The 144,179-nt window shown below is 42.1% G+C and overlaps 2 protein-coding genes and 1 pseudogene across 3 annotated transcripts; 2 read left to right on the forward strand and 1 right to left on the reverse strand.

Moving 5' to 3' along the window:
* Positions 1-14,655: 14,655 nt before the first annotated feature.
* Positions 14,656-103,664, reverse strand: LOC147423095 (uncharacterized). 2 transcript variants are annotated; one of them, XM_086501396.1, is made up of 3 exons: positions 102,612-103,664; positions 43,853-43,896; positions 15,273-15,630 (listed from the first exon to the last, which is right to left on the reverse strand). In XM_086501396.1, exons 1-3 carry the CDS (start codon positions 102,939-102,941, stop codon positions 15,624-15,626), a joined length of 381 nt encoding a protein of 126 aa, XP_086357522.1. In that variant the 5' UTR covers positions 102,942-103,664; the 3' UTR covers positions 15,273-15,623. The 2 variants fall into 2 exon arrangements, 1 of the variants encoding a protein (XP_086357522.1); XR_015186578.1 differs by lacking the exon at positions 43,853-43,896 and having other exon boundaries at positions 14,656-15,630.
* On the forward strand, positions 61,764-100,613 carry LOC147423096 (monooxygenase 2-like). The gene is made up of 6 exons (XM_086500937.1): positions 61,764-62,219; positions 98,157-98,303; positions 98,405-98,467; positions 98,544-98,709; positions 98,906-99,128; positions 99,515-100,613. The coding sequence occupies exons 1-6, from the start codon at positions 61,945-61,947 to the stop codon at positions 100,057-100,059; spliced, it is 1,419 nt and encodes a 472-aa protein (XP_086357063.1). The 5' UTR covers positions 61,764-61,944; the 3' UTR covers positions 100,060-100,613.
* A 32,338-nt stretch (positions 103,665-136,002) lies between the features above and the next one.
* LOC147423097 (uncharacterized) lies at positions 136,003-137,059 on the forward strand (annotated as a pseudogene).
* Positions 137,060-144,179: the final 7,120 nt, after the last annotated feature.

Below are 144,179 nucleotides of genomic sequence, written 5' to 3' on the forward strand. Positions count from 1 at the left end.
GTATGATAGGCCAAAAGAGAAATTTAATCTACTTCCTAGATTCTCAAAGAGACCCTTCTAGAAATTATTGGTCATTCTAGGATCTTTGTCTGACACTATGGGTGTTGGAAAGCCATGAGGCTTGAAAATTTGAGATCTGAACAGGGTTGCCATTTGATGTGCCTTAATAGTATTTTTGACAGGCCTAGAGTGTGTTTTCTTGTTAAGCCTGTTGACTGAAACAATCCAAGTTGCTTCCCTCGATCACATTTCAACTTTTGGTATACCACGCATTCTGAAACATACGCTTGTATGTTTAATTTTCATGGTAGACCTACAGAAATACATTTCTACTCCTCAAAACTGTAGACTTATGGAATCCCTCTTTGCCCCGCATAAGGAGAAGTATGGGATTCATACATGACTTTCTTATTGTATGGGTGATTAACACATAGCCTATTGCCGTTTGGAAGATAACCATCCATCAAGGTGAGTGGTTCTCTTTTTCTTCCCTAATACAAAGTCCATAATTGCAACTTAAAGTCTCGGTTAGTAGCATACTCATCTATCATAAAAGATAGATCGTGGTGAGTTGCTATAGACACCACATTTACCCTTGGTTGTTGTGAAAGTGCATCGACCACTTGATTGTGCTTGCCAACAATGTGAGCAATATGAAATTTAAATTGCAAAAGAAAATTTGCCCACCTCATTTGTTTGTCGGAGAGCTTGGTTTGCATCATGAAGTTCTTGAGGCTTTGTGATCCATTTGTAGAATGAACGGAGTCCCCAAGAGCTAGGGTTTCCACGTGTTTAGGACATATAGAATACCTAGTAACTCTTTTTTGTATTTGCCCAATACTCACGTATCGAAGTTGAGTCTTTGACTTTCATATGCTATGGCATGCCCTTCTTGAAGCAAAATATCTCCAAGTCAATTACCACAAGCATCACATTGGACCTCAAATGGCTTTGAGAGATCTAGTAGTGTGAGCACATGTTGAGAGATAAGATTCTCCTTAAGCTTCTTCACAAGATTCTTGCACTTTTACAGTCCATGAATACCTAACGTTCTTTTTTGTTAAGTCATGTAATGCGCCTGCTATTAACAAAAAAATTTATATGAAGCATCTATAGTATGCACACATACCTATGAAGCTTCGTACCTCCTATAGATTCCTTGGATTAGGCCATCCTTTTATTATCTCTAACTTTGTTGGATCCATACGGGTGCCATCGTTAGAGATAATGTGACCTAAATATTGAGTCTGTTGTAGGAAAAATTCACTTTTCTTTTGTTTAATGAAAAGCTTATTCTCTCTCACAACTTGAAAGATTACCTGGAGGTGTCGCTTGTACTCCTCAAGAGAATTTGAATGGTTTGAAGATTTTTGTCCATCATGAGTTTGAATGCGTCTGGAGCATTTGTCAGGCCAAAACTAGTAAATTATCAACTAGATCTTGTACCCGCTGCACGGGAAATCTATTTTTGATAGTGATCTTATTTAGTGCTCTATAGTCGACACACATGTGATATGTGTCGTCTTTCTTTTGCACTAAAAGCAATGGTGAACAAAATGGAGAGGAGCTAGACCTCACCATCCCCTTTTTCACCAATTCATGCACTTGCCTCATGATCTCCTCTTGTTGAGCTTGTGAAACTCGATAAGGAGGCTTGTTAGGCGGTGAGCTTCTTGGTAGGAGCTCAATTGCATGGTCATCATCCCTCATTTTAGAGGTAGCTCACTAGGGATGTCACAATGAAAACATTTTGGAATCCATTTAGGAAATTAGACAACTCTAATTCTTCTTGATTCCCTTTATTGCAAGGATATGGTGTTCCCCAACTCATTAGTATCTATATACATGCTCTCTTCCCTGTCGGTGAAGTAGATTCTCTTTTTAGGGAGCTTCATGTTGGAGCCATGCGGTTAAACCATGGTGCCCCAACGATAACATTCTCATGTTTGAGAGAAGAGATGAAGAAATCCTTTTTGTCCACATAGCTTTGGACAAGAAGCCTTAATTTTCCAATCAAGGAATTAATTGAGACGTCTTGTACCTTGATAGCTTCATTGACTTTCAATGCATCTCCCATCTCATGGGCTTGTATGCCTAGCTTAGTGGTCAACTCCGTGGATATGAAGTTGTGAGTTGAACTAGGGTGAAAAAAAATAAAGTCACCATTCTCTTGCATCTTACCCCAAGCATAGGAAAGGAGAAATCCTTGGCAATGAGCATCCTCTTTTGGAGCTTCAAACATAGAGGCTCTAGAAGTCTCATTGCTGCGGGCAATTCTCTTGGGGCAAGGACAATAACACCATGGCCTTGCTCCCCACACTTAAAACGTTTGTGGTCCTTACAAAAAGCTTCTATCTCTTTAGGAAAGAGTTTATATTTACCTTTGTAAACTCCTTTCTCCTTGGATTGATTGTTGTTGTTGTTGGAATAGCCTTGGTAAGAATTTTGGGCATTGGTTTTCCTCTTGGCATCACTTTTGTCTTTATTTTCCATGGGCTTGACATTTCGTCTAGCCCCTTGTTGGAAATTGATGCGCAAAGCAACCATGGTGTGGTGGATTACTTTGGTGATAGAACCACGCCGTTAAGAGTTGACATACTTGGCCATCTCTTTGGGTAATCCCGCACCTCTTTGGGTAATCCCGCAAAGAATTGTTGCTTTTGCTCGACAAAGTCTATCTTTTGAAGACAATAGCCTTGACATATAAATCCCAAAACTTGCTCACATATTTGTGGATAGACTCGTGAGAGAGAAGTCTCAAACTCCACCATTGGGTGAGCACTTTTTCCTTTGCAACGTTTGCAAGGAATTGCTTCATGATGGAAACTCGTAGAGTTTTCCATGTCTTTGGGGATTCTTCGTTGCCACGAAGGCTAGCCCATCATTGATGAGCCGTTTTTGGAAGTGGTTAGCTACATGGTGTAGCTTGGAGGACTCCGTAAAGCCCTCGTCTCCAAAGGCCGCATCAAATTGTTGGATGAAGGCCAATACTTTGTCGGTAGCACCAAAGGCGCCATCATAGGTGAGAAAAGAGATACTCTTTCCTCCCTCTTTGTGAACTTATTTAGCTTTTGTGACCTTCGCTATGCAGGGAAATATTTGTGATGTCCTCCTCTCTCGTATACTCTAGGAGAATAGCCATAGCTTTCATCGGTAGAGGAGGAAGGTCAAGAAGAAGGAGAAGAGGGTGACCTTTTTCTTGCCCTTTTCTTCCTTTGTTTCTTCTCTTCCCTTTTGGAGTGACAAGGAGAAGGACTATGGGTTCACCGTTTCCTCTTGGGAGGAGTTGGTGATCGTTTAGTCCGCCTTCTTCATGGAGCCACATCTTCGGAGGAATTTAGGGATTCATTAATTTCTTGATCTTTGGATTCCTCCTCTTGTATGGGAGAGAGTCTTCTTTTGGGGGTCTCATAAAGAGGCCTCCTAAGCTCTCTCTCCTCTTGGAGAGGAAAGGAAGGAAGTCCCATACGCACGAAGTTGTTGAGTAACTTCGGCTTGCAAAGCGGGGTTGCCCATAGCTTGTTACAACCTAGTGACAAGATAATTAACATAGTGGGTGAACTTAATTGATGGTATCGACATAAACATGGTACTTAGTTAACTTGGCATGAACAATACTTTTGCAAGAGAGAGAGTTTAAAGAACATGACAATACTTGAGGACCGGATTCATATGGACCCGGTCCCCCCTCCAATAGGCATTTGTATTATAGTTTCTCCCATCAAGAGAGGCTTGGTACAATACAATCTTTGTGTTCCTTGTCACCTAGGTGATTCAATGAAGATGGAAAGCTTCATGCATCACAAGCATAACATAAACTTTGTTAAACATAAACTTTGTAGAAAGCATTAACTATCCCAAGCCTTAGTCCCAAGGCCTCAAACACCTTCGAAGTTGGAGAGAGCTAGTGGGGAATGAGGATAGGGAAGAGGAAGAAGAAACATTTTATAGGAGAAAGAAATAGTTCCTCACTCATCACTCTTCTTGATAGCATACATAATAGCATAGTAATGAAGATATAGAAGATGGCAAGCTTAAGCATTGAAGCATGGCTCTTGGTTGGATTTGCATTCCATAGCCAAGAGTGTTGGTGTAGGCTCTCACTTCTCACAAGCTTGGAGAAGGAGGTGGAGTTCCTCAACTTTCACCGAGTGAGAATGGTCCACAAAATGAGCGTGTGTGTGTGGTGTATATCCCCCTAGCACCCCCCTTGCTTTCTTGGGGCGAGTTGCAACTTTTCCACATGTTGCAAGCTCATTAGACCCCTCTCTCCCTAGCCAATCACATGTAGCATGCAGTCAAGTACATGGGTAGTATTTTGACAAGTGTCTTCCTTACCCCTGAGCGAGAGAGAGCTTGAAAATATCTAGATATTTCTTGGATGGAACTAGAAGCTCATTGGACCCCTCTTTAGCTCAACCAATAGCATTCAAGCACGCCATGTGGTTAAGCATAGGGAGTGTCTGACCCGTGTCTTTTGAGAAAAGGGGTGCCCTTTGGGTGAGTGGAAAGTTAAGTCAAAGATTCCCCTAACTTTGGGACTCATGCATAGGAAGCTTCTCAAGCAACTTCCTCATTAAGTTTGTAGGGTCTCTTTTTGACTCAAGCAGCTTATCCCCCATGCATAGGAAACTTCTCAAGCAACTTCCTCATTAAGTTTGTAGGGTCTCTTTTTGACTCAAGCACCTTACCCCCCATGCATAGGAAACTTCTCAAGCAACTTCCTCATTAAGTTTGTAGGGTCTCTTTTTGACTCAAGCATTTTATCCCCCATGCATAGGAAGTTTCTTAAGCACCTTCCTCATTAAGTATAACAAGTACCTCAAGTATCTTAGTCATCAAGCATGACAAGCACCTTAGGTGGATTTCCCACCTAGCTTGCCTAAGGTCAAAGGCAAGTTTAGGTCGGGTTCCCACCTCAAGCCAGCCCTAGCTTTTGCCTAAGGTCAAAGATAAGTTTAGGTTGGGTACCCACCTCAAGCTCAGCACTAGCTTGCCTAAGGTCAAAGGACTTTTAACACTAACCATTGGAGGTCTTTAATGAAGCTAACCCTAAGTTCTTTTAAGCTCCATTAAATTCACATTGCTCTTTGATAGACTACCTCCTTTTGGACCCCTATTGAGACGTAAACATCTCTCCTCTTGGTCCCCTTCTTAGGTAAGTCTAGAAGCGCTTATTGCACATTGCTCTTTGATAGACCATCTCCTTTTGGACCCCTATTGAGATGTAACCGTCTCTCCTTTTGGTCCTGTGTTGAGATAGGTCTAGAAGCACATGTCTCTATTCTAACTCTTGTTCCTGTTTATTCTCCCACATTAAATGATCAGTTTAATATAAGAAAATCATTTGGTAAAGTTAGATATTATATTTTATGACATGCTATATATCCACAAAGTTGCCTTTTGAACTGAAAAAAACTTGACATTTTTTTGGGAATATCGATCTCACCATTAACTTACTCTTGCACAATTTTTTGAACCTAAACTGTGTGAAAAAACGGGTCTTGTTTTTTACTTTTTTTCAAAGTTTTGCAACTATACCACTCTGAACTTCATGATTGTGAGGTTTAGATTGCTAGAGGATAAGCCTTCATAGTTCTCAACATGTTTTGATGCTTCTTGGGAGAACTAAGTATTAAAATTGAAAGTTATGAGTAACTTACAAGAATTGCATAATCTTGTTTTTTGGCCAAAATTAGCACTTTTATGAGTTTTTTGGTGGCTTTCTTAATATCCAAATTCAATTTTGATTATGAAAGTGGAATGTATAACATAAAGCTAATCTTCCTTGAGTTTTGGGGGACCTAGTATGCTCTATAGAATATTATATGATGCTGGTTGAGTTTTTTGATTGCTGAAGAATACGAGACATTTTAGAGTAGCAAGTATAACATTCTCAATATTGCTAGTTTCTTAGGTCAATATTGTGTATTATGTAGGTAGTCACCATATCTAATCATAAACTACAAACTTGGCTAGATATTGAGTAGTTTCCATGGGTTTCTAGAGATCATAATGCTAAACCCAGTTTTTGCATGTTTGTTGTATTTAGCACTTTATCATTGTCCCCAAGTTTCCACTTAGTAAGAGATCCATTTTTCTTTTGACATGCTCCATGGCTCCTTTTGAATCCAAAGGCCCAAAGGGAACTAAAAAAACATGTGTATAGTATCTGTATTGAGTGTGACTATAGAAACTTTGATGATAGGTCCGCAGAATGGCAAAAATGCAACTTTTTTGTACCTATTCTTTTTGCCCAAAAAAAATTTAGTGAGGTAAAAGCAACCATATGTTTTGATCACCAACCCATTGAAGTTAATGGGGCATTTTATCTCATGTCCTACAAAAATCCCCACTCTTATTTATATGCAATCAACCATAAGAAAAGGCTTTTTTGGGCAAAATGCAATGGTCCATTAACTTTGGAGGCTTGTAGTGACCAAGAGATGATAAATTTTACAAGTTTCTCATTTTTTCCATATGTAGTTGTCCTTGAACTATCAGCTCATGAAAGGATTTTTCAAAATGAGTGGATCTACTATGGTTTTGGAAATTTTTTCCAAAACCCTGAAAGGACACTTTTATGTCCTCTTAGGTTACCAGACTAGTGTTAATGTTTTAGAAATAGCACTGTGATACCTTTTATATTCACAGTAGCATAGGTAATTGTTTAAGATATAGAAATTGGGCTATGGAAACCTCCTGTGAGGGTAAAAGATACAATACTTATTGAGATTTTTTGAAAAAAAAGAGTAACAATACAAAGGAAATGCTAGCGAAATTTTCACAAGTTAGAATAATAGTATGTAGAAACACAAGGTAGTAACACTTTAATATTTTTTCAAAGTAAGCACTTGAAAATATATACCATAGTAGTAAACGTTTTGAATCATAAAAAGATATATATATATATGATTATAAAGAGGGGCAAAAAATAAAGCTCTAAACATAAGAAACTAAAGATTATTTGTCTAGTTATTGTTAATAAACAGGGATACAAGCAGACCGCTAAGATGAGCATCACTCAGGACGTACTTAAGCTCCAATGAATTTGGGAAAAGCTTATGGCTGCACATAGTAGGCAAAAGCCAATAGCAATTAGGGACCCTATCTCCAAACCATGTAAACCCATAAAGTCTTTCAAAGACCGTAATAGACCATACTTACATAGACGAGCCAAAGGAAACATAACATATGTTTAGGAGTATAGTTGGGGTCTGGGATGTGATAGCAATAACAAGTAGTGGGGATTGCTTGATAACCTGTCACCCATTTTGAACAAATTGATTCTAATTAATTGTACTTATGGTTGGTTGGCAGGTAAAGATCCCTGCTCTCATCTGGTAGGAGTTCCGGCTTAAACTCCTACTTTCTCATGTATCATACTATCTTGTAATGAATTTTATATATCAGGAAGTCTTTTTTGTTTTGTTCTTTATACAATATGCATTTGCAAACAGTATTTAAGTCTTTCAGTATATGATTCTGAATTATGGGATTTTTAATTCAAACACACACAAAATCTCCCAAGATACCTTTGGTCGGGTATCCGTCATATCCTGAGAATATTGAATACTGGTATGATATATATTTAGATGGTTTGTGTAATACTATATGGTAATTGATTCAGGATTTTTGGATTCCATCTCTCACCCGTTTGGGATATGGTATAGAAGAAGACGTTCATGTTGGGGTATAAAGCCCAATGTGGTCGCCCAGGTAAGTGGGCGGGCTGCCAGGTATGTACACATATTCTTTGTAAAAACCTAATAAGAACTCACTATGCTCTACACATTACAGTAGAGCGAGTTCACCGTATCGTCGTGCTCTTCTTCTCGCACTCTCTCTCGCATCGTACTTCCGCTCGTACTCCTTCAACTGGTATCAGAGCTCAGATCGATGCTCAGGCCAGCACTGTAGGAGGCTAGAGTCACCAGCTCATATTGGAGTGAAATTCGATAGGCAAAGACACGGCCTCAAATCCAATGGGTAAGCCCAAAGGGCTTGGTGCTCTCAGAATTTCATTCTGAGGTCATCTCGGCCACCGTTCGGCTTCGACAAAGTTCTGCGCATGCCATTTTTGACTACGTGGTCTCGACGGGTGCATATCCGACTCTGCAAATTTGGGGTTTCGGCCTACGAGTGCAGGTGCTGAGGATATCGACACTCCCAGAGTGCTGATTTGTAGCTGTCTACACATCGAAGGACGGCTCACAGTTCTTGGAGGCGTGTCACATACGACACGGGCGTATCTACACACAGACTGTAGGCGACATCCACTAGTTCATCAGGTAGCTTGTGTTTGCTACTTGATATTCCAGATTTCATCTTGACATTGCAGGTACTTCCACATGGGATGTATTGTCAGAGATGATGTATGTCTGTTGAGGGTTTGCTGGCTGTGAGTCACACAGCAAACAACCGTCGCAGCGGTTACAGCATATAGTGGGAAATTTGTGGATGTATGATTTTGTGGGAAGTCTATGTACTGTCAGATTTACTGCGGCCTTTGTTGAGGGTCGAGTGAGGTTTTATTGAGTTGGGGAATTCTCGAATGTTGAGATCCTTTCGGTGATACAGGTCTTGGAGCGATCTCGCAAGCACCCTTAGATAGGCAGCTAGGATGTATTGATTGTGAGTTAGACAGTTGGGATTGCATCTTTGTTTTATTGCCGTTGAGGCATTGTCGCAGTCTATGCTTACAGGACAGTGACAGGACAGTGAGAGACAGTACAGGTGCAGGACAGGTTTACCCACAGCTTACAGTGTTAGAGAGACAGTGGTTTTTTGAGCTATTTTTTTGTCTGTTTTTTAGTACACTAGAGCCATTTTACAAAGGAGACTCTGCTGAAATTCTTGCAGAATCTGAAGTTTTCTTGGTTCATTTGACAGGTGATATTGGTTCAGAGGTCAGTTTACAGGGGAAACTCTGCCAAATTTTTCCCAGGAAAGTAAACTACTGTGAAGCGTAGCTAAGGCTCGATCATAGGACACTGTTCTTTACAATATCAAGAAGCTGGATGGAACCAATTTTCCATTGTGGAAGAAGCAGATTTGGCACGTGTTGGTACAAAAGAAGCAGATAAAACCTATAAAGCTCAAGGGGATAAAACCAGAAGATATGGACGAAGATGAATGGAGCGAAATGGATGAATTGGCACTTTCTACCATTATGCTGACTTTGGCAGAAAGCGTTTACTTCAATGTAGCAGACGAGATGTCGGCTTATCAAGCATGGTTAAAGCTGAGTGATCTTTATGAGAAGCAGAGTGCAGCTTCACAGGTATACTGGCTTAAGAAGCTTGTTGACTTGAAGATGAAAGAAGGGACCCCTATGTCCAATCATCTGAATGAATTCAACACCATCTACAGTCAGTTGTTAGCTCAAGGTGTCAAGTTTGATGAACCCGTTAGAGCTATGTTCCTGTTGATCACATTGCCGAAAAGTTGGGACACTTTTCGCACAGCTTTGAGTAATTCTGCACCTCCAGATGGTTTGACCATAGCAGGTGTAGAAGGCAGTCTGCTTACTGAAGAAACCAACAGAAAGACAATGGACAAAGGCAAAGGAACAGCCTTAGTTGTCAGAGGAAGGACCAAAGAAAAGTACAAAGGTGAAAAGAGGGATCAGTCTCGTAGCAAGTCCCACAGTGCTAAAGGCAAGAGTGACATAGAATGCTACCATTGTGGCAAGAAGGGTCACATGAAAAGAGACTGCATAGAATGGAAAGCAGAAAAAGGCAAAGAGAAAGCTGAAGACCATGGTGAGAAGAACAAGTCCTCAGTGAAAATTCAAGAAATAAATGTGACAAACACTGTTGCAGAGGATGACTGTCTAGTGTCAGGAGACATCTACTTCTTGAAGAATACAATGGATTCAGCTCTTCTTATAGCATCTGATGGAAATGCACTGAGTGACTGGATTATAGACTCAGGGGCATCACTTCATTTGTCTCCAAACAAGGAGTGGTTTACCTCTTATGTGACCACTAAAGATCATGTTCGGCTAGGCAATGGGCAGACATGTGAGATCTTAGTGTTGGAGATGTTCAATTGAAGTTTCAGAATGGCTCTTCTTTCACGCTGAAGAATGTGAGACATGTTCCCGCAATTACAAAGAGCTTGATCAGCACAGGTTTACTTGATGCTGCTGGCTACATCACCACTTTTGGACAGAACATGTGGAAGATATCCAAGGGTTCTATGACAGTAGCACATGGAGTAAAGTCTGGAGGACTTTACATGATTTATGTATCAAATGTCTCTAAAAATGTAATCAATGTAACCGAGCAGCCGAACGTTTCTTTGTGGCATAGCCGGTTAGGACATATGTCCAAGAAGGGAATGGAAATCTTGTCTCGTTCTGGTTATTTTCCTGGCTTGTCATTTAATGATTTTGAATTCTGTGAACATTGTCTGTATGGTAAGCAAACACAGCAGCCACATAAGCATAGAAGCAGTAGAAGAGATACACAGTTGGCACTTGTTCATAGTGATTTGTGTGGACCTATACCTAACCTATCTCTAGGGGGAGCTTCTTACTTTATGACATTTATAGATCATTACTCGAGGAAAGTATGGGTTTACTTTCTCAAGCACAAGGATGAAGCGTTTAGTGTTTTCAAAACGTTTGTGACACTTGTGGAGAATCAAAGTGGCAAGAAGCTTAAATGCTTATGCACCGACAATGGTGGAGAGTATGTTTCAAAGGCCTTTCAAGACTTTTGTGAGTCAAAAGGTATAAAACGTGAACTTACTGCTCCTTACAATCCTCCTCAAAATGGTGTTGCTGAGAGGATGAATAGGACCATACAAGAGAAGGTCAGAAGTATGTTGTCTAATGCACAACTGCCAAATGGGTTTTGGGCTGAAGCTGTATCAACAGCTGTTCATCTTATAAATAGATCTCCTAGCAAGGTTTTGCAGAAGGATTCAGTGGCAGAGATGGTATGGTCAGGCAAAATGTCCTCATACAAGCATCTTAGATTCTTTGGCTGTGAGGCATATACTCATGTTCCAAAGGAATTTAGGAACAAACTTGAGCCAAAGAATAGAAAGTGCATCTTTCTAGGCTATGGTAATTCTGGTGAGATGGGGTACAGACTTTGGGATCCCGAATCCAGAAAGGTTATCCACAGCAATGATGTTCACTTTAATGAAGCCAAATATCATTCTAAACCAGAGAGGGTTGAGGAGATTAGAAGAGTTGTCTTCCAAGAAGATGGACCTACACGTGCAAGACAAAATGTCAGGGCTCAAGAGGAGCAAGGACAAGATAGATTGGAACCACAGGTTGTGGCTGAGCCTGAGCCACCTATTGTGCGTAGATCTGGACGTATCACGCGACCTCCTGATAGGTTTGTTCCATCTATGAACTATATCATGTTGATTGATTGCAATGAGCCTTCATGTTACAAGGAAGCAGTGCAAATGAAGGACTCCGGGAATTGGCAATTGGCCATGCAGTCAGAGATGACAGCTCTGCATAAAAACCAGACATGGAAGCTAGTTAAATTACCATAGGGCAAAAAGGCGCTACCTTGTAAATGGGTTTAGAGGTATAAGATCACCACTCATGATAGTCAGCCAAAGTACAAAGCAAGGCTTGTTGCCAAGGCCTTTAAGCAAGAACAAGGCATTGACTTTGATGAAGTCTTCTCTCCGGTGGTCAAGATGACTACATTGAGATGCTTTCTTGCATTGGTTGCCATATTAGATTTGGTGTTGCACCAAATGGATGTCAAGACAGTGTTCTTGCATGGTGATTTAGATGTGGAAATTTACATGCAGCGGCCAGAAGGGTTTGTTGAGAAAGGCAAGGAAGATTTGGTATGCCATTTGTTAAAGAGTCTTTATGGCTTAAAACAATCACCGAGGGCATGGTACCATAAGTTCCACAAGTTTATGCTTTCTCAAGGCTACAAACGTAGTGAGTTCGATCACTGTCTATATACAAAGAAGGCTAAGGATGGCAGTTGGCTGATCCTTATTTTGTATGTGGATGACATGTTGATTGCTGGCAAGCACTTGGAAGAAATTTCAGCTTTGAAGTCAAAGATGGCAAAATCGTTTGACATGAAAGACATGGTGAGGCAAGTCATATACTTGGTATGCGCATTGAGAGAGATAGATCAAAGAAGTTGATTTGGTTATCGTTATCTCAAACAGAGTATATTGACAAGGTTTTGCAACTTTTCAATATGGAGAAGGGAAAGGCATTGAGTGTTCCATTGCCACCATATGTGAAACTTAGCAAACAAGATTGTCTTGTGTCTGAGGAAGAACAGGCTGAAATGGATAAGATTCCATATGCATCTGCAGTGGGTAGTTTGATGTATGCAATGATTGCTACTCGCCCAGACATTGCATTTGCAGTGGGAGTAGTAAGTCGATACATGCCAAACCCAGGCAAGAAACATTGGGAGGCAGTGAAAGGAATATTGAGATACCTGAAAGCTACAAAGAGTATGCGTATATGCTATGGGAGTCAGGAGCTAAGTGTAAAGGGTTTTACATACTCAGATTATGCACGTGACTTAGACAACCAAAGGTCTACGTTAGGGTATGTCTTTACATTGGATGGTGGAGCAGTATCATGGCGTTCTAGATTACAAGATTGTGTTACTCAGTCTACTACAAAGGCTGAATATGTTGCAGCATCAGAGGCATGCAAAGAATCAATTTGGCTTAATCGACTAGTGGCAGATTTGGGAATCAAAGAAGAGATGCCTGTGTTATATTGTGATAGTCAAAGTGCTATACAATTGGCTCGCAATCCAGTTTATCACTCAAAGACAAAGCATGTGGATGTGAAGTATCATTTCATCAGGGAAATGCTCGAGGATAGCAACTTCAGCTTGTCAAAGTTCACACCACAGAAAATCCTATTGATCTACTTACAAAAGGACTTCCCTCAGAGAGCTTTGCGCATTTTCGCAAGCAGTTAGGTGTAGGGTAGTACATCACTTCTCTACATCTCTTGTATATTAGCTTGTATAGTAGCTTCTCTCACACTTAAAGTACCACATTGGACTTTAAGTGGGAGGTTGTTGGGGTATAAATCCCAATGTGGTCGCCCAGGTAAGTGGGCGGGCTGCCAGGTATGTACACATATTCTTTGTAAAAACCTAATAAGAACTCACTATGCTCTACACATTACAGTAGAGCGAGTTCACCATATCGTCGTGCTCTTCTTCTCGCACTCTCTCTCTCGCGTCGCTCTTCCTCTCGTACTCCTTCAATTCATGCTCCACCAATTGGTACCCAATGCATAATTTCTTGTTTCAAAGGAGTGGAATTCCACAAAAAATTGCTTGATTTTGAAAAACAAGCTATAATCACCCACTCTATATCTGGCTTAAATACAGCTTCTATCAATGACTAGCTCTCTTTATTGATTCCCTCTAGAAAAGATTCCCTCTAGAAAAGAGAAGGATAAGCTTCTGAAAGAATTTAGTACCTTCCTAGCTAAATCACCTATTATTGATGCACAAGATAGCTCAGATCTTGATTTTTATTTCACTTCTCTACCCACTATTGTGAGAAAGTTATACTTTATCAATAACCTCCCTGTTGTTCCTATAGAAATTAAGCACTTAGAAAAGGTTATCAATCCCCTTTTATATCTAGACCTTCTAGAAGAAGAAGAGAAAGAAGTGCTCAACTTTTTAGGAGATGCAAACAGTTTATCCCCAGAAAGAGCAGTTTCTAAAATCTTTTCAGAAGTAATTCCACCACTACCACCCATGCAAGTTGAATTGGATGCTATTTGACTTGAACACAAGCTCTGGGATTATGAAATATTAAACCATCGAGCACCATTTACAATTTCCTCTCTAGGCCTGCTTTGTAGCATACCTACAGACATTATAGAGCAATGCAAAACCCTAGCCTTACAGTCCAAACATCTCTTATCACAAGATGTTCTCTTCAAGCTTAAACAGGTCAAATTATCCGATGTGGATGGTACAAAATGTCCAAGCTCCTCAATCATTGCTCTCACCAAGGGACTCTCTCTTATGGATAGGGCAAAGGATCAGAAACGATTTCTAAGAAACTGTTGGAATTCTTATAGACCCTTCCTCAAATGCCAATGCAAAAGAGCGGATCCAAATTCCAATTTTTCCTCTTCAATCATTTGGTTTGACCAATTTTTGTGGTACGTCTTCCAGAATTTACCAAGGTTCTTTCAATTTTCATCAGGACGAGCACAAGTGTATGCCTTTATAGCTTGGATAGCCTCATTTCTAACAGAATTAAGGCATGTTGTAATTATTTAGTATCAGTTTCATGAGCACATGCTAGAAGCAGCGAAAGGTGACAAGAAATACATGATGGTAGTACTCTCTCTCTCTCTCTCTCTCTCTCTCTCTCTCTCTCACACACACACACACACACACACACAAAGACACCCATAGTTGACCATGAAGAGAGAGAATTGGTACAAGAGAAAACTTTCATTACAATAAAAAACATGTTTACAATGGCCTCAACAGGAAGGTGGATAGGGGTACGACAATGGTGGAAACATCGATGATGGAATGCCATATAGTCATTGATATGGGATAAAACCATTGTATCTCTACAAAAGATGAAGAGGGGGGAGCACCCATAGTTGAAGGTGGGAAGGGACGTCTAGCCATACGGTACGAAGATTCGACTGTAGGATCCAATGGAACACAAGGTGATGTGGTGGATGTAGAGTGTGTGGGACTCATGGTAGTAGAAATAGTAGGAAATAAGGGTAGATGGGTGGTTGGACGTATAGTTTTAGATCCCAATGGTGAGTGCATTGTTACAAAGTGTAAAACCTCACCAATATGAGCCTGCAGTCTCAAAGGAGGGTAGTGCATGATGGGAGAAATGCATTTCTAAAAGTATCTCTCTTCCATCTCTACGCTAATGCAATATGTGCGCTTTTCCGCACGTGTCAGAGGCTGGGAATTTGCATGTGCACTATGTAGGAGCTTTGAAAGGCTGCAAGCACACAACTAGATAGTCCTAACAAAGCTCAAAGAAACAATGGTGTGTCACTCACCGCTCAATGCTTCCGCCGTGAAGGATCCTATGCTGCAAAGAAGAAGGAGCCGGCACTGATGTCGCGCTCAAATGCCTCTCCGCTGTCAATGCCGTTGCAATGCTCTCTCTCTCTCTCTCTCTCTCTCTCTCTCTCTCTCTCTCAAGCACACACACACACACACACACACACACACACACACACACACACACACACACACACCTATGAGCACACAAAGGAGAAGGAGATAGAGATGGAGCAAGAGCACTTCTTAGCTTGCATCTCAAAGAATAAGGATTTAGGTCAAATGGATCTTTTATAAGAGTTTGACCCATTCACACACGGGCGCCCACAGTGGTTGATCGTTGCAAAACTATTGTAAAAATAAGATAAGTGGTGCGTCTCTCATCAGCAATCACCTACACACCTATTGAACCGACAAGCCCTGTCCATGACTCACTCAAATAAATAACAAGGCGTCCATCGAAGGTGATAGGGTGTCCGTGAGGGTTAATATGCCCCCCTTCTTGATGTACCGGAAGCTATTGAGATGAAGCCCATTCGTCGAGGTGGAAGAGCATTTGAGATTGAATGTCCTTAGCCTTCTTCAATCACTACAAAATCAACCAAAATTGGCACTGTAATGGCATTCTCATATACAATTAAAAAGCATATGCAATTGTAGGCACAGAAACTGATTGGTAACAGAATATTAAAAATTTGTTAGCAGTAAAACATTAAACTGTAATATAATCAAACGCATAAGGAGTTGTAAAGGTCAAATATTAAACAAGTCTGGGGTTGCTAATTTAACGATCGAAAGGCACTAGAGGTCAATTATTAATACCATGGGCAAGCTTCTCAATTCTCTCTGGTCAATTAAGCTGTTTAATCGCGAGAGCCAAGTATTTCATGTCCAAGGGCTGACTAGAGGCTATATCTAGAAGACCTTGTAGTTAAGCTACGATAAAGGGAATTGCTCATGAAATTATCTCTTGACTTATTCCCTTTTCTTTGACCCCCCAAAGTTTTTTCACATTGATGTAATTTTGATGTGTGTGCTTATTTTGTATGCCTTGGGCTTATTGCTTTTTAAGGAAAAGCGCCCACACTGGCCTAGTACCATAGGCAATACATGTGAGTGCACTACCAAATTAAGATTTTACATTCTTGACACCTTTTTTTTTGTTCTTTTTCAACATTTTAATTTTGTAACTTTGGGGATTCATATGACAATGTTACCTCCCCAGGCTCATCACACTAGTAAACTCCCTTTATAATACTTAAGCTAAAGGCCAATAGGGACTAAGCCCACTAGAAAGCCCTAACTTACATTGCACACAATACTGCCTAAATCGGGTTAAGAACCCAAAGTAACCATTGATTATTAGGAAGGCATTCCCCATGGTATTAAGAGAAGATCTATAACTCCTAACTTGGTCAAACTAGCTTAGTCAGAATGCTTGATTCTTAAACCTAGACAAGGGATTATGACAAAAAACTATATTGAACCTAATGTTTAATCTTAAAAAATGTGTTAAATATTGTGATACCAATCACATTTAAAGCAGACAAACATGGATGCAAAAAAAAAAAGACAAGGGGCAATGCTAATGGACAAGAAACACCTTTTCATATTGATGATCGTGCTCGATTCGAAGAGTGAATGAGAGAAAGATTCCATGAAGTTCAAAATCCTAACAATGGCAACACGTTCCAATACACACTAGAAAAGACAAGGAATATCTCTAGAAGGCACATCAGTGGAAAAAGGCATCAACCTTTATTGAACACAATCAAACAACATAAGGAACCCTAATCTAATTATCTTCACCCCCTAGAGAGTCAAGGAAACAGGATATTGAATAGATGGGCAGGTAGCCCTAGGTCTAAACCCCTAGCCTCATCATCATCGAGAAAAACAAAGTCATCATCCGTGAGACCATACGTGCCATCCGTTTAATCATGCAATTCTTCCTCATCATTAGAGGCACAAATGTTTACTAAAAACGTCACTAGACGTCTATAGTCATCTTGGTCAAACGAGTAAGCTTGTGCAATTGGAGAGACGTCCTCTACTAAGTATGGATCAATTGTGTTCAAGAGACGCATCAGCCATTCTAATTCCTTGAAAGGCCTCTCACATGCTAGCGTATCTACCAAATCCCATTCACAGGCAAGCACCGCGTAGACTATGTGAAACACTCGTGAAAAGTAAAGAGGGTACCACCTAAGGTAGGAGTGGATGACTCTAGCATACTAGCCATATCTGTACACACAGATAGATGATGGTTAGTGTGCAAATATTATAAGGGTCATGTTGAAAGGTCGTATCCTTGTGCATAATGTGTTTTTATGATTTTGAGTCATGTACTAGAACATGTAGGTTTCCAGCTTTTTGTTTGGTGGCTCTTTCTCTTTTACTTTTTTTAATGTTTGTTTTCTTGAGTTAGAGCTATATATTTACATTCCCTAAGATTGGAAGATTGAGAGGTCAGGGAGGAAGGTCAAGAGGGGAGCAAGTGAATGATGGATGTCAACAAACACTCCCCCTTCCTTGGGTAAATCATACCTTTTGGAATGATGTCATCACCTTTTGAAACCAATTGTTCCAAGTTGTCATGGGTGAAGACTTTGACCAATATTTGTTGACCGCCCTAGGCATTTCATCTAGTTGCAAGGGTGGTAAGGTACTCTCTCATGATTTTATTTGCAACTTTGTTGTAGGTGGTGAACTTACAATGGGAGGTGCAAATTCTTTCTTGTTTGTATGGATATGTACAATGGTAAGTGGAGGTTGTATCGAAGCTTCTATTTCGTATATGAACTACATGAAGAGCAAGAAGCTTCATTTGTTTTTTTTATTTTTGAGATGAGTGAAACAAGCCTTTCTCACTTGGGTACCCATACTAGCTCCGGATCCTGTGTATAGTGTTTTGTGACCTTTTCCTTCCCACGATCTTCAATCAGCTTTTTCGTTACAGGATTTGACTCACATGGGTCAGGTGACAGGTAAGAACAGAATTTACATTTTGGCACCCAAATTTGATCATTTTCTTGATAGTAGCCTTGGGCTTCCAATAGTTGTTTAGGAATCCAATGCAACATTTTCTTACATTTCTGGGAGCGAGTAGGGCGTTTCTTACAAGGCTTCTGTTTTTTAGCATCAAAATTTGTTGCTAAAGAAGCTTTAGGGACCCATTTGTATGTTTCTTTGTTATATTAGGATGGGTCTTGTGTGTCTCAAGCTTTGTTTCAACTACAGAAGTTAAAACTCTGGAGAGTTGGGCTATAGGGACACATGGTTCAACCTCTTGGACATGCAATGTTTTGGGTTTTATTTCTTCAGGAAGTAATATCTCAGGGACCATGGCTTGAGTGACAAGGCTAAGAGTTGGTTTTTACATTGTGACACTCCCAATCTCCCAGTCAATAGTGCATTTGGTCGCTATCATCCACGTGTGTCTTAAGTTTATATTAACTTCCATAGTTCCAGTAGGCATGACCAAAAATTCTTGAGCTACAACCCCATTTTCATTACTGACAGAAGTGTGTCAGATTCCAAAAACTCTGATTATTTTCTTGTTGACACCCTTGACTTGGATAGTACTCTCAAATAGAGATGGCTTACCTAAATGACACCATACTCCATATGACAACATATTTTATTTAGCACCCATGTCCAATAAGGTGCTATATAGCACTTTGCCATAGGTGCTATTTAACTCAATAGGGCTTTGTAGAGGTGTGTCAGAGTCCAACCAATCATACTCTATTTCAATGTGGAATGCATGTGTAACTCCAAGGTTGGCCTCTCGTTGGTGTCTTATGCATTGTTGTTGCTCCTTAGCCTCAGCTTGAGCTTGTATATTCTTCAATTCTGCTTGTGCCTTGGCTGTCTTTTTTTTATGGATGGCAAGTAGCTCCTCTTGGCTTAAAGGATCATAATATCTTTTAAATTTGATCCCATTAAGGAATCCAATGGTTTCGACTCCATCAAGAGTTCCACACGATTGGTACCTTGTGGGGTGATTTCACATACTCTATATGATCCTTTTCCGGCATATTTCAATTTTTTCTTCTCATTTTGTACTCCATACATAAGGACTTTATCACCAACATTGATATCTTTTTTCTTTAGATGACAGTCAAACCAATTCTTTCTCCTATCTTTCTCCACAACCAAGTGCATTTTGCAGAACCAATTGCTTTTCTTCATCTAACCTTTCAAGGATATATAAACGCTCAACTAAAGAGTTACCATCCCAACCTTCTTGAGAAGCTACCCGCAGACTAGGAATTACAAACTCCCATGGCATAATTGCTTCTTGGTCATATACCATTTTGAATGGTGTACAATTAATAGTCACTTTGTAAGAAGTACGATAAGCCCATAGAGCTGATGTCAGCATCAAATCTCAATCTGTGTGATGAGCTTCCACTGTTTTGGTCAAGATATAAATTAAGATCTTGTTAGTGCTCTCAGCTTGGCCATTTGCTTATGGATAATAGAATGTGGACTTATGGTGGGCTATCATGAAGTTTTTTCATGAGTTCCTTTATCACTCCATTTATTAAATGAGTACCATTGTCACTCACAATCTCAAAGAGACAACCAAATGGCATAATAATGTTCTCAAAGAGAAACTTGGCACTTGACCTTGCATTAGCCTTGTGTGTTGCCCTGGCTTCCGTCCACTTTGTCATATAGTCAGTGGCAACAATAATATATCGAGATTGAGTGTTACGAACCGCCGGATTAATTGGTCCTACAAATTCTAAACTCCATTTTTCAAATGGTTGAGTCACTTTAACAGGATGTAAGGGCATTTTGTCCTTTCGTTGTGTGATCTTGTAACGTTGGCATTGATCACACCTTTTGGAAAAAAGTGATGCATCTGTGAATAAGGTAGGCCACCAATACCCTAATTGCAACACCTTTCTAGCAGTTAGTTCCCCTGAGAAATGTCCTCCGACTATACCCATGTGGACTTCTTGCAGTATATATAAATACTCATCCTCATGGGCACAACGTCTAAGAATATCGTCTTTCTCTAGCTTGTAGAGAGTTCCTGCAATTAGAGAATAAGGTTCACATTTTTTTAACTGTTTTTGAGCTATATCCTTACGAAGCTCTTTGGCTGGAAAACCGTTAACTAAAAAGTTCAGAATCTTCTCACTCCATTCAAGCATGGTCTCGACTAGGAATAGGGAAGTATCGGGCAATTCATCATCGATTCTTGTAGGGTCTTCACCATTGGGTATGTGAGACAAATGATCCACCATGACATGTCTTTTACCGGGTCTCACCATAATGGTAAAATCAAGCTCAAGAAGAATTAACAACCATCGTGTAATTCTTCCCGTGGAGCAAGGTTTATTTACTAGATACAACAAGGCTTGATAATCAACATAGAAAACAAACTTGTTGGCAAGAAGGTAGTAGCAAAATTTCCCTCTGTGTAGTGGTGTAGTTCCTCTCAGCATCATTTAATTAATGAATTGCAAAGCTAATGGGGTAGTCCAATTTATGTTCTCTGGGTTGAGCTATAACACACCCAATAGCAAAGTTTGATGCATCAATATGCACATGAAAAATTACATTCCAATCGGGCACTCGTAGAATGGGAGCGCTTGTCAAGGTCTTTTTCAATGACTCATAAGCATGGTCACACTCCGCGGTCTAGTGGAACATAAGAAGTTTGTACAATGGACGAGGTATCTCAACAAAGTTTAAAATAAACCGCCGATAATAACTTACATGGCCCATGAACCTTTGAACTCCTTTATAGTTTGTAGGTGGTGGCAAATCAACAATGGCTTTAATTTTGCTCTCATCTGTGGAAATCCCATTTTTGGACACTATGTGCACTAAAATGACTCCTTTGTTTAACCCAAAATTGGCATTTGAAAGGGTTTAATGAGATGTGATATAACCTGCACTTTTCAAAAACTTTTTGTAAACATGATAGATGTTCTTTCCAAGAGGAATAAACACAAAGGTCATCTAAGAAAGCTTTGCACTCCCTTAAATATTCTCTAAAAGCAGTGTTTATCAGTATTTAGAAGGTAGTAGGAGCATTGGTTGAGCCAAAAGCCATAACACGAAATGCGAACACTCCGAATTCAGTTGTTAAAGTAGTTATAGCTTGGTCCTCTAGTGTGATTGTGATTTGATTGTATCCAAAGTACTCATCTAAAAAGCTATAAGATTCCTTCCCTGCAACTCTTTCAAGCACATGTTCTGAATATAGAAAGGGATAATGGTCTCTCCTAGTGGCGGCATTGACCTTTTTGAGATCCATGCACTTGAGTTTCCTATTCTTTTTTGACACAATAACTATTGGAGACACCCATTCTGAGTGCTCAATAGGGTATATGACTCCGCATTTGACAATCTTTTCAATCTCTTCTTGAACATTCTTTGCATACTTAGGATTCATTGGGTAGGGTCGTTGTTGGACTGGTTTAGTCATGCTATTCATGGGGATTGTGTGTTGCACCACGGAAGGTGGAACACCTTTCATATCATGATATGTCCAAGAAAATATATTCGTGAATTCCTTGAGAATCTCCTTAAGTACATACTCCTCAGTCTCTGTCAGATCATTTGGTGGTGGTAGTTTCTACTTACCTACTCCTATGTGTTATGGAAAGAAACTAAACACAAACAAAACGGTGCAAATTGAAAGCGGAACATAATATGGAATAGTACTTTCAAAGCATCGAGAAATTTGAAGAATGAAATGTCTTTTGTATCTCACTCACAACTCTCTTTGCCCCTCAAGGTAGATCTAGCCAATCCCTCGACTCCAGAATCTATCAAGCTCTAAACACACATTTCTAGCGTGAAAACGGCAAGAAAAACGAGTGCCTCTATAGCCTTGCACGAATCACACTGTCGGAAGGAAGAACTATGACACCGCCAAAAACACCTGTGGTAAACACCTGTAGAGATTTATGAAAAAACCCTTCAAGAACAAAATACACTAAAAATTAGGAGAAGCTGAGGACATCAGGACAAAGCTCGTCTCGTGGAGATGTCCGTACAATATCCATAGGCAAAAAACAGATGAGAGATGAAAGAGTTATAGCCACTCGAACATGGGGGTGCACTCTTTCTTGCTAAAAAATGAGCTCTTTGGAAGTTGTGCAGGTGCTGCAGCTATTAAAATGGGGGCTTCCTTATCTTTTATTTTTGAGAATTTTCTCTCTCTTCTTAGCCGACAAGGTTCTCTCTCAAGGCATCTTTTAGTTGGCTCATTTTAGGCCTTTTTTGGACTAAAAATGAGATGTCGGTGACACTTTGACCAAGAAATGGGATGGGGGCAAGTGGCCGGGGACCAAAAAATTGTGCCACACACCTGTCTAGCCGAGTCTGAACTCCCAAAATGCACCCCCTCTTCCCCATGAACCCACATGCCCCTCCATGGCAAGCCTTGAGAGCCTCTCACCAAGTGATACACGCATAATGGGCTCCCCCTTTAGACTATTTACCCCCCACCTTCCACTTTTTCCTTTCCATGTGGGATAATCCCCCCACCACATGGCAATCTCCTCCTCAATCCTCCCAAACCCCTTGTGCCCACAAATTTTGAGATTTCCCCCAAAGTAGGAGGGCTTCTCAGACAAGCTTCCCCCAAACATAACTTGCTGCTCCGATCACCGAATGACTCACCATAACACATGGCTCGAAGCCCATCCTCTCGGCTACATCTAGAATTCTTAAACCTCAGCATTTATAATTCCAATTGTCAAGTTGGCCCAATTGCCCTTGTCACATGCACCCGCAATCACCTTCTAAGTGGAGACCGCCCACTTCAGATGCCCATAACTCATGATGTATAAGTCTGATTCACAAGCTATAAATCACGGCTGAACATACTTATTAAAAAATATGTTTTGGAGACTTGAACAACTCAAAACTTCAGCACCCAAGCCTAGAAAAATCACACCTTTGTACGTGAATGTTTACAAGGCCACTTCCAAAACTTGCAGAGCTATGTACACATATATACATGTGGCTGGTGGGCAAGCTTTTTGGCATGACATAGTGACTTTATGCTCATCCAAAAAATGCCTAACATAGCTTGCCCCCCCCCCCCCCCCCCCAGCCTGCTTGATCTTTCATGACAAGCAGAGGTTCCTAGAGTGAACAACTGCTACAGCTCATTCCCAGAAACCTCATTTACATTCTCAGATGTTTCCACATTGTCTTCCTCTATTGATAACATCTTATCTGCCACAATTGTCATCAAACGTGCTAGATATTTCTTTAATTTGTAATCATTAACATGATATTTATGATGTGTCGCACTCAAATATGCTAACTGATATGTGTCATTATCAAACTTCTTGACAACAATAAAAGGACCTTCCCGTTTTGATTTGAAACTTTTTCTGAAAGGTATTGTCCAACTTACTATTATATCGCAACACCAGATCACCCTTTTCAATTCCCTTATCCTATACACATCATTAGATTTTAGCTAAGCCTTCTTTGACACTTCTTCACAGTAGCTCAAAGCTAAACTTTGTCCAATTGCAAACATTGTAAATCCAACAACCTTTTCTGCCAAGTGTCTCTTTGCTCTTCATCTCCCAATGACAATAACTTGAGTGCAGGAATCTTCACTTCAATTGGCAAAAAAGATTCCTTCCATAAACCAAGTGGTAAGGAGAAAATCATGTGCTTGTTTTGACATCAGTTTTGTAGGCCCATAATGCACAAGGCAACTCCGCATCTCCCAAGTCTTCCCATGTGTTTGGATCGTTTTTGTCAAGATCTTCACTAACTCTCCATTGAACCTCTCACTGAGACCATTGCATTGTGGGATAATAAGGAGAACTGTACCTATGCTATATATTGAGCTTCTCGCATAAGAAATCAAACAGCTCTCCTCTAAATCTTGGTCCTCTATTAGAAAGTAGCTCTAGGGGCACACCAAATTTGCAACATATATGCTCATAAAAAAACATCCCCATTTCTTTACTGGTAATCTACTTGACAGCCTTCACTTCTGCCCATCGTGACAAATGGTCCACTGCTGTCAAAATGTAAGCATTTCTTTTGCTAGTCATAGGTAAGGGTCCGATAGCATCAAGACCCCATTTTTCAAACACATCAAAAGCTAGAATTGTTTGTTGCAATTCGGGCTTAAAAATTCTCTTTCCCATCTTCTGGCAAGGAAAACACGACTTGCACCAATGGTTAACATCCCGTTGAATGCTTGGCCATACATAGCCTTCTTGCAAAATTTTATGCAACATGATCTTCATGAAAAAATTGCCTCCACAAGATCCTTCATGATTTTCTTCCAAGATCTTGTAGATTTCCTCTTTCCAAGGCACACGATGCAAAACCAAATCACTTCCTTTCATGTACAACACATCATCAAGCATTTTGTGTTTCCTGGCTTTTCTTATAAATGCATACTTTTTGGAAGATGGGAAACCTTCAAGTAGGACACTTGTCATCAAAAAATCCATCTCCTTTGATAACACTTCCTTCCCATGATATAAAGGGGCATTTGCCTTCAGCACAAACACACAAGCGATGATTTCTTGGGCAGCATCATGAGCTTCCTCATTTTGAGAATTCTCAATATGTTGCAAACTCCATGTTTCAAACTTTTTGAGCAACGATTTCACCTTGAAGCATAAATTCTTTAGTTTAGGATTCTTATTCTTCCATACTCCCAATACTTGCTTCACGAACCAACAAGGCATCTCCTTTTATCTGCAAGCATCTGATTTCCAACTATAAGCAAATGTGAAAATCACCTTCAAGAGCCATGTACTTTGCTTCATTCTTACTCTTTGCATCAAGTTTCAATCCTTGTTTCCTTACAAGCTTTCCTTGTGCATCATATATGACAATGCCTCCTGAAGAAGCATTATGACTTGTTCGATAAGAACCTATAAAGTATAACAGTGAAGCATCAGAGATGGCAAGAGTCTCGACTTTCTTCTTTTGCACCACCTCTTCTTTAACCAAAACAAGAGTGTCTTTATAAGTGAGTAAATCTGCCAGGGTAGCTCGAGTACTCTCTTCCACCAAAAAGGTGAATTGAAACTCTTGGAGTTCAATAACCCATCTCATCACTGTTTTTAATATATTTTAATTATTGGACAGCTAGGAAAGCAATGAATAACTAGTGAGAAAGGTGAATGAATTTTGCAGCAAGTAGTGTTTGAATCGTCTGCAAGCATAAACCATACTGGTCATCACCAATTCAATTTTAGAGAAATATCTTTCATGAGGAGTCTTCACTTTGCTAGCATAATGAACATGCTTCATATACTGAGATTCTTTCTCGTTTTTCAATAACATGGCCCCAATAGCATCATTAGCCACTAATGGGTTTACATAAAACTCCTTTTCCTAGTCAGGAGATTGCATAATGGGCAATGTACTCAAAACCTCTTTGACTCTGTCAAAAACATCATCACAGTCACAAGACCACTCCAAGGGATCATTCTTGATTGTTTGCTGCAATGGATATAATAGCTTCGATGCCAAAGGTATTAAATGAGGTAGATATTTAACCTTTTGTACAAAAGTGGCAAATTGTCTCGTATCTCGTATCTTTTGGAGATGACAGCAACAACAAAGCCTCCACTTTCTCTGGATCCGCTTCAATCCCATTTTCTGAAATCCCATGTCAAGGAAGCTTCACACGTGGCTGTGTCAAATGACATTTCTTAGGGTTCAACTGACCCCCGCATTCATCATACCTTGCAAAAGTCATCTCAAGCTTTTGAATATGCTCTTTCCTTGAACTATATACATAGAAATTATCTATGAATCCTTTGACAAACTTTCCAAAGAACGGGGTAAAGACCCAATTTTCTTTTCTTTCAAAAGCTCCAGGCTCATTTGTCAACCCAAAGGGAAGGTAGCAAAAGCAAAAACAACCCCATGGCATGATAAAAGTAGTCTTCTTCCGGTCTTCAAGAGCAAGGATAAGCTAGAAATATCCTGAATAACCATCACAGACACTCTATCTTTCAAATCTAGCCACTGCATCTAAAAGTTGATCAATGAAAGGCAAAGGGTAAGGATCTTTCTTGGTCCCTGCATTTAATGGCTTGTAATCAACACAAACTCTCCAACACCCATCTTTCTTTGGAGTGACCACTACAGGGCTCACCCATCAGCATTATCAACTGGCACAATGAACCCTGCATCCAAAAGTTTATCCACTTCTTCCTTTAAAGCATTCGTATGGTCCTTACCCATCCTTCTTAATTTATACTGTATTGGCTTTGCCCCTTCAACTAGTTCAATCTTCACAGGATCCCCAACAAAACCCCTTATTTCTTGATATGGAGTGATGAAAAGATTTGGAAACCTATCCAACATTGCTAAGTAATCCCTTCTTTATCCTTGCATCAAATAAGTACTTATCATATTTTGAATCAACTCTTTCTTCACTAGAAATTCCTGTTTAGGCTGCATCAACTCTTCAAGTTGCTCTAAATGGCTTGAAGCGTTTATATTCCCTGACACTTGCAATATTTCACCCACTTCTCCCTTCTCCTCATCCAACAACAGGAATGACACTTCACCCTTGTCAATGGAGCTGCAAACATAGCTACTTTTTGAATCTTCATTGGTTACCTCTGATTCATCATTCTCACTCACATCTTCTAGTGCCATAGGTTGCTTGGTAGTCATATCAAACACCCTCTTTTCTCCCTTCTTGCCATACACACAGATTGTGCCTTTGCACCAATCATGTACAACACCAACAGCTCTCAACCAAGGCCGTCCCAAAATGAGAGGGAAAGCTCCCAGGCCAACTGGCATAACATGAAAGTTTACTATAACCTTCACGTTGCATACTTCAAGTTCCAAATTCTTAACCATCCCCAAACACTTCACTTTGGCATGGTTTGCTAGTTAAATCCAAAACCTAGAGCTTTGGCATGTAATGAGACCCAGTCTCTCGACACATGACTGTGTGATCACACAAACTTGAGCACCTCCATCAATGTAGGCCTCTCCCATGTCCACACCTTTGTGCCAAGCATTCACCACAGGACAAATGTCGGGTAACTCTCCCACAACTAGCACTCTAACTTGTCCATGCTTCAGCTCTTTCTCTGGATTCACTAATGAATTCCACTCCATCTTGATTTGGGCACCATATTCATCAACTTTCCAAAAGGACAATCTACTTTCCTCCCAATCAGGTCTTCATTTAAATTGTAAGCTGTTTGGCCTTCTCCCAAAGGTAAATCTGCCACTTCAAACCGTCTACAAGGTCTTCTCTTCCTCTTAGCTTTCGCATCTTCACCCTCTTTCTCTTTCCCTTTCTTTTTGCTAGGACAAGGAGCGACATAGCCTTCCCTCTCTGTTTTTCCTACGGGTAGCATATCTGCTTCTTTTTTTCAACTTGCACAATACCCACATGACCACCAGAGGTTGAGGCCTAATTTTCATGTTCAATACCTTAATCTCCCCGTATATCCAATGCATAATCATTAGCCCAGTAAGGAATCTGTTGGGGGAGTGGGAACATATCACCTCCCATCCTTGTTAGCTTTGAACAATAACTATTGTTGTGACCAAGTTCACCACAATTATAACAAGTAGGAATGAACCTCCTCTACGGCTCAAAGATGCCTCTTCATCAGGTACTTCAATGGATCTATGCCAAGAAGCTTGCTTCACACGATTGTAGTCCAAAACTACCCCTGGAGTTTGTGTCTGCATCAACTCTTTGTGATTGTGTAACCAAACTTTTGCCTGTAAACTGTATTGCAATAGTCCTAACAATATAGCTTGGTTTAGTATATTTTACAATAAGAAATTGACTTCCAATTTTTTGATAAAAGTCTGTGCATTCTCATTAGGCAATCCATGAAACTATGGGAACTCATTCGCCATGTTTGATCGCCACAAAAACACTTACATTTGATGTCGGAAGCTCAAGGGATGTCGATGGATCGCTCCAGTACCTAATCCACCTCACAGTGGGTAACTCGGTCCCCCATTACTTGGCTTCAAAAAACCTCACGACCCTCCAAAGGCTACAATCCAATTATATGACCACCTCAAGTGATGTCCACAATTTGTGCATACATAGGCGGTTGTCCATAAGGACCCACATCCCTTTTACATTATCTGCCTACAGAATATACATATTTCACAAGAATTGGAGCATGGGAGCACTTGCTCCTCCATGGGGGGGCCAAAATGATATTAGCGTGCAAATGGCAAGAAAAATAAGTGCCTCTATAGCCTTGCATGAATCACACCACCGGAAGGAAGAACTATGACACCGCCGAAAACACCTATGGTAAACACCTATTGAGATTTATGAAAAACCCTTCAAGCACGGAACACACTCAAAATTAGGAGAAACTGAGAACATCATGACAAAGCTCCTCTCATGGAGATGTTCGTATAGACTCGAACAACTCAAAACATCAGCACCCAATCTTGGTAAAATCACACCTTTATACATGAATTTTTACAAGGCCACTTCCAAAACTTGCAGGGCTATGTACACATATATACATGAGGCTAGTGGGCAAGCTTTTTGGCATGACTTAGTGACTTTATGCTCATCCAAAAAATGCCTTACAGTGTCTAACTACTTTACTGTCAAAATGTAACGAAATGGATAATAAATCTTTGGAAAATAAGGCTCTAAATAAAAACTAGGCCACTCACCACCTAAGGATCATTCCCCGGCAACGACATCAATGTTAGCAGGTCGTCGCGACTAACATCTATACCATAGCTATTTGACACTATCATAATATATCAATACTCAGGGAAGTGACTCAAATGGGGCACAAAGACTCTTTGAGGGTGTCAATCTTAAGAAGTGAACCTAGGAAGCAAACATATCAATTCAACAAGCTAACCACCACTCTCTGATATGAAAATTTCCCTACGTCCTATCTCACTGCTCTAGATCATCATGCCATTTCGTCGACTATAATGGACTTGGATCATGATAAAACTTTAAGGGAAGCTATATTAGGTATAAGAGGACAAGTCTACAAAGTTTGGTGGTCATCTAACAAGGTACCAAAATCACAATTCATGTTATACTAGCTCATGAAAACTACAACAGAACAACATAAACAAGTCGCCATAAAGTCTAATAACACCCATCTATGGTCAAAATGTCAAAAAATAGTGATTTCGGCACTCAAATCTGCAAAGAAGACTCACAAATTCACAATTTCAAATCAAGTGAAACTTGAAATGCTTATACTTAATCAAAAGAGCAAGAGAGAGAGAACATAATGTACTTCTTGGAATTGAATTTGGATTACCAGATCATGAGAAAAATGGATTACAAGTCGTACCTGAGTAGCCACTTACCGTCGTACAACAAAAGCTCTTCAAAACTCCAAAAGACAATGTTACAAAGTTGTGTTCAAACTAAGGTTTTTGAGCTTTATACCTAGGGCTTTTCAAATGGGCAATGGCCAGCTCACATAGCTTTAGGCTCATGATAAAATATTACAGCTCAAAATTACATAGACTCAATTAAAAGGAGCCTTGAAAAAATATAATATATTATATCAAAAAAATGGGCTTGGACAAGGTTTAGTTGACTAAGAGAGTACCTGTCAGCTACATCGATCAAATGCTCCCCTCCTCCTAGCTGTTGCACGTCCTCATGCAAGTCTTGGAAGCTCCCTAGTAGTCAAATAACCTCTTTTCTAAAGTCTTGACAACATTGTTGAACTTGGTGGCTTTGGCAATAATCTATGTTTTGATGGAGAGATCTCTGAATGGGTTGTTCAACCAGTGTGCTCTAGTATGCCACGTGCCTTGAAGGTTTCTTCAAATGTCTACATATAGTGGGATGATAGAAACATGAGCCATGCATACATCCTCATAATGATATTCTTTGAGGGGGCTTCTATCTCCATATTCCTTTGATGCCATCCGTTCCTTCTAGAAAGACCTCCCTCCAAGGGTGTTTTGCTTTATTGATATCTTTGAATGCTTTGATGCATGTGAGTATCATCTTAGAAATTTTGGAGGCCACCTGGCAAGTTAAGTCTAGTGCATCCCTCATTAATGTGATGAAAAGTCTAAGTGTGTGTACCATGTAATCCTCTATGGATTTGTGGTTGTGAGTAGGCTTTGCAATCACTGGATAGTTTAGCACAGATGGCCTACTTTTCTTCCAGGTGGTGTAGTAGGTCTCCTAGGATTGCCTTCTTGGTATCGGGCAGTAAGTTGGGTCAATTCTTAGATGTTGGGGAGCAATCCTATATGTTGTCTCTTCATGGGGCCTCTTCTCAAATCATTTCTTTTACCATAGTGGTGGGCTCTCTAGGATGACACAACACGTGCTTTGTTGTTACTGGAACATCTTCATAATCTCCTTTTGCATTTGGTTTCAAAGTTGGTAGTAGATTCTTATCTAGAGGACTACCTCTTGCTTCATCAATAAGGCCACCATTTCATGCCAAAAGTTATTTACATGCTTTTCTGGTTTGAGCATGAGAAGAGTTGCTAATCTAGCACTTTGAGCTCGTACAACATGTACTGTTTGTGAGACTCTTTGAGTATGTCTTCTATCAACTTCCTAAGCTCATCTCTGCCATCCATAGACTCTTTCTCTTCTTCAAGCTCCTACATTCCTCCCCTAGATGATGTAGTACTTGGTAAGTCCAATGGGGACATGTCGATACTTTCAAACTCTATATGTTGTGTCTAAGTGATTGGTACAATTTCCTTTATCTGGAGAGAGCACCCAACTCCAATAATTTAGCTTTCATGTCTTTTGTGTGCATCTCTGCTCTTAGGCTGTGAGGTCTGATTTAGCTTTTGCCAATTGCTCTTGAAGCTCTTTTATCTGTTGTTCTCTTTGTGAGTTGGTTGTAAGCATTTAAGCCATTAGAAGTTGTCTCTCCAAATTCTCTTACTTGAGCTCCGTTTTCAAAGCTTTGACTTCTTCAACATTTTCCATAGATGATTGTGATGTAGAGGTAGGAGCAGCTACATCTTGAATATATAGGAGGGTAAAGAGGGTGCACTTGACGACATCATAATATTCACATAACTTGGCATACCTTTGTTTCTCCCCCTCTAGAGCCTCTTCCAGTGCTTGTTGTTGCACCTGTACTTCTGTATTTGCCTCAATTTGCTTCTCTTAATCTTGATAGATGCTTGCAGCATCCTCTTTTTCTCTCTTCAGAGCCATTTAATGTTGTTCTTTATCTGTTTGATGACTTGCTGCTTTCGTCATTCTATCTCTTGATGTGTTTTTTGTGTGTTAGCTTTAGCATCTTCAATACCTTGTATCCACAAGTGGGTTATCACCTTCTGGCATCTGAATCGGAGCTCAATTATCTCTACATGTTCTTTAAGATCAAGTTGATAGAGTATTCTTTGGGACACCACTTCATCTTCTCTTTTTGCTTGTGTCCATCTTTGCTAAGAGGTCTTTGCAATTTGATCAATCTTTGGAGGAGCTCCTTTACATTGCTCCTTGAAACCTTATTGTCCTTCTCTCCACTGATGGCCTCGATCTTCTTTGTTAGCTTGAGAATCTTTGTGTTGTTGATTAGTAGGAGGAGGATATGGTGGTTTTGGTGAGACATGTTTCTCTATTTCCTCTGCATCCTTTGTTGTTGTTGTATCTAGCCGATTCCTCATGTTCCAACTGCTAGCTATGAGGAGAGTCCACTGGTGCATCTTATATGTTGTCTTTTGTTGCTTCAACTCTTCCTCAGCTCTTTCTTCATATTTTCTCTTTAGAACTTCATGGATCCGTTCTTGCCAGCGTGACTTCTGCTCAAGCTTCTTGTCGTCTTTCCTCTTTAAGCTTCTCAAGATTTGTGTCTAGCTCGACATCATCCTTGACAAAGGGAGGTGCATCTTGCCGAGTTTCTTCCATTTTCTTCTTCTCCTGCACTATCTTTGCTTGGGATTCTTCTTTGAGCTGTCGAGCTTCCTCCATAGACCTTTGAGCTTGAGATGGAATCTGCTCTGTTTGTTGAGGACTCTTTTGGATCAAAGGGATCTCCACTTCTTCTTCTTCTTTTTATTAATACTCCGATGGAACATCTTCCTTTTTTTTAATCTCATCTTGGAGCTCAAAGTCAAATTCAATGGCTTCACTATCCATTACTGGTGCTTTAAAACTCTGGCCTTATGTTCTTCTCTTCATGAGGGTTGTGGATGAGCTTCCCACAGTCCTGACTGTATGCTTGGCCTTGTGGAATATATTAAGTTGAGATTGAGTTTCAAGTAAGTCTTCTATCATTCCTAGGGCTTGGTAGGCAATTCTTGTCAACATCGGCCAGACATTCATGTATGCTTTGTTTTTGTCACTGCTTTTCAAATTAGATTCAACTAGATTGTCAAGAATGTATCCTCTCAAGTCACACTTGATCACTCTTCTCTCTGCTATGTAACAAGGTGGTTTTTGTACTTCTAAATTTTGGGAGATTAGTCAAAAAGGTAGCTTTGTTTTTTAGTATATCAAATCCTTATGGGTTAGTTTATGCCCTTGATGCTTGATGAAAGTGTTGCCTGCTTGTAGGTGAGGTGCCTGACATCATATCACTTGTGATCTTTACTCTCATTGTAGCTTTGTCTTTGTCTGTTAATGTAGCTTCTTCATTGTATTGCATAGCGCTCATGAGCTCATGGGCTCTCTGGAAGTCCGTCCCTCATCACAATAATCTAAAAAAGCTATCGAGATATAGACACCTTGCACTATCTATGACTTTTAGTTTCTGGTGGAGTGTCTTTGACTTTTGGTATTCTCACTTGTGGTCAGTTTTTGTCATTCTTGATGACGTCTCAGTTGTGTCTTTGGCTTTCATCTTGGTTTGATTCTTAGGACTTGTCTTTGTGTGATGTGTATCCTTGTGTCACTTTGTGTTTGACACAGTCAATTGCTCCTACGAGCATCAAATACTATGTTTTTTAATTCATAAGAGGCATAGGTTTTGCTTGCGTTTGCTTTTGTTTCCTTGTTTGTTTTTCTCGATATATTTCTTGTCTGAGTTTTTGGTTAGGGAAATCATAGAAAATTGCCTCTTTCTCATTTGATTTTGTTTCACTTTCAAAGCTCCTCAGTAGCTCATCCTTAACTTCCATTTCAAGTACATCATCTTGTGAATTTACAAATTTTTCGTCGCTTTTGTCACTCAGATCCTTAGTGAAAATCTTGTCAACTATGTGTTTGCATGCAATTGTTTCTGGTGTATCCAGGTCCTCATTCTCTAACCCTGTTTCCAAGATAACACTCACCATATGGAAGGGTGCTATGTCAAATCCCTCTTTATCTCACAGAATCTTGTCGGGGTTGTTTCATTCACACATACATCTAGAGTAGCCACTATCTGATCCCAACCAAAAGGTTCAAAAAACTTTTATGGAAATGACTATGGTATATAATCTTTGTCTTCCACTAGTCTCTCTAAAATGCAATCCTTTCTAACCAGGCTCTCACATTTGGATGCTCGACACATCCAATTTTATGCTTTGGCTTATAGCCATGCAGGTATTTCCTTTGTGTTGATTGTTGTCTAGTCAAATTCCTCTACAAGGGTTTGACTAACATCTCTATAACTGTTGTCCTTTACATTGATTCTTGATGTAACTTCCTTGTGCTGCAAGTAGATATGGTCGTAGCCCCAATCTTGTACCATTTTAAGTTGACGCATGAATAATCTCTCCAAAATGACATCAAAATTATTGCTTTTGACAAAACCCACTATGGTGAAGGTATGCTTGACTCTATTCCACATGAGAACACTATGCTTTGTTCCAACATACCTACTGGTCTCTCTACATATCCGTTTGCAAGTTGTAGTTTCATTTGTGTTTTTTAAAGAGTTGGTCTCTCCATTTTTTCCATATTTGTTTTGTAGCAATGGCCACCCCGGCCCCACTATCAAGTATAGAATTGGTTTTGATTCCTTTGTGTTCCAATGGCAAGGTGGTATTTCCCTCTTCTCCTTCACAGTAATCCCGCACTTTATTTATGGGCACTAGTTTTTCCTTTGGTTTGTTTGGTGATGTTTTACCCATTTGGCCATCAAAGGGAATATCTTGACAAGAAATTTTCAGCCCCATCTTTCCCAGTTTTTTTCCCATTTCTCTTCATAGATGTGGTTTACTTTGTAACAGCTTTCACTATATAGGAGTTGACATCAATTCATGAAGGCTTTTGGTGTCCATCATCTTTGGAATTGGTTTTCATTGAGAAGGCACAACCTTGACCTTCAATTTTGTTTCATGCTCTCTTATGAAAGACGAAAAAGTCTTCAACATTTTTGGTTTGTTCTCTGTAGATACTTGTTCCTACATCACCGTACAAAAATTGTATATCTCCAAGGTAGAACTCATGATCCATATTGATCTCCATGATAGCTACAGACTTGAAAGTTGCACTATTGTCTTTTTTGTTCTTGATTGTTTCCCATAAATCTTGTAGCCATGGCCCTTCCACTTCTAGAATTTGCATTATCACATATGACTTGGTGTCATCCGTGGTATTAGCCACTACACTTGTGTTCAATGGTGTTTCAATTGTAGGCTTTGCTTGATCAATCATTTCATGTTGAGCTCAAATTCCATGTCGCTTTGGTGGATTAACGCTTCTTGTTTGGATTATTTAGTTTTTCTAGCTCCATAGGAGTTTGAGGAGTCTCCATGAACCGTTTGCACATTTCTTATCTATGTTTTTCAAGTTCGGGATGCGGATACCATCTTTATTCCAAGGTCTAGTTAGTCTTCTATCTATCCTCGTAAGCTTATAATAGAGCCTCTAAGGGTTCTAGAACTTTGTCCACTAAGATTGAACCTCTCGATAATACTTTGAAAGACACCGCTCCCTCTGCTTGTTCCTTGTTTTCATGTTTAAGCTGCTCCTTGTTTGTTGCAGTTTTATTTCTAAGATCATTTTCTATTTTAGCCTCTCTGCTTTCATTTTGATTCTCTTGGCTTTCCACAATTTCTTTGAGTTCTTATTGACAAACTTTCAAACTTGATTTGAACTTGCAGTCTTTGTTGATCCTTGACCAGTGAGTTCTTTGCAACTTCTTGAGCTTGTGCTCTAGTCACCACACTAGCATCTTTTGTGTTCTAGGTCATTTCCCATACTTGTCACTTGTGACTTAGCATCATCCATGGTATTAGCCATTACCCATGTGTCCAATGGTGTTTCAATTTCAAGCTTTGTTTGATTAATCATTTCGGTTCCTTTAAGCTTAAATCTCCTATTCCTTTGGTGAATTACCACTTCTTGTTTGGGATTGTTTATTTTTTCTTGTTCCATCAGAGTTTGAACAGTCTTCTCCATGAGCCATTTGCACATTTCCAATCTCTGTTTTTCAACTTCAAGATGCGGATATGTCAACCATCTTTGTTCCAAGGTCTGGTTGGTCTTTAGTCTAGCTTCGTAAGCTTGTCATAGAGCCTCTAAGGGTTTAAGAACTTTTTCCACTAAGATTGAACCTCCCGATGATACTTTGGAAGACACCACTCCCTCTGCTTGTTCCTTGTTTTCATGTTTAAGCTACTCCCTTGATTGTTGCAGCTCTATTTCCAAGACCATTTTCTCTTTTAGCCTCTTTGCTTTCATTTTGTTGCTCATGGCTTTCCATGATTTTCTATGAATCCTTGACAAACTTTTATACTTGGTTTAAACTTGTAGTTTTTGTTTATCCTCAGCTAGTGAGTTCTTTGCAGCTTGTTGAGCTTCTGCACTAGTCACCACATTCGTTGGAATTGTGTTCTCCATACTCTGATCTGACTGTGGGTGATTTTTGATTTGATTCTGGTATGTTGGGGGACATGGATCATTATCCACGTCTAAGTATATTTTCAATGTGTGATTGCAAGGGTGTAAAGGCATTGTAGGGGGAGCCACAAGGTGAAAACTTTTGGGATTCTGAGCTAGGGAACATCGATCGTGATCCATGTTCCACCCCCAAATCTAATTGTGATTGGTGTAAAGAATGAGGATGCAAGAGAGCTACACAAGACAAGCACAAAGCACACAGAGATGGAAAGCTTCTTCTTCTTCTTCACAGAAAAGAGAGTACAAAATGACTAAGTGCTAAAGCTGAAAAGTAGCACATATGTACATGCGGTCACTAAGTGTGAACTCGCTAGAAGCGTACTAGGCTAGCACTATAAGTGTAGTCCAGCTGTAGAATCACTGGCAGAGATCCTCCGTGTCGGTCACCTAACGCGCCAGTGAGTAAATGCCGTAAGCGGCCAAGACCCGTAGTGGATGCCAGCTCAAGGTGTAGAGCTCGACATCTCAACACTCCCCCTCGAGCTCTGCATGTCGCAGAGTCCAAGCATAGTCCGGAAACGTTGAAGCTTCTCAGCTCTGAGGGCCTTGGTAAAGATATCCGCTATCTGCTCCTCTATGCTGACGTAGACCAAGTCGATGTCGCCCGCCAACACTCGCTCTCGAACGTAGTGGTAATGGACCTCTATGTGTTTGGTCCTGGCATGGAACACTGGGTTCCTAGCCAACTGCATGCTGCTGAGGTTGTCACAATGGATGAAAATCTGCTGGTCCACCTGCACTTCCAAGTCCTCAAGTAATGTGCGTAGCCAAGCTACCTCACACGCCGCAACTGCTGCACCTCTGTACTCGGCCTCTGTGCTCGATAAAGCAACCGTAGGCTGCTTTTTGCTGCTCCAAGTAACAGCAGCACTCCCAAAAGAGAACATGAAGCCACTCGTAGATCTCCTATCAACAATGCTACCTGCCCAATCTGCATCTGTATACCCATACACTGCCAATGGTGCATCTGCTCAATAGAACAATGCATAGTCAAGAGTACCTTGCACATACCTAAGTGTGCGTCGTACTCCATCCAAATGTGGCTTCCTCGGAAGTTGCATGAACTGACTCTCCAAGCCTACTGTGTAGCTCAAGTCTGGCCTCGTGATAGTCAAGTAGATTAGACTACCCACAATCTTCCTGTACATGTTGACATCCTCAACAACATCACCCTTCTCTGCACTCAGCTTTGCATTCACATCCAAGGGAATAGAAATTGGCTTACAATCAGCCATACCATACTTTGACAACATGTCCAAAGCATACTGTCTCTGTGATAGCCATACACCCTCTGGAGTCCTGATCACTTCAATGCCAAGAAAGTAGCGCAACTCGCCTAAATCTTTCATTTCAAACTCCTGTTTGAGAAGACCCTTCACATGGTCAATCTCCATAGCATTGTCACCAACAATAATAAGGTCATCTACATATATGGTAATGACCACAATCCCCACATCACTCTCACGTACATAGAGTGAATGATCAGCATGAGCTCTCCTAAAACCAATACTGACAAGATACTTGGCAATCCTGTCATACCATGCTCTAGAGCCCTGCTTCAAACCATACAAAGCTTTGAGAAGTCTGCATACATAATCTGGGTAACCTGGATCGACATAACCAGGTGGCTGATCCATATACACTTCCTCTTGCAACTCACCATTCAAGAAGGCATTCTTTACATCCATTTGATGCATAATCCATCCTCTAGATGCAGCCACTGCTATGACAGCTCTCACTGTCGTCATCTTTGCCACTGGAGCAAAGGTCTCCTCATAGTCTATGCCATACGTCTGTGCATAACCCTTTGCGACCAGCCTTGCCTTGTGACGCTCAATGTTACCATCATCCTTATGCTTGGTTTTATACACCCATTTACAGCCAATAGCTTTCTTGCCACTTGGCAATGGCACCAACTCCCATGTGTCGTTTGCTTCCAATGCAGCCATCTCTTCATTCATTGCATCATCCCAATGCACATTTCCAACTGCATCCTCAAAACATGTGGGCTCCACATCCTGTATCACCTTAGCCATGTAGGCTTGGTGATGCGCTAGATACCCATCATAAGTCAATTTCTGAACTGGATTTCTGACTCTATTAGATCTGCGCGGTCATGGGTCACTCCTTTGCCCTCTAGCATCTTCTTGTACTTTCCTTACACCAGGTGTCCTGACAGCCGGAATTCCAAATTCCTCATCAAGACATTGTTCAAAACCATCTGAATCCATGTCTACATGTGAAAAACCTGATGATGCATCAACCATAAAGGGAGGTTCATCAACCTTTTCCTTTCCTTTTCGTGATACATTCCCTGTACCTGTTGGTGGAGTAACCTGCGTACGTAGTCTACCATTCCATGGTTTCTCAACAGAGCCACGAGAAGAGGACTCTTGTGGTCCACTCAAAACCTGTGACTGTGGCCTCACATTTTGTACAACCACATCATCTTTTACATCAGCCCCAATAGTGCCATGTGCATTACTGTACCAGCTGCTCATCTCATCAAAGACTACATCTCTGCTCACTCGTAATTCTCGTGTAGTAGGATTGTAGTACCTGTACCCCTTTTGTTCAAGGGAATATCCCACAAGAATACATTTCTCTGCTTTAGGATCCAATTTCCTACGCAACTCATCTGGTACATGCACGTAAGCTATGCAGCCAAACACTTTCAAGTGTGCCAAATCAGGCTTTGTACCTGTAAACTTTTCCTCAGGTGTTACATCATGCACCGCAGCTGTAGGTGTCCTGTTCATAATGTACGCATCTGTATTTACAGCTTCAGCCCAGAAATGATGAGGCATGTTCTTCTCATTCATCAATGCACGTGCAACCTCTGCAATGTGCCTATTTTTCCTTTCTGCGACCCCATTCTGCTGTGGAGTATATCTGCATGTAAACTGCCTGTGTATACCATGCATTCGCAGAAAATCTGAAAAATCATTGGAGAAGTACTCTCCCCCTCCATCTGACCTCAATGTCTTGATTTGCATATCTGTCTCCTTCTCAATCATGACTTTGAAGTCTTGAAAGTGACCAAACACTTCACTTTTGTTATGCATGAAGTAGACCCATACTTTCCTTGTATGGTCATCAATGAAAGAGACATAATACCTGCAACCATGTATACTTGCAGTATCGGTTGGACCCCAAACATCTGTGTGCACCACCTCAAGTGGCTTCTTACATACATTGCGCTCATGTGGAAATGAGCCCTTTGACTGTTTTCCAAACTGGCATGCTGCACACACTTTATGCATACCATCCACCTTGAATTTGGGCAAACCTTTTACAATCTGTTTTGATTGCATGCTGCGCAATCTCTGCTCATTGACATGGCCAATGCGTTTGTGCCAAATGTCAACATCAGCCACAACACCTGTGCCCTGTGCAAATAATGCAGCTTTTACCTCAGGCATGTCTACATTCAGCGTAAACATTCTGCCCACACATTTGCCCTCTGTGATCAGCTTACAGCCATTCTGGATATCTTCTACATAACAGCCATTTGGATTGAAGCGAACCTGCAAACCCTGCTCAACCATTTGTCCAACAGAAACAAGATTCTTTGTAATGTTTGGGACATGAAGTACATCTGCTAAGTACTTTGATTTCCCACTCTTCGTATTTAGAGGTATGTCTCCTACATGAGCAATGGGGTGAGCTGTGTCATCTCCTGTCTGCACATAGCCTAACACATCTAGTTTGCGCATATCTCTAAACCACTCTCCATGAGACGTCATGTGATTAGAGGCACCTGAATCCACATACCAAACATCATCTTGGGTGGAATTCTCTGCAGTCATTGTATTCATTACATGTTGCATAACAAACATGCGCTCGTTTTTGCTGTCATCTGCATCTCTGCTAGTAGATGCATAGTTGCCCTGTTCTCTCTTTCTACTTGCTTTTCCCTTTGGACAGTCACGTGACATATGACCTCTTTCACCACAAGTCCAACATTCTCTACTATCTGGAGTATGTTGCTGCCTGCTTGATCCTGCACCACGACCTCTTTGACTCCCCCTGCCTTGAGACTGGTTTCCCCTGCCACCTGTATTGTTTTGATTTGATTGACCTTCCAGAAATTGGCCCCTGCAACCCCTTGGGCCTCGACCACGACCTCTACCTCTACCTCTGTTGGAGTTAGAATAGAAGGCCTGTTCAGAATTATTTCTGCCATGAGAAGAAGATGTGTCAAGGTTCTTCTCCTCAAGAATAAGCATAGAAATCAAATCTTGGAACACGGGGATGTCGTCTCTTGTATTCATGGAAGACCTAAAATGTACATACTCATCTCCTAGACCATCCAAGCATGCACGGACAATGTCATCGTCTTCCACTGAGACTTTAACAGATCCAAGAGCCTCAATGATACTCTTGATCTTCAAAGCATAATCATTGATGGAGAGGTTGTTCCTCTTAACCTGATTTAGCTCCGACTTTAGTTGAAGCTTTCTGGCCTTGGTGTTCACCTCGAACACTCTGCCTAAGTTTTTCCATGCAATGGCAGGGGTTTCAGCATCCTGTAGATAGCCCATCATGCCATCTGTGATGCTCATAGTAAGCCAATACATCACTTTGCTCTGGCCTTGTTGCCAGTCCCTCAAAGCTTTCCTTTGTTCTGCTGTAGCATTTGCCTCGGGAATCTCTGGTTCCTTTTCATTGTCTCCTTCTACATAGTCCCAATAACCTTTTCCTTTTAGGAAATTTGTTATTCTGAACTTCCATGCAGGGTAGTTATTTTTCTCAAGCTTCTCAGTAACAATCTGACTGAAACCGTCAGACATCTTGAAGCACTAAGACAAAATAGCTGCAATCTGCAAAAACTTGTAAATCTGTTGAACCTGCTATCGTGGTTCCTGTAACGCTTTCTACACTCAACGAGTGTCCACAATCAAGCGTACATACAACCACTGTACTTGTACAGTAAATCTCTGTATACTGCACTTTGGAGACCTGTTCAGAAACTCGGCATCTGGTCGTGGATTGCGAACGAAGGGATTGTGATGCTCTTGCTCTCTTAGCCTCTCTTGCCTGCACCAGGCTCTGATACCATGTAAAGAATGAGGATGCAAGAGAGCTACACAAGACAAGCACAAAGCACACAGAGATGGAAAGCTTCTTCTTCTTCTTCACAGAAAAGAGAGTACAAAATGACTAAGTGCTAAAGCTGAAAAGTAGCACATATGTACATGCGGTCACTAAGTGTGAACTCGCTAGAAGCGTACTAGGCTGGCACTATAAGTGTAGTCCAGCTGTAGAATCACTGGCAGAGATCCTCCGTGTCGGTCACCTAACGCGCCAGTGAGTAAATGCCGTAAGCTGCCAAGACCCGTAGTGGATGCCAGCTCAAGGTGTAGAGCTCGACATCTCAACAATTGGATGGCTGGATAGTTCTTGGCTAGGGGAGTCCACTTGCAACAAAAAATTGATTTTATACTAGGTTAATCCCCTATGTCAGCCTCTGACAATTTGTGAAAAATCAGTCTTTGATTTGATTTATGCGACTAATCTAGTGTTTTTTGTGTTGTGTTGCTCACAGACACTTAGCGGAGAGGAGCTTAGATGAACATACCCCTTGAATCTCGTGCCTTGTGGTGGCTCAAAATGCCCATAGTAAGCCAAAACCAAGCAAGCTCTAGGTCACAAAAATAGGAGCCCTCTCTCTCTCTCTCTCTCTCTCTCTCTCTCTCAACAAGTGCAAACGAGGCCTGATTTGCCCTATTTTTCTTATAAGTGCTTGACTTACTTGGGGTCCCAAATGTATACTTACCTTCATTGCTTTGATTGCTCATGTCATATCTCTAGGGCTCAAACAGTTGACCATTTGGATATTCCATCTCGTCGATTGCCCTCAATTTTGCGAATTTGATCCCTCATAAGTTGGCCCAAAATATTTCCAAATTTGACATGCTTGAAGCTCGTGATTTGTTTTAAAAAACATACACTATACACATGAATTCTAATCATCTTGCAGATCATGATCTTGCAATAGGCTGCTACTTCCCCCTTCCCATTCTGAGTCATCCCGAATAAAGATTTGTGCAATGTGCATGGGTGCAAATGCCGTGTCTATGCAAGGCCATGTAATGTGCCCCTATTATGCCAATGGAAGAGATGCATGGGGTAACAATATGTTGTGAAAGGTGTGGGTAGTACTAAATGGATTATTCAGTGGTTTTTGCCTAGGGAGGCTCCATTTATACTACGTGGTCCGAACAAAAGAAATTGAAGATGGCATGCTTTGTCTTGATTGTTGGTTTGTAGGGTACTATCGGCTTGATTTCCATGGTTTGTGGCTTCTTGGGTACCCACTTATAGTTTGTTTGTGGAGATAGTTGAGCTGATTGTTGATTCGGTTGCTTTGCTCTCCATTGCTAGGTTGTTTTTGTTGATTGGATTGTTTTCACTTCAAAATCCATTGATACTTGGGTTGGCCTGCTGGAGGTTTTTTCTATTGTTTGGGCTACCACTTCTACATTGAGGTTTTTGAGAATTTGTTGGTGGTTGTTGCTGCTTTGTACTTGAGGGATTGTTGTCTTTGGTAATCAGATCTGCTTATGCTTGTTTTCCTGATAAATTTCTTCACCCATACATGTCTTTTGGTTGGCCCATTGAATTGTCCTGCTTGCACATTTTGCATCATTTGTTGTGGGTCTATAATAACAATGGGCTATACTTCCCAGATGTGATCACTTTGTGCCAACGGAGTGACATAAGAGGTGCCATTAAGTTTAAACTTTAAAGTGTCCTCCTACCAATCCGGAACTGCTTTGTAAGTTCACATCCATGGTACACCTCATATGAATGCTTCATTAAGATTTGTATCTGCTATGGCATGGAATTGATGTGGGAAGTATTGGTCATCAATGTTGATTGACAAAGTTGCGTGACCTAAACTGACCATCGTTTGTAGCTCGTTTGCAACTTTGAGCTCTATCTAATTGGTCGTCAATGGTATATCTGACATCTTCATGTATGTGGAGTACTTCATGGCATTGTCTCTAGCTCTAGTATCTACAAGTGCTCGCTCCATTGATCCATCTAAAAGTTGTATTCAAATGTGTACATCCATACCTCCAAGTCAATTTTATCATGTCTGAATTGCTTCAAGGGATTGTTGCAGTTTGTTGACTTTGTTTTGTCTTTCCTTACGCTTTAAAATCCACAACTTTGCTTCCTCCTGAGTCTGTACTTGATTATCTTGGGCTTGTTGCTTCCTTTTTGCTATGTTGTGTATCTTTCCTTTTTTATGATTAGTGGTAGATGAACCTATAGCCACTAAGCCAATTGGACATCTCTTCTCTAGAATGTATAAGGATGTCCTAGAATATGTGGTTAAATGTGGGAAATTCTAGATCAATAAGACTAAAAGGCTTAAGATGGGAGGATTACTCCATTCAAGAGACATTCCTTCAAGGAAATGGGAGAGTATCTCCATGGATTTATTGTTGGACTACTTAAAACATAGGGGGGGCTCAACTCTATCTGGGTAATAGTGGATAAATTAACCAAAATGGCTAGGTTTATTCCAAGAAAATTTGATGTTAAAACTCGTAATTTGGCTAGATTATTTGTAGAAAATCTCTATAGACTATATGGTTTACCAGTAGACATTACGTCAGATAGAGACATGAAGTTTAGTAGCCATTTTTGGAGAGTTTTTTTAAGAGGTTACGAGCTAAACTAAGCATGAGTACAACTAAGCATGCACAAATTGAAAGGGTTGGTCAAATCCTATAAGATATGCTACAAGTATATGTAAGTAAACGACAAACTAATTGGGAAGAGTACTTACCTATAGTAGAGTTTTCATATGATAGTGCCAAGCACTTTTTCACTAGGTATAGTCCATTCATGTTAATATATGGGTTTTGGGCTAGAGCTTCTTATGGAGTAGGATTGCAAAAGGAAAAAGGTTCAGGCAGCTAAAGACTTTCTAGAAGATATGAATGAAATGCTTAAACTTGCTACAGATAGTATCAAAAAGACTAAAAATAGAGCAAGGACATAGAAGGTCTCTTACCTTTGAGGAAGGGAATCAAGTCTATTTGAAAGCACCTGAAAAGTCTAAAACCATGAAGACGGGATCATGTCCAAAATTAATACCAAGGTATTGTGGAACTTTCATAATACTAAAGAGAGTTGGCGATATGGCTTACAAACTCCAATTACCAGTGACAAGTGGCATGCATCCAGTATCCCACGTTAGCAGACTCAAATCAAAATTGGTCAATTTGATAATCTTGTTCAAGATGATTAGATAGTGGAACTCATAAATACTCAATCTCTTCCACATGAGCCAGAGAAAGTACTATATTTTAGAGAAAAAAGAAATAGAAATACAATTTATAAAGTGTGTTTAGTCACGTGCAAAGATTGTGATGAAGAGAGTTCAACAAAGGAGGAAGTAAGCATTATTTAGAAAAGGTTCCCTAACTTTAGGATTATAACTCGTTCCAATGAAACTTTTGAGGATGAAAATTATTCTTAAGTGGGAAGGAATGTGATGCATCCTTTAGCTGGGGCACACACATTCAACATTGGGAGAAAAGGGGTCATTGCCTCACATGCAAATTGTCTCTTAGGCTTTGAAAAAGAGACACCTAATATAGAGGTAGGTGTTGAGCTAGAGGGTGAGAGGCCCATGCAACCTGGTGGCACTTCATGGGGCCATGGAGGGGTGTGGTGGAAGCTCCAAGGTGTGTGTGTGTGTGTGGTAGAACTTTTTGAGCTTGGTAACTACTAGTAATAATCATTTAGACATAAAGACTACGTTTTGGAGTAGTGACTCGTATCAAAAAAATTATGTGGTTTTTTTCAAAAAGGGCAAGAAGACATGGCATGCAAGCTAGGCATTGTATGGTTTAAAGCAAGTTCCATGTGCTTGCTATGAGAAAGTTCATGCTTATTTGGTTGTACATGGTTTCCAAAATAATCCAGCTATGAGCACTTTGTATGTCAAGCGTGCAGATGACGTATTTTTTAATCATTGCACTCTATGTTGGTGGCATGCTTCTCATTGGACCAAATTAGGGATGTTTTGCGGATTTAAACGAAGATTTGAATGCCTTGTTTGAGATGTCAAGTTCAAGGATTTTGCATCATTATTTGGGTATACAGCTTAAGTAGGTCGATGGAGGTATTGCTTTGTGTCAGAGATTAATATATTTAAACATTGGGGATTGCAAGCCTATTGCTACTTTTATGGAGACAGGTTTGAAGCTTAGTCTTCAAGATGCTGGTGATTACTTTGATGTCACACTCTACCAATAGGTTTTTCGTTGCCTCATTTATGTATGCATTACGAGGGAAGATGTTCATTATGTAGTATCACATGTGGTTAGATTTATACATAGCCTGGGTCTATGAACTTTGAGAATAGCGGAATTAGGAGAATTAAAAAGAGCATTTTTGTGAGACTACTTTGAGAACATAGAGGGTGAACTTAATTGACGGTAGCAACATAATCATAGTACTTAATTAACTTGGCATGAATAGTATTTTTGAGAGAGAGAGAGAGAGAGAGAGAGAGAGAGAGAGAGAGAGTTTAGAGAACTTGACAAAAATTGAGGACCAAATTTATGTGGAGCCGCTCCCCCCTCCAATAGGCTTTTGTATTATAGATTCTCCCAATAAGGGAGACTTGGCACGATACAATTTTTGTGTTCCTTGTGACCTACGTGATGCAATGAAGATGGAAAGCTTCATGCATCACGAGCATAACATAGACTTTGTAAAAAGCATTAACTATCCCCAGCCTCAGTCCCAAGGCCTGAAACACCTTCAAAGGTGGAGAGAGCTATTGGGGAATGAGGGTAGAGAAGAGGAAGAAGAAACATTAATAGGAGAAAGAAATAGTTCCTTACTTATCCTTACTCTTCTTGCTAGCATACATTATAGCTTAATAATGAAGATGGAGAAGATGGCAAGCTTAAGCATTGAAGCATGGCTCTTGGTTGGATTTTCATTCCATAGCCAACAGTGTTGGTGTAGGCTCTCAACTTCCCTACTAGCTTGGAGAAGGAGATGGAGCTCTTTCACTTTGCACTTCACACAATGAGTGTGTGTGTGTGTGTGTGTGTGTGTGTGTGAGGGGGGGGGAGTATACCCCCCAAGCTAGCCCCCTCCTTGCTTTGGTCGACCCCCTCTTCTATCACTATCTTGCGCATGAGTGGACCTCCTCAAGCTTGGCCAATCACAGGCTTAGTGCATAATAAGCAGCAAGGGTAGCCTTGGGACAAGTTTCCCCCTTTCCCCTTTGAGAGAGAGGACTTGATAAATGCATAGACAATTAATTAAATTAACTAATTATCATTGGACCCTTTGGGAGGCTAACCAATAGGCTTTAGGCACACTATGAGGGCAACATGAAGAGGAGGTTGACAAGTATCCCTGTTGCTTTCTTTGTACCAAGGATGCCTTGTGTGAGGGCGTATGTGTTCTCTCTCTAGCCCCTGCAATGAGGGCTTGCCCCCCCTTGTGTAGAGATATGCATTGACTTTTGAGTACTTTACCCCCTCAAGCACCTTATCCCCAGAATTTCCACACGTATTGCTACTAGCAGAAGCATTAGGAACATGTGATTTTCCGCTTGCAAAAGAGCCACGAGAAGTGGTTGCATTACTGTTACCACCTTTTCTTTGAGCAGCAATAAAAGCCTGTTCAATTGCACGCTGTCTTGTCCTGTTTTTTTGGAAAGCGACTCTTGCAACAACTATGTGCATAATGCATCAAAATTGACAACTTCAGGATTCCCTTGGGTCATAAGTCTCCAAGTACTAGCAAAAGTGTGGTAAGAATCTGACAAGGCATCATGAACATTCTGCACAAGTGAACTGTTTGAAATGACTTCACTTGTAGAAATAAGTTGCTCATTGAGATCCTTGACACCAACAAGGAAAGTGTCCATGTCATCTTCTCATGCATAATCTTTGATTCGAGCTCTTTACGCAGCAATGCAATTTTAGTCTTATTGTTGTGACTTGCATAAAGACCAGTCAGAATATCCCAAGCATGTTTTGCACATTTCATTGAAAGAATGTGAGGAGTAATAGTGTGCTTCACAGACAACACAATAAATGCACGATCCTGCACATATTTTACATCCCAACAACCTTGTTCTATCGTAGGCAAAACAACTTTAATAGCAGCAGCAGCAAGACCTACAACATCCTCAACATCGCCCTACATCCTTAGACCAAGATGTACATCAATGCCCTGCACAATGTTCCAAGCGCCCTTCGACACAAGAACATGTTGCATCATATAAGCCCACATAGGGTCATTGTCCCCATCCAATCTGTCCTCGGCAACAAACATCTTGAACACATTTGTGTTGTTGTCAGCCATGGTAAATGTTCCACCTGATGTGAAAATTTCTCGAAAAGAGGAGAAGGAGAGCGGGAACCAATGGCTATACATCACAAACTACACAAGACTGTAAGGAACTTGTTATGCAAAAAATGGCACTAACAAAAATTCTCCACAAAATGACAAAATAGCATGCGCAATAGTGCATGTAGTGGAAATGGACGTCGAAATGAGCCCGAACCAAAAATCTGAGTATACCAAGCTCTTTGAGCTTTCCAAAATATTTGTCGACCTACGAACGCTTGCCAAAGCTCATAAAAATCGGAGAAAGTGAGCAGGCGTGTGCTGGAGCTGTTGGCGACTAAGCCCGGGAGGATGCAACCTACTTTGATACCAATTGTTGGAATTCGGGTTGCAAGAAAACACACGCAGCTTGGAGAAGATGAAGGAAGATCAAGGCACATAATAGAAATTGTATTACTTACTGTGCAACAAAAAGATAAGTTAGCCCTAGAGTGATGGGTGTATATACAATGCACAGGGGAAAAACCTCCTAGTGAGGGAAAAAATGCCTCACCGGTCATAAGTGTGTTCACACACATCACTATCACATGTATATGGTAACAATCTTTCGGGTCTTGCCTTTGGTTAACCTTTATTGAGCTATTAGCAAGCTTAAGAGGAATCGTAATCAACAGAGAAATGTTAGATCCTCTCCACTACTCTTTGCAATCAATAGTCTTAAAACCACGTTGTGGCTATTTGAGAGCTAATTTTCAAAAGTAAGAAGAGTAGAAACTAAGGTTTTTCAGGGTACCAAAGCACAAAGTAGCATATACATAAGTTTGATTAGCATGGCCAACAATAATAAAAAGAGTAGAATGAATGTGACGACTTTGATTTTGCACATAAAGATGCTACTAATGATGCCCCCATGTTTGTGAATTATCTTGTCACTAGGCTGCAACAAGATATGGACAACCCTGCCCTACAAGCTGAATCTGCCCAACAACTTCGCAAATATGGAATTCTTTAAGCTCCCCAAGATGAGAGATAGAGGCTAGGAAGCCTCGTAATGAGACTTCCAAAAGAAGACTCTCTCCGGTGCGAGAAGAAGAAGAAGAAACCATTGAAAGAGAAAGAAACAACTCTCCAAGTTATTCTGAGGATGTGGCTCCATGAAGACAGCGGTCTCAATGGTCCCCAACTCCTCCCAAGAGGAAACGATCGCCGCATTCTGACAAGGAAGGGAGGAACCAAAGGAAGAAAAAGGCGAGAAAGAGGTCACCCTCTTCTCCATATTCATTATCTTCCTCCTCTTTCGATGAAAGAAGCACCTATTCTCCTAGAGAATACAAGAGGAGAGGACATCGCAATTCCTATGCTTGTTGGAAAAGGTCCTACAAGCTTAAGGAGTTCAAGGAGGGAGGAAAGAGCATCTCTTTTTCCACCTATGATGGCATCTTTGGTGCTATGGACAAAGTCTTGGCCTTTATCTAGGAATTGGATGCCCTCTAAGCTACATCGTGTAGACAATGATGGTGGGATAGCCTTTGGAAATGGTGAAGCTCCAAAGACATGGAAAACTCTAGGAGTTTCCATCAGGAAGCAATTTCTTACAAGTGATGTCAAAGTTAAAGTGCTCATTTAATGGCAAAGCTTAAAGCTACTCCCCAACTAGTTTATCCACAAGTATGTGGATAAATTTTGGGATTTATATCTCAAAGCTACAATCTTCAAAAAGATAGATTTCGTCGAGAAAAAGCAACAATTTTGTGCGGGACTACCTAAAGAAATGATCGAGTATGTCAACTCTCAAAGACCTAGGACCATCACTGAAGTCATCCACTACACTATGGTTGCTTCGCGCATCAATTTCCAACAAAGGGCTAAAAGAAATGCTAAGCCCATGAAAAACAAAGAACAAAATGAATTAAGAAGGAAGAACAATGCTCAAAACTCTTCCCAAGGTAACTCCAACAACAAAACCAAGGAGAAAGGAGTTTAAAAAGGTAAAAATAAACTCTCTTCAGAAGAGCAAGAGGCTTTTAACCAAGGACCATAAATGTTTCAAGTGTGGGGAGGAAGGCCATGGTTATCATTCTTGCCCCAAAAGAAATGCACGCAATGAGACTCCTAGAGCTTTCACGATTGAACCTCCTAAAGAGGATACTCATTGCAAAGGATCATCTCTTTCCTATGCTTGGTGAAAGGTGAGGGAACATGATGCCCTTATCCTTTTTTACCTTGGCTCTACTAAAACCTTCATATCAAAGGAGTTGGCCACTAAATTGGACATAGAAGATGTCGAGATGGGAGATACCGTGTCTGTTGATGGAGCTTTCAAGGGACAACAAGCCTATGTTACTCCCTTGATTGGAAAATTGAGGCTTCATGCTTAAAGCTATGTCAACAAAGAAGACTTTTTCATCTCCCCTCTCCAACGAGTCTCCAACATGAGGATGTTATCCTAGGGGCACCATGGTTCAACTGCATGGCTTAGGAATCAAGAGGATTTAGAGTTTTTTAATTTCCTTAACCGATTCCAAGATGTTTTTATCAATGATAACACTGGAGAGCTACCTCCAAAATGAGGGGATGATGACCATAGAATAGAGCTTCTACATGGGAGCTCACCGCCTAAGAAGCCTCCTTATACAGTTTCTCAAGCTCAACAAGAGGAGATTATGAGGCAAGTGCATGAACTAGTAGATAAGGGGATGGTGAGGCCTAGTTCCTCCCCCTTTTGCTCACCAGTCCTTTTATTGCAAAAGGAAGATGGCACATACCGCATGTGTGTGGACTATAGAGTACTAAACCGGATCACTATCAAAAAAAGATTTCCGTACCGTGGGTAGAAGGTTTGTTTGATAAGCTACAAGGCTCTACCTACTTTTGAGGATTGACCGTAAAAGTGGATATCATCAAATAAGGATAGTGAATGAAGATATTGTAAAGACCACTTTTTGCACAACCTTTGGTCTTTATGATATCTTGTCATGCCTTTTGGTTTGACAAATATCTTGTCCACATTCAACCACTTAATGGAGAAAATCTTTAGACCATACCACAAGTTTATTAGAGTGTTTTTTGACGACATTATCATCTACTCCCAAGGAGCATAAGCAACACCTCCAGGTAATCTCTCAAGCTTTGAGGGAGAATAAACTTTCATTAATCAAAAGAAGAGTGATGTTTTCCTCCAAGAGATACAATACTTAGGCCACATTATCTCTCAAGATGGTATCTGTATGGATCCCACAAAGTTAGAGGTAATAAAAGGATGGCCTAATCCAAGGAATCTACACGAGCTACAAAGCTTTATCGGTATGTGTGCATACCATAGATGCTTCATAGATAAATTCTCGCAAATAGCAGGACCATTATATGACTTGATAAAGAAGAATGTTAAGTACATATGGACTGCGAAAGAGAAAAATGCTTTTGAGAAGCTTCAAGAAAATCTTACCTCTCAACCTATTCTTACAATGTCGGATCTCTGGAAACTATTTGAGGTCAAATGTGATGCTTGTGGAGATTGCCTTGGAGCAGTTTTGCTTCAAGAAGGGCATGCCATAGCATACGAGAGTCTAAGACTCAATTCTGATGAGCGAGTATTGGCCATCTACGAAAAGGAGATGCTAGCTGTCCTACATACCCTTGACACATGGAAGCAATATCTTTCCGGGACTCCGTTCATCCTACGAATGGATCACCAAAGTCAAGTATTTCATGATGCAACCCAAGCTCTCTGTCAAACAAACAAGGTAGGAAAATTTTCTTTTGCAATGTAATTTTCATATTGCTCACATTGCTAGCAAGCGCGATCAAGTAGCTGATGCATTGTCACGACGACCAAGGGCAAATACATGTCTATAGCAACTCACAATGATCTATCTTCCATGATGTATGAGTATGCTACTGACCCTGATTTCAAGGATATAATCTCAGCCCTTGCCTTAAGGAAGAAAGAAGAACCGTTCACCTTGTAAAATGGATATCTTCTACATGGCAACAGGTTGTGTGTTACTCACTCTCTTCATGAGAAAGTAATGTAAGAATCACATGCTCCTCCCTATGCGGGGCATAGAAGGATTCAATCTACTCTTTGAGGAGTGGAAACGTATTTTTATCGGCCTACCATGAAAGTAGACATACGAGAGTATGTTTCAAAATGTGTGGTATGTCAAAAGACAAAGTATGATAGGGGGAAGCAACCTGGATTGCTCCAGTCATTGCCAATTCCCAATTCACCATGGGAGAGCATATCTATGGACTTTATTTTGGATTGCCCAAGTCTATCCATGGGAATACAAGAATATGGACAATAGTCAACAAGTTTAGCAAACAAGCACACTTTATACATGTTCAAAATACTATTAAAGCACACCAAATGGCAACCCTCTTCATATCCAAATTTTTAAACACCATGGCTTGCCAACATCAATAGTGTTGGATAGAGATCCTTGAATGACCAGTAATTTCTAGAAGGGTCTCTTTGAGAATCTAGGTACTAGGCTAAATTTCTCTTCGGTCTGTCACCCACAACGGATGGTGGCCAAAGTGAAATAACCAACCTTACAATTCTAGATCTACTCAAGACCTATGTTACAAAATTAAATCAATGTTCAAAATGGGAAAAGTACTCACCCCTTGTAGAGTATGCGTACAATAATACTGTCCATACTACTACAGGGAAGACACCTTTCAAAGTCATTGAGGGAAGACCTAAAAGTCCCTTGCTACTTAAGGTACATGGGAAATATCTAACTAACCCAAATGGTTTTCTCATAATGAACTAATCATTTAATGTGGGAAAATAAATGGGAACAAGAGTTAGAATATAGACATGTGCTTTTAGATCTATCTCAGCCACGGGACCAAAGGGACAGAAGGTAACGGGTCCAAAAGGGAGATGGTCTATGAAAGGGAAATGGCCAGATAAATGGGAACAAGAGTTAGAATATAGACATGTGCTTTTAGATCTATATCAGCACGGGACCAAAGGGACAAAAGCTAACGGGTCCAAAAGGGAGATGGTCTATCAAAGTGCAATGGCTAGATAATGGAGCTTAGAAGACCTCACGGTTAGCTTGATTAAAGACCTCCAAAGGTTAGTGTTAAAAGCCCTTAGACCTAGGACCTTAGGCAAGGTGGGGCTGCCCTTGAGGTGGGAACCCTACCCAAGCTTGAAGTGCTTGTCGTGCTTGCTGAATAAGGTGCTTGTCGTGCTTGCTGACTGAGGTGCTTGTCATGCTTAAGGGTTAAGGTTCTTGTGAGAAGCTTGAAGTCAACCAAGAAGCTTACAAAGGAGGGGGAGATCCCTAAAAGTAGGGGATGAGAGAGAACACTCTTGCACATTCCCAAGAGATACCCCTTCCACAAGAGGCATATCGGACACATGGCAAGCCCCCTCCCCATGTTGCCCTCATTGTGTGCTTGAGTCCTATTGGATAGGCCTTAGAGAGGTCCACTGAGAATTTAGTTTAATTAGATAATTAGCTAGGAAATATTCAATCTCTCTCTCTCTCTATCTCTCTCTCTCTCTCAAAGGGGAAAGGACACTTGTCTAAATGCTACCCTTGTTGATTGATGTGCACAAAGCATGTGATTGGCTAGGCTTGAGGAGGTCCAATCAAATCCAACCAAGAGCTAGGAAGACGGGTCGACCCAAGCAAGAAGGGGGGTTGCTTGTGAATATAATGCCCCCCCCCCCCCCCCCCCCCCCCCCCCCCCCCCCCCCGCCCCCCCTCTCTCTCTCTCTCTCTCGCACACGCACACGCACACATATTCATTCTCATTGTGTGGAGTGCAAGAACTTTATCTTCTTCTCCAAGCTTGAGAAGTTGAGAACCTACACCAACACCTCTTGGCTATGGAATGCAAATCCAACCAAGAGCCATGCTTCAAAGCTATGCTTGTCATCTTCTTCATCTCCATTACTATGCTATATTGTACTATGCTCTATGATTAATGGTACGAGAGGACACTACTTCTTTCTCGTATGTTACTTCTTCTTCCTCTTTCCTACCGTCACTCCCTGCTAGCTATCTCCACCTTCGAAGGTGTTTGAGGTCTTGGGATTGAGACCGGGGACAAGTTAATGCTTTTGTTAAGTTAATTACGGGTATAGTTGTGGTGCATGATGCTTACCATCTTCATTGCACCAACGAGGTCTCAAGGAACACAAGCTTGTATTGTACCAAGTATCTCTTTATGAGAGAATTTCTAATTTAAGCCTTTTGGAGGGGGGACCAGCTCCACATAAATCTAGTCCTCAATTGTTGTCAATTTCTCTAATTCTCTCTCTTGCAAAATATTGTTCACACCAAGTAAATTAAGTATAATAGTTATGTTGCTTCTCTTTATGCTCTTGAAAAATTCCCATAAAAATGCTCACTATAGTTATCTTGATTCCACTACTCTTAATGTTCATTATCCAATTCCGTTACAAAATGTAATGGAAATGGTCCATGAACTTTGAGGATAGCGAAATTAGGAGAATTAAAGAGAGCATTTTTGTGAGACTACTTTGAGAACATAGAGGGTGAACTTAATTGACCGTAGCAATATAATCATAGTACTTAATTGACCGTAGCAACATAATCATAGTACTTAATTAACTTGGCATGAACAATACTTTTGCAAGAGAGAGAGTTTAAAGAACTTGACACAGTTGAGGACTGGATTTATGTGGAGCCGGTCCCCCCTCCAATAGGATTTTGTATTATAGATTCTCCCATCAAGAGAGACTTGGTACAATACAATATTTGTGTTCCTTGTGACCTAGGTGATGTAATGAAGATGGAAAGCTCCATGCATCACAAGCATATTATAGACTTTGTAAAAAGCATTAACCATCCACGGCCTTAGTCCCAAGGCCTCAAACACCTTCGAAGGGGAAGAGAGCTAGTGGGGAATGAGGGTAGGGAAGAAGAATAAGAAACATTCATAGGAGAAAGAAATAGTTCCTCACTTATCATCACTCTTCTTGGTTATCATAGCATAATAACATAGTAATGAAGATAGAGAAGATGGCAAGTTTAAGCATTGAAGCATGGCTCTTGGTTAAATTTGCATTCCATAGCCAAGAGTGTTAGTGTAGGCTCTCAACTTCTCAACAAGCTTGGAGAAGGAGCTGGAGTTTTTGCACTTTCACCAAGTGAGAATGTGTGAAACATGAGTGTGTGAGAGAGTGTATACCCCCAAGCACACTCCTTGCTTTCTTTGGGTGACCCCTCCTTATAGATCAAGCTTGAAGCTCACTGGACCCCTCTAAGTCACAATGCATTTTCAGGCAACATGGGTAGTCTTTGGACAAGCATCCTGCTTACCCCTTTGAGAGAGAAAGCTTGAAAACATCTAGATATTTGTTGAATTGAACTAGAAGCTCATTGGGACCCTCTTTAGCCCAGCCAATAGGATTCAAGCACCCCATGTGGCTAAGCATAGGTAGAGACTGACATGTGTCCATGTGCCCCTTGAGAAAAGGATGCCCTTTGGGTGAATGGGAGGTTAAGTCAAAGATTCCCCTAACTTTGGGGTTGTCCCCCTTCGTTGTAGGGTCTCTTTTTGACTCAAGCCCCTCAAGCACCTTACCCCCCCATTCATGGGAAGCTTCTCAAGCACCTTACTTATCAAGCATGACAAGCACCTCAAGCACCTTCGTCAGCAAGCACGACAAGCACCTCAAGAATCTTACTCATTAAACATGACAAGCACCTCAAGCACAACAAGCACGACAAGCACCTCAAGATTGGGCCGAGTTTCCACCTCAAGCACAATCCTAGCTTGCTTAAGGTCTAAGGACTTTTAACACTAACCTTTGGAGGTCTTTAATGAAGCTAACCATAAGGTATTTTAAGCTCCATTAGATGCACATTGCTCTTGGATAGACTACCTCCTTTTGGATCCCTATTGAGATACAACCATCTGTCCTCTTGGTCCCCTGCTGAGATAAGCGCCTATTGCACATTGCTCTTTGGTAGACCGTTCCTTTTGGAACCCTATTGAGATGCAAACATTTCTTCTTTTGGTCCCCTGCTGAGATAGGTCTAGAAGCACATATCTAGATCCTAACTATTGTTCCCCTTTTATCTTCCCATATTAAATCATTAGCTTGATATGAGAAAATTATTTGGTAAAGTTAGATATTATATTTTATGACATTACCTCTCTCTTGAAATCATATTCGTCCTCGACTATGAGGTAGAGAAGATAAATCCTAGTCATTAGTCCATGTTTCTTAGTGGGTAGAGAATTCTTTTTACCCTAACGACATCATTCAAGAATGGATGAGTAATCCATTTGGTTCTTGGTAGATTTAGCTGCCGCAAGCATGGCTGCTCTTGAGTCCATATCATATTTCCAAAGTAGAGTGACAAATTCTACTTGGTGTTTGAGAGATGTCCTCATCATAGACATGATTCTAAGCATGCATACTATTTAAATTTGTGCACAATAAATAGAGAACTAGTTTTATAAGAAAAGAATATTGTTCATTTAAAATGCATTTTCATTTGCTTACTATAGTGTAGCATTGTAGCATTGACAAGGTTCATATTATCCTTAAGCTAGGTTCCTTGCATCCATCTAGCATCTTTAAAAGGATAATTCTTAAACTTAACAAGATTTCATTGGATAATCTTATTGTTTCTTAATACCTTGTCTTCATGTCGTAGGATGGACTCAGATTGAAGTACCTCTTCTTGATCTTCGGTTTTTGGAGGGTCTGTTACTATTGCTTCTTTTGGTGGCACTCCTTTGTAAGGTTTAAGTAGGATCTCATGGAACACATTGTGCATGAGCCAATGGTTGGGAAACTCTAACTAATAATCCATCTCATTGATTGGCTTAAGAATTTAAAAAGGACCATAATATCTTTTTGTTAGTTTAGCATAATACTCTTGGTGGCACGTAGGATTCTTTCCCGTAGTATGCCTTAGATGAGCCTTGAGAATCTTTACCAAAACCCAATCATTTTCCTTAAAGGTTAAGGCTCTTCTGTGCTTATTAGCAACAACCCTTTTTGCTTTGTTGTGAGATGGATATAACCTTGGAAAAGATCGGCTATGTTCATCAACAGCAAAGATCTTCCCATGTACTTTAAGTAGTAAGGGACTTTTGGATCTTCCCTCTTTAACCTCGAAAGGTGCTTTCTCCATAGAAGTATGTACAAAGTCATTGTACACATACTCTATAAGAGGTAGGTACTTCTCTCATTGAGAACGTTCATTTACTTCCATGACATAGACTTTTAGTAGATTAAGAATCATTAGATTAGTTATTTCACTTTGGTCATCCGTTTGTGGATGATAGGTCACAATAAAAAAAAAAAATCAATTCCTAGATTCTCAAAGAGACCCTTCTAGAAATTATTGGTCATTCTAAGATCTTTGTCCAACACTATGGATGTTGGCAAACCATGATACCTTAAAATTTGAGATCTGAAGAGGGTTGCCGTTTGATGTGCCTTAATAGTCTTTTTTGATAGGCATAGAGTGTGTTTTTTCGCTAAGCTTGTCAACTGAAACAATTTAAGTTGCTTCCTTCGATCAAATTTCAACTTTTGGTATACCACACATTTTGAAACATACTCTTGTATGTTTTCATGGTAGACCAACAGAAATACATTTCTACTTCTTGAAGAGTAGATTATGGAATCCCTCTTTGCCCCGCATAAGGAGAAGCATGGGATTCATACATGACTTTATTATTCTATGGGTGAGTAACACATAGCCTATTGCCGTTTGGAAGATAACCATCCTCCAAGGTGAATGGTTCTTTTTTCTTTCCTAATGCAAAGGTTGTAATTACTTACTTAAAGTCTCGGTTAGTAGCATACTCACCTATCTTAAAAGATAGATCATTGTGAGTTGCTATAGACACCACACTTACCCTTGGCCGTCATGAAAGTGCATCGGCCACTTGATTGTGCTTGCCAGCAATGTGAGCAATATGAAATTTCAATTGCAAAAGAAAGTTTTCTTGCCTCATTTTTTTTTTTGTTGGAGAGCTTGGCTTGCATCATGAAGTTCTTGAGTCTTTGTGATCCATTCGTAGGATGAATGGAGTCCCCAAGAGATACTGCTTCCATGTATCTAGGGCATGTAGAATAGCTAAAAGCTCTTTTTTGTATATGCCCAAGACCCGTTAATCGGCATTGAGTCTTCGGCTCTCATATGCTATGGCATGCCCTTCTTGAAGCAAGAGTGCTCCAAGGCAATCACCACAAGCATCACATTGGACATCAAATGGCATTGAGAGATCTAGTAGTGTGAGCATGAGTTGAGAGATAAGCTTCTTCTTAAGCTTCTCAACAGCTTAAGATTATTCTTAAGCTTCTCAAAAGCTTCTTGCACTTTTGCAGTTAATGAATACTTAACGTTCTTTTTCGTTAAGTCATGTAATGGGCCTACTATTAGCGAATTTTTTTCTATGAAGCATCTATAATATGCACACATACCTATAAAGCTTTGTACCTCTTGTAGATTCCTTGGATTAAACCATCCTTTTATTACCTCTAGCTTTGTTGGATCCATACGGGTACGGGTGCCATCTTTAGAGATAATGTGACCTAAGTATTGAATCTCTGGTAGGAAAAATTTACTTTTCTTTTGATTAATGAAAAGTTTATTCTCTCTCACAACTTGAAAGATTACCTGGAGGTGTCACTTGTACTCCTCAAGAGAATTTGAGTAGCTTGAAGATTTTTTTCCATCATGAGTTTGAATGCGGTTGGAGCATTTGTCAGGTCAAAAGACATGATAAGATATTCATAAAGACCAAACATTGTACGGAACGCGGTCTTTACGATATCTTCATTCACTATCCTTATTTGATGCTAGCCACTTTTAAGGTCAATCCTACTGAAGTAGGTAGAGCCTTGTAGCTTATCAAACATATCTTCAACCCGCGGCATGAGAAATCTATTCTTGATAGTGATAAGGTTTAGTGCCCTATAGTCTACACACATGCGGTAGGTGCCGTCTTTCTTTTGCACTAAAAGAACAAGTGAGCAAAAGGGGGAGGAGCTAGGCCTCACCATCCCTTTGTCTACCAATTCTTCCACTTGCCTTATGATCTCCTCTTGTTGAGCTTGAGAAACTCGATAAGGAGGCTTGTTAGGCAGTGAGCTTCTTGGTAGGAGCTCAATTGCATTGTCATCATCCCTCATTTTGGAGGTAGCTTACTAGGGATGTCATCAATGAAAACATCTTGGAATCCATTTAGGAAATTAGAAAACTCTAATTCCTCTTGATTCCCTTTATTACTACTTGTGGAACCATTAAAATCATTTATAGATTCTCTAATTAAATCATATACGCAAAAATAGATCTTTTCATTGACTTATCAAAAGCAAGCATATTTACTAGGGATATGGTGTTCCCCAATACTCATTAGTATCTATGTACAAGCTCTTTTTCATGTAGGTGAAGTAGATTCTCCTTTCAGGGAACTTCATGTTGGCAGCCATGCGGTTGAACCATGCTGCCCCAATGATAACATCCTCATGTTTGAGAGGGGAAATGAATAAATCCTCTTTGTCCACATAGCTTTGGACATGAAGCCTCAATTTTCCAATTAAGGGAGTAAGTGAGATGTCTTGTCCATTGATAGATCCATCGGCTTTCAATGCATCTCCCATCTCGTGGGCTTGTATTCCTAGCTTAGTGGTCAACTCCGTGGATATGAGAATATCGGAATTAAGAGAATTAGAGTGAGCATTTTTACGAGACTACTTTGAGAACATAGCTAGGGTGAACTTAATTAGCGATAGCAACATAACCATTATACTTAATTAACTTGGCATGAACAATATTTTTGCAAGAGAGAGTTTATAGAACTTGACAATAGTTAAGGATTGGATTTATGTGGAGCCGGTCTTCCGTCCAATAGGCTTTTGTATTATAGATTCTCCCACCAAGAGAGACTTGGTACAATACAATTTTTGTGTTCCTTGTGACCTAGGTGATGCAATGGATATGTAAATCTCCATGCATCACGAGCATAACATAGAATTTGTAAAAAGCATTAACCATCCTCGGCCTCAATCCCAAGGCCTCCAACACCTTCGAAGGTGGAGAGAGCTAGCGGGGAATGAGGGTAGGGAAGAGGAATAAGAAACATTCATGAGAGAAAGAAATAGTTCCTCACTGATCATCACTCTTCTTGCTTAGCATAGCATAATAGCATAGTAATGAAGATGTCAAGCTTAAGCATTGAAGCATGGCTCTTGGTTGGATTTGCATTCCATAGCCAAGAGTGTTAGTGTAGGCTCTCAACATCTCAACAAGCTTGGAGAAGGAGATGGACTTCTTGCACTTTCACCGTGAGAATGTGTGAAAAATGAGTGTGTGAGAGAGTGTATACCCCCAAGCACACCCCTTGCTTGCTTTGGTCAACCCCTCCTTGTAGCTCAAGCTTGAAGCTCATTGGACCCCTCTAAGCCTAGCCAATCACATGCACAATGCATTTTCAAGCAACATGGGTAATCTTTGGACAAGTGTCCTCCTTACCCCTTTGAGAGAGAGAACTTGAAAATATCTAGATATTTGTTGAATTGAACTAGAAGCTCATTGGGACTCTCTTTAGCCCAACCAATAGGATTCAAGCACCCCATGTGGCTAAGCATAGGGAGAGCCTGACATGTGTCCATGTGCCCCTTGAGAAAGGGATGCCCTTTGGGTGAGTGGGAGGTTAAGTCAAAGATTCCCCTAACTTTGGGGCTTTTCCCCTCCTTTGTGGGGTATCTTTTTCACTCGAGCCCCTCAAGCACCTTACCCCCCCATGCATGGGAAGCTTCTCAAGCACCTTACTCATCAAGCATGACAAGCACCTCAAGCACCTTATTGAGCAAGCACAACAAGCACCTTACTCATCAAGCATGACAAGCACCTCAATCACCTTAGTCAGCAAGCACGACAAGCACCTCAAGCTTGGACCGGATTCCCACCTCAAGCACAACCCTAGCTTGCCTAAGGTCTAAGGACTTTTAACACTAACCTTTGGAGGTCTTTAATGAAGCTAACCCTAAGGTATTTTAAGCTCCATTAGATGCACATTGCTCTTTGATAGACTACCTCCTTTTGGATCCCCATTGAGATGTAACCATCTCTCCTCTTGGTCCCCTACTAAGAGAAGTCTAGAAGCACCTATTGCACATTGCTCTTTGGTAGACCGTCTCCTTTTGGACCCCTATTGAGATGCAACCATTTTTCCTTTAGGTCCCCTGCTGAGATAGGTTTAGAAGCACATATCTATATCCTAACTCTTGTTTCCCTTTTATCTTCCCATATTAAATGATTAGTTTAATATGAGAAAATCATTTGGTAAAGTTAGATATTATATTTTATGACACAAAATAAAAATAATAGAAGGTCCAATTATGTACAATGGGCAGAGGAATGTGTTTGTGAACTTAAGGGTTCCTAAATTTGAATGCATTTTTCAAAAGTGCCAACAAAATTTGATAAGAATTTAATTGGGATTTTATGGAGCAAAGACAGGATATTTGTGAGCCCAAAAGAGTCCAAAATGGATCCCGAAAGTCTTCGAAAGTGAGAAGGCTAACCAAAAGGTGAGAATGAGAGCCAAGGTGTTATGTTTCACACATGTCAACATAAAGCTATGTGGAGATAAAGGGTGTGGTTCCTTTTTCAAGACCTAGGGTAGGAGTTTCATAAAAAAGAGATCATGGGTCTCATTGGAAATAACTAGATGAACAACTTTGTAGTTCAAAGTTTTTTCATTTGAGAACTACAAGAGGGAGATTTCTTATTCTGCAGGGTTGCGCTGAAGAGAGTAGGGAAACCTTTATCTTCCTCGGTCTTGAAGCTCAATGCAATCCTCAACCAAAAGGAAGCTCTCCATGCTCTTCTCAAGGCTCATCATCTCCTCTCGCTCTCCAAGACAAGTCTCCATAGCTATGACTACTCAAGCTTTTACATGATTAACTATACATATTACTACCTTCTTAATGCTTACATATCTTCTTTCCAACTTGATTCTTGCTTAATCCCCGCAAATCCTATCACTCGTGAGATGTTTAGGGCCTTGGCATTGAGTTCAACGAGGTGTTTTAGGTGAAAATTTTAATCACAAACTCTGTCGTTTTTAGAGCTTTCATCTCTTCAATTGGTGCAGTTAAAAGTGTGATTAGCCAATTGTATTGATCAAAAGCTCTTCTAAAGAAAAATAATTAATTATTACAAAGTCCTTTCGGAGGGGGGGTCGGCTCCAAAAAGTATGGCCCTCAATTGGTGTCAATCTCTCTCTCTCTCTCTCTCTCTCTCTCTCTCTCTCTCGCAATTTCAACACATGCATGTGATGTGTGATTGAGTTTAAGTTAATGCTTGCTTTGCAATTGTCATGCTCAAATATGCTCAATGTTACACGATTGATTAATTACTCTAGTTAATTTATAATTTTCGCTACACTTAATTCCAATTTTCTGACAATGGAAAGTTGTGCGTAACCAGTCGCCAACTTCACTTGTTCCCATGGATGATTTTCAGCTTGGTTGCCAGTTGGAGATTGTGAACTGGTTGCCCTCTTACTTCACCTCTTGGGGGTGGAGCAAGGGGGTCTCGTTAAGCATTCACATGATCTGATTTTTGAAAAACAAGAAAGCCCTTTCTGCGTCAAATCCTGCAGTTGCGGGCTCCTTGTTCTCCCAACCGGACGTTGCTCCCCCAAGAGAATTGGACGGTCCAAATCATTCACGATCTTGGACCGTAGATCCCCATCGGGAGCATTGTCGATTTCATAGTCTAGCTGTGGGGTGGAGATGGATTAGAAATTAGAATGGAGTGCTCACTTGTGCGTGGGCTGCCTCCATGCGGCAGCAGCCTCTCGACAGCTGAGAGCAAGGCTGCCACACGACAAGCAGCGGACTGCAACTGGCGTGGCCTCCTGAGCATGGCTTTCGTGAGCTCTAAGAACAGCGTGGAAGTCTCTGCTGCTCTGAAGACGCCATCCGTTGCAGAGCTTGCTGTTCCTGCCAAAGGGTTAAAAGTTCAAGATGTTGTTATTGTCGGTGGAGGGATAGCGGGCTTGGCCACAGCATTGGCCCTCCACAGGTACAGCTCCCTTCACGTTCACAATTTCATGGAAAAAGTGTGTGTGACATAGAGTGAAAGAGCAAAGAGGAAGGGGAAAACTGAATTTAATGATGCAAGAGTGTCATTCTATTGTTGTAAACTGAGATTTGGGCAATGCAGGATTATCACTGAACTGTCGTACGTAAAGTATGTAATGGCTTCGTATGGTGTAATTTGCAAATTACCTCACGACTTAGGACTATACCTAGGTCTAAGGTTAAAGGACCTAATAAATTTAGGGCACAAAGACCAAAGACTCAAGGTACAAGTGTAGAGGCTACAAATAAAAAAAAAGGTTGGACCATATTTGTGCAAGTATGGTGTACGATTGTACGACATGGGCATTTGTACAACGTACGGAAACTTCCAAGTGGCAATGAGGCACTGTTAAAGTTCTCTCTTCCTGATTCTGAGACTAATTGTTGGAGATAGACTTGGGATTTCTCGTTAATAAAGTCCTTCTAAGGAGTGCATATCCATCTTGAGCACGTGCCATCATCCGTAGAATACTATTTGCTTTTTGCTCGAGACAATGCTCTAAAAGAAGCTACTGGTACATACGTATTCCAAAAGTTTTGATTGTAGATATACAATGTGTCTTCCTTTTCAAATTGTAACTACTTTCATGTAGGTAAGAGTCAAGACAATTGCTTCAAAAAGACTGTGTGGGCCATTAAAGAAACAAGCAGCATTTTGAACTCTAACCAAGTCCTAGGAGCTTTTCCTGTAAAATGAAGTGTAGACGACGATTGCACAACATTGCCCTTCAAAAATGAAGAGGCTTTCTTGACGTTAGAGGCTTTTGTAAAGTTTCCACTTGAGAAAGAATCATGTGAATAACTAACTTAGTTGTTTTCACAACACCATACCCATCTAGAAAATCTTTTCTTGACAATCCAACATAGTGGGTACACACCCATAAACCCGAGGAAATCATGAGGATTTTTTGCATGCTAAGTGACTGTGATGACTTGCCTCTCCTCTACCGGTCATTTTGATCTCTTTGCTTCGGGAATCGTCAATGTCGTTTTAGAGGCTTTAGCTTCTTTAACTGCTATCTTGTTTTGAGGGCTAAAGGGCACCTTTCAACCCTTTCCACTTGAAATTGTCTTTGTGACCTTCTCTTGCATCATCCATGCACTCGACATATATGCGGGTGATGTACTGGGCCGAATGAGACCCTTCTCCAGAAACTCTTGGGTGAAAGGCCTCCATGGGCCACCTGCCTGTGGGACTTGGGCCTGAATCCTGTGAAGCAAGGCTTGAAAGAAGATCTCTGACACAAGCTTCCCAAGGAGGGCTCTACTCTGTCGTGCTGGGTCTATGATCCCCAACCCTTCTTGAGAGGGTGGTAAAGTGATGCCCTGTCAAGAGACCTTGGCCTGAGCCGACTGTTATCCTGTCTTGTCCACAAGAAGTTCCTGATTAGCCTCTCCAGTTGGCTGATGCAGGAACTCGAGAAAATCCAGCAAGACATGATGTACCACATAGTAGCCAACAACACCTGGTTGACCAACATAACCCTGCTTGCAAGTGAAAGCCGTGTTGAGCCCCAATGAAGCAGTTTCCTCGTGATGGACAAGAGGAGAGGACCTATATGCTACTCTGGTAACAGATCCAACCCGACTTGGCAGCCCAAGTAACGTACTAGTGTACCTCCCCCTCCCCCCCCTTCTTGAAAGAAAGTAATCGTCCGCGATTACAACATATCTGCAAAACAACTCAAGTTAGCTCAAACATTTTTGAGAGACATTCCGAGGGACAATCAGTCTTCTCATTCAAGATTGGGACTCTTGATATCCCGGGTCGTTGGCTTCCCAGAAGAATCTCATTTAATAAGGAGTCTCATTCTAGATTGGAGCTCTAGATATCTTGGGTCGTTGGCTTCTCAGAGAAATCTCATCCAATAAGGAGTATTCAGTGGTTGGCACATCACAATGCAACACAAATTCTCACATATGCATGTTACAAGACACAATGAACAGCACCGCTGAGCACTTCCTTGAGACAGAGTGTCTGCGATATGTAGCTACTCAACGACTACCTCGTCACTCCCCCCCACAAATAAATCAAATAGGTTCGAGCCATGAGCTCAGAGGATTGATACAACCAAACGCTCCCCAGACTGCAGCTTGCGTCGCTTGGAGGTTCAAGCGTACAACCAAACGCTCCCCAGGCATCATGTCTACGTCGTTCAGAGGTTTTCCAGTATACAACAAAATGCTCACCATACATCCTGTTTGCGTCGTTTCGAGGTTTTCAAGTATACAATGAAATGCTCTCCAAACATCCCGTCTGTATCGTTCCGAGGTTCAGACAATACCAAAACAACATTTCTCACTACACCCGTGAGTAAATCATCAAGCATTGAAACCAGAGTCAAACAATTCAAATCGGCACCAAGGCAGGTTCAAAACAGAAACCATCCATTTCAAACAAATTCCAAATAGGATCACCAAACAAGTTCTTAAACAAATTGGAAACTTAAAAAGTAATCTCGACATTAGTCGAGCTTGAAAAGACGATTGGCTTTTTATCCTGAAATTTGCACCAAAATTGGGCTAGATTTCTTCCATAAATTTGTAGCAGACTGCAGCATGGTCCATAAGCTCTTGAATAGTCGAAACGAGCCTCGACAGATGGTGTTCCTGTAGCGGTGATGGTAGTCCCAAGACATAGCAATGACACTAGACCTCCAAGGTTATCGGTTCGAGAAGAGACCTCTGTTGAGAGATGTTCAAGAATTTCAATTCGTAATTGGCTAGGGTTTTCGTGGCAAGCATTTTAGGATATCCCACTCTGCCAGAAGGTGCACTTTGAAGAAAGATGTCTGAAGGGATGTAACTTCGGGCAAAAATTTTCTTGAAAGCTTGCCAAGTCCTTGGTAGCTATAGACTTGCATTGCCTCGGAGAAAAAACGGCGGCACGAAAAAAAGTTTTGATCCTTCTCGTGCAAGTGATCGTTATGGCTTATGTTGTGTAAGATAGAGCGATGAAGACGGGAGCGCGCCCGATGCATGATGGAGTAAGGGTAGGAGTGGCTAATAAGTTCAGTGCCGGGCCATGAAGATTCTTTAATAAACTTTCCAGTAAACTTTGGAAGTGCCACCTTGCTCTATCTCCTCTTTGATAGGACTGGTATGCTTTCAAAAAAGCACACACATGAAGCTCTGATACTAGTGTCACGAGACGGGCACCACGAACCGACGGAAAAGAATAGATTGAACAACTTAAGCACTCTAAATAACAACTGAATTGAGAGAGATGCACAACACATGAGACACGGAGTGGCGGAGTTTCACCCCAAGAGAGCACTGGCCCCAAACCTTGGCTCCCCTTCCGTTGTTTCTTTATATTGCTTGAACCTACTACAATGCCGGTACTCGTGCTCTGTACCTTCAACAGGAAGAGTGCCAGAGACTGAGCCCTCTGCACATATTTAAAGGCCCTTGGCCTGTGAAAAGCAGTTACATGAAAAGCTTAAAACTCGAAAGCATCTAGCCCAAAAGCACATGCTAAAAATCAGCCAGCGCGAGTTTAGGAAATCCGTACACCTGCCATGTCAATAGCCAACAGTGTGAAATGCGGAGGTCCATACAATCTACCACGTGGTAGTGTCAGTGCAAAACGCGGGCGTTCGTACAACTGTCACGTCATCAACAATTTTACGCCAATGTCTGTGTGTGTGTGTGGGGGGGGGGGGTCCTCGCCTCGAATATGCAACTGTAGTCCATGCAGACCAACCTCTTGTGAAGTCAAAAACTTGCTCATCGCCTCTGCATAGAACAGAAACAGGAAGGGGGCAAGAGGGCAGCCCGGCGAACCGAGCGCGAGAGCAAGAAACTTCCCCCTACCAAAAGCATCCGATTGTGTGTCCGCCTGTAGAGAGTTGACACACGCGTGATCCATGCATCTGAGAACCTTATCCACCGCAAAGTGCCCTCGAGGAAGTCCCAATCAACTTTGTCGTACGTCTTCTCAAAGTCGAGGAGTATCACAAGATCCTTGCCTTTGAGACGAGTTAGTGCAAAACATAGTTACGAGGGAACGGACCAGACGAGGCCTGGAACGCCGGAACGGCGTTCCGGTCGGTTGCAATTGCCGAGAACGTCGTAGAACAGACGGGCGTTCCGATAGACCGGACAAAACCGGAACGGGCAGGCTGGAACGGGCTGAAAAAAACGGCAGCCTACAAGGCCCAACGATCATAAACGGGCAGCCACAAGGGCCCAACGGTTGTTTTCTGGCATGGGCAGCCTTATAAATTGCTGCCTCTTCCCCCCTCGCCGCTCGGGCCTCAAGCTCTCAACCTCTCTCCCTTGGACTTGCCCTCGAGCTCTCTCTCCCTCAGTCTCAACTTTCAAGAGTTGAAGCCTCTTTCTCAAGCTCTCTATCCTTGACGCTTGTTGCATTCCTTCACAAATGCAACAAGCGTCAAGGATCTCTCTCCCTTGCTCTCAAGCTCTACCCTCGCCGCTCGGGCCTCAAGCTCTCAACCTCTCTCCCTTGGGCTTGCCCTCAAGCTCTCTCTCCCTCAGTCTCAACTTTCAAGAGTTGAAGCCTCTTTCTCAAGCTCTCACGGAGTCAAGCCTCTCTCAAGCTCTCTCTCTCAAACCCTCAAGGATCAAGCTCTCTCTCTTTCTTGGATAATCCATGGCCTATTTGTAACCGACTTGGACACTCCAAGTCAAGAATCAGTCGCGAAAGCACCAAATAACCACTTCAAAACAGTTCACAGTTCACAATAAATTTGCACTGGCCTAGCGGAGTGTCACGTGACACATCCCAACCCTATGTGTCCGTGGACAAGCTACACCACAACAGGGTTCAGTCAGTCCGATCAGTTTAGAATAGCAGTGATCGGGCACTTTTGTGAGTCTATTCGTAGACCGTGCATGCCTAGTCACCTAGCATAGATGCATATCCTCCGGTTGCACACAACATGATCATTGGAATTCCCATCAGAATCCATTAGCATCAGTTAGGGGAATTTTCCAGTGCATTTAGCCTATTTTCCTATTTATTGGGATTTTCACTTATTATTTTTAAGTGACTTTCTTACAAAAGTAGGTAGGGCAATTTTGCTAAGTTTCAATATAAGCAAACCCAAGTTAGCACTAAATGGCAGAAGAGGCAGCAGGAGCACCTTGCTCAACAGGCAACTTCTTAGCAAGACCAACCCCCGCGACTACTCTGGCGTTTTCTCCACAGAAGACCTAGCGTTTTTGCATCAGATCAGCCTTGGCGATTTGTGCACAACAGATCAGCCCCGGTGTCATCACGACACAGCAGATCAGCCTAGCGTTTTTGCATTTGCAGAACCCTGGCGACAGAAGGACCAATTTCAGCCCCTGGCGTTTTTGGATTTCAGCAGCAAATTAAGACCGGCATCATTCACCTAAAGTGTAGCAAATTCAGCCCGTAAAGACCATCAGTTTTTAGCCGTAAGAAACCTCATTTTTCAGCCAAGAAAACGCAGCCAAAACAGTCATTTTCAGCCACCGAAACAGTCCCGAAATTCAGCGATTAGAAGATCTCAGATTTCAGCCATCGTCGTCGTCGTCATCGTCGTCGTCATCGGCATAGACCAAGTTGCATAGTCCATTGCATACGCATTGTACACCTTTGTGCAATCAAAGAATAGACCACTTTCGCCGACGAGAGTGGGGCCTTCGGAGGAGGGTTTTACAACCTCTCGGGTGTCGTATCTCTTCTCTCTCCTTCTCTCAGTCTCATTCACTTGCACGCACAATATCCACTCACTTTGTTCGTGATCATAGCACTCTCCATAAGACGGAAAGCTCTCTCTTTCCCTAAAGAACAAAAAGGAACCTTGAGCGATAAAGATCACTAATCTTGAGAAAATACAACATTCATTCCGCTGCACCTAACACGGAGTTCCGTGCCTAGAGATATTGGCCCCTAAGATTGGCGCCCCTTTCGGTATTTCTTTTTGTATTAATCAGTGTTCAAAGTACAAGAGTGGTTGGGTCTCACTCTCAGACTCTGCGTCCAGATGCTCTGCAGAGTGGGAGCCCAATCTACTTATTTATTTTACAAGGGATGCCAAAAGCCGAGCCCCAAAAGCTTAAAATAAAGCAAGGGTTCTTTTCCCTCACAAGCTCTCTCTCTCTCTCTCTTCTGCGTAGAATAAAGCAAATCTGCCGCAGAAAAGCCTTTCCGCAATTTACGAAAAATTGCCGTATAGTGCGCCGCAAAAAGCGGGATTCTGTTGTACAGTGCCACGTCATCATTTTTGCGCTTTTTTTTGGGACTTACCCTGCTGACTTTAGGGTTAGGGTTAGGGTTTCTGGCAAGTTTTAGGGTTTGCAGGTTTTAGGGTTAGGGTTTCTAGAATCAGGGTTTCAGCAGCAGTTAGGGTTAGGGTTTCTGCTCTCGGGCAGCCACATCATCACTTTGTGACATACCCCCTCTTGAAAGCATTGTAGTCGCCCTCGATTATGCCTGCAAAATAGATAGAGGCCATAAACCGTCTTAGCAGACACTGACTGTTAGTACCTACATACTAGGAACACACATCTAGCACATGTACCAATCGACAATCACATCACACGACATCACAGGACATCACTAGATATCAGAGTACATCACATGACATTCAACATTCATTCGGATCTTAGACCATGATTTATCAGCAATGTAGCTAGCAATCGCATCTAGATCCAGTTGGGACCTCATCGATGTCCGATTGACTAACCCCTACTGCAACCATGTTTATTCGAGATCAATTAGACCAAAATGTTGCAGTCATTTCGTCTATCAGTTCTTGCACTTAAAAGAAGTCAAGAACAAATCAATATCATATTCAGGAATTCCATTTCATAAAGTCATACATCATAATACTGTCAGCTCTCAGTATCCCTGAAGCTCAAAAACAGACATCAGTGACTCTAGTATCAAAATTGAGGCATCTGTTGACAAATGAGCGGAGTGACTCCCCTCTTGTGCGTCCCACTGCACCAGATCCCCGGCCAAGCTGAATTCTGGGTTCCATTTGGAGTAGACTATGCTAAACCAAAGCCTCAAGGTAAAGTTTCACCATCTGAGGAGTATCTGCTAGGTCCTCCTCCTCCATCCACTTCGCATCCAATGCAGGATAGTTCTTGAACTTAACCAAGAACCGCCTTTAGACTTTACCTTTATTCTTCGTATCCTTATGTGCCAAAATCTGTTCAGGAACAAGGATCTCCTCGTTTTCTTCCACTTTGGGTTGCTCATCAGGCTCCCCATCATTAGGCACATCACCTTTGAAAGGTTTCAAGAGACTCACATGAAATGCATTGTGAATCCTCCAAGTATTAGGCAGTTTCAGTCGGAAGGAGACATTATTTATCTTTTCAGAGATCTGGAAAGGTCCGCAATATCGCATACTAAGCTTGGAAAAAGCCTCTCCTTTCCTTTCTTCTTTCTCAGGCGTGCTTTCTCAAAACATAAGAGCACCCAATCATCCTCCTTCAATTTCAAATTGTGACGATGGCGATTCGCTGCCTTTTTCTGTCGTTCTTGAGATTTTTGCAAAGCCTCGCGAACCTTGGCAAAAGCCGTATCTAAGTCTCGCGTATATTCATCCGCTTCAAAAATCTTATCTTTCGTGCTTAGGAAGGGTGGAACCTTTGTAGCACCTTCACAATCTCAAATGGCGCCTTCCCCGTCGAAGAGTGTATCGTGTTATTGTAGGCAAATTCCACCAAAGATAGGTACTTTTCCCATTGAGTCTTCTGATCCGAGATATAAGACTTTAATAAATCTAAAACCACTGAATTGGCAATCTCAGATTGCCCGTCAGTCTGCGGGTGGAATGATGACGAGAACTGCAACCGCGTGCCAATGTTCTCCCAAATTGCCTTCCCAAACAAACTCGTAAATCTGGGGTCCCTGTCGGAGACAATCGTCTCAGGCATGCCATGTAATCTGAAGATCTGGGCCACAAACAGTCTCGCTAAGTGATCCGGCTTGACTGTTTTCTTCACTGGAATGAAATGAGCCTATTTGCTAAATCTGTCAATAACAGTCCAGATACCATCGTGACCACTCTGTGTTCTCGGGAGATCAAAAATGAAATCCATTGCAGTACTTTCCCAGGGGTTGGGTGGGTATGGGTAAAGGCTGTAACAATCCTCGTGCTTTATGCCTGTCAAACTTGATCTTCTGGCATACTAAGCAACTACGCACAAACTCTTCCACATCCTTCTTGAGTCTCGGCCAAAAGAAGTATCTCTCTACCTCTTTCATGGTGGTAGCAATGCCGCAGTGACCCGTAAAAGGTGGACAGTGGCATTCAATCATAACCTTTTCTCTCAACGGCTGTGTAATGCACAACATGGTTTTTCTCATCAAGTAGCCATTCCGAATGGAATATCCCGCTACTGTCTCCCCATCTTGTATCTGTGTGAAAACGTCTGCAAAATCTGTATCTGTGGCATACTGGTCGACCATATCCTCGAAGCTCTTATGATGTATCGCGGAAATAGCCAGAAGCAACGGCTTCCGAGACAAAGCATCTGCCACCACATTCTTCTGTCCCTGCACATGGACAATCTGGAAGTGAAACTGTGACAAGATGTTCGCCCACCGCATCTGCTTTTCCGAAAGCTGCGTCTGTGACAAGAAGTAGCGCAAACTCTGATGGTCTGTAAAGACAGTAAAATCTGCTCCGAGTAGGTAATGCTGCCACTGAGTAAGAGCATGGATAACCGCCAAAAGCTCTCATAAATCTGTGCTGTCATTTCCGGCCTTGAGAACAATCGGCTCTCATAAGGAATGACATGGCCTTCTTGCATTAAGACCGCACCCAGACTACGACCACAAGCTTCACAATATACTTCAAATGACTTCTACAAGTCCGGCAAAGTCAAAACTGGTCTCGTAGTCAATTTCTCTTTCAATGTCTGAAAGGCAGTCACCTTTGTGGGTCCCCACTAGAAAGGGACTCCTTTTTGTGTCAAGATATGCAAAGGGGAAGCAACCTCTGCAAACTTTCGAATGAACCGCCACTAGTACGAACACAGTCCCAAGAAGCTTCTAACTTCATGGACATTCCTCAAATCGGGCGAATCACGGATAGTCTCTATCTTGGCCGGATCCATTTGCACTCCCGCTGCCGAGACAATGTGTCCCAAAAAGTGTATCTCTGGTAGGAAAAATTCACTTTTCTTTGCATTAATCACTAACTTGTGATCTCGTAATGCCTGAAAGACCTAAAGCAAATGATCTCTGTGTTCTGCCTCATTCTTGGAGAAAACAATGATATCGTCAAAGAAAGTGCCAACAAATAGCCTGTACTCTTGAAAAATCCTGTCCATCATCCGGTTAAATGTTGCAAGAGCATTGGTTAAGCCAAAAGGCATCACCAAAAACTCAAATAACCCAAAAGTCATCCGAAAAGCTGTCTTGTAGACGTCTCTCGGTGCGATTCTGATCTGATGATATCCACTCTTCAAATCAATCCTACTAAAGCACGGGGATCCTTGTAATCTGTTGAGTATATCATCGATCCTAGGAATCGGAAATCTGTTCTTGATGGTGATTTTGTTGAGAGCTCTATAATCGATGCACATTCTCCAAGATCCGTCTTTCTTCAAAACCAATAACACCGGAGAGCAATACGGTGAAGTACTAGGTTGGAAAAGACCTTTTTCCAAGAGGTCTTTCACTTGGTTCATAATCTCTTCATTCTGTGCTCGGCTCACACAGTAAGGTGGCCGGTTCGGTGGTGTGCTTCCAGGTATCAGATCAATGGTATGATCTTCAGGACGAGCAGGTGGTAACTCGCCTGGTAGGCCCTCTGAGAAGCAATCGGCGTGAGAGTGAAGAAAATCTTGGCGTTCTTTATCAAGTTTAGACATATTTGTCGTATCCTTATCACTCAATTCTTTCATAAAGATCGAGTAAACAAACAGAAATGGATTTCATTAATCTAGAAATGGCCGAAGCCGATACAATAGGGACAGACTCGCCCTTCAGTTTAATGTTAAGTACAATGGTTCTGCCCTTCTTTGTAGTCAATGTCGCTTTCCTCGACCGACAATCGACCACGGCGTTGTTCTTGTGGTACTAGGGAATCCCCAAGAGAACATCACAACCTTCCAAAGGCATTATGAAAAAGTCCTCATGCCCCAAATACCCCCGACACCTTCATTGGCAACCGAAGTTTGCCAATGAAGGTGTAATGGCTACGTCCCTGCCGGGTGCCGTTAGAACAGCCTCCGCAAGTGGTCCCATCCGATCGGGAGTGATGTCGAGCCGCACCGCCAATTCTGGTGAAATGAAGTTGGCCTTGGCTCCTCCATCAAAGAAGATCAGGGCCTCTTGGTCTTTCACTTTGCCCCAAGCTCGGCAAGTTTTGTACTCTCGTCCATGGTGTTGGGATCGGTACCCACACAATCTGGAACCAGTCCTGTTTCCATCTTGCCTTTTCTTCCACGTTCCTCAACTGCTCTCGAACTCTCAAGCCTTTCGTTGTCCTTGTCATTCTGTCCTTTCTGTGCCTTTTTAGGGTACTTCGCGGAGATATGTCCATGTTCCCCGTATCCAAAGCACTTCCCCTCCCTGGTGAAGTGAGCTCTCTCTTGAGGAGTAAGCTTATCCTTTTTTGGGTTGCTCTTTCTCTTTCTACTTTCATTCGCTGAAGTCTGTTCAGCTCGTTGTGTCATGACCTCATCGGTGGGGTAGGTCAGACTGCCAGAGTGAATGGCAGAACCCCGCTTCGCATGACTCATCAACTCGTGAATAGAAGCCGACTTCTGTTCCAAGCAGTGATCTCGGATCTCTGTAGGTAGACCCAAGGTAAACCGCTCAATCTGTTCTTTGAACGAAATCTTCTTGAATGAAGAGGCCGGTAGAAAAGAGGTCTAGAATCTCTCGCGATAAGCGTCCACTGTATCTCTCTTGGTCATTCGAAGATGGTTCCAAGCAGCTCGTATATCGCGTTCATAGAAGAAATTTTCTTAAATTTCGGCCATTTAACTGGCGCAGTCTTGTTTAAAAGAAGCGTGGACCACCAAGTTCGAGCATTCCCCTTAAAATAAGAGGCAACTCTTCAAATCTTGGAGTTCTCTGAGTAGCGTCCTTCTGCGAAAGCGATGTCAAACTGATGTATAAAAGACAAAGCCTTTGAAGTATCTTTATACTGATGTATAAAAGACAAAGCCTTTGAAGTATCTTTATATCCTGAAAAAGTGTCAAATTTGATCGATTGTCCACCTTCCTTAAACTCTTGGACTTTCTTGCTTTTATCTTCCAGAAAGTCATACTGGTTAGCTTTATAAATTCTTCTTGTTCGCATAAAAGTTGCCTCGTCAGAGTCTGAACTGTCTGTAGACAAGTCCTCTGTAGAACTGTCACTCATTGGGCGAGATTTAGACTTCTTTGCCTTTTTCTTGCCCTTTCCGAAGCGTTGTTTCTTGCTTCACTTTTTACCTTTTCTATCTTCTTTGCTCGAATCTGAAGAGCTAGAAGAATAGTTAGAAGAAGAAGAAGAAGAAGAACTGGGTACTCCTTCAAATCGAACACGCTTCTTCTGTTTCTTTGCCTTATGAAATGTCGATTGACGACCCAAATAACCCGAGAAGTCAGTGCCTTTCTTCTGCTTTTTGCCGTGCTTTTTAGCTTTGTTATGCGCGTCAAAAAGCTGAGCAATCCGTGCATCAACCACCTCTTCTAATTCCTTCTCTGAATATGTCTTGTGAGCAGAAGGTTTCTTGAGAGCGGGTTTTGGGGGTGGTGTTGTGGTTTTCTGCCACTGCTCGTGCACTTCTGAAAAGAAGTCTCGCTCATATTTTTTTACCAATTTTGGGTCCTCGCAAAACCGAGCATCATCTTTGTTGTATCGCCGATCAATTGACGACGCTTCATCTCTCGTTGCTCCGCTTGAGTAGGCCGAGGCGGGCCATACTCTCTGCCAGAATCTTCATTGTGATCCCTTCCCGCATCTCCGGATTCAGAGGGAGTCGACTGATCCTTGCGTGAAGCCACAGGTGCCGCGGAAAAAAAAATTTGGGATCGGATTTCCCGTAGAAGAGAAATCGGCCGTGCTCTGATACCACTGTAATAGACTTGGACACTGTAACAAACTGCTGACGTGTCGACCTATTGAAGAACGGAGCTACCGACCGAGGGGTGTTAACCCTAAGAAGAACAAGTAACAGAAGAAGTGTCACAAAGTGATGACGTGGTTGCCCAAGAGCAGAAACCCTAACCCTATTTTTTGCCAGAAACCCTAATTGTTGAAACCCTAATTCTGGAAATCCTAATCCTAAAACCTGAACCCTAATTCTGAAAACCCTAACCCTAAAACCTGCAAACCCTAATTCTGAAAACCCTAACTCTAAAACCTGCAAACCCTCATTTTGGAAACCCTAACCCTAAAACTGTAGAAACCCTAAACCTAACCCTAAGGGCAGTAGGGTGATTTTCGTGATTTAGTTGACAGCTTTTTGGCTTTGCTTTTGGACCAGATGCTTTTAAGTTTGAAGGCTTTTCACTGTAATTGCTTTTTAGGCCAAGGGCCTCTAAATATGAGGTTAGGGCATATTCTCTGGCATGCTTCCTGGAGAAGGTGCAGAGTCTGGAGTACCGGCTTGTACTGTGTTGATGCAATATAAAGATATACCGAAAGGGGCGCCAAGGTTTGGGGCCAATACTCGTTGGGGTGGAATTTCGCCACCCCGTGTCGCGTGTCGTCTCTCTCTCTTTCAGTTCAGTTGTTATTGAAGTGCTTAAAGTTTTTTTTTAGTCTGTTCTTTTCTACTGGCACGTGGCTCCCGTCTTGTGACAGTGGTATCAGAGCATCAGGCGTGTGCTTTTCTGAAAGCATACCGGTCCCACAAAAGAGCATACAGAGCTTTATTTGAGGTATCTTCGCTCTCGAACCCGGACTTATTAGCCACTCCCACCCTTACTTCATCGCGCATCGGGCGCGCTCCCTTCTTCACCGCTCATGTCTTACAGGGCATTAGCCAATTAAGATCATTTGCAAGAGAAGGATCCAGGTTTGTTTCAAGTCACTTTTTTTCTCAGAAGTAGTGCCATGCAGATGTTGATGTCTACAGCTACCAAGCTACCAAGCAGCATACTCCAAGTACTTGGCAAGCTTTCAAGGAAAAAAGTAAAAATAAAAAAATTTGGTTATATGGTTTCTGACATCTTCCTTCGGAGTGCACCTCTGCAGAGTGGGGTATCCTGAAATGCTTGCCATGGAAACCCTAGCAGATTATATCTTGAAATTTCTTGATCTCTCAGTAGATGTCTCTTCACGAGCAGATGACCTTGGAGGTTTAGTGCGATTGCTATCTTGGGACTACCATCGCCGCCAAAGCAACACTGTTTGTCAAGAGCTGATGGACGATGCTGTGCTCGGCTACGACCTCATGGGAGGAACCTAACCCTAATTTTTGGTGCAGGTTTCAAGATGGAAAGTCAGTGGACTTTTTGAGTTCGACTGATGTTGAGATTGCTTTTTAAGTTTGAGTTCTGTTTAATCTTGTTCTGTGATCTTGCTTGAAATTTGTTTGAAATGGATGGTATCTGTTTTGAACCTGTTTTGGTGCCGATTTGAATTGTTTTACTATGGTTTGATACTGGTTTCAATGATTGGTGATTTTACTCCCGGGTGGAGAAGTGAGAAATACTGTTTTGGTATTGTTTGAACCTCGGAACGACGCAGGCGGATGCTTGGGGAGCGTTTCGTTGTATGTTTGAAAACCTCTGAATGATGCAGGCCGATGCTTGGGGAGCGTTTGGTTGTATGCTTGTAAAATAATTGTTATTGTGACTCTCGCCCGTACCTAGATGGTTATGCGGGAGAAGTATTAAGAAGTCTGAGCAGTGGTTACTCTCAGCACCTCCAAACAACGCAGACTGCGGTCGGGGGGGCATTTGGTTGTAAAAGGCCTTTATATCTCCCGGCCCGGACCTTTTTAGGTTATGCGGGAAGAGTGATGAGGGAGTCGTTGAATATCTCCTGGCCCGGACCTTGTTAGGTTATTCGGGAGGAGTGTTCATCGGCGGCTTTATGTTTCTATGTCTTGTAACATGCATATGTAAGCATTTGTGTTGAATTGTGATGTGCCAACCACTGAATATTCCTAATTGGATGAGATTGCTTGGGTATGTAATTTAAGTGCATCAAGACACCAGTGGAAGATCAATACGATCTGGGTGTGATGGCTAATTTTACTACGCCCGAATATCAAGAGTTCCGATCTGGACGAAAGGAGAAGCTAATTCTTTGATCAAAAGAGCAGAAAGGAGAAGCTAACTCCTTGATCAGAAGAGCCGAAAGGAGAAGCTAACTCCTTGATCAGAAGAGCCGAAAGGAGAAGCTAACTCCTTGATCAAAAGAGCAGAAAGGAGAAGCTAACTCCTTAATAAAAAGAGTAAACTGATTGTCCTCGGAATGTCCTTCGAAATTTTTTGAGCTAACTTGAGTTGTTTTGCAGATATGTTGTAATCGAGGACGATTACTCTCTTTCAAGAAGGGGAGATGTAACAAACTGCTGACGTGTCGACCTACTGAAGAACGGAGCTACCGACCGAGGGGCCTTAACCCTAAGAAGAACAAGTAACAAAAGAAGTGTCACAAAGTGATGACGTGGTTGTCCGAGAGCAAAAACCCTAACCCTAATTTCTGCTAGAAACCCTAATTCTGGAAACCCTAACCCTAAAACCTGCAAACCCTAATTTTGAAAACCCTAACCCTAAAACTTGCAAACCCTAATTTTGGAAACCCTAACCCTAAAACTGCAGAAACCCTAAACCTAACCCTAAGGGCAGCAGGGAGATTTCCGCGATTTACGCGGCAGCTTTGCTTTTGGACCATATGCTTTTAAGTTTGAAGGCTTTTCACTGGAATTGCTTTTTAGGCCAAGGGCCTTTAAATATGAGGTTAGGGCTCATTCTGTGGCATGCTCCCCGGAGAAGGTGCAGAGTCTGGAGTACCGGCTTGTACTGTGTTGATACAATATAAAGAAATACCGAAAGGGGCACCAAGGTTTGGGGCCAATACTCTCTGGGGTGGAATTCTGCCACCCCGTGTCGCGTGTCGTCTCTCTCTTTCAGTTTAGTTGTTATTGAAGTGCTAAAAGTCTGTTTCAGTCTGTTCTTTTCTATTGGCACGTGGTGCCCGTCTTGTGACAGACACTCCAAGTCAAGAATCAATCACGACTGCAGCAAATAACCACTTCAAAACAGTTCACAGTTCACAATAGATTTGCACTGGCCTGGCGGAGTTTCGTGCCTAGAGATATTGGCCCCAAAGACTGACGCCCCTTTCGGTATTTCTTTTTGTATTAATCAGTGTTCAAAGTACAAGAGTGGTTGGGTCTCACTCTCAGACTTTGCGTCCAGATGCTCTGCAGAGTGGGAGCCCAATCCACTTATTTATTTTACAAGGGATGCCAAAAGCAGTGCCCCAAAAGCTTAAAATAAAGCAAGGGTTCTTTTCTCTCACAAGCTCTCTCTCTTGAGCTTTTTAAAATTAAAGCTAAGGAGTTCTCTCTCTCTCTCTCTTTTGCGTAGAATAAAGCAAATCTGCCGTAGAAAAGCCTTCTCCACAATTCTCAAAAAACTGTCGTACGTCGTAAAAAGCGGGATTCTGCCGTACGGTGCCACGTCATCATTCTGCGCTTTTTTTTCGGGACCTGCCTTGTTGCCTTTAGGGTTAGGGTTAGGGTTTTTGGCAGGTTTTAGGGTTAGGGTTTCCAGAATTAGGGTTTCAATAGCAGTTAGGGTTAGGGTTTCTGCTCTCGTGTAAGGTGCAGCGGAATGAATGTTTGAACTTTGCTCAAGATGAGTGCTCCGAACTGTGCTCAAGGTTCCTTTTGTTCTTATGGAAGGGAGAGCCTTCCGTTCCTAATGAGAGAGTGCAATGATCACAAACAAAGTGAATGGACACAGTGCGTGCAAGTGTATGAGATTGAGAGATAGAGAGAGAAGAGAATACGACACCAGAGACGTTGTAAAACCCTCCTCCGAAGGCCCCGCTCTCGTCGGCGAGAGTGGTCTACTATTGATTGCACAAACTGATACAAATTGAATGCATGTGACTGATGCAAATCTAGGCTAGATCGATGACGATGACGGGGATGGCGATACCGATTTAAGGGCTGAAAAGTGATGCCTTTGTCTTGCTGTCCAAAAACGCAATTGGCTGAAATCTGCTGCTTTTGTCCTGCTGTCCAAAAACGCAATTGGCTGAAATCTGCTGGGATAAAAAACGCTGATGTGGGCTGCTCTTGCGGGCTGAAATCTGCCGGTTTGAGGCTTGTCAAGGCTGAAATCTGTTGGTTCTTTATCTGCTGAAAAACGCCATGCAAATGGGGGGCTGTCACCAGCGTGTGACTACTATCTATCCTTTTTGTTGATTTCTTTCTTATTATCTATTTACTTTCACTTTTTGGAAACACCCCTCGGGAAATCTAACTGCCCTGCATTGCATAGCTAGTGTGGAACTGTCCAGAGGGAGTCCGGGCCTGAGGGCAAGAGAGCACTAAGGTTGGACAAGGACTATGGTTAGCCAAGTGGGGTCATTGACTAGCCAAAGTGGAATCCTTTGCTACAGAGGCTACATTTCAGTTTTGGATGTGGCCACAGTGTACAAAGAGGGTCGGATGACCTAGAAAGATATAATGGCAGCATCTCCTAAAATTTAGGGAACTGCTATTTTGGGACCTGAAAATGTCTTCGCGTCATTACGTGCAGTTTGACATGGGGATCATTTTGTTACTCTGTGGCCAAGTCAACAGAGGCTGCAGGTGAGATATTTTTAGACCCGAGGGTCTAAAGCGGGAAAATGCACAAATGAGTGACACTTGGCACTCTGAGGCCAGTTTACTACTTATAGAGAAGGCAAAAACGTGATTTATAGCTGGGAGGCTCATTTTGCAAGTCTCTGTCACAGGTTAAGAGCTATGGAGTGCTTGCTTTCCCTCTTATGCACAGTGCGGTGCCAGGAGTGATGCCCTGCACGCTACGCACTGCCCTCTCTCTCCCCTTTGGCAGTATGTTATGCCCCTCTAGTGGGCTCTTCATTTGACCAATGTACAGTTGTGTGGGTTCATGCGCGATTGCCGAGGCAAGAGCCTCTTGCACAGGTACTGGATTAGCTAGCGGCTAATCCCCCCGTAGGTGCAGGTGAATTCGGAGAGGTTTCACGCCAGAAATCTCGTCCGATTCAAAGGGCAAGTAGCCCTACAGGTGCGGGAGCTCGAGGACTTGCTACGGATGCGACCGGCACGCGAAACGGAGCCCGAAACAGTGAATTACAGCCTGCTGTGTATTTTTGCAGGTTTAGGGTTTTGGCCCTAAACGGACCCTAATACCCCCAGGAGGTTCGGGGACGCAAGGGGACCGCTGTACAGGCGATCTGGCGCATTTTCAGGGCTGAAAACAGAGAATTCAGCGTGCTGCAGATTCTCGCCAGGTTTTGCAAAGTGCCCGTAGGCGTCGGGAAAGTCAGTCAATGCGTGGGAATACTGACCGTGAAGGGTTCTAGTACAGTTATGCTGCCGAAATCGGGCTGGAACAGTGGAAATTCAGCCGAGTTTGTGCGGGGCAGCTTGTAGGAACCACAGCGTTTATTCCCTCTTTTGAACAATAAAGAAATACCGAAAGGGGCGCCTAAGTTAGGGGCCAATCTGGTGTCTGTCTACTCATACAGGTGCAATCTAGCAGCCTGTATCCCTCTCCCCTTTGTTGTGTCTTGAAAGTACAGGTAAAATAGACGACTAATAATGGGTGAAAGCTAAATCAAGGTTTGAAGTAAAGTCTACCGCCCTTTTTGGATCGTACAGGCCGGTTTCATGGTTCCATCGACGGGATTAAATCACTTTTTCCCATAGAAGTGAGCCTTGGTCAGTTTTGGGCAGACACAGGGAATTGCAATTATGGCTGACAGACCAGATGATGTGACTGAAGAGGTTTCCTCTTCACAGGGTCAACAGACACATGAAGTGGGTGAGTCCTCAAGACCACCACAGACAGATGATGATATATTCAGGACCCAGTTGGCTACTGCTGTGGCTATGTTTACACAAGTAATGCAGAACCCAAGGTTTTTAGCCTTTCCGCAACCTCCTGTTCCGTCTCAGCAAGTTGGGTCACTGGATCATATTCAAAAGCCTGTTAAGGCTCGAGCACAGGTGATTCATACTGCACAGTCAATGGAAACACCTGTACACTTAACGGAGAACATGCAGTCTCCACAACCTATGCCTAAGGTGCAAGAACAGGTGGCTGAGATGCCAGTTTTTCAAGCTGTACCAGTTCAGCCCGCCACCTTTCAGCAGCCTATAGCTGGTTCTAATGGCCAGGGAAGCAACTTACAGGCTATGCAACAGGTCTTCCCACCACCTTCAGTACACCCTTGCTATTTTGGAGGTGGATCCGTATTCCAGAGCATGGCTGGTCATGCACCTGGAAATCAGTTTTACACTCCAGGAACAGTGTTCGGGAGTGCTCAAACGATGATGCCTAACCCCATGTACAGTGTCATGGGTATGCAACCAGGGTTTCAGAGCACTCAGGGCCAATTTGGGATGCCACAGGCAAATTTTGGTATGGCTGGAATTACAAATCAGCAGCCAAATATGGTATTTTCAGGTCAAGTTAATAGCGGCCAAGGAACACAGATGAACCTTAATAGTGTTCCCATGTTTCAGTCACTTCCATATGACAATTTAACGCCGCTGGAGAGGCCAACTCCGTACAAAGAAGGTGGCAAAGGTGTGTCATTCACGACCTTTACAGGGTTTGATGACAGGAAGAAGGCTCTTTCATTCCTCCAGCAGTTTGATAAGGCCTATGCAGGGGGAAACTTTACAGAGGCTTCAAAGGTCCGCAAGGCAGCCACTTTCTTGACAGGGAATGCGGGACAATGGTGGACAACTTTATTGCTTCAAGGGCAAGCTCCGTCCACATGGATTTACTTCAAGCAGATTTTTGCAGCAGCATGGTTATCTGATGATTTCGAAGCAGATGTCATGACAGAATGGCACCAGCTTAATGCTGCCACTTGCAGAAATCTGGATGATTACAATCGGAAGTTTTGGAAAGCTCTACTTCCAGTAACTTCCTATAGGTTTGTGCCATTGACAGAACAGATTGAAAAATACTGTTGTGGCCTACCCAAAGGATTGAGAAAATACTGCACAAAGACCAAAGTCACTACTTTGACGCAGCTCATCGAGGTAGCAAACACTGGCAATGGTTTGCTCAAGGGAGAAGATTGTGATGAATCAAATTTATCTGTGCTTGATAAAGAAAGGTCAATGTTTTTACAACAATATAGTGATTGCTTTTCCGATTCATTACCGTCTCAATTACCGCCAGAGAGACCCGAGGACCATGCGATAGATTTGGTGCCAGGCAGTAGCCCACCAAACAAGCCTCCGTACAGGGTTAGTGCGGCTCAGCAGAAAGAGATAATGGGCCAAGTACAGGAGCTGTTAGAAAAGGGGCTAATTCAGCCCAGTTCATCTCCATTCTGTTCTCCAGTGTTGTTGGTGCAGAAAAAGGATGGCTCATGGCGTATGTGCATCGACTACCGTGCACTGAACAAGAATACCATCAAGAATAGGTTCCCTATACCTAGAATTGATGATATTATGGACAAATTAGAAGGAGCAGCTATGTTTAGCAGGATAGATCTAAAGAGTGGGTACCATCAGATCCGCATTAGATCAGAGGATGTGCACAAGACTGCTTTTAGAACAACGTTTGGCCTTTACGAATTTTTAGTGATGCCCTTTGGTCTCACAAATGCTCCTGCTACGTTTAATAGGATGATGGACAGAATTTTCCGTCCACACCAGCAGTTTGTTGGTACGTTCTTTGATGACATGATAGTCTACTCAAAGAATGAAGAGGAGCATAGGCATCACTTGGCCATTGTGTTCAAAGAGCTACGCAGTCATAGGTTGCTCATCAATGCAAAGAAAAGTGAGTTTTTTCTGGAAGAGATTCACTTTCTGGGACACATTGTCTCAAAGGATGGTGTCAGAATGGATCCTGCAAAAGTTGAAGCGATCAAGTCATGGCCAAATTTGAAGACGGTGCATGATGTCCGAAGCTTTTTGGGACTATGCTCCTATTACAGAAGGTTTATCCGAAATTTCGCTGAGATTGCTTCACCTTTACATGCTCTTCAAAAGAAGGCAGTCACTTTTAGATGGACACAGAAAGAGATTTCAGCTTTTAATCTCTTAAAGGAAAAGATGACTTCAGATCCAGTCATTGTGTTGCCGGATCTTAGGAAGTCATTTGTGGTCCAGTGTGATGCCTGCGGTAGTAGCATTGGTGCAGTGCTAATGCAAGATGGCAGGGTAGTAGCCTATGAGAGCAGAATTTTGCAAGGGCCAGAGATGACCATGCAGGTCTATGAGAAAGAGTTACTAGCTGTGATTCATGCGCTCTTAAGTTGGAAACACTACCTGCTAGGTGCAGATTTCGTTGTCCAAACGGACCATCAGACCTTGCGATACTTCTTGACACAACAAAGTTATCTGAGAAGCATATGCGATGGGCAAATATCTTGTCCATGTTCTATTTTCAGATTGTGCATGTGGAAGGTAAGAAGAATGTTGTGGCTGATGCCTTGTCAAGGAAGCCACAAATTTCAGCTGTGTCGATTCCTTATCATCATGCACTTGATGATATGAGAGAACAGTATGAAAATGATGAAGATTTTGCAAGGGTCTTTGAGCAGCTAATGCAAGGACAACGTCATGAACACTATCTTCTTAAAGACGGGTTCATGATGATGCATGGCAGATTGTGTGTCACAAAGCCATTGTGACGCAAAGTTATGGAAGAGAGTCATGTCCCACCGTATGCAGGGCATCGTGGTATCGATGCTACAGTTAAAGCGGTTGAGACATTCTTCTATTGGCCTACATTGGGAAGGGATGTGGATGCCTTTGTGCGAGCATGCCTAATATGCCAAAAGGTCAAGTTTGACAGGCAAAAGGCACCAGGGTTATTGCAACCAGTACCTATTCCAGATAAACCATGGGAAAGTATTGCTATGGATTTTATCTTTGATCTTCCGAGAACACAGACAGGAAACGATGGTATTTGGACCATTATTTGCAGATTCAGCAAACAGACTCATTTTATTCCTGTCAGGAAGAAGATAAAGCCAAATCAAATGGCACGCTTGTTTATGAGCAATATTTTCAAGTATCATGGCATGCCACAGTCGATTGTTAGCGACCGTGATCCATGCATGACAAGTTTGTTCTGGAGAGGCTTGTTTGAGAATATGGGCACAACGCTCAAATTCTCTTCGTCATTTCATCCTCAAACAGATGGGCAGTCAGAAGAGGCAAATTCTACTGTCCTAGATCTGCTGAAGTGCTATGTGTCAGAGCATAAAGGAAAGTTGGAGCAGTATTTGCCATTGGTGGAGTATGCATATAATAATACAGCGCATTCATCAACTGGCAAGGCACCTTTTGAGATAGTTGAAGGTGGCAAGAAAGTTCCTCCCATACTGCATACAAAGGACAAGATATTTGAAGCAGATAAGTATGTTTAGGACATGGATGAAATGTACAAGAAGGTCAAAGTGGCCTTAGAAAAGACTCAGGCAAAGCAAAAGAAAGCAGCTGATCGTCACCGTCGTGAAGTGGTATATTCACTTGGTGATTGGGTGCTTCTACGGTTTGAAAAGGCAAGGTTAAAGAAGATGAAGGGCAAGGAAAGAGTGTTTCCAAAGCTCAGCATGCGTTACTATGGGCCTTTTCAAGTGTGCGACATAATCAGTGATGTTGCATATAGGCTGAAATTGCCTGACAGTTGGAAGATTCACAATGCGTTTCATGTGAGTCTTCTCAGACCCTATCTGGGTGATGTGCCAGAAGCTATTCCAGCTGAAGATCAGCCGGAAGTCGAGGAACTTGACGAGATCTTGGTCCCTGAACAGATTTTGGCACACAAAGAAAGGAAAGTGAAAGGCAAGGTTGCTAGGCGTTACTTGGTAAAGTTCAGAAACTATCCACCAATGGATGCTAAGTGGATGGAAGAAGGTGAACTTGCAGAGTCACCAACTGTGTTATCACTTTACCTGGAAGCCTTCGATTTGCAACCTACCTTGACCCCTTGAGTTTCAAAGCTACATGGATTGTCAGTGTGACAATGGCTTCTGAAACAAATGATGTACATGGTATTTAAAGTGAGCTCAAATCAAATACCTGTTACATGAATGTTAGAGCTGTACAGATTGTCAGTTTGGCAATTGCTCTTATGGAATGTCCAAAAGTTTGGTTAGTGCTATAGAAGTGAGTATTTCTTGTCAGTCTGTCAAGGATACAGTGATTGCTTCTATTAAAGAGTACATGTGTAACTGCATTCTTAAACTGTCGGTTTGGGTATGCTCGAAAGTGTTACGGGATCCAACGTGTACTATAAGACAGTGGCAAAATGTACAGCTACCATTTTGTCATTGGAAAGTTAGTGACTCAAAGCAATGGCAGAGTGCGAAGCTACCACTATGTCATTGGGACAGGGTTCACACGCAGGCAATACATGAGTCGACGAGGTGTTGAATACACCAGGGTTGACAATGAGCATGTATGTGTCGTATATGTATCGACAGGTGTTGAATACATCAGTGTTGACAGTGAGCATGTACGACATAGATGCAAACGAGGACGTTTGAGATTTCAAGAGGGCGGTATGTCACCAGCGTGTGACTACTATCTATCCTTTTTGTTGATTTCTTTCTTATTATCTATTTACTTTCACTTTTTGGAAACACCCCTCGGGAAATCTAACTGCCCTGCATTGCATAGCTAGTGTGGAACTGTCCAGAGGGAGTCCGGGCCTGAGGGCAAGAGAGCACTAAGGTTGGACAAGGACTATGGTTAGCCAAGTGGGGTCATTGACTAGCCAAAGTGGAATCCTTTGCTACAGAGGCTACATTTCAGTTTTGGATGTGGCCACAGTGTACAAAGAGGGTCGGATGACCTAGAAAGATATAATGGCAGCATCTCCTAAAATTTAGGGAACTGCTATTTTGGGACCTGAAAATGTCTTCGCGTCATTACGTGCAGTTTGACATGGGGATCATTTTGTTACTCTGTGGCCAAGTCAACAGAGGCTGCAGGTGAGATATTTTTAGACCCGAGGGTCTAAAGCGGGAAAATGCACAAATGAGTGACACTTGGCACTCTGAGGCCAGTTTACTACTTATAGAGAAGGCAAAAACGTGATTTATAGCTGGGAGGCTCATTTTGCAAGTCTCTGTCACAGGTTAAGAGCTATGGAGTGCTTGCTTTCCCTCTTATGCACAGTGCGGTGCCAGGAGTGATGCCCTGCACGCTACGCACTGCCCTCTCTCTCCCCTTTGGCAGTATGTTATGCCCCTCTAGTGGGCTCTTCATTTGACCAATGTACAGTTGTGTGGGTTCATGCGCGATTGCCGAGGCAAGAGCCTCTTGCACAGGTACTGGATTAGCTAGCGGCTAATCCCCCCGTAGGTGCAGGTGAATTCGGAGAGGTTTCACGCCAGAAATCTCGTCCGATTCAAAGGGCAAGTAGCCCTACAGGTGCGGGAGCTCGAGGACTTGCTACGGATGCGACCGGCACGCGAAACGGAGCCCGAAACAGTGAATTACAGCCTGCTGTGTATTTTTGCAGGTTTAGGGTTTTGGCCCTAAACGGACCCTAATACCCCCAGGAGGTTCGGGGACGCAAGGGGACCGCTGTACAGGCGATCTGGCGCATTTTCAGGGCTGAAAACAGAGAATTCAGCGTGCTGCAGATTCTCGCCAGGTTTTGCAAAGTGCCCGTAGGCGTCGGGAAAGTCAGTCAATGCGTGGGAATACTGACCGTGAAGGGTTCTAGTACAGTTATGCTGCCGAAATCGGGCTGGAACAGTGGAAATTCAGCCGAGTTTGTGCGGGGCAGCTTGTAGGAACCACAGCGTTTATTCCCTCTTTTGAACAATAAAGAAATACCGAAAGGGGCGCCTAAGTTAGGGGCCAATCTGGTGTCTGTCTACTCATACAGGTGCAATCTAGCAGCCTGTATCCCTCTCCCCTTTGTTGTGTCTTGAAAGTACAGGTAAAATAGACGACTAATAATGGGTGAAAGCTAAATCAAGGTTTGAAGTAAAGTCTACCGCCCTTTTTGGATCGTACAGGCCGGTTTCAGGGGCGACTTGGGGTTCTGGAAACGCTAGGGCTGAGAGGCTATGGCAATGGTGCTGTGATGGAAAACGCTAGGTTTGAGAGGCTATGGCTGATGGAAACACTAGGGCTAGAGGGTCTTGCTTGGAGGAGAAAACGCCACCAAGGGGGTTCTTGCTGAGAAGTTGCTTGTTGAACAATGGTGCTCTTGCTGCCTCTTCTGCCAATTAGTGCTAGCCTAGGTTTGCTTATATACAAACTTACTCAATTTCCCCTACCTACTTTCCAACAAAAGTCACTTAAAAATAGTAAGTGAAAAATGTAAAAAATAGGGAAATAGGTTAAATGCACTGGAAAATTCCCCTGAAGGATTCTGATGGATTTTGATGGGATCATGTCGTGTGCAACCAGAGGATATGCGTCTACACTAAGTGCCTGGGCATGCACGGTCTGCGAACAGACTCACAAAAGTGCCAGAACACTTCTAATCTAGACTGACTGGACTGACTGAACCCTTGTCTTGCTGTAGCTTGTCCACAGACACATAGGGTTGGATGTGCCACGTGACATCCCCTCCTTTTTAAAGTGAGGTACTGGTACCGAACTGTATGCGTCGAGGGAGATCGCCAATAGCATCCGGAATCCTGGAAGGGACTCTTCAACGGCCCACTCTGATGTCTGGGTCGTGCGGTACTTGAAGTTCATAAAGGTCTGCAATGCTTGCTTCTTTGGGCCGCGCCGAAAGCGCACAAAGTCTTCTGTGGCTCCTTCAATGCTTCAACTTTGTTCAGAGTCACGCTTCTTTCTTCTTCAAGAATCTCCATGGCTGAAAATTCTTGAAACCATGTCCATCACAAAACCATGAACATACCTATTCCATGTAAAGTGAGTGAAAAAAATCTTGTCGTCCTAATAGACCGACCGTGCATGCAATCTAGATGAACAAAGAGACGGAGTGCCAAACCATTCACCACATACACGCATGAGATCGTATCTTTCTCTTCTGATCTAAAGCAATCAACTGTGGCAATTCACAACAGAAATGCCCATGCTTGGTGCTCATACTTTCATGTGCTCTTTCTACAAATGTGTCATGCCAAGGAAGAGACATGGAATGTGACTTCCTTGAATGCATACTTTCGAGCTTTTCATGAAGAATCTGCATACATCCGTGCTCATTCATGAGTGAAACGTGCTCAATGTACAACATGTCATGCCTAGGAAAAGGGATCACATAAAGACGCTGATGAAAATACAGGAAACGATCACGAATGAAACACACGAACAATGCGTGCGTACTAATCATGCGAACACATAATAGTTCTTGTGAGGGTTCTTTGGACCGAGGCTCGAGAGCCAAGATCGGTTCTTCCTGAAGGGTTTTTTGGGACCTACGTTTGAGAGCCAAGATCGATCCTTCGTGATTGATCGAATCTGCAACGAGGTTAGCTTCGCTAGAAAAAGCATCCACTAAACCATCATCCTTGTGAACAATCACGTCATCTTTATCTTGCAAATCATCATGCTTGTGAGAAATCACATCTTGATCATGCAAATCATCATGCTTGTGAGAAATCACATCTTGATCATGCAAAACATCATGCTCATCATTATCATCCAAAGCATCATGCAAATCCTGTGTGTTATGCTTTGGAGAAGAAGAGACTGAGAGAGTCTCCTTCTCTTGAATCCGTTCAATCTTCGCCTGCACATTTGCAATGAGAGAGGGAGAATGAACAACTTCCTCTCCACGAATGACAATGGGAGAGTCACTTTTGGAATTGAAAGTGAACGTATTTTCCGCCCAATCAATGAGAGGGTTATGCTCTCGAAACCATCGAATGCCCAAAATCATATCACATCCTGAGAGAGGAGAGAGAAAAATTTTCTACGGAAAGCAGCTTGTTGAATTGTACACAACACATCAAGGCACTCTTTCGTGATGAGAGGGTCCATACCGGGAGCAAAGCCAGAGACCTCGAGAGGAGATTTTTGACTGACCTCTAGGCGGGTTCTCTCAACAAGAGAGGGACTAATCACATCATGCATACTACCTGGGTCAAACAATATGACAAAACGCTGCCCCGTCATATGACCATAACATTTAATGAGAGACTCATGAATGGGAGGGTCAAGAGAAACTTGGGGCATTCTCGTGTTGTCATTGATTGCATTTACAGAGGAAGTGGGTTCTGTGGATACTTTAGATTCATTAGAGTTAAGCTTAGGACATGTTGTTGACCCTTAATGTGACAATGAAAACAACGACCTTCCTTAGAATAAGTGCTTTGCTCTTCCGACGTGATGTATCCTCCTAAAATTCCTTGTGCTACCTTTTCATCCGGAGTGAGCTTAGGTTTAGCAATTTTGTTAGCCTTACCCTTAGGTTCATTTTGAGAGTTCTTTTCTGAGAGACTGTTGGAAGATTGGTTAGAAGAGTTACTGTTCTTACCAGTCTTACCGTTCTTACCGTTCAGGGTCTTGAGAAGTCTGCGAGGTACTTGTGGAAGTCTTGTTCTCCTTAGGCTTTCCCTAGTTGTGCTTTATCTCCTGTGCGAGAGCAATCGCTACCGCCTTATTGAGATCGATTGGATCGAGCACCTCGACATCGTACTTGATATACTCGTCCAATCCATAAAGGAATGCCTCCTTGCGCTCATCATCCGACTTGCGTAATTGGGTACCTAGCTGCAAAACACGATTAGAGAAAGACAACACTAGCATACCATTTTGCTTGAGAGCGCGCCAATCGTCCTTAAGTCGTGCGAGGTATTGAGGTGGGATAAACCTCGCCTTGAGCTTGTCTTAGAAATCAGTCCAATCGAAGGAAAGGGGCCTGAATTCGGTGGCTTCCTCTAGGTGCGCGGCCAACTGTGCCTCTTGCCATGCGTGGTACCAATTTATGGCATCACCGGCAAGGTACATGGCTGTTGTCAAAACCTTGCTTTCCCTGTCTTCTTAGTTGTCGCAACCAAGAATGAATAACCGTAGCATCCATCTTACTATCATAATTATTGAAAGTCAACTTCTTTGTGACTGGGTTGTTGGAGTCCGCGTCCCGGCTTGCGCCACTTGAAGAACTACCAACATCTTTGGTTGGTTCAGAGTTCGAGGCAAGAACTTGTCGAACCAATTCTTGAGTGCGTAGTCTCTCTTTGAACTCACGATCGGCCTCCAAGGCCACTCGTCTGGCTTCGACTTCCTCCTTTCTTTGTGCTTTTCTTTCTTTTCGTTCATCGCGCTCGCGTTTCAAGGTAATGCGAGTCGCTTCTTGTTGTATTACTTTTCTTTCTTTTCGTTCATCGCGCTCGCGTTCCCTGTCCATGCGAGTCGCTTCTTGTCGTGCCATCATGTCCAACATCGACTTGACCATCGCCTCCGTAGGATTTGGTACAACTCGTTGCGTAGATGGAGAAGGGGGAGGGTCAGAAAAACCTCCTGGTGGGAAAAATTCTTGTCGCCTCTCTCATGCTCATCACCTGTATGCGAAGTATCCATTCCGCTTCGGGTGATGACCATGCACTATGATCTTTGGTTCTTAAGTTCACGAGGAACTTGGGTTCTTGAGGGTCTTGGGTTCTTGGGTTCTTGAGGGTCTTGAGTTTCTTGAGGTTCTTGAGGTTCTTCTTTCGCTTGCAATCTGTGTTTGAGAAGGATCTTCTCTTCACCCGAGTTTTGCTCTTTTCCGCGGGCACACCCCTTGGCGGCCTTGTGCTCACACCAAGGTTCCTTTTTCCCACCTCACGTCGATTGGCCGGCCGCTAAGTGCACGGTCCGCTCTCAATGAGTGAAAAGAGGCACATGGGGAGGCTGGACAAGCCCTTCTTTCTTGGGATTCCTGTCACTCTTCAAAAACACTATTAGAAATCGACACGCCCAAGTGAACTTGGGTTCGTGCGACCGCAACAAGCAAAAAAAATTCTTGTGATTCTTGTGGTTCTTTCCTTGAGTGATATAGAACACTGCCAAAGCTCTGATACCAATGTAAGGTGCAGCGGAATGAATGTTTGAACTTTGCTCAAGATGAGTGCTCCGAACTGTGCTCAAGGTTCCTTTTGTTCTTATGGAAGGGAGAGCCTTCCGTTCTTAATGAGAGAGTGCAATGATCACAAACAAAGTGAATGGACACTGTGCGTGCCAGTGTATGAGATTGAGAGATAGAGAGAGAAGAGAATACGACACTAGAGACGTTGTAAAACCCTCCTCCGAAGGCCCCGCTCTCATCGGCGAGAGTGGTCTACTATTGATTGCACAAACTGGTACAAAGTGGATGCATGTGACTAATGCAAATCTAGGATAGATAGATGACGACGACGGGGATGGCGATACCGATCTAAGGGCTGAAAATTGATGCCTTTGTCTTGCTGTCCAAAAACGCAATTGGCTGAAATCTGCTGCTTTTGTCTTGCTGTCCAAAAACGCAATTGGCTGAAATCTGCTGGGATCAAAAACGCTGATGTGGGTTGCTCTTGCAGGCTGAAATCTGCCGGTTCTGAGGCTTGTCAAGGCTGAAATGCTGGTTCTTTATCTGCAGAAAAACGCCATGCAAATGGGGGGCGACTTGGGGTTCTGGAAACGCCAGGGCTGAGAGGCTATGGCGATGGTGCTGTGATGGAAAATGCTAGGTTTGAGAGGCTATGGCTGATGAAAACGCTAGGGCTAGAGGGTCTTGCTTGGAGGAGAAAACGCCACCTAGGGGGTTCTTGCTGAGAAGTTGCCTGTTGAGCAATGGTGCTCCTGCTGCCTCTTCTGCCAATTAGTGCTAGCTTAGGTTTACTTATATACAAACTTACTCAATTTGCCCTACCTACTTTCCAACAAAAGTCACTTAAAAATAATAAGTGAAAAATAGGAAAAATAGGTTAAATGCACTGGAACATTCTCTTGAAGAATTCTGATGGATTCTGATGAGAATGCTTATGATCATGTCGTGTGCGACCAGAGGATATGCATCTACACTAAGTGCTTGGGCATGCACGGTCTGCGAACAGACTCACAAAAGTGCCAGAACACTTCTAATCTAGACTGACTGGACTGACTAGTGTTCTAATCTAGACTGACTGGACTGACTGAACCCTTGTCGTGCTATAGCTTGTCCACGGACACGTAGGGTTGGATGTGTCACGTGACATCTGGGGCAACCACGTCATGACTTTGTGACACTCTTCTTCTCGTACAACCCCCTCCGTTCATGCGGGCAACACTCAAAAGGTGAAGGAATGGTCGTGGTGGGATGAAGTGACCTCGGAGGGCACCTTGTCGGTGGCGGGAGATTCTCGTGTGCTATGCTCTTACACGCGGAAAGGGGTGCATGACAAAGTGAGGGCACACTTTCTTCCAGTGTCAGGACATGAGGTGAGATTTTGCACCAACGTAACCATCGAGAAGAGGAAGGAGCTTAAGAAAAAGGATCGGCAAACTGCAATTCAACCATAAAGCCAAGCCCGCACGCAAAGGTATCGACCCAAAGACCCTCATTTTCCCTTCTTCTTCTCTACCCGGTACCGGTGCGGGTGGATCTTCGTCGGGTCCGATTCGTCGCTTAAGGACCGTTGCCACCTCTTGGGACCCAAAGAAGAAGGAAGAGGTGGATGCTGTCGTGGCCCGATTCTTCTATCACGACCATATTTCATTTGTTGCGGCGAGGTATGCTTTATCGATTTTCTCTCTCATTTCTTCCATTATCGTCATTTCCGCCACTATGATCTCTAAAGTTTAAACTGTGAATAGTCAATTATCATACTAACCTCTTTTATGTGCGATCGAAATAGGTCGGAGTATTGAAAAGTTATGGTGCAGCGGATAGGAGAGTACGGCACTGGCTATATGCCGCCATCTTCTGAGGCTCTCCGAACCACTTTGCTCAATCGAGAGAAGGCGATCATGGAGCAAGCAACACTCAATATTCAATGGCTTTGGGCAAAACATGGTGTTTCCCTCATTGGCAATGGCTGGAGTGTTACAAGGAAGGGATCTATCCATGGCTTCGTCGCACTCGAGTGGAGAGATGTACTTTGTGCACTCTCATGATGCCACCGAGAGTGGCAAGTCCGCCGATGTCCTCTTTGCAGAGTGGACAATGGCCATAGAAACGATTGGTGAGCAACACGTGGTGGCCTTTGTCGCAGATGGGGAGGCATCAAACAAGGAGCAACAGCTATTATAGAGGGCCACTATCCGCATGTGGCAGTGTGCTTTTGCATGGCACACTGCCTGAACAACCTTCAAAAAGACATCGACAAGCTAGAATGGATCGCTCCAGTCATTGCTGATGCACTGAAGATTGTTACTTTCATCAACAATCACAACTTGGTTCGGAGCGAGTACCTCAAGAGGTCGGGCGGCAAAGTGCTTCTAAAGTGTTCAGACACTTGCTTCGCATATTCAACTTTCTTCTTGTGCGCAGGCTGTCTGAATGTCAAAATGCGGTCCGACAGGTCTTCATCAGTGATGAGTTTACCACCTCCCCCTATGCAAAGACAGCTGCAGGGATTTTATGCAAGGAGAAGGCAGAGGATCTTGGGTTCTGGAAGGAGCTCAAGAGTCTAGACGCTCAGGTAAACCGGTGGTTCATTAGCTTTGAGTTGTGGATGGCATGGACCCTTGCTCTGGCAAGGTTTATGAGGCAATGGTCCGCAAGATCGAGCAGCTTGCACAGCTTGAGCCGGATGCAGAGCGATATGAGGAGATCCATGCGCTTTGCAGCTCGAGGTGGATTCTTATGCCTCTCCTTTACACGGGGCAGCGTACATGGTGGATCCAGAGTTCCAAGTTGCAGGGCAAGAGAGAGATAGAGAAGTCATGAACCGATTTACAGAGATCTTAAACAAGATGGTTCTAGACAGAGATGAGTGACGCATTGTCAGAGATAAGTTGAGACGGTACAGAGAGATGCGGGGTTCATTTAGCACTCTAGATGCTCAGATTGATCGCAGGAAGATAGGCTCAATGCTATGGTGGGTGGATTATGGCTATGATGGCCCTGAGCTTCAGAGATTGGCGATCCGTATTCTCACCTCATGCTTCGAGCAATTGTGGAGTACTTTTAGCCACATTGCTTCCAAGAAGAGGAATCGGCTTAGAGTAGAGGAGGCAAATGATCTTGTCTTTGTCAGTGCAAATTTGAAAATGCTTTGCAAAAGTGCAGGTAAACAGATAGATCCTTTCACACAGTGGGAGATCGAGCAAGAGGCTCCTCAGGTAGGTGGAGATATAGAGGCACCGACACTAGGTACTTCATCCATGACTGAGGTCGAGTCGGGCCTAGAGCTCGATAATGAGGAATGGGAGGATGTGCATGACGTACTGCCGGCTACTACGAATTGCGAGGCTTCTCATGCTCGTGGCTCTTGAGTCTTGAGTCTTGAGACTTGAGAGTTGAGACTTTAGGACTTCCATTATCCTTACCTTTTTGTATTGCGGCTTGTCCTCTTTGTAGCATCTTTATGGTATTTGCCACCTTTGGTCTTTGGTGTTGTGGTGTGAACTTTGCTCCCCTTATAGTCTCACTATGGTATATATCACCTTTGGTTTTTTTGTAGCGCCTTGGCGAGCCTTATTAGACACAATTAAGCGAAAAGTGTACTTTGCTCAATGTTATGGCTCAACTTTGCAGTCTTACCTCTGACTTCTACTTTTGCAATTATTTGAGAGCTGTAATCTATAATTGCAGGTGTTATTGTGTATGGGCATCGTGTCTGTTGTGTATGTACCATGATCGTGGCGCCACACATCACAATTAAGTCATAATAAGGTTGAATGGTCTTTAAATCGTGTTTTTTGTGGGTATTAGAGTCAAAGGACTCTAGTACTACTTGTATTCAAACACATAACGCTAAAAATTGCATTATTTGGGTGTTTTTAAAGCCTCCCGTTCTGCGCCATTCCCGTTTCGGACCCGTTCCCGCTCCCCCGTTCCGCAGGGAGGCCCGTCGCCGTTCCCGTTCCGCGTTCCGGGTAACTATGGTGCAAACACCTCCCAAAAGGTGAAGATATTGTCAAGGATGCCGGGTTCCCTGACAAAACCAGTCTGTGTCTCATAGGCTCTCCAGAAGCGGCTGAATTCTCAAACTCAAAGCCTTTGCTAGAATTTTGTAGGTTGAGTTGAGAATGGTGATGGGTCGCCACTGTCGGATCTTGCCTCCCTCTTTGGGGATAAGATAGATCAATCCCTCACTCATGTTGTCAGACATCTATCCTGTATGCAAAATTTGCTGGTACGCACTACAATGGGCTTAGCCATCACCTCTCAGTACTCTAGAAATAATATGGGAGTCAAGCCATCTTCCCCTGGGCAGCTACCCCGAGGAATTGCCCTGAGGGCCTCCTACAGCTCCTTTGGCAGGATCAGGCTCTCAAGCCTCTGGCGCATCTCCTCAGTGACTAAACAAGGCATCTGTGCCCTCACCTAAACTCTATAGGCCTCTCGTCGCTTTGATTGTGGCTCGGCTGAGAGTAGCTCACGGTAGAAGTCAATAGAAATTGAACGCATATCCTCTGGCTTTGACGCAACTAACCCATCGGGCCTCCTCAATTGACTAACACTAGTATGTGCATGGCGAGGACCCACCATCTCAAAGACTCCCTAGTAATTCTGCCACCAACGTGTGTCCATTGGGATGCCTTTCGATGAAAAGAAAACTCGTGGCGGCGCTCCTCTATGGTGATCAACTCCTGCCGAGCCTGCTGCTCTATCCAAGGGCTATCTGGGTGATGCTCTTGCATGCGCTGTAAGGACGCAATGCCCCATCCGAGCCGCTTCTCCTCCTCTCTGGTCGCAGCCAAGCGAGCTTCAGACTCCTAGAGGAAGAAAAAGCTAAGCCCACTAAGGCCATTGGCCGCTATAGTAGCAGGGTCCCCTGTCACAAACTGCTGATGTGTCAAGCCACTGAAGAACGGAGCCAACCTTCAGATGCCGGCCAAGGGGCCAAACCCTAAGAAGAAGCAGCAGAAGAAGAAGTTTTACAGACTTACAAAGTCTTGACGAGTGGCCTATTTTTAAAGAAGAGTTCCCACCAACTTACGTGATCCGTCTGATGGGGCCCAAGTGACACAAAGGAATTAAAAATAAAGCAGAATACACTTGAAAGACTTTGCTTAGCTAAATATGATGACGTGGCACGTGCGGACGTTTTGGAATTCACGGCCGATTTTTAGAAAAATCCCGAAATTTTAGGAAAGTGTTTTTTTGGGGTCAGCTTTTCATATTTGATGCTTTTAGGCTTTGGGCCTTTAAATATGAGCCTTGGGGGACCCTCTCTGGCACTCTTCAGTGCGCAGATTGCAGAGAAGGTGCTCCTCGGCTGTAGTACTTTGCGAATCAGTAATAATAAAGAAATACCGAAAGGGGTGCCATCGTTTGGGGCCAGTGCTCTCTTGGGGTAGAACTTCGCCACTCCTCGTCTCGTGTCGTGCTCTCTCTCTCTCTCTCTCTCTCTCTCTCTCTTAGTTCGGTTGTTATTGAAGTTCTAAAAGTCTGTTCAGTTTGTTCTTTTCTATTGGCACGTGGTGCCCGTCTTGTGACATCCCCTTGCATGGCCATGCTCTCTGTCCACAGTGCCACAACCTGCTCTCTAAGCTTTGTATCCAACAAAATCCTCAGTGGGATGCGAAGCATGACACTGCCAGTCCTCTGTCTGTCTGCCACTGTGAGAATCATTGGTGCATGATCTGAAAAGGTGGTCCCTGTAAGTATGCCAACTGAGCCACTCATGTCACAAATGTAGTCACTAGCATAGAAGCGATCTATCCCAGGTAGATTCACGCTTTCGACTCGACGGTCCGACCGAGAGAAGAGAGGCTGTCTGAGGGCCGTATAAAGCCTGCATGCTGCCATACATCTGTAATCCTCAAAGTCATACATATGCGTTCCCAGGCAGCTAGCTCTGTCCCATGAATAGTAACATGACTGCCCCCAATCAGGTTTGAGGGGTCCTCCAACATGTTGAAGTCCCCCGCAATGCACCATTGCTCTGCATGAAGCAAGGCCTCCACAAAGAGAGACCACAACTCAGCCTGTACACTCGCCTGGTTGAGTGCATAGATGTTCAAGAAGCCTACTAGGCTACCTTGAACCTATATGGTGACCCACTAGGCCCTACCTGGCATCACAATGCATCTGCCCACAATGGCCTGTTGCCATGAATCCGCAATGGTCATACATACCCCTCCCTGGATGCCACCAGGCCCAAAAGCAGTTGACCAAAATGTCTCATTGCGTCCACGCAAAATCTGTCCACAACACCGAGTATGGCTCTCACAAAGGTGGTGCTCCTGCAGCATGAGAATATCAATAGGACCACCCACTAAGCATCTTTGCAACTCGTGTCTCAAACGGGCCCGATGGTGCACAAACTGTGGACCTCCAAGGCCCTGGTTGTTTTATGAGACTATCCTCATGGGATCAATGGGAGAAGACTGATGCTGCTACAGCAGCCAGACGAGCTATCTTCGAGGCCGGTTTGGATGGGGAATAGTCCGCATTCGAACGACCATGAGATAACCTAGTTTGCATCTCGTGTCTAACCCATGCCCAAGAAGCACGTGCAGTCCTTTGAGCCATAGCCTCGGCCCAAGAATCCTCACGAGTATATACATAACAAGCAGAGAGTTGTGCAGTTGCAAAGAAGTGAACAAGAATGTGCCTTGTAGCATTTGGCAAGGTCACCTTGAACTTGGCCAACGGCCACAAAATCTGCACCAGATCTGTGATCCCGAGCTCCCCTGTGTGGTGGGAGAACTCAAGGGCCTGAGTCTGGAGCCAGCCAAGTGCTGAGTCCAATGTCCAATCCTGCTGGTCTCGCCCGCACAGTGGAAAGGAGTAGCCCATTGCCGAGTCTAGAGCATCTGTACCACGTGCCGCAAGGAACAGAACATGCACTCGAAAATAGGCTGCCTCTAGGTCAGCATGGGGGTCGCCCAAAAAGCGGGTGAAAGTGTAGCTGAAGGGGTCCCACCGTCTGCTGATGTCGAAGCTAGAGAGGCGTGTCCCTAACCTCGTCTCTACTGGGCCGAGTGCCAACAATCTTGCAAATGACTGAGGTGGCTTGAAGCCGTTCCACGTCGGCCATCAAGCTTGCTTGCTCTTATGGCGAAAGAGCAAGTCGAAGGGCCGGCTCCGCGGGGTCGGACGAGGTGGCTTCTGTACAGTCCCTTTGAGGTGAAGCAAGAACCGCCATTTGTGTCTGCTGCTGAAGAAGACAAGGGGCGGGCGAGGACGATGACGACGACGAACCACAGGCGATCCGAAAATCACCCACAGGCAGTGGGGCGAGGCGCAACTGAGTGAGGATTGGGGGGGGGGGGGGGGGGACTGGCGAAGGCGAAGGGGGGGCGTGTACAGCAGCAGCGAGCTGGAGATCTCTCAGTTTCAGCACCAAGGTACCTCCTTGCCTAAGTGAGTATTGGAAAATGGATGCAATGCCGCCTCCCAAGTATTGCTTTCACAGGCTCTTGGTAGCCATCAACAATAGGAGTCGGAATAAGCAGCAATCAGCAAACAGGGAACGGAAATGCTGTAAATCGACCTGTTTCGGTACTAACGGTGATGTATTCTCGTACAAAGTTTCCCATGTTACAGCATTTTTTTTAATGGGAAAATGGGAAATGTAGATCTTTAGGCAGACATAGCCTGTGCTGTGCTAATCTTTCTCTAATAATGGCGACTTTGTAATGCTTTTTCTCATTGGCATGGAAAGGCTTATTGAAATGCCCTGTATCCAAGGGGTGGTTTTTCATTATATGCTACTCATGTGATAACTTATTTGTACAGATTGGGAGTTAAGCCAATGCTTTTAGAGCAATCAGATCAATTAAGGATTGCTGGATCCTCGATAGGGATATGGAGCAATGCATGGAGGGCACTTGAAGCTCTTGGGGTTGCAGACAGCCTTCGTGATAAGTTCTTGAAGCTTTCAGGGTATTTTTGTGGTTCAGCAATTTTGTGTTGTTTCTGAATATCTTCCAAATGAGCGCATTGAAGATGTTTCCATTGCTCTTTGATGACTCTTTTTTATGCAGCATTGAGTTCTTTGAAGAAAACGGTAGTTTGATTTTAAGCTTAGGATTTGATGAAGGATCGAGGTAGGCTTGTAATATTTTTGTTGCCTCACTTAAAGCTAGATTTTTTGTTCACCGTATTTTGTATCGCTAAAGATAGGGACATTGAGCTACGTGGAGTTGAAAGGAAAGCATTGATTGAAACTTTGAGAGAGCCTTTACCAGATGGGACAGTGTTTTATGACTCTCAAGTGACTGGCATCAAGAAACTTGCTGGAGGCTACACGGAGGTTCGATGTAAAAGTGGACAAGCAATACAGACCAAGGTTTCGAACTTACTTCAAAGAGTCGATTTTTTGGGATATGTGACTCTTCTTTGCCATGATATAGGGTTTAGCTGGTAGTGTGCTGGCATTAAGTCAACAAGGCTTTCCCTATTGTAATTCTTAGTATCAACAGGCAGCGCTATCATACACATAATGGATTTAATTGGGGTTTTTCAATAAGATGCTGATGTTTCAGGTGTGTATTGGCTGCGATGGTGCTGGGTCTGTTGTTGCCAAATGGATGAATATGGGAGAGCCTCGCTATGCTGGATACACTGCTACACGAGGCTTAGCTGTATACCCTGATGGACATAACCTGAGCCCTACAGCTAAACAGATACTTGGGCGGGGTGTGCGAGCAGGGATTGTTCCCATGGATGCAAATAGCGCATACTGGTTCGTGGTGTTCAATTCTTCAGGTATATCGCAAAACCCATGGTCACTCTTCTCTGTTGATTGGTTTTTGGGAGAATTGTATTTTGTGAGTCCTTCTAAATTAACATTTCGCCTGCTCTTCCTGGATGCCTTTAATGTGGTGATTTTGTGACTGCTCTTTAGTGTAATTTAACGTTGTGATGGATGTGGATATGTGGCTCATTGAGTCTTAACTCAAATTTGTTCTGGTTCTGATGAGGTGCCAATATGTGGAGGACTAAGTTTTAAGCCAAATTTGTTATGGTCTTAGAGCATCATAGCCACTTTCGCTTGTTTGGTTCTTGGCAAGAGAATTCACACAGTTGTAGAAGTTGCGCTAAAGTTGTGACACTCTGCAATTCATAAGATCTGTGGCTTTGATTAATGATAGGTGAAAGAATCACAGATGTGGAGCTTGTGCGTGAAGAGGCATTGAAGCTTGTTAGAGGTTGGCCCTCCATCATTATTGATGCCGTTAACAGGTCTCCACTGGAGACATTTAGCAGGAGAGGGTTAGCAGATCGGTGGATGTTGCCAGCAGGAGGGCCTCATTTTTACAAGGGTGGAGTGACCCTAGCAGGTGATGCGATGCACCCAATGACGCCAAACCTAGGGCAGGGGGGCTGTTGTGCCTTGGAGGATGCTGTGATTCTCGGTCGGGCACTCTCTAAGGCATTATCTTCTACAAGAGTCTCTGACCAGCCCCTGAAATCTCAATCACAAGAAATGGAAAGAATTGAGCTTGCTCTGAAGTCCTACACAGAAGAGCGCTGGCCAAGAATGCTTCCCATGGCTGTACGGTCTTATGTGACAGGTGCCCTCTTGCAACTAGATTCTGAGATTGTCTGCTCTGTTCGCAACAAGTTACTACCAAGGCTAGTCAAGGTTGACAGGTTCCTTGATCATACTTACTATGACTGTGGTACTCTATCTTGACCAATGCTTAAATCTCATGGACACTTCCTTGTGGCTGCTATGGGACCAGTTACAAAACACTGAAGGAATGCGAGATAGACGTGAGCTGTGAATGCTAGCATAGGCTTTCAAGTTTAGACTATTCTGATGTTATGAAGGTATATTTCAAGTGCGCATGGTCACAAATTGTGCGATATGTACATCATTGTTGTTATTCTTTGCCTGAGAAGGCAGTGCCAGCCTGTACTTTTGGTTGTAACATGATACCTTGGGCAGCAAGGGTCCCTTGAGGTCTGGTCTCCAAGGAATCATGGCAATTCTATACAGGGGATTCAGTATCAAGTATGTTCCAAGCTCTTTCTTTCACCATTATCTTCTGTACTCCTATATCAAAGATTTATATTGTACTGCTACAAGTAGGCCCTTGAGCCAGGGCCTTTTGTACTCCTCGAAAGATGTATATTGTACCATCTTGTAACTAGTTTTGTAGTCACTCAGAAGATGTCAAGTGGAAGCTTGAAGAACTTGTGTCATGCCCAATTGTTCTCTAATGAAGTTTTGTTTTGGTTGTGGCATATTGATGGACTAACCTTGGTTCAAAGTTTGCTTGGCCTACAATATGTTGAACAAATCCAGCTGTGAAAAATTAGAAATTAGAAATGAAAGATCACAAGACCGGTTCAAGGAAGAAGGATGATTGCAAGTTGCATATCGCTGAGGAGAAGGTGGTCCAGCCACCACTCCAGTACAGGTAGTTGAGGATCTTAATATACAAAACTGTTCTTAGGCATGGTTAGTAGGCCACATCAAACGAACGCAAATCTGCCGGATGTGAACTGTTTCTCTGCGCTTGCATGCTGGAGAAGTTACTGCTATTGTGTGTTTTGCTGAAACATGGTGAAGTTGCTAAAGAAGAGAGGGGCTCGAGGAAAGCTTCCCTGCTGCTGCTTTTAGATTTGGGTTTCTGAAAGTACCTCTCTATGTCAAAATACATGCTTGGACATTTACATATCCTTATTTACATATAAGACCAACATACATGCATACATGTACTTATACCTTAACTAGAGACTTGGTAAAGAGTCACATCTCTTCTCCCGAACAAAGGGGGACTACTCAACTGTTGTAGAAGACTCTCCGGACAAAGCTCTTCCTTTTCATACCACTTGGATGAATTCAGTGATGTTTGAGGCTATTGGCCTTTTCTTTGGAACAGAAAATGTGAATCTTGTAATCACATTGCCAAGCTCTATGCGATGATAAGATTATACACCCATCTTGTCAAAATTTTCTTGAGTTTGTCATTAGGAGGGCTTGTTTAAAAATTGCCCTTCTCTAGGAAAGGGAAGTATAATAAAGTACTTACCAATGGATGGGAAGTACATTAAGATCCTTCCCCCTTTCCAACGTATCCCCTTCCCTTTACGTAAGGTCATTGCTTCGGAGAAGCTTATGTAATGAAGGATTCCACAAACAGTAGGGCTTGTTTAAAAATTGTCCTTCTCTAGGAAAGGGAAGTAAAATAAAGTACTTACCAATGGATGGGAAGTACATTAAGATCCTTCCCCCTTTCCAACGTATCCCCTTCCCTTTACGTAAGGTCATTGCTTCGGAGAAGCTTATGTAATGAAGGATTCCACAAACAATATCTTATTTCATCTTCTTCTCTATAGCCAAGAAGCTAACACATTTGTGACTTTGGTTGAAGCTCTCCAAATTTTTAAAGCTCCCTTGGTGTTAGGTGGTGAGGTTATGGTGGGTGCCACCTTGCGCAGGCCATGGCGAGAGAGAGAAGGTGCATAAGAGACGAACAAGCGAGAGAGAGAGAGAGAGAGAGAGAGAGAGAGAGAGCAGAGAGAATCCGATACCAAGGAACAAAAAGAGCATGCTATTCTAATTTTTTAATGCTTGTATAAATTCAAAAGAAGCCTTACATATATATAACAGAAGATGTGCCACGCAAACTGCTTCTCTTAACTGTGCCACGCAAATTGCTTCTCTTAACTGCATGCCGGGGAAGATGTTCCCATGGGCTTGGAAACCCAACAATCCCCCCCTCAAGCTTGAACTAGATAGACCCTCTCATGATATCTCGAGTTTGTGGTGTACTCGTCAACCGTGAGTTTTAGGTTCTCTCACAACCAAAGATTTCTGGTGTATCGATAACCTGGTGCTATGATAGTAAAACCACGCTTGAACAAATAGGGTGTAGGCCAAAGTAGCTACCAACATGTGTGTGTGTGTGTGTTTTTTGAGTTTTTGGTTCACTCTCAAACCTTGGCTTTAGGTGTACCCAATAACCTCATGAGAAGTGGTAAAAACAGGTTGAGAACTGACAAAAAATTGGGAGGCCATTTATGGATGGCAATGTCTATATCTCGTACAAATTTTGACATGGTTGTGATTGATAATTTGATAGGCTAAAAACAAATCTTTTGATAAAATATAACTGATAGTTGATAAAATTGACTAACAACTAAGAAAATATGACATAGAACAGGGTAATAAAACTTTTGAAAATGTTTTAATATATTGAGTACTCCAATCAAACCGTTGCATGAGTCTTCACTTACTTTCTGTCTGCATGAGCTTTGAATTTGAAGTCGTATACTACGTTCTTGAAGCAGATCTTCGTACATGATAGCTGATGCTTCATAACAACATGGCTCCAAAAATCTCCTCTCTTTCATGTGCCTCGGAAACAACTCATATATAAATCGATAAATTTTGCGAACAATCTTCAACCCATATATGGCATGCTGTTTTTGCCAATCTCTGATGTCTTGCAAGATGTTTGGGATCCTCAAGTCGTCCTTTGCATCGCTGTTGGTGATTGGTAGCATTTTCGAGGTGGTACTCCTAAGAATCTTTAGATGATGTGCCTTGTTGTCTGCGAACAACATTTCGAGATGCTTTGCCTTGCAGTGTTTTGAGAGGCTTTATATTGTAGCTCGAAGCCCTTTTGAGATGCTCGCCTGTTGGCTATAGATTTTGAAGCCTTTGGTGTGAATATGCACTTGATTAAAGCCAAAGGGTCAAATAAGGTGGACAATTGAAGAAACAATGTGAAATTAAGAAAAACCAGAATGTCAAATTCTGTAACAGCAGCGTCGATGGTGAAATCTGCTTACAGCACGTTGTAGAGGCCGATGTAGCAGAGGATGATGTGTTGAAACTTCAACAGCATCCCAAGGCGAACTGCTTGCGGGTCGATATGAGCGAATCCGTGCAGGTCGTGCTCCTGTCCTTCCCCTTCAAATTTTGTAGCAACAGCTTTTATGGTATCTGCTTACAGCACGCTGTAGAGGGCGATGTAGCAGAGGATGATTTGTTTGAAACTTCAACAGCATCCCAAGGCGAACTGCTTGCGGGTAGATATGAGCGAATCCGTGCCGGTCGTGCTCTTGTCCTTCCCCTTCATAGGCGACCTTTCCCACGCAGCGCTTCGAGCACGGCCCTTGAGGAGGCTCTGATACCAGATGTTAGGTGGCGAGGCTATGGTGGGTGCCACCATGGGCAGGCCATGGCGAGAGAGAGAAGGTGCAGAAGAGATGAGAGAGAGAGAGAGAGCAGAGAGAATCCGATACCAAGGAACAAAAAGAGCACGCTATTCTAATTGTTTTTTTGCTTGTATCAATTCAAAAGAAGCCTTACATATATATAATAAAAGTTGTGCCATGCAAACTGCTTCCCTTAACTGCATGCTGTGGAAGATGTTCCCATGGGCTTGGAAACCCAACACTTGGCACATGCATAAAGGATTCTCCACCAAAAATTATTGGTGGATCATATAAGGGTATACGTATGTTCGCTCCAAGCTTCTTCTAGAATACCACCATCGAGTGGAGTCTTGGTGATAAGTTAATCACATGAAATGTGATTTTTATAGCCTCAGCCCAAAAACCATTTGAAACTTTAGTGTGTTGTAACATACTACATGCTTTCTCTTAGCAACTCCATGTAAGGTAGTTATATGAGGAGCAATAAGCTCTCTCTTTATTTCTATTTATATACTAGAAATGCTAGAATTCAAGGTTGTATGTTATCCATTGATTAAGCACTTATGCTTCTCCGCTAACTCATTTTGGAAGTATGAAATCCACTTTTGAGTGGTGATGGATAATGCATCATCCTTATGAATATAGTAAGTAGCACCACCCTAACCAAACCAAGAGTCATTGTCCTCAAAACGAATAGTAACAAACTCCAACCTTGTGTGAGCACCCTCTTTCACTAAATCTGAATCCATTGCAAACAGTTTGCAACCAAGATGGGCACCCAAGGGAGTACAACTGGCATCAAACATCTCTCTCTCTTTCTCTCTCTCTCTCTCTCTCTCTCTCACTCATATGCTTGTTTAAATTGACATGAGTGAGCTCGGTGTTTTCTCTTGTTTCTCTCAAATGAAGCATGATGGGGTATGTTCTAGATTTGAGGTTCATTTTCTCTTGGCTCAAAATAATGAATTGAATGACATTAGAAAGGGAAATAAGTCTAAGACGTCTTCTGTTTTTTTTACGGGATTGAAAATGGGATTATGGGTTGGGCAAATGGGTGGATGCAATGTGGACTAAAATAGTGGGTATGGTAGGGCCTAAAAGTGAGTGTTCAAACTTGCAAGCTTAGAGGAGGTGGAAAATAAATATTTAGTCATATAATGAGAAAATCTCTTATAAAATAAAAAAGTTGAACCTTTTTCTGAGAAGTTGCGATAATAACAAAACTTTTCTCTTTTGTGGCTACTGATTTGTCCTGGCCTCTCTTCGAAAAGGGGATCGCTCCAAAAATGTGATGGTTATTCCCTCCCTACTCTCTCTAATGTACCATCTCTATTCTTTCTCTACTCCACCTTGCAAGTTGCATCTCCTTCTTCAATGCCACTTTTCTCTCCCAGAAGGCTCTTGCAATAGAGGTTTGAAACCTCCATTCCCTCCTCAAGCTTGCTTCATTCTCCTCAATGGTTGACACCACCTTTTGAAGCTCTCCATTGCTCTATGAATCTCACTTCACATTCTCTAATGTACCATCTCTATTCTTTCTCTACTCCACCTTGCAAGTTGCATCTCCTTCTTCAATGCCACTTTTCTCTCCCAAAAGGCTCTTGCAATAGAGGTTTAAAACCTCCTTTCCCTCCTCAAGCTTGCTTCATTCTCCTCAATGGTTGACACCACCTTTTGAAGCTCTCCATTGCTCTATGAATCTCACTTCACATCTCTCCCTAAAGCCATAGATCTGAATCATAGTTTAATCTTAGAACTTTTCTCTTGAGTTGGTTTACTTTTCTCAATAGCTTCTCCGCTCCTTCTTCCCCATTTAGCTCTTAAATGGTATCCCCTCAAAACACAACTTCTTTTTGAAGATTTAGTGTCTTCTTATGCATTGGAGGATTGTTTGGTAAGATCATTAAGCTTCTGCTTTGTTAGGTAAGAAACACCATATTCCGATCTGCTCATAGCTATGCTTACCATATTGCTAATGATCAAACTTGTAGGTGGAGGTTCATAACAATGACATAGACAGTCTTTATTGACATTCCAAATTTCTCCTTTTGCAACTAAGAATAAGAGTGTGCATGGAATGATCATTAATTATTTGTGCAGGTGGTGCTACTTCCTTCCACGGTGTCCCTAGGTGCTCAATGAAGTAAGAGTGTTATTGATTCAATATCTTGTAGCAATATGCAAGATGATAGTGGTCATTGGGTTTTTGTCAACCTTAAATGCTTAATGTGGGTGACAATGCAATTTAGTTTAAGAGGTGCATACAAGGTCTCAAAGAGACACATAGCTTCTTGAGCACACCAATCGAAGGGGAGAATCATGTTGTTCAAGTAAGCTCAAGACGGTAAGTGGCTAGCAATGGTGGCTAGCAATGGTGCAACACATGTATATATAGCTTCTTAATTGAAACTAGGGACAACATTAGCTCAACCCAACTTTCTTGAAATTTGTATGTCTCCTTTTCTTTTAATACTTAAGATTTTCTCTTTTTTGCATTCACCTCATAGGTTTCTTAAAATGTGTGCATGGTAGATGTTATTTGTTCATTTTTGCATATATTTTTTCATCTGATTTTTTAAGTGAGAGCCGATAGAATCCTTCGTAGGCACCTTTGAAGCCATCAGAACTTAGCAGATTGTTATTTCTATCCTTTGAGCTTGCCTTATGAGACATTTTTCAATAGCCATCCTTATGTCATGCCTAAGCAAAATGGGTAAGGCTTTCTATCTCCCATTCCCTCACCAAGCTTGGTGAGTTTGAAATGGCCTACACCTGAGAATGCATTGATAGCAACAACTAAAAGGAAAATGGAAGTGGATGTGCATGGAGTCATGAAGTAGACCTATTGGTTACACAAAGCAATCGTAACATGGTTTATGCCTCTTCACGTGTTTGTGTATATCTTTTGATTGTAGGGTATCCATAGGAAACCAACAATGTGGATTTGCAAAAGGGAGGCTGCAATGAATGGCTTCCCATTAACACTTGTGTAATTAGAGTGAAATTGGTATTCAAATAGGATATTGCAAGCTTGTCAATGGTTTTACCCTATAGCAGGTTGAAGCAAACGATGGGGGTATGGGGGGCTTTCCTTGGGCTTGACAAGGGAAAATAAAAAGAAAAGGCACACAAAAAGGACCCTATAACAATTGTGGAGGAGGAGGAAAATGAAGATGTCAAAGAGGTTAATGAGAAAATGAAAGTATTAATGGCATTTTCTCTTTTACAACAATGTGGATTTGCAAAAGGGAGGCTGCAATGAATGGCTTCCCATTAACACTTGTGTAATTAGAGTGAAATTGGTATTCACAAACCTCTAGCTCTAAGCTCTCTTGGCATCATCCTCACACATGAACCCATAGCAAATTCATGTGATGCACTCCTATAGATTGAGCACATGACCCAGTTAGTATGTTTGGGGGCTCTATTGACATGCAAGTCACAACCAACTTGCATGCATAGGTCTTTCAAATATTTCTCGACTACATGGAGGAACACATGGCCAAATATGTAATTGTGTTTGAGGGTCCGACATGGTGTGGTTGCTAGTGGATTTTCTCAAGCATCTTTGGTTTGAGAAAATATGTAATTGTGTTTGAGGGTTCGAGATGGTGTGGTTGCTAGTGGATTTTCTCAAGCATCTTTGGTTTGTTGAAGGGCTCACCAAACGGGACTACAAGATAGACTAGGAGGATGATCTCATAGACTTGGAGATGGGGTGTAAAGGTACCCAATTCATAACTTGGGACATGGTTCTGGCTTTCCTTGGGCTTGACAAGGGAAAATAAAAAGAAAAGGCACACAAAAAGGACCCTATAACAATTGTGGAGGAGGAGGAAAATGAAGATGTCAAAGAGGTTAATGAGAAAATGAAAGTATTAATGGCATTTTCTCTTTTACAAGAGCCCAACTCCATTGAGGAGAAAGATCAGATGATAGAGGGAGAGGAAGCGTTGGAGGAAGTCTGTGACTTCACTTTGCATGTAGTGGTGGAGGTTCATAAATTTCTTTTCCTCAAAGACATTGCAATTATGGTTGGACTCAAAGAGGATGAGTTGCTCTTGGTGCTCTCTATCTATGCGCATGCATGAAGGATCCAAGTGGAAAGGAGGCACCGGAACAATTTGAAATCAATTTTGAAGACCAAAGTCTCTGGGAAAGACTCTCCTATCTGCCCGCAAAAAATGAGAAAAATATGGTGCAAACAGTGTTAAGCACCGTGGTGGAAATCAAATCTTGTGCTTCCTTTTATGGAAGTGTGCTCGAAAGAGATTTCCGCCCATGCAGACCATTGATTCCAATAGGTGGAGATGATTGTTCTAGCATTGACCTTACAAAGAAAACTCTTGAAGGAATAGATGAAGGTACTGAGGTAAATCATACTTAGACGTAAACAATTGTTTACACTTTTCTTTTAGATAGAAGTAATGTTGTTTAAACTTTTTTACAAACTACATACCATGTTGAAAAATTTGCTATGGGAATTGGAGGCCTTCACAACATGTACATTAGTAGGGATAGTTGGTTGTGGCCCTCCTTGCACCCCTTGGGACCATCCATTCTTTGAGTTGTTCACATAGAGTACTCAAAGCATGGCTATGCATGTTGGGGAAATTGCCACTAGGCATCCCCACCCTACACTAAGTAACTCACTGAGGTAATTCTCCTTTATACATAATAAAGGAATCACTCATGTACACTACTTCAATGTGTGGTTCACCCATCTTGGTCTCCCTTCTCCAGAGTGGCATACATGCATCAGCGAGTCTCCCCCACTCTTTGTATTGGTCATAAGACATCTGCTTGTATGCATAGTTACCAATCTGTAACCTCGACTATGTTACCATCCTAATACTTTTTCTAGGAAATTGTCATACATGAAACAACTTTCACTTTCCCTCAAAATTGGGCAGGTGTTTCTTTAGTGAATGAAAAGTTTGACTTACAACAATATTACCGTTAAATTCCATGACAATTACTAATCTCTGTGATTGGGCTATGGGCACATGCATCACATTTGATTGATGTTACCTCTGTATGTGCAATGAACATTCCACACTATCCCTAAGGTAGCACCACAATCTTCCTCTTTGTAGGCTTGAGCATGCTAGTATAAGCGAGTCAAATTGAAGATCACCTTGTACTAACCTTTATCTATACATTGATGCATAATGTATTCATTAACTAACATGCGTCATAAATGTTTTTGTTACCTCGGAGGATTTCCATCGGTGCTCACTACCTCCTTGAGATGCCTATTACTTCCCCAACTTGTGCACATTGGATGTTTGTTGCAATTAGCAGACATGTCTGGGAAGTCCTGTTGGATCAACAGTTGGAGATCCTTGTGGCCCCTTCTAGTATATCCTATTATAATAGTTGTGGTCTTGAGTTTGTATCCTCTCTAGGAGTTGGAGATGATACAAATAATGATCTAAAAACCCCTAATGGATTTAGACACATTTTACCAACAACATACATCCTTGAGAAAGTATCTTGAGTTGAAAGTGTTTGTAGATTCCCCTTGATCCCACATCTTCTCTTTATGCTGGTATGCATATGAGCTAAGATCTAATTGGCCATCATGAGTGGTGACACACATGTAGTCTGCTCTCAAAGTATTATCATTGTTCTAGTGACACACATGGACACTCTTTTATGAGTAGGTAAATATACTTTGGAGCAGCAATAGATATATAATACGATGCTGCATAATGGTGTAATTGGTTGAGCACAATCTTGGCCATAATCTATAAAACATAGTTTTATTCCTCTTATGTTATGTAAAGTGTTAACCATAGGTGATGATAGGAGATATATATCATATGAAGGAAGTAATTTTGATTTGCTTAATATGGACCCAAAAGGCTTATGGCCTGTGCTTTTTGTGATCATACTTTGATTTTTCCGACACTTACATTACTTTGGTATAAATTATTTTTCAATGGAAGTCCTTGGTAGAGTAATGGAAGTCTAAGCCACCTTGTTGGATATGCAACATAAGCAGACTCAATCGTTTATGCTGAGAAATGGATAGTTATACATGATAAATCGTTTTTGCTTCAATAATAAAATGAGATTTTCTTTATCTCTTTTGCATAGTATATTGCCATCTTAAGGGAGATAAGTATATCTTCTTTTTAGTGATTGTATGAGGTTTATTCTTTGATAGATTGCTTGAAATCTTATGTGGTGGTCTTGGTAGAGACAACTTGACTTTTGAACACATGGTCAAAATATGAACAAAGTGCTATCAAATCTTCTTCAAAAAAGCTTTCTCAAGCAGGGTAACTATTGTGCATAACATATTTTTTAGGGATATGACTAAATAGGGAGTACCTATTACCAACTCAAATTGTTTAAATTTATATATTGTTTACATGATGCTATTTTAGTACTAATCTTTGACACTGATAACAAGGGGAAGGGGTTGTTGACACCTGTCTTCCCAAGACAATGCTAATAAGAGTACTACTACTTGTTGTGTTTCTTGGATGGTGACAAGTAAGAGGTTCCTTCCTCAGACTACAGATGTACCATCAGATGATTTACATTGGGTTACATTGGTTGTCTTTCTAATAATAACATGCGTAACTCTTTTGTACGATTATGGGAATAAATTGTACTTCTTCTAAAATATCTTTTTCTGCAATGCTTTTATAGCTATATTTTATATTAATTTAGTGTTTTATATATTCTTTAGCGGTTTCCATTGTATGATTCAATCGATTGTTGGAAAATCAATACTTACACACACACACACACACACACACACACACACACACACACACACACACACACACACACACACACACACACACACACACACACACACACACACACACACACACACACACACACACACACACATACCCAACATGTAAAAAGAGGGCATGTACATACACTCACGACCGAATATTTCACACACGATCGAATATGCATAGGAATTAGAGAGAGATTCAATTCTTCTTCTCGAGGATCGAAGAAAGAGAAGTGGAGATTGTGTGCTTTTGATGTGCACACATACAAACATACATAGGCATTCATGTTTGACTTCACAATTCAACATCAAACATCACATTGGCTTACCCTACCTTGGCATTAGACTAGTGTGAGAGGTTCAGTTCATGAGAGAGAGAGAGAGAGAGAGAGAGAGAGAGAGAGAGAGAGAGAGAGAGAGAGAGAGAGAGAGAGAGAGAGAGAGAGAGGCATTGGCTCTTGGCTCTCAGTATCAACAAGCCCACCTTTTAGCATCCCTGGCATCTCCTTTGGCTCTTTTGGCACTCATTTGGTGAGTGCATTGGATTTTGGCTTCAACGTTCTTCCTTGGCTCCTAGTCTTATGATTTTGGTGAGTGTTTTTTTCCAAGAGGTGGCACCTTTGTTCAGCTGACAACAAAGACTTGTCATTGGCTTCAATTATACATCAACATACAAGTTTCCCACAAGCTCACAAGATTACAAGGGGCACACTCGGGGCACATGGCTTACAAATACATTGTTTTTGGGCACAGGTGTTTATAGATTCTTTGCAATTTTTTTAGAGAGGTTACGATATGAAATATACATTTGGAATTGGTGTATGATATCTGTGGTAAATTCTTTCAGATTTTGGTCTCCAATTCTCATGCAGATGGCCTAGTTGGAGAGTTCCAAGAACATGTTACATGTTTCTTACTGGACACAACTATAAAGCCTTTCATAGGCACTTTTGGTAGTGATTTCAATAGTAGTTTTATCGTGGGAGATTGTATGCGTTGATAGATGCGCTTTTTGTGAGCACTTGGAGTGCTAGTGAGCTCTTTTTGGAGTAGGTATCCCCACAAAAAGTTGGTCTACTACTTGCATCAATTTATTTGGCACTTTTTTGTGCATGATTTACTCATGTACATTTGACTTGTGAACACTGCCTACTAGACACAATTGTGGAGCCAATTTTGGGCTTGATTTTTTGATAATTGATTGACTAGTTTTGAGACTTGGTCTGTAAGATAGCCCTCTCTTAGACTATGCTATAGTTGTGTCCACTTAGCCTTTTGGAGGGTCGTTGATGAGATTTTCTTTGATCTATGTATTCTTGAATGTTGAGATACCTTGGATGATACATGTAACTTGAGATCCCTTTTATGAGGCATCACCATAGGCTATGTATTGAGAGAGAGAGATGTGCGTTTGAAGCCAATTTTGCTATCTATTTGGTCAGTTTTGACTTGGTTTATGCACTTCTTACCTTCTTGCCTAGTTTTTGGTCATTTTTATAAATATTTTGGGTTGACATTTCTCTCCTCGTACAAAGGAAACTCTGTTAATTTTTTCTTGCGAGTTTGCTCATGTTGAAAGACTCTCATTTTGTGGTATTTTCTTCACAGGACACCTCTCTATATATTGTTTGCAGCGAAGCAAAGCTTCCTTCACTTTCTCATCCTCTTTTTGCTTAAAAGCATAGATTTGGGACAAGGTATTATGCTTGATTCCCATTTTAGAGAATTCCTCACCGAATTTGTGAGCGCAAAATTTGATATGGTTGGAAAATGTCCTATGTTCAAAGGTTGGAACCACATCAAGGCTATTTCTTCCAAAGTTAGTCCAGATCCTTCATACTATGTGTGGAAATCCGCAATCTATTCAGCTCTCAAAACATTTTTGAAGAGTGAGACATGAGCACATGGATCTTCTGATCCATATACTTTTTAGAAACACATTTAGCTACCTGAGATGGTCTCATTCGTTGTGTTTCTAAAACCATCTTCACAACTCTTGGCTCTCCTACTAGGGTGTCTCTAGCTCATAACTCCCATTAGGAATTCTAGTTGAAGTTCTTTCTATGGCTCTCTCCTCAGGGTGCAAATATTTCTCTCTTATCAAGGTAATCGGATATCTCATTGTGTAGATTGTGCTAGGAGCTTCAATACCCCTATGGGTAGTCATTGGAACCCTAGAACCCAAGGATCCCAACGGTCTAATCACTAAAAACTATTGTTGGATCATTGAATTAGCAATTCTCAATCTTTTGGGACTCAATCTTCTTGTCTTTGGTATGTATCCAAAATTGTAGGTTTGAATACACTAGGGGTGATGTGGAATGGACCTCCAAAATATGTATATCTCTCAAGTTCTCTTTGGTCTACTACTGAATACTTACACCCATACTTATCAAGCATGATTATATGAGTGTCTTCCCCTTCAATGTATGTGAAAACATACAACCTTTTGTGCTTTGACAACTCTCTTATGTAGTGTTCATCGCATTTATTATAGTGCATTTGTTCACCATTATCATACGCCCTATTGGGTATTTTCCATGCTAACTGGTTCACGTCCTTCACACGCCTTAGTTTGGCATTTGGCTTGTCCAATTTATGAGGTTCATATTCTAGCTCTACATCAACTTTGTCTTTTGTGCCTGTCATCCCCGATTTGTCCTCAACATAGGGATTTTTCATGACTAAATACATTGTTCCCTCATCGTCAAAGTATCGATCACCAATATATTCAACATGCACTAGGTCCTTAAACTCACTAGGCCTTTCCTCTAATTTTGCGTAGTAGCAATCCATACCATCTTTCTAGATCTTTGCACTTTGGTTGTTTTCAAATTGATACTTTAAGTGAAATAATTTTATTTTGGATGCTTGCTGGGATGGTCCCGCTTCCATGTTTGGTCCCTCTTTAAAACTCACCTTGTTGAATCCCTCAGCCATGCAAGTGTAAGAACTCTCCAATGATGTATCACACATACTTTCCCCAATGATCAGCTCTAAGGGAGCCAATGGTCCCTAATTCACACTCTCTTCACTATAAATATTTCTCACTTGGTCTCCTACAGTAGGGTTTCAAATCGGGTAAAATCTACCTGATCTCAAATACATCAAGAAATAATCACCCTTGCAAAACCCTAACCTATTACTTTTTTGATGGCTTTGAAATCTCCAACTTGGAGTCACTTCAAACTATAGTGCTCTAACCTTCACAATTTGCACAATAAACACTCAATGGCTATGAGCTTATAGCCACTCTGTCAATCAAAAACTCTTGAATTGATCAAACAATTCCACTTTTTGCACAAAACATATCTTATCTTGCAAAATCCTCTAATGATGTCCAATTCAATTTGAAAAGACCTATTTACTCCTTATGATTATACCTACCTATGGTATCACTCCGGGTTCAATATGTTGCAAGGAAACATGGATCGCTATCCATGTATCTCAATGGCCAAATGTGATGAAACCTTGTCCCAAGCTTGCCCTTGGTTCCTTGATACCATATATATGCTTTTTATGTAATTTGTGCTGGTTTAGGTCAGCTGAAAATCAAACCCTAGGTCTAACTTTGCGTTTTTTCACCATGATTTTTTTTTGGTCCCTTTTGGTCTACTTTTGCATTCTTTTTTGCAAATTAGTTTTTTTGGAGTATGTTTCAAGAAGCCTCTGCTACAAACTGTATAGGTCTTTGCCTAAATTTTAGATGGGGGAGATGGATTGCAATCCATGCTCCATCTATTATGGGGATGAAACTTGGCCAGTTGGTAGACTCTACTATTTAGAGCCTATTCCAAAAATCTTTTTAGATTTGGATAAGAAAAAGAAGAAAATCCCCAAATTCTCGTCAGATGGACTAGCCTTAAGCGATTTCCCACAATTTCCTTTCTTTGAGTGTGTTTTTTTATTCACAATCTGATCCCAAACATTATTTACAATCGATTGAACTCAACATTTATCAATTGGTCTCATCTCTACTCCAATCAACTTCTGGGGGACATGGATCATGATCCATGTTCCACAACAAATTTTTTAGTTTTGTGTGTGATTACTTTTTAAAGGTCTTTTGGCACCCTCTTTTTTTTTAAGATCAACTTTCAGGTCTCTACCATCAAATTTTCAATATTTCAGAGTTATGGTCTTCTTGCCCAAAATATAGTTTTATGTCTTTTTTGCCCCGATCTTTTTAACCCAATTTGATGGTGATCTTACCCTACTCCTATGTGATGGAAAGAAATGTAAAACAAAAATGAATAGAATGATTTAAAAGAAAATTTGTACGGAAAATGGGGGAAGGAGATAAAGCGAGCTTTGGAGCGATCTTTTGCCTCTAGCACCGGTGGCAAGTGGCATTTTTTTGGGAGCCACCTCAACCCCTCTTGCTCCTCTACATTGCACCACCAACATCCAACCCCCCCTCTCTCAAACTCCAACCGCCCTGTGTGTGTGTGTGTCCCATCTTCTTCTCCACCTTTATGTATATATATATATTCATAGTATGTACCTATCATAGGGAGCACTGTCTCTATCTATCCACCTCCATTTCTCTTCCTACTTTTCTTAGTAGGTAGACTCTCTCTCTCTCTCTCTCTCTCTCTCTCTCTCTCTCTCTCTCTCTCTCTCTCTCCCCCTTGCGGTGACAACTCTTTATCTACCCTCTTCCTCCCCACTTTGTGTCGCTTGGCAATTTCTATAACAGCCCTCAAATGGTGGTACTCTCTCTCTCTCTCTCTCTCTCTCTCTCTCTCTCTCTCTCCCCCCCCCCCCCCCCCCCCCCCCCCCCCCCATATTTGTGGTGTATCTCTCTCCCACTATTTGCACGGGAGAGCTCTTTGTCCCCAAGGCCACCAGCACCCGTTGTTGACTATCAACAACTCCCTCCCCTCCCCCCTGCCCTCTCTCTCTCTCTCTCTCTCTCTCTCATCTGTAGTGTATCTCTCTTGCTCTACTATCCGGGATAGCTCTCTATCCCACTATCATTGATACTTGTTCTTGATTCTCATCTCTCTTTGAGCATACACAACTCAATCTTAGGTTACTGTGGCACCAATACTGCATTCTTTGTGCATGTAGTAGAGATGCCTCAATTGAGGCAATAGAAGGAAGTGTTGGTGTGTCACTGAGGCAACGGATAGAGGGGCAAACATATGAGGTAGTGCTGATTAGGCAGGCTAGTCATAGGTAGAGTCTTAGGCTAGAAAAGGGTGGGTGGGGTGGAGGGGAAATTTTCTATGTCATTAAGTGTATTTAATAAAAAAGGAACATTATGTAATGCTATTTTTGGAAAAACTAGGGAATTCCATGTCTTTACCTCTCTCACTTGCATGCGCGAAAGTCATCGAGTCTCTCTCTCTCTCTCTCTCTCTCTCTCTCTCTCACTTTTAGATATTTAGAATATATTGGATGCATGGCAAGCCAATCATTTGTCCTTGATGCATCAAAGAGAATTCTTGATGAAGCGATTTGTTGATGCATTAAGAAAAACCTCTATTGAAGCGCCGAAAGAGATATTATCTTGCCATGATGTTGAGGTTGGCTATGATGCCCAATCATGCTACCCCATCAAAGCTCAAAATTGGCAACTCTTTGTGATTTGTTCTCTTCATCACACTGTAGAAGAGTACGATGAGGGAACATGTTCGTAGAAACTAATGAACATTGTGTTTCATAGAAAACAGTACGTGTTTTTGTGTGTGTTATTCCTTGATTCTCAGCATGTGGCAAGCATGTTTCCATGGATTTTTATTCCCTCACAGGGGGGGGGGGGGGGATGGCGAAGCTAAGGTGTTGTTGGCATCACCAGCAAGCAAGAGCGAAAGGTATGTTGAGAGCTGGAAGCATCTAGCAAGCAAGACAGACAAGGGTGTGCTGAGGGCGAGAAGCAGGTTCTGGGAAGGGATGGGCAAAGAGTGAGAAATGCGAATGAAAGTGAATGGAAGAGGAAAAGAGTGAGAGGAATATAAAACAAAAAGGGGAGGGGAGGGGAAGCGCTAGTGCTAGGTTCTTGGTAGAATGTTTTTTTCTTTAAAGAAAGGGAAGGGATGGGAAAAGAGTTAGAAATGCAAATGAAAGTGAATGGAAGAGGAAAAGAGTGAGAGGAATGTAAAACAAAAAGGGGAGGGGAGGGAAAGCACTAGCGGTGCCCCTCCCCTGCCGTTTTTTTAAACATTCCTCCCCACCTTTTCTTTTTCTCCCCTTACAATTCTTTCACATTTTTCTCCACTGTTTTTGCCCTCTTAAACTATCTCCCTCCCCCCCCCCCCCCCCCCCCCCCCCCACCCACCCAAACACCGCCCTCCTTTTCTTTTCCCTATCATACTACCTCTTTGTCTCTAGTCATCTCTCTCTCTTCTACTCTCAAAACAAGGACCCTCTCTCTCTACCTCTCTTTGTCTCTCTCTGTGCTACTGTCCTTTGTTGAGAGGGACTTGCAATCCTACTATCAAGGAAATTCAGTCTCTCTCCCCTTCTCTCTACTCTCTCTCTCTCTCTCTCTCTCTCTCTCGGATAAAGCTCCTCTCTCTACACTCTCTCCTTGAAGCCTTTTTTTTTGCATTAGTTGGAAAGAACCCACTTTCCTTAATGCTGAAAGGAAAGTGGGAATATGCTTACTTATCTCTCTCTCTCTCTCTCTCTCTCTCTCACACACACACACACACACACACACACACACACACACACACACACACACACGCACACACACACACACACACACACACACACACACACACACACACACACACACACACACCAAGGCTCAAAAAATACGCGTCTCAGTTTACAATCATGCCACTTTAAATATTGAAAAAGCCACATGCCAACCCCCTCCCCATTTTTGGCCTCTTGCTTGCCCACTTCTCTCTCTCTCTCTCTCTCTCTCTCTCTCTCTCTCTCTCTCTCTCTGGATCCCTACTCTATATCCCCCCCAATTTGATCTTCAAGGGTGATAAGAAAAACTCTCTCTCTCTCTCTCTCTCTCTCTCTCTCTCTCAAAGTTAGTGAGAAAGAAATGTGGAGGTAGGGAGAGGGAAAGAGAGTAGGAGAGTGGAGGACAAAGGATTGGGAGGATGACAGGGGATAGGTGGAGGTGGTGGAGGAGGAGAGGAGGGAGGAGAAGAGGGGTGGATGTAATAGTGGTGGCCAAGGAGGTGGTGGAGGAGGAGAGGGCGGAGGAGAAGAGTGGGTGGCTTTGGTGGCCAATGAGGGTCGCACTGGTGGCTTCCCCTCCCAAAAAAAATCTTGCTTCGACAAGATCGCTCCATATCCTAACTCCGAAACATGTAACATCACTCTCAAAGAATGAGAAAATTTGCAGAATGAAATTCCTTTGGCTATCTCAATCACAAACCCCTTTATCCTTCAAGAATAGATCTAGCCAATCCCTTGACTCGTCTAGCTGCTTTGCTGCTATGTATGGAACGGATGATGAATCTTTGGATAACAAAAAATCTAGACATGCACTAGGTCACTCACCACCTAATGATCGTTCCTTGATAGCGGCATCAGTGTTAATGGGTCTTTGTAATGGACGTCTATAGCATAGCTTTTTTTCACTAGCATACTCTTGTCAATACTCAAGGAAGTGACTCAGATGGGACATGGAGACTCTTTGAGGGTGTCAAGTTGTCAATCTTAAGAAGTGAACCTAACAAACAAACATGTCAGTCTCTATAAACAAATCACCAACTCACGGATTAGAAAACCTGCCTATGTCCTATCTCACCACTCGCGGTCATCAAGCCATTTCAATGACTAAACCGATTCAGATAGCGACAAAACTTTTAAGGAAAGATTTATTAGATCTAAGGAAACAAGTCTACAAAATGAAACAACATTCTGACAAAGGTACAAGAATCATGATCCACCATTTACGAGGCCATAAAAATCGCAATATAATTGTTCAAATAGGTCCTCTTGAGGCCTTATAACATTGACTATAGTCAAAATGTCCTAAAACAAAGATTTAAGCCTTCAAAATTGAAGATAAGGCTCACAAATGCAAGGCCACAAAGCACGATAAAACTTGAAATGCTTACACTTGAACGAAAGAGCAAGAGAAGAGAAATATGATGCAAGTTCTAGAATTTGAAATAGATTACCCAATCATGATTACAAAGTTTGTAAATTCAAAATATATTGATTACAAAGTTGAATTGAGAAGCCACTTGATAGCACATACAACAAAGCCCCTTTCTTTATCCAAAAGATTGTCTTCTTTCCAACACGAGCTATTGGCTAATATACCTAGGGTTTTCAAAAATGGCCATTGGCCGGCTACCATGTACTTTGGGTCTTCATATAGACTAAGACTTTTACAACTTGAGAATTTGTAGCTCTAGGATCAAAATTACATCTCATGTACATTGTTCTCAAAAAAATAAAGTACAATCTATCAACGTTTTGGCTTTGAAATGTGTGTCCAACTAGGAGGTGCCGGTAAGTTGTATCGACGAAACAATTTTATTGGTGAAAAATTCACAACTAAGGGGTTTAATAAATGGTTCTTGAATGCATGTGATATATAGGTTTACATATAGTGAACACGTCCCCTCCCCCCTTAGTATAGGTCATTTCTTTGGGACGAAGTAGATGGGCCTCTAACACTTACCCACTTTCTCTAGTAAAACATTTCCAATAGCAATAGTACTCATTGTCATGGCATAGAAATCATGATCTTGGTTTGAGTACCATAGGCAACATACAAAAAATTTCTTTAACCTTGTCAAAATCTTCCTGTGCAATTTTAGTCCATTGAAAACCATGAACCTATTGCACCATCTTGTGACGAGGATATACTTATTTTAAAAGTATTTAGAAAAACATTGATTAATAGTTTAGTTTTTGTACAAATGAAGACAAACCTTGAGCATTTGATGGGGGATCACATGTGTCAAAGGGTATTAAAAAACCCCTTATGGTGTTACATGGTCTAAGGTCCAGAATGAAATAAAAACCTTCTCTTTAAATTCACCTCTATTAATTTTTCCTAATAAAACCCCATTATGTTGAATCTTATGTGCTATATTAACATACCTATGGGTGAACCTTGAGCCCTGAATCAGTCTCTATCCCATTCTATGAAACCACATGATGTGGCAAATGAACTTGTGGTTGTGCCAACTTACATTTCTTTGGGTTCAATTGACCACCTTCTTCATCAAGCGTTTGAAAATATAGCTTTGACAAATGCTCCAACCTAGAACTGTAACATCCAATTTCATCCATAAACACTCTAATAAACCTATCCATCTAAGGACCAAACACTCTGCTCATCCAGTCTTGTATAATAGCATAAGTGTTAACCACATCAAAAGTCATCCTTGTGGTATGAAAAGAAACCCCCAAACAAGGAGTTAAAAAAGTAGTCTTGAATTCACCTTCCAAGGCTATGCCAATATAAAAATACCCTGAACATCCACCCATAATTGAATACCTCTCATAACCTGCAACATGGTTTAGAATTTCATTCATCTTGAAATGGCAAAGGATAATGGTTCCACTACGTAGTAGCATTCATGGCTTGTAATCAATGCACACCATCCACTTACCATTCTTCCCTCTTGGGAGTAATGACAACCAAGAACACACTCCAAGTCATGCATATGATAAATATACCTTGCTTCTAGTTGCTTGCTTACCTCTTTCCATAAGGCTTCCTACTAAATCTCTCCCAATCTTCATAGCGTCTATGCCTTTGCTCTACACCCTTCTTCAAGACAAATCTTGTGTTGCACCCCTTTTGCTCCAAGTAGATCCTTGTACTCTATTGCAAATACCTTGGAATATGATGCAGAAAATTGCATATAACTCTCCTTTTCCTCCTCAGTCAAGTCTTGACCCAACATACCAATCACCTCTACTACATCTATACTCGGGGAGGTCACTGTGTATAGATTGTGTATATTGTGTGCATTCAAGGACTATTTCTAAAACTCTCTATCTATGAATTTTTGACAAATGAAATACACCCTTTTTATATTCAATTCGTAATCCTTTTTCTCAATCCATTTTATGATATCCTTTTGTATGTGAAAATGTGAGAAAAAATAAAATTTAATAACCTCTTTTGCTACACTCACGTGATAGTCACATATTATTAAGTGACCCCCCCGAGCATCTATACCATGAACATGAGATGGCATACATTTCTTTGTGTGGGGTGTGTCTGTGGAAACCATGTACAAATTTGCATCATTCTTCAAGATATCATCATCATTTTCTTCTTCTTCAATACCTATGTAGCCTTTGTCATAGGTCATTTTTGTCTTGTCCTCATAGCTTGTCATTGAGTCTTCCCCTTCTTCAGTTGCCATTGGATGGAAGTGGATTTCTTGAGTCTTTAAGACGAGTACCACAATCTCCTACCATTCTTGAGTCTTCAAGTCCAGTACCACTATGTCTACCATTCTCTTTATCTCGAAATATAAAAATGACACTCTCCCAAGCTTGCTTGGCTACCATGACAAGAAACCATGGCCTGCCCAAAAAACTAGAATAAGAATTATTACCTTCTTTCATCACAAAATTCAATGAGTCATTTAATACACATGACCTTTACATTCATATCTTGAGCTATGCCCAAGCAGTTTTCCTTACCACCATGATTGCCATCCTCATGCTTACATTTGACTTAGCAACCATTTTAACACCTACATCTCTCATAGTAGCCTCTATCATGACACATACTTGAGCACCATTGTATATATAGGCATGTACATGTCTCTTCATGTGCATCTACCTTTCCATTTCCCTTGCCCTTGTGACTAAGAGTCTCTCACTCTATCTCTAGATCTCTTTCTCCACAAGCCCTTTTATTGACAAACACATCCATATCCTACTTGTCAACTTAAATAATGTTTAAATGGGGAGTTTCTCCATTAATTTGAGGGGGAGGTGGTGCCAAATCATCAATTGGTTTCTCTCTCAAACCATTGAATGAACCTTGCCACCTACCTCTCCCAAATAGTCGATACATACATCCTCTTTCTCACGATGGGTGTAGACAATTAGGAGCATAGTGTTCGTCTTCTTTGCAACTATATCATCAACCAAGCAAAGACCTAGTTTTTTTTCTTCCACCTCTTGGTTGGCCTTTTTCCATGACACTTAACCACAATTTCTGTATTTTCTCTGAGAAATCTTGAGTAGTACACACCCATTGCTATGAAATAGGTATCATGCCTTGATTTTCTTGATTCTTCATTTGGGCTTCATCTTGCAAATTTTGAGGTTGAGATTGCTATGAAATAGGTATCATACCTTGATTTTCTTGATTCTCCATTTGGGCTTCATCTTGCAAATTTTGAGGTTGAGTAGAAGCCACCACTTCGTAGCCTCCTTGCTTAATCTTCTCCTTAATTTTTTGGCTCTTTGATTGGGCTATTTCTACAGCCCTATTGTAATTTTTTGGGCTTTCAAAGTCTATCTTTTCTTGCATCTTTAGATGCAAGCATGCCATGAATTTATTTGCAACAGTCTATGGCCACTACAACATGATGAGAATTCATGTGTACATTATATAAAGTGTGTTTTTGCTTAATTTTTTGCTTTTTATTTGGTTTTTACCTCTTATCAGGCATATTAATGAGCAAATAACCTTATAATTTTCTTTTATTTTTTAGTTAAAAATGATACAAATTTCAATAAAACTACCCAAGAGAGCCTAAACCAAGTTTTGAAAGTAAATGCCAAATCAGCAAAGCAAAATCTTCAAGCATAGTGAGTTTCAAAAGATTTGGTGGAAATCAAATTGTTGTCTTATGGATGGTCGAATTTTCATCTAAAGCACGAGCTGTAGGTGATATGATGTGATTAATCAAAGCAAAGAAGGTAAAAGTATGATTGGGATTCTAGGTAAGTCAGATACTTATACCTAGGGTAGCTCAATCTAGGCCTCATTTTCCATACACACACACACACACACACACACACACACACACACACACACACACACACACACACACACACACACACAAAGAGAGAGAGAGAGAGAGAGAGAGAGAGAGAGAGAGAGAGAGAGAGAGAGAGAGAGAGAGAGAGAGAGAGAGAGCGCCAAAACTTAGAGTGACCTAGAGCATGCACCACATTTCTATCTACTACAAGCCATCGGGGCCACCACTCTTTACCACATTCAATGGGTACTGCTTATATACCTTATCCAAAATGTCTATATGGTTTTCTTAGCATAAAAAACACCAAAATGATCACACAAACCAAAATTGAATCAAAATTTTTTCAAGATGTTGAGTGCTAGCAGGAGGATCGAAAGCAATTCAAACTCCAAAATAATAGGGCAAAAAAATCAGCATGATGTGCACTTCAAGACCATGTGATCAAGTTCCAGTTTGGTGGAGGAACATGGATCACAATCCATGTTCCTCACTAGCAACAAAAATCCAAAAGATTTCCCCAAGATAAATCCCCATGATCACGCAATTGCAATGCAACAAAAATAGTAGAAAAATGAGATCAAGCAAGGAGCGTAATCCATGCCCCCAACTTGCTCAAAATTTGGTCATATCTTGCAAACTGATAGAGCATAGCTTTGTAAAGATCCTACTAAAATTTGGTTGAATTTAGACACATTTGACCTATAAACCCCAAAATTTTTCTAACTCAAAGATCAAACAGTCACTTTGCCCCAGAGTAGACAAATTGGTGCAAAAACCAAAAATTGGTGCCAATCACTGTAGAAACATGCCAAAGAGTTTCCCTTCAAATTTCATATCATTTGGCCCTAGAACATGGATTGCAATCCATTTTCCTAGATGCCATTGCATCCCCCAAAACTAGGTCCATAGATATCTAAGTGTATCTATCGGCCAGAAGCATCAAGAGTGTCAAAGAAATCTACAAGGTTTGCTAAGATTCAAGAAAAGTGTACCTTCAAAGCCTTCAAGCAACAAAATTTATGGTTTTTGAGAAAACCTTGAAGCTTAGGACTTTGGAAGTGCATTAGGAAATTTCGGAGGTCATTTGGAGGGCCTTCTAAGAAAAATAGAATTTTGACTTTCTCTCTCTAGAAAATAGGTGTGGTAAAAGCAAATGTAAACTTGGAATAACCATTCAAAAAGTGCACTTACAAGTAGATTCTTGCCACAATGTCATAACGGCCGTGATGATTGAAGAATAAATTGTTTTCAGTTGCATTTAATGAATGTCCTAGAATTGGAGGGAGTTTCCTGTACATGGAATGTATGACTAAAGGAAATAAGACGTATCCTTCCAAACCTGCTCTCTCCTTACTCTCTCATTGTTTGTGCACTGACCTTAAAGAAATCCTCCCTTTCTTGCCCTGTTGCACACATGGCTTCTTCTTCCACCCCCACAAATGTCCTCCTTAAAAGACCCTTCTATCACCTACACATTGACCTGGATCCCCAATATACGCCACTGTGTAAGCGAGGCAAAACTAACATCAAAGTGACACCGATCATGACAGAGAGACTCAGAGCAGAGGGAGCAAAACACTTAGATATTTGGACAAAAGGCTCACTCTTGTTGGAATTAGGGTTGCAGAGAAACACACACAGCTTGGAGAAGACGAAGGAAGCTCAAGGCACACAATGGAGAGAGTGTTACTTAGTGTGCAATGGAAAGATAGATAGCCCTAGAGTGATGGGCGTATATAAAATGCACGGGGAAAAAAACCTCCTAAAGAGGGAAAAAATGCCCCGGCGGTCCTAATGTGTTCACACACATCACTACCACATGTATATGGTAACAAATCCCCCCTAGAGTGATGCGGTGAACGAGAGCTGGCACATGAGTAAAGGGAAGTGCCATGCCCTGAGGACATGATCAGTCCACAAAGGGGAGTAAGCCCAAAGCTTTGTGGAAAGCTTCAAGCTTCTCATGAGACAATGCCTTTGTGAAAAGATCTGCAAGGTTGTCCTGTGTTGGCACATAAGCCAAGCTGATCTCTCCTGTTGAGAGCCTCTCCCTGACATAGTGGTAATGCACCTCAATGTGCTTTGTGCGAGCATGAAAAACTAGGTTCCTTGCAACTGCCAATGCGCTCTGACTGTCAGTGTAGATAGTGTTGGCAGTGTCCTGTCCAACACCCAAATCAGCCATAAGGCGCCTGAGCCATACACACTCAACCGTAGCTATGAAGACTGCCCTGTACTCAGCCTCACAACTCGAAGTGGCTACAGTAGGTTGCTTCTTGCTCAACCATGATATACATGAACTGCCAAGCATGAAACAAAAACCACTTGTGGACACTCGCGTGTCAAAACAACCAGCCCAATCTGAGTCCGAAAAAGCATGTAAGTCTGGCGGCAATGATCCCCCCTTGGGATAAAACAAGCCAAGATGTAAAGTGCCACTAAGGTAGCGGAAAATCCTCTTGACAGCTGCCAATGCTTAGACCCTGGGCTATGCATAAATCTGTTGACCTGTGAGACTGCAAACTAAATAGCTGGCCTCGTGTTGCATACATAAATGAGGCAGCAGCCAGCAGTTTGGTAATGAGTGACATCAGCAGGATCGCCAGCATCATGTAGACTCAACTTCAAACCTGTTTCCATGGGAGTGGCAATAGGTTTGCAATCCTCAAGTCCAAACTTACATAGCAATGTTTCTATGTAAATTTTCTGACACAAGGCAATATCACGATCACACTGCTTAAACTGTATACCCAGGTAATGATGCAACAGCCCCAAATCTTTCATCTTGAAAGTAGCATTCAAATCAGCCTTAAATTCAGCAGTATGTCTCTCATTTGGTCCAGTGATCAGCAAATCATCGACATAAAGAACCACAATGAGAAGTACATTATCCTCACGTTTTACATACAATGTGTGTTCTGTTGGACTATTACGAAAGCCTAGTTTAACCAAATGAGTGTCATCTTTCTCATACCAAGCACGAGGAGATTGCTTCAACCCATACAAAGACTTCTTACATCTGCACACTTTGTCTTCTTGTCCTTTTATGAAAAAACCGCGAGGCTGCGTTACATAAACTTCCTCAAATATGTCACCATTGAAGAAAGCAGTAACAATGTCTGATTGATGTACATCCCAACCAAAATGAGCTGCCAATACACATAGAAAATGTACAGTAGTCATACGACAAGTGGGAGCAAAAGTCTCTTCATAATCTATGCCTTTTTGCTGTGCATAACCTTTTGCAACAAGTCGAGCCTTATGGCGATCAATCTCACCATCCGGCTTGCATTTCAAATTGTAAACCCACTTCATACCAATGGCCTTTTTGCCAGGAGGCAAATCACATAAAGTCCATGTGTCATTTTCTATAAGTGCATCATATTCTCATTGCATGGCAGCCATCCAATTTTGTGAATTCTGTGCTTCATCAAAAGACATAGGCTCCTCAACATCATGTAAGCTAGACATAGCCAAAGCATAACAATCTGATGCATAAGATGCATGGCAAGAGCCTAAACGAGTACGACTAGACAAAGGTGCATCCAATTTACTGTCACGCAAAGTGTGCACCAGCCATTTTGGCATACCTCTAGCCTGCTCATTTTCAGCCCTTTCCTCATCAAGTACATCATGTACATCTGCATTAGTAATAGGCTGATCTAAAACATTTTCAGAAACCCCCATAGGCTGTACATTTGCCTTATTGGAACTTAAACAAAGTGTCATAAATGTCCTGTGAGCTTACATTACTGTCTCTAGTACATGACAACAAGGGCTGAACAGAATCTTCCACAAACACTACATCCCGAGAAACCAGAATACGTTTTGTTTGCGGATGATACAACTTGTAACCTTTGCTTTCAGCACTATAACAAACAAAAATACATTTGACAGCCTTATCATCCAACTTTTTCATTGTACTTGTGGCACCAACGCATATGCCAAACAGCCAAAAACATGTATGTGCTCAATAGAAGGCTTTCTATCATGCCATGCTTCATATGGAGTAATAGACTGCAAAGTTTTCGTAGGACACCTGTTAAGTACATAAGTGGCACACATGATGGCCTCAAGCCAAAAAGAATGCGGCAAAGCTTGACTTTTGACCATACATCGTGCCATTTCCGTAAGTGATTTGTTTTTCCTCTCAGCAACACCATTTTGCTGAGGTGTATAAGGCACTGTACATAGGTGTTTTATCCCATGACTAGCCAGAAATGCATTAAATTCATAAGACATAAACTCCCCCCCTCGATCGGAACGGAGGGTGCCTATAGTACATTTCGAGACATTTTCAGCCATAGCCAGAAATGTTTTGAAGCACATAAAAACTTCGGACTTTGCTTTAAGCGGAAATACCCATGCATGCCTGGATTAATCATCAATGAAAGTCACGAGTACAGGTAATTGCCCAAGGACGGAGTTTGCATGGGCCCACAAACATCACTATGCACAAGTTGCAACCTGCATGTGGCCCGAACTGAACCATCCTTTGGAAACTTAGAATGCTGCATCTTACCCAAAATACAGCCTTCACAAACATGTTTGACAGCTGCGTCAAGAGGCGGCAAAGAAGCAACCATATCATATTTTTGCAAACGCAGCAAACTGGCAAAATTCAGATGACAAAAACGTGCATGCCAAAGTTTTGCATCTGAAATAGCCCTTGAATCTGCAACAACATTTGCAAAATTTTGTCCACACTTGTCATACAAAGTGAGCTTATACAGCCCACGGCACAAAAGCCCAGATGCAACAATTTCATCACCAAAAGTGAGATCATGAACTGTACATCTATCATCCACAAATTTGACTACAAGTCCAAGTCTAGCAAGTGCAGTACAAACAAGAGATTCTTCTTGATCCCAGGTACATAAAGTGCATCAACAAGTGTGAAGGAACTTCCATTAGCAGCAGTGAGCACAATCTTTCCAACTCCCTGAACTGGATAAGAGGCGTTTTTGGACAAGTGACTGAATTCCCATGAGGGACAGACTCGAGAGAGGTAAACAATTCACGATGTGAGGTAATGTGCTTTGTAGCACCACTGTCAAAATACGACACATGTGAATCTCCAGCAACTGACAAGCATGCATCATGGAAAGCAGGATTGTAAGTGCACTCTGCGCTAAAAGCCCATTCTACATCAACACCAACAACACAGTCTCCTTTCACAGAAGACTCAACAATGGCTGCATTTGTAGTGGAACCAGCATTTGCATTGGAACCACCCTCTTTCTTCTTAGCCTCTTTGGCCTTTGTGCGCTCCTTGCCGCACTGTCGAAGCAAGGGACTTGCCAATACACCGTATGCGAGCCACAAACGGCTCCAAGCACACAACAAGCCTAAACTAGCAAGCTCAAGAAAACAAAGGGTGTGTCACTCACCGCTCTACGCTCGCCTTCGTGGTGGATTCCTCGCCGCGATGAAGAAGAAGCTGCAGTCGTGCCGCGCTCAACCGCTTCGCCGCCGTCGTGCCTTCGTAATGCTCGATCGCACACACACTCTCCCTCTCTCTCTCTCTCTCACACACACACACAAGGAGGTGAAGAAGAAGAAGAAGATGGAGATGGAGCAAGAGCACTCTTCAATTGCACAAATGAGAGAATGAGTAAAAATTAGGTTTAGTTGGCTTTTATAGGAGCTCACCCCATTCACACTTGGGCGCCCATGCTTAACCAACTAATCCCTTGAATGTCCAAGTTAAAGTGCGCCTCTCATCGGCGATCACTCTACCTTTCCCTATTGGTCCGACAAGCCTGGTACTTGACTCTACCAAATACATAATACGCGTCCATCGTAGGTGATGGGGTGTCCGTGTGCCGTGAGGGTTAACATGCCCCCCTTCCTGATGTAGATTCCGTCCTCGGAAGCTATTGAGTTGAAGCTGGTTCGTCGAGGTGGAAGAGCATTTGAGATGAATGTCCTTAGCCTTCTTCAGTCACTGCAAAATCAAACAACATTGGCACAGTAATTGCATTCTCATAAAAAGCATATGCAGTTTTAGGTAGAAAAATTGATTGGTCAAAGAATTTCAAACAATTTGTTAGCAATGAACATTAAATTGCAATGTAATCAAATGCATAAACAGATGTAAAGGTAAAAAATTAAACAAGTCTGGGGTCACTAATTTGACGGTCGAAAAGCACTAGAGATCGAATATTAATACCATGGGTAAGCTTCTTAATTTTCTGTGGTCAATTAAGTTGTTTAATTGCGAGAGCCAAGTATTCATGTTCAAGGGCTGACTAGAGGCTATATCTAGAAAACCTTGTAGTTAAGCTACCATAAAAGGAATTTCTCATGAAATCATCGCCTGACTGATTACTTTTTCTTTGACCCCCCAAGGTCTTTTCACACTGATTCAATTTTGAAGTGGGTGCTTATTTTGTATGCCTTGGGTTTTTTGCTTTTCAAGGAAAAGCGCCCACACTGGGAACCTCTAGGGCTCTAGTACCATAGGCAATACATGTGAGTGAAGTACCAAATCAAGCCGAGATTTCTCTTCCAGCTTAAAATTTTACATTGTGGCACTTTGATTTTTTGTTTGTTCATTTTCATCATTTTAATTTTGTAACTTTGGGGGGCCATATAACACTGTTACATTCCCCAGGCTCATCACATTAGTAAACTCCCTTTATAATACTTAAGCTAAAGGTCAATAGGGTTAAGCCCACTAGAAAGCCCTAGTACATTTCATACAATGCTGCCTAAATCGGATTAAGAACCTAAGTAACCATTGATTATTAGGAAGGCATTCCCCATGGTATTAAGAGAAGATTTCTAATACCTAGCTTGGTCAAACTAGCTTAGTCGGACTGCTTGATTTTTACACCTAAACAAGTGATTATGACAAAAGATTGCATTGAATTAAATGTTGGATACTAAGCCAATGCGCTGAATAGTATGCTACCAATGACAATCAAAGCAGACAAACATGGATGCACAAAAGATAAGGGCAATGCTAATGGACAAGAAACACCTGTTTGTGTCGATGGTCGTGCTTGATTTGAAGGTTCCATGAAGGTCCAAATCCTATCAATAGCAACACGCTCCTGTACACACTAGGAAACAAAAGGAATACCTCCAGGAGGCACATTAGTGGGAAAAGAGAACTTCGCTAATCACGCAACTCTAAAACAGAAACACTCTATCGTACTAATCTTACCTACCCTCCATCACTCAAGTGATGAGGATCAAAGGTGTTTTATGGCATAGGTTTCTGTTTCACTGTACCAGATGTGACATGTGTAGGTCTGAGTCAATGTTTTGACTTTTATTGTGCATACTCGTTTGCTAATTGCTCTTGCTCTTTTTTTTTTTTTGTTTTTTGTGAGTATAAAGCTTTATATGTACATTCCCTAAGATTGGAATTGAGAGGTCAGGGAAAAAGGTTGAGAGGGAAACAAGTGAATAATGACTGTCAGCAAACACTCCCCCCTTCCTTGGGTAGATCATACCGTTTGAAATGAGCTTGTCACCCTTTGAAACCAATTGTTCCAGTTGGTAATAGGTGAGGATTTTTGCCAGTAGTTTTCTATTACCCTAGGTGCCTCGTCAAGCTGCAAGGGTGGCAAGGTACTCTCCCAGGATTTTATTTGCAACGTTGTTGTAGGTGGTGAACTTACCCCGGAAGGTGCAAACTCTTTCGTGCTTGGATGGATATGTACAGTGGTAGGTGGAGGTTGTGTCGAAGCTTCTATTTGCATATAGGAACTACATGAAGAGCAAGAAGCTTCATTTGATTTCCCTGTTCCTGAGCTAGGTGGGACAAATCGTTCTTTCTTTGGTACCCAAACTAGCTCTAGAACGGGTGTGTAACATTCCATGATTTTTTCCTTTCCGCGATTTTCAATTTGTTTTGGAGCCACAGGATTGGGTTTACATGGGCCAAGTGACAGGTAAGAGTACACTTTACGTTTGGGCACCCAGATTTGATCATTTCCTTCATAGTATCCTTGGGCTTCCAATAGTCGTTTAGGAATCCAACGCAGCGTTTCTTTACATTTCTTGGAGTGAGTGGTACGGTTCTTGCTAGGTTTACGTTTTTTTGCATCAACCATGCTCACTACAGAGGTTTTAGGGACCCACTTATATGTTTTCTCTGTTATATTAGGATGGTTCTTGTGTGTCTCAAGCTTTCTTTCAACTACATTAGTTGAAGCTCTAGAGAGTTGGGCTATGGGGACGTATGGTTCAACCTCCTGGACATGCAATGTCTTGGGTTTTATTTCCTTGGGCAATATCTCAGGGACTATGGCTTGAGTGGTAGGGCTAAGAGTTGGTTTTTGCGTTGTAACACCCCCAGTCCCCCAATCAATAGTGCATTTGGTGGCTATCATCCACGTGCGGCCTAGGTTTATATTACCCTCCATAGTTCCAGTAGGCATGACCAAAAAGTCTTGAGCTACCACCCCATTGTCATAACTGACAGAAGTGTGCCAGATTCCAAAAACCGTAGTTTTTTTCTTGTTGACACCCTTGACTTGGATAATACTCTCAGATAGAGGTGGCTTCCCTAACTGACACCACACCCCATAGGATAGCAGATTGTATTTAGCACCCGTGTCCAATAAGGCGTTATATAGCACTTTTCCATAGGCACTATTTAACTCAATGGGGTATCGTAGAGGTGTGTCAGAGTCCAACCCATCCTCTTCGTGTGCTTCATTTGCATCAGGTTCCGAGCGAGTAGCTCTACCTAATGTTTCCATCAAACGGCTAAACATACTAGTACTAGGCTGTGGAGCTTCGGGAGGTGCATGGCCTTCTCTCACAGTGTTTTGGGTAGGGTATGCTTCCATGATTTCTGAGTCGGAGGAGGAATCACTAGCGGCTAGTTTAGGGTCTTGGGTGGTGCTACCTTGTGTCCTCGCTGAGGGTCTAGAGCTTATCGTGGATGGGTAATGGGTGTCCGTATGAACAGAGGCACCCTCAATATGCTCGTGTTCTAGCACCCGCCCAGAGCGTAAGTGCATGTGCTTTTGATACCCTAAGGTGTCAAAAAGCTGCTCTAGGAGGCCTTGTGACTAGTTTTTAGCGTGTCTTTTGTTTGTTTTTTTGCTAGATTTTTTTGAGCGTGTCGTGGAATGGGCCGTGTGATAGCTCAAAACGAGCGTATCGGTCAGAGGGTCGTGCCGTGCTTTACAGCCCTCCGTTTGGTCACTCTATGCCCTCGGAATCCCTAAAACTGTCAATTTCCAGTAGGGAACTAGGCCCAAACTAGAAAGTCTAAGGGTGCAAGTGGGAAGAGAAAGGAGGAGAGTGGAGGACTTGTCCCACATGCTCTCATTCTCTCTTGAGGGAGTAGGGTATATATATAAGAGTGAGTCTAGTATATATCATAAGACTGAGGACTGAGGCCTGGGCTTGGGCTTGGGCTTGGGCTTGGGCTTGGGCTTGGGCTTGGGCTTGGGAAACCGATCCCGATCTATCTTTTATACAAACCAGCTTGGGCTTGGGCTTGGGCTTGGGAAAATGATCCCGATCCCGATCTATCTTTTATACAAACCAACCCGTCCGTTTTAAGAGTCGTGTTTTTTATTTTCGAAAAATATCGCCGGCCACTCGCTCGCGTTTTTAATTTCCGAAATTTTTCCTTCTGAAATTTAATTTTATTTTCCAAAATAATATTTTTTCTTTTAAACTTTTTTTTTTCCGATCTATCTTTTATACAAACCAGCTTGGGCTTGGGCTTGGGCTTGGGAAAATGATCCCGATCCCGATCTATCTTTTATACAAACCAACCCGTCCGTTTTAAGAGTCGTGTTTTTTATTTTCGAAAAATATCGCCGGCCACTCGCTCGCGTTTTTAATTTCCGAAATTTTTCCTTCTGAAATTTAATTTTATTTTCCAAAATAATATTTTTTCTTTTAAACTTTTTTTTTTCCTTTTTTTTTTAAATTTTTTTTTTTTTTTGACGCAGAAAAACGCAGCAATTAAAAAAATGCAGAAAAACGCAAAAAAGCAGAAATTGCAGAAATTACAGAAAACTGACAGAAAAACGCAAAAAAATGCAGAAAATGCAGGAAAACCGCAAAAAAATGCAGAAAATGCACAGAAATTGCTGAAAATGCAGAAAATGCAGAAAAAACGCAGAAATTGCAGAACTTGACAGAAATTGAAAACGCCGAACTTGAAATTGCAGAAATTGAAAAACGCAGACAATAGCAGAAATTGAAACTTGACAGCAAATGTAAAAAACGCAAAAAACAGAAATCTCCACACACCCCTTCCCTGCCTTTCCTATGATACAAATTGCACCACAAGGAAGCGTAAAGTGCTAACCGAGCTTAGTGTAGGGCATATCCCCGGCAGCGGCGCCAAAAATGTGCGCTCCTTGCCGCACTGTCGAAGCAAGGGACTTGCCAATACACCGTATGCGAGCCACAAACGGCTCCAAGCACACAACAAGCCTAAACTAGCAAGCTCAAGAAAACAAAGGGTGTGTCACTCACCGCTCTACGCTCGCCTTCGTGGTGGATTCCTCGCCGCGATGAAGAAGAAGCTGCAGTCGTGCCGCGCTCAACCGCTTCGCCGCCGTCGTGCCTTCGTAATGCTCGATCGCACACACACTCTCCCTCTCTCTCTCTCTCTCACACACACACACAAGGAGGTGAAGAAGAAGAAGAAGATGGAGATGGAGCAAGAGCACTCTTCAATTGCACAAATGAGAGAATGAGTAAAAATTAGGTTTAGTTGGCTTTTATAGGAGCTCACCCCATTCACACTTGGGCGCCCATGCTTAACCAACTAATCCCTTGAATGTCCAAGTTAAAGTGCGCCTCTCATCGGCGATCACTCTACCTTTCCCTATTGGTCCGACAAGCCTGGTACTTGACTCTACCAAATACATAATACGCGTCCATCGTAGGTGATGGGGTGTCCGTGTGCCGTGAGGGTTAACAGCCTTCAACTTAGGACATGACTTGATCAAGTGATCATTGGCTTTACAATAATGGCAACGCATCTTCTTTTTGCCCTTATCACCAGAATTTCCAAACGAATTGCTGCCAGCAGAAGCATTAGGAAATTTTTTTTTGCCACTCGCAGCAGAACCATAAGAAGTGGCTGCATTGCTGTTACCACCCTTTCTTTGAGAAGCAATAAAAGCCTGTTCAACTGCATGCTGTCTAGTCCTATTTTTTCTGGAAAGTGACTCTTGCAACAGCAATGTGCATAATGCATCAAACTTGACAACTTCTGGATTTCCTTGGGTCATAAGTCTCCAAGTACTAGTAAAAGTCTGGTAAGAATCTGGTAAGGCATCAAGAACAGTCTGCACAAGGGAACTATCTGAAATAACTTCACCTGCAGAAATAAGTTGCTCATTGATATCCTTGACACTAGCAAGGAGAGTGTCCATATCATCTTCCTCATGCATAATCTTCGACCCCAGCTCTTTACGCAGCAAAGCAATTTTAGCCTCATTGCGGCTTGCATAAAGACCTTCTAGAATATCCCAAGCCTGTTTTGCAGATTTTGCTGAACGGATGTGAGGAACAATGGTGCGCTTCACGAAAAACAAAATCAATGCATGAGCCTGTGCATCCTTAACATCCCAACGAGCTTGTTCTGCCGTAGGCAAAACAACTCTAACAGCTGCAATCCTTGCAGCAAGACCTGCAACATCCTCAACATTGCCTACATCCTCAGAACCAAGACGTACATCAATCCCTTGCACAATGTTCCAGAAACCTTTTGACACAAGAACATGTTGCATCATATAAGCCCACATAGGGTAGTTGTCCCCATCCAACCTGTCCTCAACAGCAAACATCTTGAACACATCTGTGTTGTTGATGTCAACCATGGTAAATGCTGCACCTGATGTGAAAACTGCCCGAAAATAGGAGAAAGGGAGCGGGAACAACTTGTGCTATATAGCACAAACCGTAGAAGAGTATAAGACACATGTTATGCAGAATACGGCACTGACAAAAATTCTGCACCAAATGACAAAATAGCCTGTGCAGTACTGCCAGTAGTGGAAACGGAGGCCGAAATGAGCCCAAATCAAAAATCTGAGCAGACCGAGCTCTACGAGTACTCCCAAAATATTTGTCGACCTGCGAATGCTCACCAAAGCTCACTGAAATCAGAGATAGTGAGCAGGCGTGTACTGGAGGAGCTAGCGACTAAGCCCGGGAGGACGCAACCTGCTCTGATACCAATTTTTGGAATTAGGGTTGCAGAGAAACGCACACAGCTTGGAGAAGACGAAGGAAGCTCAAGGCACACAATGGAGAGTGTGTTACTTAGTGTGTAATGGAAAGATAGATAGCCCTAGAGTGATGGGCGTATATACAATGCACGGGGGAAAAAACCTCCTAAAGAGGGAAAAAATGCCCCGGCGGTCCTATTGTGTTCACACACATCACTACCACATGTATATGGTAACAACTCTATCCATTGAATCCCATGACAAATGCTTTCCCAACATTTTCAAATCCCACTAACTTATTGACCTTTGCAGGTAATGGAGAGAATGGATTGCTTGGCTACTGTAAAGCTCTAAACAACAAATCAAAAACTTATAAAGACATGGTGAAGCACCAAGCAAATGAGATTCAGAGACTTTAAAACTTGCATCATGAGGACCAAAAGACTGTAATGCAGCACACACAAGAATCACAGGTCTTGCAAACAAAGGTACGGTCATTACAAAACAAAGAGACAATGTTAGGCACTCGTGTGCGAAAGAAGAAACTACGGAATCTTGAAACGTTAAAGGTAGGCTTTGGCGGCCTTAAGAAAAGAATCCAAGCATTGAGGTGAGCATTGTAAACTGTTTAATTAATTTAAATTAATCTAATTGTTTGTTTATGTTAGTTCTGCTTTCTTTGTAGAGATTCCATCTATCCAGACAAAGAAAACATAGACCCGAAGGCCAATGTAGGAAAGCAGATAAAGCCATTAATAACTAGTGGTCTTGCAAAGGATATCATGCATGACTAAAAGTTTAAGGTTTTGCAACAAGATGTCATTGACAAATTCATTTCAAAGAATGCAGTGCCTGCCAAGCATATACAAGGTACATTGGACTCCCTTGGAGTTAGTAAAAGAGGTTGCTCAGCTATTCAACAATCTATCTCTTCCATGTTTGTGAAGAAGGGAATAAAGTCTAAGATTTTACCAACAGCCGCAAGTGTTTGGAAGGAAAGACTAAAGCTCAATAATGAACAGGCGGACTTCATTGGATGTCCATTTCATATTCAAGGTATTTTTAGCTCATAGGGAACTACTATCACTTATGATGAGTACAACAATATCTCATGGACCTCACTTTGGTGCAAACTAGAATGATAGAGTTCTACAATATCACATTCGAAGAGACAGGTGGAGTTCTACATTTTGTTTTGAAGCTAGATGAGTGTGAGATTCTTAAAGAGAAGAAGCTAGAGCGAGTTACAATTACATTAATGAATAGGGCCCTTTCCAAATGTCCCATTGATGACCCTTCAAAAACAAACATATAATGGCTTGGTGCATTTCAGGTAATCCAGTTATCTCCAATTTTGCAGCTCTAGCAAGCCCTCTATTGGACCTAAATTTTAGATTTATTTTTTGTATCTCATAAGGATGATCTTGCAGGTAAAGAAAGAAGACCATGACATTTTATTTTGGGTGTTCCATCAAACCCCTATTCCAGATATAATTGATAAGCAAATGAATCAAGGAGAGCTATTGGCTATAGATGGGAGAGGAGACTTTCAAGTTCAATGGCATCTTGCAGGTGACCTCAAAACACTGAAGTGTATGTATAATTGTGGAATGGGTGCCATGGCAAAGTCTCCATGCTTGTATTGCATGGAGCCTGCATTTTACTTCCGACTAGTTCTGGATATACCACTTGTCAATGTCCATATTTGTACAATGTATGGTCTCTGCCAAATTGTAGAGAAGTTGGTATATCTGTACATTGGGTTTTCTTGGAAAATCAAAAAGTCATCTGAACGACAAGTCGCTCTAGAGGCTTTGGAACTAGATTTGTCATATATTGGTCTACATGGGGGCAATGTGAAAATACAGTGGGACGAAAAAAGGTCAACCAATGAGAAAGATGTACCCTGCAAACCATCCATAGGTGGGGTCAAGGCACGCCATTTTCTATCTAAACCTCAAGGTATGAAAGATGTGAAGCTAACAAAGCGAGGGAGAGTATATCACTCTACCTACATTAGCAAAGTTGAGTATATGCACTGGAAAAAACTTCATTTAGCAGTGAAAGAACAAGATCCAACAACTCGCAATGCAAAGGGTGATGTGTGGCATTCTATTGACATATTATTTCAAATGTACGAGAATGATGATTGGTCACATGATAATCCCAGCAAGTTTAAACAGAACCTTCAGGTACTGAAAAAATCCTTCAAGACAGCATGGACTGACACTCAAATCACTCATTAAATGGTAAATTCAAAGCACCTCAGATAGTCTTAGTACTAAGTTTGTGTTTAAATTTCTAAAAAAATTTCTTCTTTTGCAGCACATTTTTTTTAATCATTTGCCATACTTCATCCAAAAGTATGGAAATCCAGGTATATGGAACACCCAGGGCCTGGAGAAGTCTCATTACATGGCTAGAAATGCCTACTTCAGACACACATAGCATGGAGGCTCTCGAAATAAGGCAAACAATCTGAAGGAGTTATTTTAGTGGATTTATCGTAGAATCATTCATCACATGCAACAAAAGCAAGTATTGGCCTCTTCAGCAACCGTACAGGCAATCGGACATTTGCAACTTCAGAAAAGAAAGCGAGCAAACGCATTCAACAACTCAAGTGCTCTTGAAAGTCAAATCAGGTGGAGAGAGACAATGCAATATGCCAATCATTGGTGGAACAAGAGAGTTAGAGTTTAGATGATCGGATGTACCACAAATGCGTGTAGAGTTTAGATGATCGGATGTACCACAAATGCGTGTAGAATTAAATTCAATATGTACCACAACTATTTCAACATTTTGATGATTTGCAAATATCATTTGATCATTAAATGTCTGCCATACTCTAAGAGTTCAGTAGGGTTTTCTTTCCCTAAAGATAATGCCATTGCTGTGTATGTGTAGTAGTATGCTGCACGGCCCCCAATATATCATGGCATGTAACCAAAACATTCTCTCCCAAAAACCTTGTCGACAAGAATAGATTTGTCAGCATTTTGTGGCAACATTGGACCATCTAAGAAGCAAGATAATTTCTTGAAAGCATAGGTTGCAGTATTCCCCTCTTGTGACATTCTGTTGTGGAAGATTAGGATGGGTGCCTCACATAAACTAGGAAGATATTGTCCTAGAGCTGCATCCCTACCACGGAACTATCTTCTTTGACGACGAAGAAAGTCGTCCTTTTTAGCAATCCATGAGTGTAAACAAAAGAAGTGTTTGTGTATGTGTGTGTGTGTGTGTGTGTGTGTGTGTGTGTGTGTGTGTGAGAGAGAGAGAGAGAGAGAGAGAGAGAGAGAGAGAGAGAGAGAGAGAGAGAGAGAGAGAGAGAGAGATTGGGGGGGGGGAGGGGGGGGGGCGGGATTTTATACCATGAAACTCTCATCTTGAAAAGAAAGCTCATCCTTCCATAGGTTGACTGATCCGGTTGACTCCTACGCTGGTCACTTAAACCAATCCTCCATATCCTGTTTACTAGTTGATGGCTTAAGATTATTTCAAATAGTTTGAAATGTGGCTTCATCAGGAAGGCTTTCTTTATACTTTTTTGCCTTTTCAAAGCATAGTTTAAGGCAGTCTAGTGGGTTATTGGAGGTCTCCATTGCCTCGTCATCACTACTGTCATCTGAAACAAAGCCATTCCTCTTCTCCTTATACTTGGAGATAGTGGCCAGTGCAAAGTCCTCCCGCAAACAAAAAATACTTTGTATATCATGAAGGAAAATGTATGACCTATCTCCAAATTTAAACTCTGGCACTCTTGGTAGCATTAAGGTGGCTTGTGCTCATTTAAACCTGACACATCTAGAGGTAGCTTGATATCTGAGGTTTTCACTGAGAGAAGATTGCTTCGTTTCACCTCTTTTGCTTCTTCTTCAAGGTCAATGGTGTCATAATAATCAATATCTAATTCTCCTAAATGATTTTCTCATATTAAACTGATCATTTAATGTGGGGAGGTACCAGGGGAGAAAAAGCTAGAATATTGGTTAAGCTAGTAGACCGGCCACAGTAGGGATCCAAAGGAGGGAAAATAGGGATCAAAAGGGGGGGCCATCTGCAAAAGAGCCATGTGCAACAATGGGCTAAAAAGACCCTAAGGTTCAGCCCATTAAGACTTCCAAAATGCTAAGGTTCCAAAATTCAAAGGTTGTGTCCAAAGGTCAACCCTAGGGAAAATTGGATGCTTAGTGTGTGTACAAAAGTCTTCTTCAAAGCCTACAAAGGAGGGGGCGAGCCCATTTAGTAGGGGATGAGAGAGAAAGCCACACACACACAGAGGCTCCCTTTACACAAAGGGAATTAGGGACACATGGCAGCTCCCTAGGCCAGATGCCCACAAGGTGTGCCCAATTCCTATTGGAAGACCCTTGAAGTGGACCAATGAGAATTAAGCTAGAGTAAATCTAGTTTAATTAATTTAAAAACATTTAATAAAAGAAACCAATGAGAATTAAGTCTCCTAGAAGACTATTGGGCAGTCTCCCAAGGGGTCCAATGAGCATTTAGGAGCCCAATGGCTTTCCTGATTCCTATTGGCCAGGAGGCAAAGGGGTCCAATGAGAGTTTAGTTTAATTATTTAATTACCTAAAGCTCTCACAAAAGGGGAAAGGGGGACACATGTCAGAAGGCTATCACTTATGCTGCTTAACACCCATTGGCTTGACTTGGGGAGGTCCAATGAGGCAAAAGCCAGACCAATTTAGCAAGAAGGGCTCGCCCAAGAGAGAGAGGGGGCTGATTTTTGCAAGGCATTATCACACACACACTCACACAAGCTCATGTGTGAAGAAAGAAAACTCTATCCCCTCCCAAGCTTTAATGGAGAGCTCATCACCTACTCCAAGCTTGTGAGATAGAAGCCTACATTACCACTCTCTTGGCATGTGGATGTAAATCCAACCAAGAGCCAAGCTTCAATGCATGCTCATCTTCTCTACCAAGCTAATTACTAAGCTAAGCTATGCTAATATGAGTGATTATGTGAGGAGATGTACATCTTTCTCGTAAGATACTCCTTCTTCCTCTCAATCTACTCTCATACCCTGCTAGCTCTCACCATCTTCGAAGGTGTGTGAGGTCTTGGGTCTGAGAACGGGGATAATTCAAGTTGTGTTTGTTAAGTGTTTTGCTTAGTGCATGAAGTTTCCATCTTCATTGCACTAGCTAGTCTTGAAGGAACACAAAGAATTGTATTGTACAATGTCTCTCTTGATGGGAGAAACCATAATACAAAGCCTTTTGGAGGGGGGACCGGCTCCATGAAAATCCGGTCCTCAACTGTTGTCAATAGCTTAATTTCTCTCTCTCTCTTTTGAAAGTTTTGTTGATGCTATCTAACTAGGTGTTATGCTTTTGGTTGCTCTCTCCACCCAAGCACTCTTGTAATTCTCATTAGGAATCTATTCTAATGAAATGCCCACTATGTTCATGCTAATTTCCGCTACACATAAGTTATTAGGCCATTAAATGTTACATTGGTATCAGAGCTCAAGGTTTCTCTTTTCTTGCTCAAGAAGGGAGGTCCTCAAGCTAGCTACAAATGGTTGATATTATTAATTGCCTGTGAGTAAGTAGAATAGGGATTTTTCAGCCTTGCAGTGCGTGTGCCTTCGTGCAGTTAACGGGGCATCACCGTCGAGAGCTATGGTCTTAATAGTGGAGTCCTACGGGGCTTGCCTACGTCTTAACCACCTTTGAGCTATTAGAAGCTTGAAAGGAGCCGGTGCTGTTTTGATGTCGAAAGACCCTCTCTTCTATTCCTTGCAATTAATGGTATTCGAGTCGCGGGTACAGTAGCTTGAGTGCTTTTTCTAAAGGGGTAAAGAGGAGTAGCAACTAGGGCTTGAAGTGCCAAAGTACACCTAAAAAGTTTACACCTAAAAGTTGTTAGAATGGCTGACAATAGTAAAGAGAGTGAAATTAATGTTGATAACTTTGATGTTGCTCATGAGCAAGCTACTAATGATGCTTCAATGCTTGTTAACTATCTTGTTTCTAGGCTTCAACAAGCCATGAGCAATCCATCTCTCCAAAGTGAAGTGCAACGGCAGCTCCGTGCTCACGGGATTCTCCAAGCTCATCACCATGACGAGAGAACACCTAGGAAGCCTCCTTGTGAGACTACCAAAAGAGGTCTCTCTCCGATTCGGGAAGAAGAAGAGAATCCATATGAAGGGCTCAAGAATTTACTTCTTGACGATGCATCTCCTTCCCAAAGGAGAACTCAAGAGCCTCCACCGAAGGAACAAGAAAGAAGCGAGTCTCCCGCCACCTCGGCGGAGATGGCTCCACAAAGACGGCGGGCTAAACGCTCTCCATCACCATCAAAGCGGAGAAGACCATCATATTCTTCTCCCCACCACAATTCAAAGAGGAATGATAAAAAGCAAGAGAAGAAAAAGGCGAGAAAGAGGACACCCTCTTCTCCATCTTCTTCATACTCTTCCTCTTATGAAAGCTATGGTGAAGACGACAAAGATCAAGAAAAGAAAAAGGTGAGAAAGAGGTCACCCTCTTCTCCATCTTCTTCAAATTCTTCATCTTCTGAAGAAAGTGATGGTGCAACCTTTGAACCATAAAAAAGAAGAGGCCATAGGAAATCCTATGCCGCATGGAAGAGGTCATCCAAGTTGAAGAAATTCAAAGAGGGAGGGAAGAGCATCTCTTTCCTTACCTATGATGGTACCTTTGGTGCTACGGACAAAGTCTTGGCCTTTATCCAACAATTCGATGGGGCGTTTGGAGATGAGGGCTTCACGGAGTCCTCTAAGCTACGCCATGTAGCTATACACTTTCAAAAGTCCGCCAGACAATGGTGGTCTAGCCTACGAGCCAACGGTGAAGCTCCACGAACATGGAAAGCTTTAAGACCTTCCATTATGAAGCAGTTTTTGGCCACTGATGCCAAAGACAAAGTACTCACCGAATGGCGAAGCTTAAAGCTCTCTCCCAATGAATCTATCCACAAATATGTAGACAAGTTTTGGGACCTACAACTCAAAGCCACTGTCTTCAAAAAGTTGGATTTTGGAGAGCAAAAGCAACAATTTTGTGCGGGATTAACCAAAGAAATGGCAGAGTATGTCAACTCCCAAAGACCAAGTACCATATCGGCGGTAATACACCACACTATGGTCGCCTCTCGAATCAATTCCCAAACGGGGGCAAAAAGAAATAATAAGCCCCTGGAAAACAAGGGTTCCAATGAGCCTAAGGGGAAGGACAATGTCCAAAAGTCTCCTTAGGGCAACTCCAACAAAGCTAAAGAGAAGGGAGTTTACAAAGGTAAGAATAAACTCTCTCCTGAAGAGCTTGAGCGTTATCGTAAGGATAACCGGTGTTTCAAGTGCGGCGAACAAGGGCATGCGTACCGCGCTTGTCCCCAAAAGAACAACCGCCAAGATTCCCTAGAGTTTCCTTGGTTGAAATCCAAGAGGAGGAGACTCACCAAACTCACCACAAAGGATCTCCTCTATGCCATGCTTGGGGAAAGGTAAGAGAACATGATGCTTTTATTCTCTTTGACCTTGGTTCTACTCACAATTTTATATCTATGGAGTTAGCCACCAAGCTAGGCATACAATCCTACGAGATGGGAGATGTCCTACCCGCAGACAGTGCCTTCAAGGGGCAAGAAGCTTTAGTCACTCCCTTAATTGGGAAATTGAGGCTTCATGTCCAAGGCCATGGTTTGACCGCCTGGCTGCCGATGTTAAATTTCCTGAAAGGAGAAATATTTTAAGTTTTTTCAAGGAGAAATACTCTAATTCATTGGAGGAACACAAGCAACACCTCCAGGTAATATTTCAAGTTTTAAGAGAGAATAAACTTTATGTTAATCGAAAGAAAAGTGAATTTTTCTTGCAAGAGATTCAGTATTTAGGTCACATTATCTCTCAAGATGGCATCCAAATGGATCCATCCAAGTTAGAGGTACTTCATGACGCAGACCAAGCTCTCCAACAAACAAATGAGGTGGGCAAATTTCCTTTTGCAATTTCATTCTCATATTGCTCACATTGCTGGCAAGCATAATCAAGTAGCCGATGCACTCTCAAGACGACCGAGAGTGAATGCGGTTTCCATAGAAACTCACAATGATCTATCTTCAATGATAGATGAGTATGCTATTGATCCCGATTTTAGAGATGTGATTTCAGCTCTTCCATTAGGGAAGAAAGAAGAACCATTTACTTTACAAGATGGTTATCTTCTCTATGGCAATAGACTATGCGTTACTAACTCCCTGCGTGAGAAAGTAATGTATGAATCTCATGCTCCCCCGTATGCGGGGCATAGAGGGATTCAGTCTACCTTAAAGGGAATTGAAACATATTTCTATTGGCCTACCATGAAAGTGAACATACAAGAGTATGTTTCCAAATGTGTGGTATGTCAAAAGACAAAATTTGATAGAGGGAAGCAACCTGGATTGCTTCAACCCTTACCAATCCCTAATTCACCATGGGAGAACATATCCATGGATTTTATCTTTGGATTGCCTAAGTCTATCCATGGGAATACGGGAATATGGATGATAGTAGACAGGTTCAGTAAACAAGCTCATTTTATACCTGTCAAAAAGACTATCAAAGCCCATCAAATGGCAACCCTCTTCATTTCACAAATTTTCAAATACCATGGCTTGCCAATGTCCATAGTGTCGGATAGAGATCCTAGAATGACCAATAATTTTTGGAAGGGTCTCTTTGAGAATTTAGGGACAAGGCTAAATTTCTCTTCGGCCTATCATCCACAAACGGATGGCCAAAGTGAAATAGCTAATCGGGATCGGGATCATTTCCCCAAGCCCAAGCCCAAGCCCAGGCCCAGGCCTCAGTCCTCAGTCTTATGATATATACTAGACTCACTCTTATATATATACCCTACCTCCTCAAGAGGGAATGAGAGCATGTGGGGCAAGTCCTCCACTCTCCTCCCTTCTCTTCCCACTTGCACCCTTAGATTTTCTAATTCGGGCCTAGTTCCTTACTAGAAATTGACGGTTTTAGGGATTTCGAGGGCATAAAGTGACCAAACGGAGGGCTGTAAAGCACGGCATGTCCCTTTGACTGAGACGCTCGTTTTGAGCTATCATACGTTCTATTCTATAGCTGGGTCAGAAAAAAAGGACCAAAAAATCAAAAAATAAGAAAAGACTTGGGGAGTGGTTAATGAAATAAATGAAGGGAGTGGGAAAGTAAATTCGTCATTCATGCCTAAAATGGACCCTATGCTTCTTGAGAGTGTGCATGTGAATGTTCCATCCACTGCACCTCCTGATCCTTTAGGACTATCTCCCTCTGAGGTTTTACTACCCGATGGTAGGAGTCTTGCCGAAGTGCAAGAGATCGAACGCTATATGCAAGCAACAAGGGAGAGGGAAATTGAGAACCTACGAGGGCTAGAACAAAGTCGAGCCCTGAAAGCAAAGGCTCCTATGACAACTATCATGCCAGCCGAGCAACCGAGTGCTCCCAAGGTAGCAGTCACGGAGGGGCAAGCTATGGGGAACAATAATGCTTCCACTTCAAGCAAAACCTCCAGCATGCCAGGCCTAGATGGGATATTCCTAAACGAAAATTGGGAGTATGACCTACAAGCAAAAGCTTTAACTGATCGGTACACAGGACACACCTATCATGTGGGTTGGTTAGATGTTCTACAATCCACATCGGGTGCTACTAGCATAGATGAGCAACAACAGAAAGTCTGTGATGTCCTCCATAGGATTTTCGAGTTAGAAAGACAGAACACAGGGATCAACATGCCTTCAACAGGCCTAATGAGATTCTTGGATACGGAAAAGGCAAA

Source organism: Adiantum capillus-veneris, chromosome 26 (assembly GCF_014529385.1).
Source record: "Adiantum capillus-veneris isolate H3 chromosome 26, ASM1452938v2, whole genome shotgun sequence".
NCBI classification, from domain to species: domain Eukaryota; kingdom Viridiplantae; phylum Streptophyta; class Polypodiopsida; order Polypodiales; family Pteridaceae; genus Adiantum; species Adiantum capillus-veneris.

What these genes read in the sequence shown, in the direction of transcription:
- LOC147423096 (XM_086500937.1), top strand. Translation starts at nt 61,945, where the DNA reads ATGGAGTGCTCACTTGTGCGTGGGCTGCCTCCATGCGGCAGCAGCCTC. An exon ending in ACAGCATTGGCCCTCCACAG is followed by an intron (nt 62,220 to 98,156) that starts GTACAGCTCCCT and finishes TTATTTGTACAG; the next exon opens with ATTGGGAGTTAAGCCAATGC. An exon ending in GGATTTGATGAAGGATCGAG is followed by an intron (nt 98,468 to 98,543) that starts GTAGGCTTGTAA and finishes CGCTAAAGATAG; the next exon opens with GGACATTGAGCTACGTGGAG.
- LOC147423095 (XM_086501396.1), bottom strand. Translation starts at nt 102,941, where the DNA reads ATGTTGTTCGCAGACAACAAGGCACATCATCTAAAGATTCTTAGGAGT. An exon ending in AAAGCTCATGCAGACAGAAA is followed by an intron (nt 43,897 to 102,611) that starts GTAAGTGAAGAC and finishes TCATGGTTTTAG; the next exon opens with ACTTTTCAGGTGCTTTCAAA.